The following is a 144,179-nucleotide window of genomic DNA, read 5'->3' on the forward strand; positions in this document are numbered from 1 at the left end:
ATGCATTAAGGCATCTCCAAGTCAAGGCTTATTTTTTTCCTATTGCCAACACTCTTCAAGTCTCAACCTATTCTGATTCGGATTGGGCTAGTTGTCCTCTCACTCGCCGCTCCACCACTAGTTTTTTCATTCAACTGGGCACTAGTCCAATTTCCCGACGCACTAAGAAACAAACTACAGTGTCTCGCTCCTCTGCCGAAGTTGAGTACCAGACGTTTGCTTCTACTACTTATGAACTTACATGGCTCAAAACTCTTTTAAATGATATTGGTGTATCGCATTTCCATCCTATGCTCTTATATTGTGACAACTAAACGACTCTTCACATTGCCTAAAATCCCGTTTTCCACGAATGTACAAAACATATAGAAATCGATTGTCACATTATTCATGAAAAGTTACGGGTTGGCCTCTTCTTCACTAAGCATATTCCTACCCACAGTTAGCTTGCTGATATCTTCACCAAAGTTTTGGATCGTGAACATTTCCAAAACTTATCACACAAATTGGGCATTACGGATCTCCATGCTCCAACTTAAGGGGGAGTATTAAAGAAATATCTACACTTTCCATTTTCCAATTATTGTGTAATTATTATAGAGTAGATATTTAGGATTAATTTGGGATCTTGTTTCCTTGACTCATGTATATATATACACCCATGTAATGCTAAATAATAAAATAGAAAAAAATGTCTTTCTCCAAATTTTAACAACTTCTTTATAAACTATTACATTATTTATACAATTTTCATTATCGACTCTCATTATATGTTATCCTATTCATAGAAATGTGTGTTTTGTATACCAAACATAGCCTTAAGAATAAAACTTAAAGCCCCTAATATGAATGTTTTAAATTCTAATTTCTAAGCTTATGTTTGATTCACAATACAGCAGTACCAAAAATAAAATTAAATAGAAGGAGAAAATGAATATAAAATTTCATGATAAAATTTAAATCGTTACTCCTTAGTCATTTTATGTTATGAGTTAACTTTGTTTAAACTATCAAACGCTTTTATTATAATCATTATATTAATAAAAATAGATATTTTTTGAATCACATGTAACCAAATTATTAAAAATATTGACCACTAATTAATATTAATTTTCTTTGCCTACTTTATTAACTTAAATAAGGAGAAATTATACAAAGAACATTTCCCTCCATGTGTCAATATGTCTATTTCTTAAATTATAAACTTATTAAAAATAAGACCCTTTCTAATATTAATGAATGTAGAATTAATTTGTCACATTTTAAAACAAACACGTGAAAGGAAATGTTCCTTATATAATTTCGCGATAGTTTAAGTAGAAAGATTAAATACCCATGAGGCATGACTTTCAATTGGGGCCCATCCCAGTAAACTAACTGTTAAAGCAATTTTTTGTTGGGCTTTGGAGTTCAGTTTTCTGGCTCAATGTTAGAGCAATGGCGGTCCAATGGGCCGGGCCAGCCAGTAGGCCCACCCATTGTGTAAGTTAAACCACATGGGAAAGCTCTGCAGAGCATTGCAGAATACAAACCCCTACGAGCCCATTGTGCTTGTTCAACATCTATTAAATTTCCTAATTCTCTAGCCAAACTAGCACAATAGTTGGGGAGGTAACATTTTTGTTTGATCTAAATAATTTTTGAATTGAGTATATTTTTAAATCGACTCATTAATAGAGGAGTCGGTAATATATTAGAATTGTTGTTAATTGGTCTTAATTTTCTTAAAATTCATCTGACTCGACTTGATTCGATTAGTGAAAATTTAAGAATTTTTTTTCTCAATTTTATCTCTTAAGAAAAATAAAAATGACAAAAAATATCCATGTGATTAAAAGCAAAATAATAAATTTTATTTTTATCAAACAATAAAACATTTTTTTATAATTACTAATTAAACATATGACAAGAAAATATTATTTATATTGAATTAAAATTTTAATTTGTGTAATTTCTATTAAATTTTACTAAATAGTTATGTTTTGGATAATTGAAAAGGTTAAAATTGAAAGACAACGGTATTAAGATAATAAATTTAGTAATGAATTTAATTTAAATTTAAAACTCATTCACAAAATCATATTTAAATTATATGTTAAATTCTCAACTATATGCCCATTGATATCAAGAGCAATTAGGATTTCTGCACTCGAATTTTCTACCTTTCCAATTTGGACTTTTCTAAGAACATCCTATTGATTGAAGTTTGTAATTTGTTAGGGATCCCAAATTCGGATCTTAGGAGAGATGAGAAAGGGTTTAGAATGAAAGATAGACTCTCTTTTTACATAAGGAGACCATATGGCTTATAGGCAGTGACATACTATAATATTCTTATTACCTTTGCTTATTTAGTTTGAGGATTTTTCCTATCACTAACCCTAATATATTTAGAAAAACTTCCTAATTTTAAGTCCATATTATTTATACTAGTCATGGGCATGCACTATGTGCGCGCTCTATGGCTCTCCATTTTAAAACTTTAAAAAATTATAAAGAAAATAACAAATAATTAAATAGTATAAGGTCATTTTGGATAGTTGTACATAGTTATAGGGCTATATTTTGGGATAATTATAAGTAATTATAGGGATAAATTTGATATAATTATAAGAATATTTTGGGATAGTTGTGGGTAGTTAAATGAGTAATTTGAATAATCATTGATTGTTATAGGGATAAATTTGACATTTTAAAAAGAAAACATCAAAGAAATTATCTCCTTTATAGTATTACAAAAATTGGATAATTTTCAATTAAAAAATATCTCTAAATTGAATGTTTTCTAAAATCAATTTTAAAGAATGTTCTAAATTAAAAAACAAATTCAAAACCCTTTATGGACCTTTAGGTTCTAAGAAATTAAGCTTCCTCACAAGATAATATTTGACCAGCTTGCATTTAAAGATAATGAATGATAATGGGTTTATGGAAATTTAGTGTAAAAATGGTGAGTTTTTGCGATTATATACTTGTCCCTTCAAAGGTGTAGTACAATTATGTTGTTTAGTGAGGACAAGATGTACAAAATCTAAGAGAGAATAGACTTGTAGGAAAGTACAAATCGTAGGAGGGAAGTTGTCCTTGCCCATATTCTTTGATCATAAGTTTCCACGACCTCTTACTCATCAATTCAACCAATCACAAGTTCCTTCTTATATTTCCAATAAATGCTCAAAGATTACACAAATAAATCCTCTTGTCTAACACGCTCTATAATTCAACTTGACACCATTTGTGCTCAAGGTACTCTAATAGCTGAACAAATCAAGATTAAGTTTTTGAATGATTCTTGCAAGGCCAATCAAATTTACATTATTTTGACATTTTTTACATTATGTTAGTAAATTCAATTTACATTTTTTACATTATATATTTTATAAATTATTATTTATATTTATTATTCCTATACTTACTATTTTTTTAATAAAATTGAATTTAATCAACTTGAGTTCAAGCTTAAATTTCCAAGTCAAGTTCAATTTTCCAACTATATAAACTCAACTTGAGTTGAAAACACCTACTCTATTCTTCAGAATAAAATGTGCACACAAAAAAAAAAAATTGAACTAAAATATTGACTAATCAAATCTTTAGTTGATAGAATTAGGTTGATGAATTAAAAATTAATAATCAGAATTTATACTATCAAGTGCAACTTTAAATATTTAGTCATCTTTTAATATATATATTATTAGACTAGTTAGATTGCTTATACATTAACATTATGATCGTCAAGTTAGTCACCTTAACTCTCACGTGTTGCTCGAGCACATGACTTAATTCTCTTCCATAAAGACAGGTCATGTTAATCATCTTCATTAAACATAGGACTTTCATACAAAGTATTGTGCATGATTTGGAATAAACACAATCAATAATTCTTTTTTCCCATCACAACATAAATTTTCTTAAGCGATTAAGCCCTTAATAATGGGAGAGCGTGAGATGAGATGATTGACCTCTTACCCGTTAAATGTCGTCCAAGAGAGTCCCACTACGTGCCCCATCTCTCTCCACTACGTCCACCACCACACCTGGAGTCACAGAGATAGATAGATAACCACCACTGAACACACACAGAGACTGAGAGGGGCGTGCGATGGAGACGGAGAAGCAGACACGGGGCGGCGCCGGAGGAGATGGAGAGGTGGTGGTGGTGAATCCCAAGCCGAGTAAAGGAGTGGCCTCCAAAGTGGTGGACTTGCTGGAGAAGCTTGCGGTGAAGCTCATGTTCGATTCCTCCGATTCTCCACAGCACTACTTGTCTGGAAATTTCGCTCCTGTTCCCGACGAGACCCCTCCCTGCAAGAACCTCCTCGTCCAAGGCTATCTCCCTGTGAGTCCCCTCTGCTTCGCTTCACTGATAAGTGATCACTCTCCGTTTGGTTGGTTGCCCAGAAAGTTTAGGACCATATAAGCGGCGAAGAAAATTTAAGGCCTTTTGTTTTGTTTGTTTTTATATTCCATTTTCTCTCGAATTGAGAACGAAAGACCGTTGAAGTGTCTTTCTGATTTTCTCTACTTTGTTCGACTGATGACTCGCTGTGTGGTTGGTTGCCGAGAAACTTTAGAAGGAGAAAAGGGGTGGAGGAAAATTAAAAGTTTTGCACTGAATAGCCAGTGAAGAATGGTGTTGTTAGGCATTTGATTTGGGAATTCGCTTGTCAGTTGTCTTTATTTTGCTTGATTGATAACTCCCTGAGTTGGTTGGATGCTGAGAAAAGTCTAGGAGGAGAGAAAGGGGCTAAGAAAATTAAAAGCTTTTTGTTTTCTTGGATTAGGTATGAATAAACCGGTAAAATATGCTTTTGTTGGGCACTTGGTTTGATAAATGACCTATAATTTATGCCTGGAAATAGAATGTAGTTCCCATGTGAATTTAGAAATCAATTACTAAAAAATAAATAGATGAGCATATCTTGGGGGTGTGATAGATTCTCAGGAATCCCAAAATTGCTTTAGGATTTTTGGATGAATCAAAAGCTGGCACTAAGGGTTTCTAACTTATATTTTTGAATGTGAGCATCAAGGGTTCTGAACTTATGTTGCCGAAATCCCTCACTTTGGTTACCAACCTATTGATCAAGGCAATTTAGTCACTATTTTATATAGTTGATCGGTTGAAGTAAACTTTGGTCTCATATATGTACTGACCAAATTTTGACACCTCAGCTAAGGGGTAACACGTGCACAATATACTCTGGTTTTTCAGCTAAATTTGGGTTTAATTGACCCATTCAAAGATGATGGCAACTATGACTCAATTAAAGGGTTAGTAATTCAATTGATGTCTAGGTTACATAACTTTAACACTTAAGAAGTGCAATTTTTAGGGGGTTTTCGCAATGAGGAAGTTGTCTTCCTCTGATTTTATCTGTAAAAGGCTGAAAATATGTTTCCAGACTGTTACTGAAGGAGTAACTCTTTAAGAATTTTTCTCTTGGATAGAAGCCAAGTTATACTGTTTTAGCAGGCGGTTTGTGTTTTGACTATCTGAGGGACTGCATCTGTGAAAGGTTGCCTGAAGTGGATCCCTAGGGCCCAAATTAGGATGAGACTACAAATGATCATGTTGTCTTAGTAGGTCTTGAAGATGAGAAGATGAATGAAATATTCAATTGTTAAAGTTAAGTTCAAAATTTTTTGAAAATTTCCCTCAAATTTGGATGGGGCAATTAAACCTCAGAGAAGTTTCCGTTTTTTCCCCCTAGATATTCAATGAAAAGTGAAAAGAAGGGTTTAGGGTTTTTGTCCTAGAGAGTAGCCTTACTTAGTTGATATATGCATATAGATGTATTCTTACCTGCTTAGAAATCTGATATCAGCACATTGGACCTTTAAAGAAAACACATCTGTAAGTTCATAACCCATTGTCTTTAGAAGGAAGCAGCTGAATTGTTTTATTTCCTGCAGTAATAGCTGGCTTTTTTTTTTTTTTTTGGTTGTCTGGAAATTCAAGTGACATGAAATTGGGAAATTTTGCTATGCAGGAGTGCTTGAATGGTGAGTTTGTGAGGGTTGGTCCTAATCCGAAATTTTCCCCAGTGGCTGGATATCACTGGTACATTTTTTTGCTCATGTAGAGTATTTCAAAAAAAAAACCTGCGATTTTTCTATGTGGATAACAATCTAATTGATATGATCATTACTCTTTACACTTTGTGTAAATAAGTATGCAGCTTAGTTCTTACCTTCTTTGTTATTCTCTTTGCAGGTTTGATGGAGATGGGTGCGTTTTTTCTTTCCTTGTTCTCAACTGAAATTGCAACATTAAGCTTGGTTGAAGTTTTGCTGACCGATGATAACTAAATAATTCCAATATCACTATTGTTCCCATTTTATATATTGCTTTAGTGTCTTCGCATGGTGCATCTCTTTATTGTAGTATGATGATTAGTGAACATTTCCAACTCAAAAGGTCAAGCCTTGCTGATAAAAGTTACAGCGTGACTGTCAAGCGGATTGAGTGGTAAACGCTCCAATAAAACAGCTGCAATAGCAACAAAACATAAATCCTGCTATGTGGGGTCAACTATATTATTCTTCTGCTGCTGCCAGATCTAGTTTAACATCCTCTGAGAATTGGAGGGCTGTTATTTTTTTTGGAGCCAACCCCTCCATCTCTACACTTAATCTTTTATAATCATACTTTATTTCATCTATATTCTAGCACTAATTGATTGCATGTTTTTATTATTTTACATTTGGGTCATAACCAAGAATGCAAATGCTGCACATGATGATAGCTGTGACCTGTGTAGCATTGACCTATGGTAAAATACTATGGTAGCAGTGACCTACAGTAGATAGCAATGACCTGTGGTAGTTGTGGCTTATCAAGTAGATAATAGCAGTGATCTTTGGTAAAGTACTAAAATGTAGATAGCAATGACCTAAGGTAGCAGTGGCTTATCAAGATAATAGCAGTGATCTTTGGTAACGCACTAAATGTAAATCTGGATGTTTGGTCTCTTTTGATGCCGGTTGAGTCCTTGTGTGGGATTGATATGCATGGGTGAGCACCAACTCAACCCAGTCTTGGGCCCATCCATGTATACAAGCCACTCCTCCTCTACTCACTTTTCTAATGCAAGACAACTCACAACTCACAAGTGAATATTTTGAACAATTTTCCCCTTCACTTGTGAGTCTCTAGCACTACCCCTTAAGGGGAAATTTTTTCGCATTTGAGAGCAAGCCCAATTCTATCATGTAGTTGCTTAAGTGGGCTTTACCTCTACACCTTACATGTCTTGGATTATGTTCCACACTTCCACGTGCCTTCAATCAGTCCTACCTTCCACATATTGATCCCTCTTGGGTCCATCTGCCTGACTTAGATAATCCTTATTGGCTTCAATGATACATTTGGTCCTGTAATTGTTAAGCTGTTAGCACATTAGAAACATTATCGTGACTTACCCAAAGGTATGAATACTACTTGTTGACTCTAGGAAGTCCTCACTGGTTAAGCCATTAGGTCTAGGGCCCATATATGTTTATAAGACACTCTTCCTTCACTTCTTTTTTTTTGGATGTGAGACAACTTGAAGTGGATATTTCGCATTTCCAACAATACCCCCCTCGCATGTAAGTTTCTAACACTCCTTTTAAGAGGAAAGCATCTTCTTTTTAGGAACAAGCCCAATTCTCTAAAAATTGCTCAAGTTGGCCTTACTTTTGCACTTATGTGCATCACTTTGCATTCGATGTGCCTTCAAATTCATCTTTCCTCCCATGGTCAAGCACCTAATCTGACTATTAACAGGTCGAAAGAAGTAGCTCTTATCATCGCTCACTTATGGTTATGAACCATTGATTCTAATGCCACTTGATAGCACTGAAGGAGTCCTCGTGAGCATGTTTGATGTACATGGGCAAGCACCATCTTGATTCAAAAACTTAGTCATTAATTCCTAGGCCTATCCATGTATATAAGCCAATCCTTCTCTCACTTTTTTGATGTGGGATAAAAAGTGAATATTTTCAACAATGTCCTTTTCACTTGTGACTTAATCATTGAGTCTTGGGCCATCCATGTATATAAGCCAATCCTTCTCTCACTTTTTGATGTGGGATAACACGTGAATATTTTCAACAATCTCCCTTTCACTTGTGATTCTTTGGATCTCTCCTCTGAGTAGAAACATCTTGCCTTGGGGAGCATGCCCAATTCTTAAATAATTGCCCAGTTGGGTCTTATTCTCGCATCTTATGTGCCTTGGATTATGTTCCTCATGTCTTTGAATCAATCCCACCTCTCACATCTTTACTCTTTTCGTATTCATTTGCCTAGCTCATATGATCTTTTATGGGCATTGGTCACACACTTGGTCCTCCAACTCTTTGCATGTTGGGAGAATTAGCTCTTTGGTCTCTTGCAAAGAATTACGAGCCTTCGACTCTGATACCACTTGTTGATATCGAGGGAGTCCTCATTTGGGTCTCATATACATGAATGAACATTGACTTAATCTAAAAGTTTAAGTCATTTGGTCTTGGGCCCACCCATGTATATAAGCCACTCCTCCCCTCACTTTTCTAATGTGGACAACCCATGAGTAAATATTTTCAACAATATCAAATATCTTCTCGTCCTAAAGCATTTATGAGATATCATATATGTTTTTACATGTTTTTAGGGGTGGTGTAGCTATATATGATATCAGTGGTAAAAGCTTATGGAGGCACCTAAAGTCTGAGCATGTTTCATATTTATCTCTAAGATTACTCTCATATAGTCATGTCTAATTAAAGCTACTTAAATTTATACTTAAAAACTAATTATGGCTTTATATAATGTCCATGTCATGACTTCAATGCTGAAACATTTAATGAGTCTATGTTGAATCTCTATGCAAAGTCACTCATCAGGAGTTTGTACATTCTTTTCATAGATTTTCTTGTGTTCATAGAGGAATTGCCAAGTAATTTTCGACATTAAATTTTGGATGGTGGTAAGCACACTTGATTGTGGAGGTATTTCCTGAAAATATTTTCTATAATGCAGGTAAAGGGATATAGATATAGATACTTACCTTAGCAAAGACAGATTTATGCCATTAAAGACAGATTTATGTCATTAAGCATTGTGTTAGGGTCCTAGAGACTTGCGATCTTGATACATGGTTTTGGTATATGTTTTTGACTTGAAGGGCAGGTTGTTTAACCTAGATGCGAGTCATGCGACTATGCGGTTATCGCAGGGATGTTTCCAATATGTGACTGTGACGTTGTGGTTGGTTTGGATAGTGTTGATGGTGGTGTTGTTGAATCTAAGATGTATGACCATCATGGTCTTAAATTTCCATGAAATTGTTGAAATTTCTGTCGAAAGTTCCAGTTTTTGCCACCCTCAAAATCGAAATGGCAGTCGATTTCCGTCTTACAAGATTTCCATCAAAATATCAACGAATCTTCTGAAATTTATTGAAATCTCAAATTTTTGAGAAAGTTGTTGAAAGTTTTACTATAGAATGAAAAAACCTCAGAATTCAAATGAGAGATTTAGGAGTAAGTGAAATTTCTCTCTTAATTTATTTTATTTATTTTTATCAAAACAAAAGATTATTACAAGTGCTTTCTAAATGAGATCATGCGGTAATCTTAGCCCAGAAGTTTGGATGTACGCCCTTCTTGGTTGTCGACTATATAGTTGGGTGATGTCATCCAAGACACTGGTTGTGGTGTGGGAATGAAAGTTACCTTCAGTGCTCTGCTGGTATGTGAGTTATTTCTCTTTCCATTTGAGTCCGGGTTCCTCAATGACAACCTTAGTTGGTTTAAGGGCTATCAAGCCGTGAGACTTGACCACTGGGTTAGACACTTAGATTGTCTCCTTGGATAAGGATGAGTACAACTAGGCTGGACTTGGTGTAGTCTTGCTGCTGCACAGGCGTGAGTCCTTGACACTTTGGTAGGGTCTTGGCAAGGGTGTTTTTTGTTAACTGAGATCTCCATGTCTGTGACACATTGCATAGCTCTAGTGTCAGTCTATTGAAATATACCAACAAAAAAATGGGCTTTTTTACTATAAGTTTCTAGTTTGTGTTTGGAGAAAGAACATTAGGAAGAAATATATTTGAGCTATCAGATCTTAGCAAACAAGGGGAAATTATGTCAGCTTTTTATGATAGAAAAGGAAAATTCTGATTGTTTTGTTGGTCTATACATCTAGAGTTGTGGACTTTGTCTTTGTAATGGAAAATATACCTACCAATTTGTTGGTACAAATCTCCTTGCACCATTCCTGCTTTGCATGATGGGTTCTTACATTATGAATAATTGAATCTTTTACTTATAGCGATTATGTTATCAACAATCTAAACTCTGGAGAGGAGTTTGTGTTGGGGTAGGTGAGTTGTGGTCACTGGGGATGGACATGTTGAATCAAGAGTTATTGTTTGACCTACATATCTTTTTGCTCTTTTATGTTGAATATTAATGTTCGAGTATCCAGTATGTTTTTTTTTGGCCTTCCTAATTTATTTTTTGTATAAAAGTGCTGCTATCCACTATTATCTTCCTTAGGCAGTGATGGTTTTCCTGATTTTCTTAATTCTGCAGCATGGTTCATGGTTTGCGCATCAAAGATGGAAAAGCAACATATGTCTCACGATATGTACGGACATCACGTCTTAAACAGGAAGAGTTTTTTGGAGGATCTAAATTTATGAAGGTATAGTGAGCTTTTTTCTTTTCAAATTTGACACTTCTCTTCATTTTCTTATTATGTCATTTGGATTCTGATTTTAATTTATCACCATTAGTAGTAAGTCATACATTGTGTCTAAAATTTATTTGAACTGTGCTGCTGCTTGAAATTATCTGTTACAAAATTTCCTGAATCTTAGTTTCCTTTTGTTGCATTCAGGAGATTTGCTGCCTATTCTAAACTATATTCACATGAATTGGTTAAATTAGTGACCTTCATGCAAATAACAAAAACAACAACAAACCAACCAATCCCAATGGGTGGGTTGGCTACATGGATCTTCTTCTGCCATTCTGCCGTTCTAGGGCAGTGTCCTTTACCATCTCACTCCAAGTTATTTTAGGTGTACCCCTATCTCTCTTACTGCCACAGTGCCAACAACGTTAACTAGCTGGCCGACATCCCAAGTTCCTAAAACATCTTAACCACCTTTCCCTTATCTTATCTTCTGCAGGTGCTATGCCCAACTTATCACCAATGTGCTCATTCCTTAATTTATATTTTAGAATTATACCACTCATCCACCTTAGTATTCTCATTTCGGCAACTTCTACTTTTGAATATGTTCTTTATTTGCTCAACATTCTTAACCATATAGCATAGCTGGCCTTATTGCCATTGTACAGAACTTTCCTTTTAATTTTAAGCGTACTCTACGATCACTCAACATGCCCAAAGCATCTCTCCATTTTACCTTACTTGTTTTAGCCGCTTGTATTACATCTTCTTCAATTTCTTCTTCAGCTTGCATAATTTCTAAGATAGTGAAATCTACTAGTGCTTTTAGTTTCTTGCATTAAGTTTAATATTCTCTCCAAAATTCCACCTAAAATAACTAAAACTACATCTTATATATTCTATTTTATTTCTACTTATCTTAAAACCTTTAGATTCTAATGCTTCTCTCCATATTTCTAACTTAGACTCTACTTCACCTCTAGTCATTCAAAAGATATCATCGCCAACCAACATATTTAAGACTCATTTTGGGTATTCTTGTTAAGTTCATCCATTAATAATGGAACAAGAATAAGGACTAGGGATGTATTCAAGTCAAGTTGAGTCGAAACAATGTTTACTCACTTAGTCCTTATTAAAAGCAGACAGTTCATGTACACCCATTGTGATTCAGAATTCCCTTCTATGTATAGTCCTAACACTAGTCATCACCCTATCGTGTATATCCTTAATTACATCTCCAGTTGTAGTCCCAAGTGCATTTGAATTTGCAAAGTTATGATGAGATCAGTTTTGGTTTTCTTATGGTGCATAACCAAGTCTTATGTCCCACTAGATGTAGTTGGCTACATGAATATTTTTTTGCTAATTTATATGATATTGGGCAGTTTCCTCAGACAATTTGAGAGATGTTAAATCCTAAATATCTCATTCCAAGTTATTTTAGATCTGTCCCTATCCCATCTACAGCCACTCCCTTCTACTGCCCCTAACAGTAACTAGCTCCCTCCTCTTCATTGGTGCACTTTTTGGCATACGTTGCAGGTGCTCAAACCATACCAGCCCCTCCTTTATCTTATCATCCAATGTTTTAAAAGGCTCAATTGAGGCTCGCCTCCAGGCAAGGCATGCCTAAAACACCTTAAGGCTCAATCTAAAATACTAAATTCTAAAAAGGCTAATGCATTACACGTTGAAGCTTACACATTTGTACAAAAGCACGCCTTTTGCGCTTTTTCAGTTGATGCTTATGCATTTTGGGTGTATGATTCTCAAGTTAGAATTGGCCATTCACCATCATAAATTTTGGTGCACAGATTACGCTCATTATATAATCACTAGGTAATCATTTTCTAGACCAATCCTATATGCAATAGTACTGATATGACATTACAACATGTTCACCCATTCTAATACCTATAGCGCTGGGAATCTGGGATTGAGATTTTATTTTTTGCCAACTAATTTAGGTGGGTATAGGTATTTATTTTATTTCAAAGTGTTTCTATTATGGTCAAATGGTTGATGCATGCAATTATCTGATTATGAATTAAACGTGGCTTTCACCAACTAACTAAAAGTTGGGTAAGAAGCATGTAGATACTGTGAGACCCATAACGAAGTTTTTACCTCCATATATGAATGTTATGTGCTAAAGGTAAGGCAATTAAACTTAAATGAGTTAGAGACATGCCTAAATTTCCTTTATGGCAAAAAATTTGAAGAGAAGAAAACACTAAAAAATTTTGTAATTACAGTTCAATAAATGGCACTGACGTTTAGATTCAGCATTTCATTGAGCACATGGTGTTTTTACTCGTGCAAGCTAGATGCCTGATCTGTGTACTTACCAATACAAGGCTTAATAAGCCCCTGTACTCTCTTTTCATTGCATAATCAAATTTGTCAAAGTTTCCAAATCTTAACTTTTTCCTCTTTTCTTATTTTTTTATAAAATTATAATACTGCCATTTTATTCCATTAAGAAAAAATAAAAAATTATTTCTTGTTCATTCATTTTGTTGTAAATATAATGTCAGATTATTTACATGTTAAAATAAAAATAAATAAAGAGAAAAGAACCTAGTAATTTTTTTACATTGTCGAGCATTATCTCCACAAATCCCAACGAACTCTTTCTAATGAAAATTTTTACAATTTCCACACTCTACAAGTGAAGTAGTCTTACATACTTCAATTGGACAACTTCATAAATTTTAATTGCTTCTTAAATAATTCAAGCACTTGAATAAGTAAATAAATGGTCAAACAGAATAACTTTGTGCTAATTAAAATTGATATTAGTCATTTTGATTAATTTATTCCAACCATTTAATTTTGATTGGAATAAAAAATGAGTTAATAAATAATATCTTAGTTTTGGGACAGTTCAACTTTTGAAATGAAAAGGAAGTGCATGAATATTGCTCATTGTTGGGCATTTTTAGATGTAACTTTAGATATAATTTGGTCCATGTAGGGGAAAATTTTCAAATGAAGAAGACCTTAACATTTTGAAAGAAGACTCCCAAGTATCTATTCGGATTGAATAAAATATCCCCAAAATAAAAACAAAAGAATATATATATTGCACATCTAATTGCTGAAAGTTTCATCATCTAAAAGTTTTTAAATTGACATGGTTCAAGCATTAGCCTTGCGATTCATCTTTTTGAATTGTCAAATTGAGGATCCAACTAGACATTGATCTCATGGTTTGTTTTCTAAAATTTCATACATATGGCTAAGGTGTGTGTTCTTATTATTTAGTGTGTGGCAATTAAGTTTAAATGAATAGAGGTGCACCTTTCCTTGATGGCAAGAAGTCTAAAGAGAGCAAGATATTGACGTGGTCCATCTAAGTGAAATAAAGGACCCTCCTATTCTTGATCCCACTACGGTCATAACTGGTCGCCCAACAACTTATTATGTGTAAGAGTTTGGTATCTTGGTGTTCATTGTTGTGGGTGGACTTCTTGCTTTTTTTCTTTTTTTACCGAGCCTCCTTTGGTCTTTGGGCCAAGATATTCCTCAATTTGGGGGTCACTGAGGTTAGGGGTGGTAAAACGGGTTGAAACCTGATGGGTGACTTGTGACCCGCCGGTTTAAACTGGGTTTGGGTTTAATACCAGCTGACATCCTGGACCCGATGTGTTTATTAAACGTGTTAGGTGGGATCGGGTCGGGTCACCTGTCGGGTGACTTGTTTATCTTACTGTATATATAAAATAATTAAATAAAACCTAAATCTACCCTAACCCACTCTTAGCCCCTTTGTGCCTAAGGCCTTAGGACCCTCACGCACGACAAGGCTGCAATTGGCCCTCCCCCTCCCCCAGCTACGGTGCTACCTAGACGGCACTCGGCTCAGCAGGACAGAAGCCTCACGACCGTCACCCCCTCCGGCCCTCCCCTTAATACGGTGCTACCCTACCCAGACGGTAGTCCTTCGCGAAATGACACAGCATCAGTCAGAGCCTTGACATCGCCGATCTTGTTGAAGACGAGGAGTAGAAAATCCGGTAGTTGATTGAAATGCTCAGTGGCGCTGTGAGCTGTCGGAGGCTCGGGCCAGATCTTGGATGTGAGATCTGGGCATAGTCTTGTAGAGAAGACATTGGATGGGGGAGATAGGAGAGGGAGAGAGAGGAGGATTTGGGGGAATCAGGAGGATTGGGACATGGAAGGGGAGAGGGGAAGTGGGCTAGGGCTAGATCTCAAGAAAGACAAGGCCTCATGGCTTGCTACTAGAGAGAGAGAGAGAGAGGCTGCCAAGCTGGGGATATCTTCAATTTTTATTTTAAAATTTTTGAAATAAATAAATAATATTTTTAAACGGGTGGGGGTTTACCTATTAGTCACTCGTTACTAAGTGGGTCAACCTGAACTCGAACCCGTTTAACCCCGACCCATTTATGACCTGCCCAAACTCGACATGTTAACCCATCTTGCCACCCCTACTGAAGTGCCCTCCACCTCCTCCCCCCCCCCCCCCCCCCCCCCCAACAACGCTTTTTCTCCAATTACACAGTTTGTGACGATCACTTGCAATCAAGAGGAAAAGGAGAGCTTAGGAGTCCCTTAGTCGCCTCTATAGGTTTCTCTGACACTAAGTCAATATCATGATAGTGTGTAGGTAATGTAATTATAATTTAAAATATCGAATTGCCCCTGAGTACCTTCCAGAGCCCCCTTTTATGGACAAAATTTCCTTTAGTATTCAATTTCGGGTATCTTTAAGTTGTAAGAATTTTTATGGTCTTAAAAAGGCTGTCCCTTTATTTTCCCTCCATTACTTAGGAGTTACACCCTCTTTACACCCCCTCCTTAACTAAGCTTTTAAGTTACACTTTTACGTTGAACTAACCTTTCATCTCCCTTGGCTAAGCTATTTACATAGGTGCTATCTTTTCCATATATTAATTTCTTAACCATTAGGTTTAGTCTTATCTCCAATATTCTTCTTACCAAGACTGAAGTACTTTATATTCTGTCTAATTTTTTCTTGTCTTAAGACCTTTAGATTCTAAAGATTCTCTCCATATTTCTAACTTAGATTCTACTCCACCCCTAGTTTCATCAATCAAAGACCATATCATGGGCAAACAACATATGCCATGGAGCCTTGTCTTGTATACTTCTACTAGGTTCATCCATCATCAATGTAAAAAGATAAGGTGTCAAAGCAAACCCTTGACTTGTACCTGTTGTGACCCCCAGTTTCATCAATCAAAGACCATATCATGTGCAAACAACATATGCCATGGAGCCTTATCTTGTATACTTCTTCTAGGTTCATCCATCATCAATGTAAAAAGATAAGGTGTCAAAGCAAACCCTTGACGTATACCTATTGTGAGTGGAAATTCCCTACATTCTCCATCTGTAGCCCTATCATTAGTCATTAGTCTATTGAACATATCTTATCATACATATCCTTAATGACATCGGTATACCTACTGCATGCTCCCTTTTGTTTAGAGACCCATTATGGAACATCCTAGGTACCATATCATAGACTTTCTCTAAGTCAATAAAAATCATGTGCAAGTCTCTTATCTTCTCCCTAAAATTTTCTATTAATCTTTTTAATAGATGTATGACTTTTGTAGTTTATCGCCCAAACATAAAACCATACTAATTTTCTGAAACCCTTGTTTCTAACTTAGTCTTTGCTCAATTATCCTTTTCCAAAGTTTAATTCTTTGGCTCATAAACGACAATTATTACAATTTTGAATGTCTCCTTTATTTTTGTGAAGTTCTTGTCCTCATTCATTTGGCATTTTCTTAGTTCTTATAATTGTGTAAAATATGTTGTGTCACTAGTTTATAATTTGGACTTTGGAGATTGTTAATGAACTTAATTAATGTCAAAGTCTGCTTTGTCATTTGTTTTACAAAAACAATTGGTTGAAGGTAGATCACCATGTGGAATTGCATTTTTGACATCTAGTTGGTGCAAAGTTCTATTGAAACTGATAACAAGTGACACAAATAATCTTATGGAAGCAATCGTCGCCACAGGAAAAATATGCCATGGTAATCAAGAAATTCAAGACCATACACTTCAAGTAGCGAGCTCCTCTCTTGTCTCTCACTTCCAAGTTCCCTGCAAATGGAATCTTTTCTTCGGTTTTTTCCCTATTTTTTTTTTTTTGGTTTAGGACATGTTAGATTTAGGCTGCAAGGGGGAGATCTCTTCCAAAATGTGTTCAAGCTGAGTTTTGAGAAAGTAAATGCTTGAAGATTTGTTCATGTGTTGGGGAAAGTTATAGGTAGGGAGAGATGAATCGGGATATATCTTTTGATGCAAGGTCACTGCGTGTGTCTTCCTTGGCATTGGGCAGGTGGCAGGGTTTTTGCCTAGCACATGAAAGCCAGGAATAATAATCGGGTTAGTTTTTTAGCTCTTGGATTCAGTTTAAACGGGTGCTGCCCTTTCTAACATGTGTTGCAGGGTTTTCGCCTAGCGTGCGAAAGCCAGGAAAAATAATCGGGTTAGTTTTTTAGCTCTTGGATTTAGTTTAAACGGGTGCTGTCCTTTCTATGTAACATATGCCATAAGAAGAAATCAATGGTGATTTTTTGCCGATGCATTGGCGAAGCTTCTGTTTGAGTCATCAGCTGTAGTTGATGAACAAGATGAATCAAGTGAAAAAATGGAAGGATATGGTGGCTGGACTGAGGAAGTTTGCTGTGAGAATGGATCTTGGCCTTGTGTTTTCTGTAGTGAAGGAGCTGCTCAAATGGCATTCCCAGTTTATAGGGGTGTGGTGGCAGCGGCACAAGGATAGCTAGGGTTTCAGGCTTTGATGGACACAAAGGAGGAATAGAATATTGTGTGCTTGGGATTGGGCACAATTGGTCAGCAATGCATCAGGCATGAGGGTGGTTTTGGACTTGGGTCTGTCTTAATCGCAATTAAGAATGACCCAAGCAGATTTACTGGGTTTGAAAACAGCTTCTTTGAATGTGGAGGCAAGGTTTTGTGCATGCTGTCCTCCCCAAACCCCAGCTTCATGTGGCAGTCTCATGAGCTAGGTATTCTTTTTTTCCCTCCTCCTTTAAGTAGGAAAATGAAAGTGTAAACAAGAAGTGGCAGAATCAGTCATTCAATTGGTCACTAGTTTTCTTGTTCTTGTTTATTATGATTGTAAAACTACAAACAATGCCAAGATATAAAACTCACTTTGCAAAGGCTTAACCCGGAGGTCTCATAATTTTTTCTCACATACTTTACAGATTGGAGACTTGAAGGGGCTGTTTGGCTTACTCATGGTTCAAATGCAAATGCTAAGAGAAAAGCTGGGCGTATTGGACACTTCCTATGGAACTGGAACTGGTAGGCTTGTCAATTATTTTATTTCTTCCCAAATGCCAGAATATCTTGTGGGATTATGCACCTCTGGTGAGAATTTATTCCTCAGAATTATAGCATGCGAGCTATTGTGGTTTTAAAACTGTTATTACTTTTATTCCATAATTTCCATGTATTTTCCTGTTTTAGCTTGTCTGCCAGGTACCAGAAGTTCTAATGATTTGTCAACATTCAGGGAATACGGCTCTTATTTATCATCATGGGAAACTTTTGGCTCTTTCAGAAGCCGATAAACCTTGTAAGTCAGCTTCTCTATTTGTTTTCACTTCTGAAATTAAAAATAAAAATAAAAAAAGGAAAAATTGTTACAAAAAGAAAAATTATAGGTCTTCCAGGTATTGAATCTCAGTCAGTTCCTAACAGGGTTGCTGAGATTTTCATATGCCCTTTAGTTTTGAGTGTTTTCTTCACCGTTCTCTAGGTTGAGCCACACTGAGCAGAAAATTCCTGGCTATTGATGGTCCTGCACTAAATCAATGATAAAAAAGTGGCATTATGCTTTCCTCACACGTTACAAGAATGTTTCCCAATTTGAATGTAGCATCCATTGCATGTACAGATGCTCTTAAAGTTTTGGAAGACGGAGATCTTCAAACACTTGGTATGCTGGATTATGACAAGAGATTGGCGCATTCCTTCACTGCTCATCCAAAGGTTGATCCAGTCACTGGTAAAGCCCCTATCCTCTAAAAAGAAATATAGTCAATCTATACTGATGAATCTTGATTCAAAAATGTATATTGTAGGTAATTCCTTTTGTTAATGGAACCATGCAGGTGAGATGTTTACCTTTGGCTACTCTCATAAACCACCGTATATCACCTACAGAGTTATTTCTAAGGATGGTTTGATGCATGACCCGGTGCCAATAACAATATCAGACCCTATTATGATGCATGACTTTGCCATTACTGCGAATTATGCCATTTTTATGGATCTTCCTCTATACTTTAGACCAAAGGTATGGGAATTTTTTTTTTTGTATATTTTATTCTTATTGCGTACAGAACAGCCATCATAAAATAAACTAGTTATGTGGTTGTCCACCTGAATAATGATGAGTGTAACCTCCTGTCCCAAACAAACTCTGTGAAAGAGAGCATCCTCCTAGATCTTTATAAGGTGTTTGATTCATGGCATCGTTGTAGATTTCCTAGAATCCTTTTTTATTCCCAAGTATACCCCATGTTTGGTTCACATCTTAGCATTGGGAATCCCATTTCCAATGCTTTTCACACACTGGCATCCCATCCTTATTTAAGTAGGTAGGTAATCTTGATTCTTGATGTGGGAGAATCACCTATAAAGCATGATGTTACAATGGAACTCACTCCTATTTCAATAACCTCAATATTCCATTGCATAATTACAAAGAATAATAACAGTACATGCTCTACCCTCTCACTGCATGTCTTCTCCCTTTTCCTTTTCTTCCTGTCCTCCTTCAGAAACCATTTGTCATCTCCGTCCATTTTCCAGTAAGAACTCCATTCCAAAAAATACACTGTGAGTTCCCTTCCTTTATTAATCAACCCCACCCGCCCCCCCCCCCCCCCCCAACCCCCCCAAAAAAACCCTCTTTTTTGGATATTTAGCAGTGAAAAACTTCTTGTGATTTTTGTTTTTGCTCTTTGCTCGCTTCCACGGAATCCGCCCCTCCCCCCCCCCCCCCCCCCCCCCCCCCCCAACACATAACAAATATTTCATCAAGAAATTTAAGAGATTGGGGCTGATTTGGATGAGCTGGGTCTATTAGGTCCTTCTGATTGTATTTTGTGGATTTTTTGCTCTATTTTTCTTTAGAACCTCTATATTCATATTTTGAGTAGCTTAATTTCATCAATTTGGAAATTGTTATTATTCTTAATTCTGCATTTCTTACAATCCAAAATAGTTCAGTTCAGCTTTCATAAAACTGCGCAAGTCTTTTAGCTTGAAATTATTGAAGACTTGTGATTTTCATTTTCAATTTTCACTTAGTTTATTTCTTTTTCTCATTATTTTCCAGTTGTTCTTTATGAAACAACATTTATTACATAACTACGAAAGACATTGAGGATGATGTATCTCATGGAATAGGTGATGATTGTATATATATCTTTGTGTATGTGTGTGTGTGCGTGTGTGCACATGTATCATACTAAGGATCTATTAGAGATTCATGTGTGCAAATACTTTGTTAACTATGTGGAATCTTTAGTTCAATTTGGTTCAATTATGGTGTTTAAGGCTTATTAGTGGTTTTGATGGTTATGATATGTATACTCCATTTTGATTCTTAAATGTGATGGTATACTATTGATTGTGATCTAGTGTTGGATCTTTGCTTAGTAAATGTCTCTATTTTTTATTGTGTTATTTGTAAGCAATAATGAATTATTTTGTGATGTTCCAGATTTTTTTGTGCATATGTGACATCAGAAAACTTTATTTTATCATTATTACCAGGGAAAAAAAATCAAACATGGGAAACCCATGTTCTCGAGATTCAAAAATTTAACAATAATCTATTTTTTTTCCTAAACCAAATAAAGGGTCCTATATCCTTCGGAATCCCATATACTAGGCATCAAGATGTCGGAATGTGTATAAAGTTCCTTGAACAAAAAGCCACATTATAGTGCCTATGTCCCTACATATTTTCCCATCTATTTCTTTTCTACAGCTTAATTTGTTTCTATAGGAGTTGTCTTTCAAATTTTCGGGGCTATCCATGTTCTTTGCTTTGATTGTTGATGATTTGAGTAACATGAGACTATCTAAATCATTGTCTAATAAAGGTTATCTTCCCCTTAATTTTTGTATTCCTGTTATTGTGGACGTAGCCATCTTCTTCATTGAAAACCCATCCGAAGTAGCAATAGTTGTTGAGGCTTGATACACATTGTTGGCCAACTATCCTAGTAGTCTAAGCCTTTAGGTCAGATGGTAACACAACATAGTATTTGAGCTGTGATTGCGAGGTGTTCTTGACTTCTACTCCTATTGCATATTTTCCATCAATTTAATATGAGTCGTACAATGAAATTATGGGAAAGGGTAATTAAACATAGAATAAGACTAGAAATGAGGATTTGAAGAAATCAATTTGGTTTTATGCGAGGGAGATCAACCACAGAAGCTATTTATCTTTTAATAAGTTTAATGGAAAAGTTTAGGGAAAAGAAGAAGGACTTGCATATGGTTTTTATTAATCTAGAGAAGCATATGATAGTGTATGTAGGGAAGTTCTTTGGTGGATCTTAGAAAGAAGAGGGTATGCAGTAGATATACTGAGGTCCTTAAGTATGTATGATAGAGTAGTGACTAGTATTAGGACTCTAGGAGGGGAATCTAGAGATTTTCCAATCACAATAGGTGTACATCAACTCATCAAGGTTCTACTTTGAGTCCTTATCTTTTACTTTAGTGATTGATTAACTTACTAGGAATATCCAAAATGAGATCTCTTGGTGTATGTTGTTTGCAGATGATATCATGTTGATTGATGATAGTAGGAGCGGAGTGAAATCTAAGCTAGAACATTGGAGAGCCATATTAGAGTTTAAAGGGTTTAGGATAATTAGGAATGAGATAGAATATATGAAATGTAATTTCAGTAATGTAAGGAGTAGCAATTGAGAGAGGATTAAACTTGATAATCAAGAGATTAATGGTACTAAAAGATTTAGATATCTTGGATCAATTATGCAAGCAGAAGGGGAAATTAAAGAAGATGGTGTACATAGAATTAAAACAGATTGGGTAAAATGGAGGAGTGCGTCAGGTGTGTAGTGTGATCGTAGAATGACCTTAAAATTAAAAAGAAAATTTTATAAGATGGTTATAAGGCTGGCTATGCTTTATGGTTTAGAATGTTGAGCAACTAAGAAACATGTACAAGGAGTAAAAGTTGTTGAAATGCAAATGTTAAGTTGGATGAGTGGTATAACATTAAAAGATAAAGTAAAAAACAAGCATATACGCAATAATTTAGGCATAACACTGATTGAATACAAGATAAAGGGGGGGGGGGGGGGCGGCTTAAATGGTTTGGGGATTTAAAATGCAAGCCTAATAGAGCACTTGTCAGGAAGAGTGAGTTAGTTATTGTTTCTAGCATGAGAAGGGGTAGGAGGAGGCCTAAAATAACTTGAATGAGGTAGTGAGGAAGGATTTAATAGCCCTTTATCTAATAGAGGAAAATGTTCTTGATTGGGTGAATTGGCGGAAAAGGATTCATGTAGCCGACCCCACCTAGTGAGACTTAAGGCTTGTCATTGTTATTGATCTTACTCCCTACGATGTTGGTTATTCCTTGTTTGTTTACCTCTCTATATGCAATTGGGCTGAATGTAAAGGGAAGTGTTAAAGCTTAATACACATTGTTGGCTCATTACCTAAAAGCTTAAGCTTTTAAGGGTATGTTTGTTTTGCAAAATGCAATCCAGTAGGAAAGGAATGGAATGAAATTTTAAATGGAGAAAATGATGAGGTCAAGTGCTAAATTTGATTCCATTCCTCTCTATTCCATTCCATTCTTACATACCAAACGTGCAGTAAGTCGAGTGGTGACTTAACAATTGTATTACGATCTCATTAAATCTATATTGTTCTATATCTATAAATTAGAAAAATGATGTGCCCAGTCGGGTTGGCTCAAGTGGTAAGGGCGATATGTGACTTTGGTGACCCTAAGGTCACAAGTTCGATTCCCCTTTGAAAGTTTATCCCGGTGAATTACCAGGGATGCGTCAATGGGCGCATGGAGTCCCCGGGTTATAAAAAGAAAAAAGAAAAATGATGTAATATCTAAATGTATAATATAAATGATATAACCACATATAGAGGAATTCTTTTATGTACCAAGTACACACAAACTATAATAAAATTTCTAAACTAAAGAAGGAATTTATGGGCCTCCATCAGGATTCATGGTTTTGGATCCAAAATAAACTTTATGAGCATCTTTTTATTAATTTTGCTTTTAGACTAACCAAATTTAAAATAAATTTTTTTGTTGAAATCCAATTAATTCTTCGATTGTGAATGTATGAAGATATACAAGTCCCAAATTTTAAAATTCAATTTTGTTACATTGAAAGCTTAACTTGACATCTAAGTTTATACTATATAATGTGTAAGATAACTTCTACCCACCCCTCTTCCTTTTATTTTTGGTTTGGAGAAGCATCTGAAGCGTAAGTAAGCTTTCAAGAACTTTTTTGTGAGAATAGAAAGGAAAAAAAAAAGATAAGCATTGAATAATATGCTTAGGTAAATTTGGAAAGTCTTATTTTGTAAAGTAAATGATGTAATAATAGCATTCTAGTTGATATGAAACATGGAGCCATCATGCATTGGTTCTTTATTTGAAGAATAAGCATAAAATTAATTAAATCTTATCAAGCTTTAATCATTCCTGAGCTTGCAACTTTTCAGGAAATGGTGAAAGACAAAAAGCTAATATTCACATTTGATTCAACAAAAAAGGCTTGCTTTGGTGTACTTCCTCGGTATGCAAAGGATGAGCTTCAAATCAGATGGTTCGAGCTTCCAAATTGCTTCATATTCCATAATGGTGTGGCCGCTTTTCTTCCCTTTTCTATTTAAATGTTGAAAACAACACCTTTTATTTCTAAATCTAGCTTATTAAGGTCAAGATTTAGTACCTGTAGAGTAGCCACTTTTCTTCCCTTTTTTTATTTCAATGCTGAAAACAACGCCTTCTAATTCTAAATCTAGCTTATTAATGTCGAGAGTTAGTACCTGTAGAGTGGTCATAAATTTGTGCATTTTCAAGTTGAGGGAGTAAAGATGGGACCCGATGTTATGCGTTTAGCCATCTAGGTGTGAATATTTGGGATTAGGTGGTATACCTGAGAGTTTTAGAACCAAGTTCTCTCTCAGTTACCTGAATTATCTGTTAGTGGTTTGCATTAAAGTATTACATATATGCCAGGGAAATAGAAGAATAGAAGTCTGGAAAGATTAGACGAAGAAAATTTATTATCACAAAGGGGATGTAGTCTCAGATTTTTAAGTCACTTCATTAAATCTGATTTTACATGACATAGAACTCATGGAACTTTTAGTGGGTTGAGAAAGTAAAGGAAGATGAATTTCATTTGGAATTGAATGATATAAAGATGATTTTGCCTGCAACGGACAGTTTAGTATCAGCTCAACTTGTCCAAGTGGTGGTCTGGCTGTGTGATGCAGCTAACTAGATGACTTAAACTCTTAAAAACTCATAGTTATATTTGCTGTTTGGTGGTAATTGTCTACCAAGGTTCACTTGGTGACAACATGGATGCATCGACAAACCAAAATTAGTAATATATATATGTATTTTATTAGGATACATGAACTGGTTGAAAGCAACTATAGTAAGTTTCTTGTTCTTCGGAGAAGTATATATTCAGGGAGTTTTGATTACACTGGAAGTTCTGATTGGATATATAATATGTTCCACTTGTTAGAAACAACTTTAGAAAATTTTATGTTCTTTGGATTGTATGGTTGTAGGTGTAGCTGCATTTTCTGAGTTGTACAAAGCTCAAATTGAAACAACCCTTCAATGATCAGGATAAGAAATGCAAAAGCGAAATCATACCATTAAGTTCAGATTCCTCCAATTTTGGGAAACTAATTTCCATTTTATGTCTGCAATTATAAATAATAACCTTAAAATATATTATGCCTTACAGATCACACATTTATCAATTAAAATTAATTACTAACTTTTTTTTGGGTCAATTGGAAGCCTACACTAGGCATCTAGGCCTGGACTACACAATGAAAGGTAGCCTATCTCCCATTCCATACGCCTTCCCAACCCTCCCAGGATTCAAACTTGAGGTCTCTGGAAGTCCCAAGCTTTAACGCTGTGATGTCTCCTAGGAACAATTAATTACTAACTGATTCTATACCATTTGGGTTGAATTAGAGTTTGGCTGGTCAGGGAGGAAACCTGACTGTTCCATTGATCTCTAGTTCCCCACTGGAATTGATGTATTCCTGGTGGCTTGGCAGTGTATTTTGTGAAATGTAGTACATTGAATGGTTCCTTGCATTCTGTGTATAAGTTCAAAAAATATCCTGTCCTATTCCACTCCTTTTGAGTTTATGAGGAACTGATAAAAGCTCTTTGATGGGTTTGATATGCACACATGCATTATGTATTTAATGTCAATAAATTAGAATATGTTAGTGGGCTTTTCTGAATCCCAGACTTTAAAATCTTAAATTTGTATTAAAAATATATGATATATCTTTGATGTTCCTTGTAACTCATAGTCATATTGCATCTATTGTCTGATGTTGTGCTTATAGAATACTAATTGGAGACCGATACACTGAACATAAAATAAAGAGTGAATAATGCAAAAGTATATTAATTTGTAAAATGGTGTAAACTGTACAACAGCTAAGTCAATAAGTTAATTTCTGTGCGAGTGAAAAAAGAAAACATAAAATGCTTGTGCAAATATAAAACACAACCACATAAACCTATGCTAACTACGGTTTTAGATTTTCTTAGCATTTAGTATTTTTTTAGAGTTCATATATATATTTCTATTTTGATATTAGTATCCAAATTGTATAAAGTGTAATATTTTCAGTGTATATCAACTCAAAATTTTCCATGCTTATAACAATTCAAAAACTGATACAGCAAAGTAGCAGACATTCTCTTGAGGATGTAACTAACTAGTAACTATGGTCTTTCTCTTTTCAATTTTTTTTTCTCAAATAGTCTCATAATTTTTTATCTCGACATTTTTTGTGATTGTGAAACTCACCCGATAATATGTTTTTTTAATAAAATCCAAAGGGCATATTCCGAAGTCAAGCCTAAATTAGGTGTTTTATGAACATTAAGATTTAAATAGCCAGGGGAAAATCCAAAAATTAAATCAATTACTTTCCTTGATTAAGCTAAATGCACAAATTCCATCAACATTTTTTTTAGAAAGAATGAAGCACCGTATATTAAACCCAAAGCACCATATATTAAACCCAAAGGAGAAATAGACAACCAAGCCTTACATTAAACAATGCTGGGAAAAAAAATAAAAATAAAAAACATAATATTGAATAACAAAACTTTTTAATTGTTATAACTAGCAGTTTCAAGCAAGATCTTGCTTCCAGGTCTGGTAAATAGAAGCTGCTTAATTTAGTTTACAAATCTCCTCATAATGAGAATAAGAAATGTTTTTACCTCCCTATTTGGGTTTGTAAAAAAATTTAAAATTTTTGAAAGAAAAAATGAAAAACTATAAAAAATATAATAGTAATAATAATAATAATAACAATGATAATAAAATGAATATTTGATAGAATAATAATATAAATATTTGATAATAATATGATAACAATGAATCCATTTTCCGTGCTTATGACTTCCCTTTTAAAGTGCAAGGTGAACACATCTTTGTCAATTGTCTCTATATATTATTCATTTTGAAGAAACAAAATCATTGCATGCACACGTGTTTTTCATGTGAAGAAAACTCAGTCAGTCGAGTCTTAAGAGGAAGGTTGAAGAATATAACAACGTCTGAATTCATATGTAAAACTAAAAGGTCCCTTGTCTTTCTTATCTTCTTTATTAGCGATATACTTTGTAGAAATCCGAAAATCTTGGAGTGATTTAGGGGATATTTATGTAGAGAATTGTCTATTATTTAGAGAGATTATTTTAGGAGATTGTTTCCATATTTAGTATATCCAATTGTGTTATTAAGTATCATGTATTGGCTTGTACAAATTATTAAATTTCAAGAAATATAGTATACCTATTCTGATTTCATGGTGTTAGAGCTAGGGTTTCTATAATCCTAGTTAACGATGGCAGAAGGAGCCGTCAACAGTAGAGGGTTGAGCACCTCTGAAGCTCTCGACGGTGAGACTGAAGCCACCTCCACCTTGAGTTCGAATGGGCTAAACGGCTCGTCCTTCCCACTCTCGGTGGAGAGAATGAACAAAAAGAATTTCCATGAATGGGCTCAGTCAATCAAACTCGTGATTGACGGCAAAGGAAAGTTAGGCAACCTTACCGGCGAGAGGAAGAAGCCCGCCTCAACCAATGTTGTAGCTCTACAGAAGTTGAAGTCCAAGAATTCCATGGTGACTGCGTTGTTGGTGAACTCCATGAAACTTTCAATTGGCAAGACCTATCTGTCCCTATCAACGGTGAAGGATGTTTGGGATGCTATCCGAAAGACATACTCAGATGTTGAAAGCTGCTCCCAAATCTTTGAGATCAAAACTCGGCTATGGTAGATGCAACAAGGAGAAAGAGACGTCACCGACTGCTATATGGAGATGACAAATCTCTGGCAAGAACTCGACCTAAGCATTGAGGAAGAATGGGAATGCCCTGGAGATAGTACCTGATACAAGAAAAGACTCGAGAATGAACAAGTCTTCGAATTTTTGGCCGGACTCAACCGAGACTTGGATGAGGTGCGAGGGAGGATTCTCGGCCGACATCCTCTACCTTCGACTCGAGAAGTCTTCTTGGAGATGAGGCAAGAGGAGAACCGTCGCAAGGTGATGTTGAAGGAGCCGATCAGAAACAATGGGCCCGAGATGTTTGCCCTCTTTTCAAGAACTTGTGCTGGGACAAGCCCAAAAACGCAGAAAGGAAGACCTTGGTGTGAGCACTGCTGCAAGTTGGGCCACTCAAAAGATAATTGTTAGGAAATACATGGGAAGCCCGCAGATTGGAAGCCGAGACAGAATAAAAAAAATAACAATTCCACTTCAAGTGGCGCATTCAATCCAGAACAGTTGGGGCAACTCTATAAAATGTTCTCTACCATTCAAGCATCGGGTCAGTCTTCCACAAGTATTCCTTCTGGTTCTTTAGCCCACCAAGGTAATTTTTTGATAGCCTTAAATACTATCTCTTATTAAAAATCACCATGGATAATTGATTATGGTGCCTCTGATCATATGACTTAATCATATCATTTGTTCTCTCATCTTGTTCACCTTGTGCTGGAAATTTGATAGTTAAAATTGCAAATGGATCACTCTCATCTGTTGCAAGCAAAGGGAGTATTCGAATATCTGACTCTATCACTCTAGAATCTGCCCTACACGTCCCTAGGCTGTCTTGCAACTTGTTATCCATTAGCCAGTTGACAAAAGATTCCAATTACTCTGCTAAATTCGTTTCCTCGCACTGTGTTTTTTAGGACCTATCATCAGGGAAGACGATTGGCAGTGCTAAGGAGTTTGAGGGACTTTACTACTTTGAGGAGACGAATATGAGTAAACAATGTCAAACTGCTATTTGTAATTATGCATCTGTTTCTAAGGATAGTGAAATTTTGTTATGGCATTATAGGATGGGTCATCCAAATTTTCAATACTTAAGATGTTTATTTCTTTCCATTTGTTCAAATAAGACATCTTCTGATTTTCAGTGTGAGATTTGCGAACTTGCAAAACACCAACGTAATTCCTTTTCAAAATCCACATACATACCATCTAGACCTTTTACTATGATTCACAGTGATTTATGGGGGCCCTCACGCTTCCTTAATCGCACTCATACGAAATGGTTTGTTACTTTTATTGATGATCACACTCGTATTTGTTGGGTTTACCTTTTGAAAGATAAAACTAATGTCCGTTCCATTTTTATCAATTTTCACTCCATAATTCTAACACAATTCCAAACTCACAATCAAATCTTGCGGACTAATAATGGTACAAAAGGGAAATTATCTTGAAGAAAATGGAATCATCCATCAAAGTTCCTGTGTGGATACCCCTCAACAAAATGGGGTTGCCAAACACAAGAAAAGGCATATTCTTGAAGTAGCTCAGGCATTGGTGTTCACTACAAATATGAAAAAATATTTTTGGGGCGATGCCATTTTAACAGTTACATATTTCATTAATAGAATGTCTAGTCGGGTTCTTTCTTTTGCCACTCTTCTCCAAAAATTCCAAGAATGTTTTCTCACCTCTCAGCTCAACTCCAATCTCTCCCTCAAAATTTTTGGGTGTACTGCATTTGTACATGTTCATGCTCACAATAGGGATAAATTGGAACCTCATGCCATTAAGTGCATTTTTATTGGTTACTCTCCTACTCAGAAAGGCTATAAATGTTATGATCCTGTCACAAAAAAATTGTTTGTTAGTCTTGATGTCACGGTCTTTGAAACCACTCCTTTCTTCCAAAAGCCCTCTCTTCAAGGAGAGATTTGGAGTGAAGATCGGTTCTTTGATTTCTCTATTGATGAATCTGTGCCATATACTGAGTCTTTCAACACCACTACACCATTCCCTAATATGTCATGTACCAAAGACCACTTACACTCGGGGGGAGATGCAAAAAAACAAAATAACAAGGAAATACTTGTTTACTCCAGGAAGCCAAAAACAAAGAACAGGGAGAATCTCATACCTGAGGCACCAAGAGAGTTGGAACCGGTGATAGCTCCGAGCAACCATGAGTCCACGCCCAATGCTAATCAGATAATAAATCCAAATGGCCATGAACTTCCTTCTGATAAGTCTGCTCTTGATGACATCAATTTACCCATTTCTCTCAGAAAACAAACTAGGTCATGTACTCTCTATCCCTGGTCAAAATAAATGTCTTATAAAACTCTGTCTATAGGGTGTCGTGCTTTTACCTCTAACCTTGACAGGATAAAAATTCCAAAGAATATCTTGGAAGCCTTGGAGATTCCTGAATGGAGGGAAGTCGTCATGGAGGAAATGCGGGCCCTGGAAAAGAATGAAACTTGAGATGTTATGAATTTACTGAGAGGGAAGAAACCAATTGGCTGCAAATGGGTTTTCACGGTGAAATATAGAGCTGATGGGACAGATGAACGGTATAAAGCTTGTCTTGTTGCAAAAGGGTTTACACAGACCTATGGCATTGACTACACAGAGACATTTGCACCGGTGGCAAAATTGAATACAGTTTGGGTTCTCCTGTCCTTGGCAGCCAACTTGGATTGACCACTTCAACAACTTGACATTAAGAATGCATTTCTAAATAGCGAGTTAGAGGAAGAAGTTTGCATGATGATACTACTAGGTTTCAATAAGAAAGGTGAAGAAAACAAAGTATGTAAACTCAAGAAATTCCTGTATGGACTCCAGCAATCTCTTAGAGCATGGTTCAACAAATTTGCGAAGGTGATAAAGAACCAAGGATATCGACAAAGACAATCAGACCACACTATGTTTTTCCAACAGTCTGAAAGTAGGAAGAAAACAATTCTAATATTGTATGTTGATGATATAATCCTAACTGGAGATGATATAGTGGAGATGGAAAGATTAAGGAAAGTCCTAGCTGCTGAGTTTGAAGTTAAATATCTAAGACAAATGCAGTACTTCTTGGGAATGGGAGTTGCTAGATCAAATAGGGTATCAATGTCTCTCAGCAAAAGTATATCCTTGATCCCTTAACCGAAATTGGCATGCTTGGATGCAAACCTAGTGAAACCCCCATTGAAGTAGTAAAGAGAGTTGAAGACTGCGGAATATCGATTGAAAAGGAGAGGTATCAGAGATTGGTTGGTAAACTAATCTGTCTATCACATACCAGACCCGACATCGCATTTGCAGTAAGTGCGGTAGGCCAACACATGCATTCACCAAAGAAAACTCACCTAGAGGCCGTGTACAAGATTTTTTCAGGTATCTCAAGGGTTCACTGGGCAAAGGACTCTTCTTCAAGAAGTGTGAAAGCAAGGAAGTAGAAGTTTTCACAGATGCTGATTGGGCAGGATCAGCAAAAGATATTACATCTACGACCGGGTATTGCACCTTTGTATGGGGAAATTTGGTGACTTGGAGGAGTAAAAAACAGAATGTAGTGGCTCGAAGTAGTGCTGAAGCTGAGTTCAAGGCAATTGCACAAGGGATATGTGAAGGGTTGTGATTACGGAAACTTTTGGAAGAACTACAGATTACAGTGAAGTTTCCTATCAAACTCTACTGTGATAACAAAGTAGCCATCAGTATCTCTCTTAATCCAGTTCAACATGACAAGACTAAGCATGTAGAAGTGGACTAACACTTTGTCAAGGAACAAACAACGGACATTTTTACCAAAGGGTTAGCCCGACAGAGTTTTGATGATTTCATTTGCAAGTTGGATGTGATCAATATCTATGATCCAACTTGAGGGGGAATGTAGAAATCCCAAGTATCTTGGAGTGATTTAGGGGATATTTATGTAGAAAATTGTCTGTTATTTAGAGAGATTATTTTAGGAGATTGTTTCCATATTTAGCATACCCAATTGTATTTCATGTATTGGCTTGTACAAATTATTAAATTTCAAGAAATACAGTATACATATTCTGATTTCATATATACTTAAAGGAGAACTCTACTCATCAAAGAAAATTATCATCAGAATTTTTTACAGGTGATTTGTTGAAATTGAGTGAAGGTGAAAAAGTTAACACATCCTAAGATACCATATAACTTGTGAAAAGTTCTTGTGACGGTTTTCAAGTAATAAATAGTAAAACTTATATTTAAAGGCGAGGCAGAAGGAAGGTGGGGTGAAGAATATGTGCAAAGAAAAAATTGTTTAATGGATTTGTGTAAGAAAGAAAGAGGGGTTTAACTAAAATTAATGAAAATTAGTAGTTGAGGAGGTGAGGAGAGTGAATGAGACATTGGAGAAGAAAATTATTTGTGATGATAATGGAAAGAAGAAATATTTAGGAAAGGGGAAAAGATAAAGATTTTTATTTATTTCTCAATAAAACTAACATTATTAGATAATGTACAAAATTGCCCTTGTAAAATCTTCCCTTAATATTGACACCTGAAACACGAACACAAGTTGTTTCAATCCACTAATCTGTCATATTTAGTGTTTAGATTTTCCTATTGTATCATTTATAGATACCATTCATAGGCTTCCATAGCTTTTTATTGCTTGAAGTTGGTCTCATTGTACATCTTGATTCTTGGCCTTTTTTGCGGCTTCCTTTCACTAGCCAATGCTTGGGAGGAAGAGGATGAAGTTGTTTTGATCACTTGCCGCCTTGAGAATCCCAATTTGGACTTGGTCAGTGGGACTGTGAAAGAAAAGCTTGAAAATTTCAAAAATGAACTGTAAGACAACTTTGAACATTTTGTAAATAAGTGCCTACTCTAGACTGATAAGACATTCATGATTGTAGTTATTCTTTTCAGGTATGAGATGAGATTCAACCTAAAAACTGGCTTAGCTGCACAAAGAAAACTTTCAGCCCCTGCTGTAGACTTTCCGAGGGTAAATGAGAGCTATACCGGCAGGTACGTGCCTGCCTTTTTCTTAATTATTTGAAATTTCAATTTGTATCGTCTTGAGAGAGTTTAAATTGGCAAAAGCCACAGATATATAGTACCCAGATGCAAACATATATATATATAATTTTATTTTTTCAAGGTCATTAAATCATTTTGCAGCCAATTCTCTTATACGTTTCAAAACCCTACTTGCTTCTATTCTCATGGGAATTCAGGAAACAACAATATGTATATGGAACCATACTGGACAGCATTGCAAAAGTCACGGGAATTATAAAATTTGATTTGCATGGTGAACCAGTGACTAGAAAAACAAAGCTTGAAGTTGGAGGAAATGTTCAAGGCATCTTTGACCTGGGAGCAAGTAAATTTGGTTCAGAGGCTATATTTGTTCCTTGCGAGCCTGGCATAACCTCTGAAGAAGATGATGGCTACTTAATATTTTTTGTACATGATGAGAACACCGGGTATCTATCTTCACTTTTCACATTATCATTGAGAATATAATGTCCCTTTAATCATTTTTTATAGACATGAAAATCATTTGTTTTAATGCATGTGGTTAGAATTGAACTGACGCATTCCATCTACATTTTCCAAAGCACATGTATTCCCCCTCTGGTAAAAATAAAAAATAAAAAATGAAAAGAAAGAAGAGAGAGAGAGAGAGAGAGAGAGAGAGAGACATGCATATCACATTTTTGCAATGCCTCTAAATACCCTAAATATTGAAAGGAGAAGTCAACTGCCTTGTTTTGGCTAGGAGAATTTCTTCCTCCTTGTACATTCCTTTTTCTCTTAACAGTTTTTTCCCTCTATAAAATTATTAACACCAGAACCATCCAAAGTCCAACCCATGATATTCCCACTACAGAAATAATGAAGGGAATCCAACAACATAAGAAATGAAGGTCCACCGCTTTAACAATTCTTTTTTTTTTTCTATATAAGATTATTAACACCAGAAGTGTCCAGAGTCCAAACCTGGATATCCCCATTGCAGAAAAGAAGAAGCTCCGTCGCTTCCTATCATTAAGGTTACGTTTAGTTTGTGGGATGTCTATTCCTTGGAATAGAATAGTTTAAACGTGGATTTGATGACTTACAAAAGAAAATGTTTTGTTCATCATAGAGCAAGTGGCAATGCAAAATGTTTTTATGGATCTATAGCATGGAATAGACAAAAAATGCCTATTCTTAAATTTCACTATGAGGATGTCTATTTTTATCGTATTCCATATTGGACAGAATACTAAACATTTGCATGAATGAGTTTATTCTAAATTGTTACATCCCTATACATTTTGTTTATTACATTTCTATCTTATTCTATTCTACTCCTAGTGATAGACATACCATAAACCAAATGTAATCTAAGATCTCTACAAAATGAAAATCCCAAGAAACATGGTCATAATTAAGTGACGAAAAAAGTGAAGGAAATTCAAGTGAAAAAATTTGCTCTCCCAGCCTCCCAAAAACTAACCTGATAACCATCTCTCACTTCAAATTTTTTACAAGGACGGAAAAGGGGAAATACTTGCCAAAATGATATTCTATGGACCTTCTTGAGTCACTTGCAGGTTGAATTTTCTCTTGATTGCTTTCTGCTAAAGAGGATTAATTTCCAAAGTGAAACACCATAACCATTTACCCACAAGGGCTATGTTCTTAGACACTAATAAGTTGCCAAGATCCACACCCTCCTCACTCTTAAGACCCTACCAGTGACAACCTCCCAACCACAAGATGATCTCTTTTCTCCCCCACTCATGACAAAAAAAATCTCTCATAATCCTCTCAAATCTATCGGCAATCCAAATGTCGGCAGGGCTAATCCCACACATCGGCACGTGAGTGAATTTCTGGTCACCTTATTCTTTTTTTTTCTTTTTTTCCTCTGACATGCTCTAATTCCTTCTCTAGACTATATTATCAAGCTGTTAGGTCAGTTTTTTGCTAAAAAATATCTATTTTTTCCAACTATGCACTCGCGGAATTCCATTAATGTTTGTTCAAGGCTTGTGAAGGCTTCTTTGTGATTTTTTTGGAGTCGTGGCAGCATTCATATGTTCATTTGTGAGGATGTGGCAGTGCTATATCCGTCAGTGAGTTGTCCACCTCATCCGTGGCAGTGCGGCACCCAAGGAATGGTTGTTTGATGCTTCGTGAAGCTGTTTATTAAGTTAATGAGTTTATTGAGTCTGAAACAGTTGGAATTGCTGTGTTTTTTGATTCACTATTCTAATTCCTTCCATATACCAAAATATCAAGCTGTTAGGCATGTGTTTTCGCTCCATGATCCAATCTTTGTTGTGATAATGCACTGATGGTAATTTGTTAGTTGTTGTTTGGTGTTAGTATGGTCATTGGTGACCTTCTTGGAGCAGTGGCAGTTCATAAGCCTCTTTTTTTTCTTTTGGTGTGTGAGGCTGTGGCAGTATTGCTTTCTTGGGGCTGCATCTTGAGGTTCTTGGTGATTTGTTCATGGTAGTTTTGGTGTTTCACCTCTCCAATTGTTCCAGTACTGAGTGTTGCTTTCTTGGGGCTGCGTGTGAGTTTCTTGATGCAATGGCAGCGATGTACTGATTTATCTGTGGCTTGTTAATGGTGGGTCACCTTGTCTTCCAACTGTTCCAGCAATTAATGTTATGATCATTGGTCTGAGTTTGTGAATGTTGGGATGGCATTTGCAAAGCCCAAAAGTATGATTCCTTCGTTAGTCACTTGTTTGAGTGAATCGCATACTGTGACTATATATAATAGGAGGAATATTCCAGGTTTCTATAGTATCAATTGTCTTAACAAGCATCTTAACACATTGTTTCTTTTGCCCAAAAAGGTAATCCTACAGTCTGTATGTCATCTAGTACCATTCCTACTAGTCCTTGGATTATTGATTCTGCTGCCACTTATCATATAATAGGTGCAAGTGTGCAACCAACTTCTTTTCTGATCGCCAATATCCTTAAAATCTACCTTAAGTTACTCTTGTTGATGGGTCCACTATTGCTGCTAAGGGGATAGGAACAGTAAATCCTCCTCCTTCAATCTCTCCTACTTCTTCTTTATTCATTCCTAAATCTCCTTTCAATCTTATGTCAGTCAATAAGCTTACAAAGTCACTAAGTTGTTCTATCACATTCCCTCCCGATTCTGTGGTTATTTAGGATCCGAAGACGGGAAAGACAATTGGCACAGGACATGAGGCTCGTGGACTTTACTACTTTGAGTCTTCTTCATCCAATGCTTGCACAATCGCAGCTACACTACTTCAAATCCATTGTTGTCTTGGTTGTAAGTTCTTGGACAAGTTAAAACAGCTTGTTCATACATTGAGTTCTGTGTCTAATCTTGAGCGTGAGTCCTGTCAATTGGGCAAGCATCATCGTCTTCCCTTAGCTCCCCAGGTCAACAAACGGGTGGTTAGTCCTTTCATGCTTGTCCATTATGATATTTGGGGTCCTAGTCATGTGACATCAATGTTGGGGTTTTGGTACTTTGTTACATTTATTGATGACTACTCTAGGATGACTTGGTTCTATTTAATGAAAGATCGTTCTGAGTTGTTTGATATCTTTTGTGCTTTCTATTCCCAAATGAAGGCTCAATTTGACATGTCAGTTAGGATACTTCGTAGTGATAAATGTTAAACAGTACTTCAATACCCAATTTAGTGCTTATATGACTAACTATGGTATAATCCATCAGTCCTCTTGTGCCCACACTCCACAACAAAATGGAGTTGTAAAGCGGAAAAATAGACATATTCTTGAAGTCACTTGTACCCTATTGTATCAAATGAATGTCCCCAAAGTCTTTTGGAGGGATGCTATGCTCACAGCTTGCTCCCTCATCAATAAAATGCCATCCTTTGTCCTTGGTGATAAAATTCCATATTCAGTTATCTTTCCTAAGGCTCCGTTGTTCTCCCTTCCTCATATATTTGGTTGGGTGTCCTTTGTGCATCAGTTTTCTCCAAGAATGGATAATTTGGATCCTCGTTCTATCAAATGTATTTTTTTTTTGGCTATTCCTATACTCAAAAGGGATATCGATGTTATAGTCCTAGTTTACATCAATTCTTTGTCTTTGCTGATGTCACTTTTTTTGACTCTACACCATACTACTCTGATTCCTTGCATTCTGTTGACCTTGATGAGTCCCTTCCTCTGCCTTACCTTCTAGATCCAAACCTAGCATCTACGCCCAATCCTCCTACATCTTCATCTAGTTTGAGTCCTCGTCACTTGAATCAAATCAATTTGCATGTATACACACGGTGACTCAAGGAGAAGTGCCTTCTCTAGCTTCTATTATCGTGCCTCTAGTTCTCTCATCGGATGACCTTATTTCTCGTGATGTTGATCCTCCAATAGCTGTTTGAAAAGGTAAACGCACTTGTACCCAACATTCGATCTCTAATTTTGTTTGTTATGATTTCTTGTCGCCCTTTTATTACTGTTTTGGTAGTACTTTGTCTTCTATTGCTCTTCCAAGATCAATTTCTGAAGCCCTATCCCATTCTGGGTGGAGGACAACAATGGTTGAAAAGATGAGTGCACTACATGATAATGATACTTGGGATTTGGTATGTCTTCCTCCTGATAAGTCTATGGTTGGTTGTCGCTGGGTGTACAATGTAGAAGTCAATCCTAATGGTTCTTTGGCTCTTTTGAAGGCTTGTCTTGTTGCTAAGGGGTATACTCAGGTGTATGGTTTGGATTATTTAGACACATTCTTCCTGGTTGCTAAACTTGCCTCCGTATATTTGTTTGTTTCTTTAGTCACCACTTGTCTTTGGCCTCTACATTAGTTAGATGTGAAGAATGCTTTCCTACTTGGTAATCTTCATGAGGAGGTATATATGGAGAAACCCCTTGGGTTTGTTGCTCAGGGGGAGTCAGGCTTAGCATGTTGGCTCAAGAAGTCATTGTATAGATTAAAAAAATCTCCAAGAGCATGGATGTGGATGACATTGTGATCACTGGTGATGATGATCATGGCATCCAAGACCTAAAGCTTTTTCTATAGAGTAAGTTTCAGACCAAAGACTTGGGACCATTGATGTACTTCTTAGGTCTAGAAGTAACAAGATCTTGTATGAGAACTGTCTTTTCAAAAAGGAAGTATGTTCTTGATCTTTTAGATGAGACGGGGCTGTTGGGATCTAAATCTGTTGATACATCCATGGATCTCAATAGTAAGTTAATGCCAGATAAGGGTGATTTGTTGCCTAACCCAAGTCGGTACCAGAGGTTTATTGGAAAGTTGAATTATCTCACAGTCATTCGACTAGATATATCCTTTGCAACAAGTGTTGTGAGTCAATTTATCAATTCCCCAAGAACAAGTCTTTGGGATGCAATGATTCGCATTTTGAGATATCTCAAAGGTGCACCTGGGAGAGGTCTCTTATATCAAGATCGTGCTCACACTCATATTCAAGGATATATAGATGCAGATTGGGCTAGATCACCATCCGATCGAAGATCCACAACCAGGCATTGTATCTTTGTCGGTGGTAATTTGGTGACTTGGAAAAGTAAGAAACAAACTGTGGTTACTAGGCTAGTTGAGTTAGAGTATAGGGCTATGATGCACACTATATGTGAACTTGTTTGGCCAGAGAACATGTTGAAAGAACTAGGTTTTCCACATTCTCAGCCTATGTAGTTAATGTGTGATATTTGAGTTGCTATTCATATTTGCCTCCAACCCTATCTTCCATGAGCGGACAAAGCACATTGAAGTTGATTGCCACTTTATTTGAGAGAAACTTGTACTGAAGCTCATTACGACCACGCATGTGAAGTCTGAGTTTCAGCGTGCTGATTTGTCACTAAAGCCTTGGAAGATGCTCATGTGAAATTCATTTGTAACAGGCTAGGAGCATATGATATATATGCTCCAACTTGAGGGGGAGTGTGAATGGTTATTTAGTCTTTTAGCATTATTATTATGTGTCAAAAGTTTTGTTAGTAATAAGTGAGTTAGTAAGGGTAATATGGTCATTCATATTGTACTTACATATATTATAAATAGAGGGAGAGACCTATCATTGAGTTTAGGTCTCCCATTTTACCCAATTACTCAACAAAGACATTCAGAAACCTTAGCAACCACAGGATCCAGAAGCTTGCCAAGTGAGTATTACCACCTAAAGAAACTGCCAAATAAGTCAAAGTCACTCTTAACACCCCACAACGCACAAGCCTAGAAAAACTAGAAGTCATCTCTAGACTCAAATTAAGAGCCCCTAAAGCACATTTACCCAAATTAAATCTAAGCCCAACGAAAAATCTGCATAGTAAGAAACAAATGGAGGCCCTATCATCAGAAAAAAAATAATATAATATGTGATAATGTAAAGTGCGATATGACTGCAGACCCATCGCTATGGCCTGTACATATCCTCTATCAATTGTCCTCCTAACCATCCTATTTAAAACAACTGCAGTCAAAACAAAAAGAAACGGATAAAGGATTCCCTGCAACAATCCGAAATCAAGTCTTGAATTCTCCATTAATAATCACCCAAAAAGTAGTAGAAAGTCAACTGTAATCCACTTTCTGCATCTCACACAAAAACCCTCCCTAACTAAAACTCTAAGAAGCTCTGACTCACCCTATAATAAGCCTTCTCAATATCCAATTTTAACAATAATCCTCTCCTATTTATCTGCTTTACTTCTCCAACAATATCATTATCCACAAGAACATCTAAATTCTAACTACTTCCAACAGAAGCAGATTGGGAACGAGAAAGTGTGCGCCACACGGCATCTTTAAGCCTATGAGGGAGGACTTCTGTTAGTCATATACACACTCGTAACCAAACTTTCCGAAAATCATTAACCATGGTTTGATTGTTTTCAGGGACTAAATCACAGAATTCCTGAAGAACTTTGAATCAGTTACTTAACTTGGCTTTAGAGATTGTGTTCCAGAAGGACCTCGGTTCAGGTCTTGTTATTAATATTTTTGCCCTGTTATGCATGCGATAGTGCACTCTTTTGTTTGTGTCTGCGCACCTGTTCAAGTTCATCTGTTTGCCTCTTCATGTGTGAGATGGGATCGCACATGAAGGGGAGTGTTGAATACTTGACATAACATTGTTAGCCCATTGCCTAATAGTCTAAGCTCTAGGTGAAGTAAGCAATTCTTTGATTAGATGTGCTTTTGTAAATAAACATATCTGGCTTCATAACCAACCAATACTTACCTGTGAGGCTGTGACCAACCTCCCCTAGTTGATAGATGATCCCCCATGTAGTAGTGTTATTGTAAAATTAGCTTCATTTAAATTTGTGTTTCTGACTAGAGAATGAATTTTTATAATGAATCTTTAACATGGATCTATAATGTCAACCATATGGAGTACAATGCAATAGAGTTCTAAGCCAATTTTCCTTCTTAACAAATGCTCTGTGCTTGGCCCAGAGTGTATAACTTCTATGAGCCAATTTTTTTTTTTCCTAGACCCACAAAGGGCAACTTATATAGAAGAATGCTATTTCTTGTATAGATATTTTTATTTTGTGTATAGAGCTGAGGAGACTGATGTTTTGTGACTAAAATTTAGATTTTAGACTTTTAACACCTTGTTGAAGTGAACACAGCATAATCTTATTGTTGATTTTTTATGCAGAAAATCGTATGTGAATGTAATTGATGCAAAAACAATGTCAGCGGATCCTATTGCAATTGTTGAACTGCCTCATAGAGTGCCATATGGATTCCATGCCTTCTTTGTAACAGAGGTTAGTATAAATTAATTTTGGATCCAGATGCTTTCTTTAGTAACAACCCCTCCCAAGGAAAAAAAAACAAAAACAAAAACAAAACAAAAATGAAAGCAAACAATAAAAGGAGGGGGGGCACATTGCATGCCCCTGTCCCCTCTGCCCTATCTTTTAAGATGTGTATCAAGAGGGGGGCTGTCTTGCCTGCCTGTCATTTTCTTTTTCTTTTTTTATCTTTTAAGATTTGTATTGATGAATTTAGAGCTGGTATAAATTTTGAGGTAGGTACATGGTCATATGCTTTAATTTCACAGGTTTTGAATGATCTTGGACTAAGTACATTGAACATTACTATAGTAAAACTAGGAACAGAAATAAAAGAACTGTGACAATTCATGACAGACCAGTAGATATGTGTCCAGTCTTCGTCTTTGTATGTACATCCATGGGAAAGGGGATAAGAGGAATGGCAGAAATGAAACATACGGATGAAGTGGAAAAGTGCATATAGATTGTTGTGTGATGTTAAATACCAATTATAATGTAGAGGAAAATTTTATAGAACAGATCTAAGGCCAATCATTTTTGATTGTTTGGCATCTAAGCAGTGAAGAAACTGCACCTGTAGTTGTAAAACTAACAAACTTGAATGAGGACGTGAAGATGTATGACTAGTAAGATAAGATTAATAAAAATTATAAGAAAGAAAATAGGAGAGAGAATAAGAAATGTGTGCATTGTTGAAAGCAATGTAGTACATCTCGAGGACAAGAAGAGACATGTAAAATGTTCATAATGTATAACGAACAACCAGTAAAACACATTCTGATTCTGGTTTGAATAATGAATATGTTGCAAGGGTAAGAGGATGGTAGGACTGAAAGGGTTCAAATTAGCAGAAGAAACATGACATCCTATGGTTAGAATACATGGATGTTGGTAGAAATAAATGCATTAGTAGAAAATTTGTGCAATGATCTAAGTGGTTGAGATTATAATACTAATAGAGTCAGTAGAATTTTTGTAAAAAATTTTGCACAAACTATGCAAAACTATAAAAAGTAATGGAAGTAGTGGTAGACCATTAACTCAAGATCTCAGGAAGGTCAGATAATATTTCTGATGGGAAATTCTATGTATCATGGAAATCAGCATATCTGTTTTCCCCTATTCCTTTACCCCCCCTGATTGTTTACTTTTACAAAAGAGATGGATATTAACTGCCACGGTATTGATGATGCGAATGGCCAACCCTGTGATGTAGCAGTTCTTGGATAAAATTTTCAACTTCAAAAGCGACTTATGATCTGGATCCAATATGGGCAGAATATAAGTTGAAATTATCTTGGCCATTAGAATATTCTGGAAGCAATTCAAAAAATTGATTCTCTTTCTTGTTTTATGATTTATGGTAGCCAATTTTGGTTATCTTGCAATGAAGAAAAATATGAAGGGAAAATAGGAGCTTGATTATGAAGATACTTGTAGGCCTGGGGATGTTCAACCAGACTTGCTGCCATTGCATGCATCTTTTTGGCATTACTTATAGTGAAATCTTGTAAAAGTACATTTGAACATGGCATTGATCTTTATATCATTGTTGTAAAGGTTTTTCGTTCTTTATTTTTTACTTTTTTGGTTCTAATCAAACCTTAAATTCCATCAGTGAGAAAACTTGACTTTTAATTTTTATTAGTTTGATTGATTCTTATAGTCTTCGTGGAAAGTAATACATATTTACTTTCTAGATCATTTTGAACAAATTGTTCAGGACTGTTGAGAGTATAAATACACTAGCACTAATTGCTTGATTGTTTTTAGAGCTTCCTACAGCACTATGCTTCATAGTTTAATCTTGGTTTAATTGCTTTCTGCTAGTATTTTCACTTTGAAAGCTGCCACCTTGGAAGCTGATTTTCCCTGTGACTATTAATGAATTTTTTTTCCCCTCTGCTGCTCATAATATTTTAACAGGAACAGCTTCAAGAACAAGCAAAATTCTGAACTGCCCCAAGTGTTATATTTGCACGCATGATAAAATTCTTTTCAGAGGACCTGTGGGCGTATGCAGGTCTATGTAAAATAAAGAACCATCTCCATATCTTCCTGCCTGGTAATGTTTCTGTTTATACGTATATGTATACCAGCTAAGGGTGTGAACTTTAGTCGAACATGAGAATTGTATTTTGAGAATAGCTTTCCTTAAAAATAACTTGAACCATTCTGTATTTTATAGTACATCCCAATTGCAGAGTACTTAAGGTGGACATGCAAACTGAAGCTGCATGCCTAAGTGTTTGCTTAGCTCGTGACACTAGGCGTGATCCTTGGGACACCCCAGTAGATAACTTTTTACATTTCAACAGGATAATATAATTCATGCACTTCAATTCATAAGTGTGTTTTGTTGGCATTGCCCGAGACCTCTTTGTTAATGAGGAATGGATGTATCATTAGTGCTGGTAACACATTTAAAAGGATACACTTTCACTAAACATTTATCAAAACCATTGATGCAATCTAGATTTGGAGTAACAGTAATGACGACAGCCATGATGAAGATAGTTACTTCACTAGCCATTTATGAGAAAAACCTACGCCTTCTACTCCATGGCCACCAGCTCCTACACCTTGACCACGGTCGCCCTCATCGAGGTAGTTACTTCATTAGCCATTGACGAGAAAAGCCAACACCTTCTACTCCATGGTCACCAGCTCCTACACCTGCCAACACCTTCCTCCTCCTGAGCCTGACCACGATCACCCACATCGACAATGATGCTGAAGGTAGTTACTTCCCATTGACGAGAAAAGCCAACACCTATTCCATGGCCACCAATTCCAACACCTGCCTCCTACAATCACCCACACCATTTGATTAATAGCGCCACTAACCAAATGGGGATAATAGATGGTCCTCCAGCATAAGCTCAGGTGGTAAGGAGGTTCATTAGATGGTTTTGGACAAAGGTGAAGTTTGGGGTTCAAATAGTGCACATCCACGATTTACCTCTTACGTGTAGTTTGAGGGCACAACTGGCATAGGTGTGGAATTAGTTTGGCGTGTAAGTTTAGGAAATCCGGTGTATCCAAAAAAAGTTGGGGACAATAGATACTGAAATACAACTAAAATACAATATTCCCTCTAAAGGAAAAGTATTTCAATAATTTGATAGGCAAACCATGTAGCAAGGTCCAGATAGAATGGCCACTTGGAAGGATATGGTTTAGTTGAGCATCATGAGAAAATATGTGAAAAAAAAAAATTTTAAAAAATTACTTTTCCAGTGCCTTTTTTCTTTATATCAAATAAACAAATATTACTAAAAAGAGCAAAAGAGACTAACATGAGTCTATCAAAAAGATAATGACCTTTTGTATTTCAAAATTTTTAGGACCCTTAAGATTTGCCAAAAAATAATAACACAAATTTTCCCTTATATTTAGCAAGAAGACAAGTCCTTCGAAATAAGATTTTTATTTTTTTTTAATAAATCTTAAAGAATGTTAATGAAAATTTTGAAATCTATCCCTATCTAATTACCAAAGCTCAATGAAGGTTTATGTTTTCTCCTATTAAGAATTTAAGAATGAAATTTTATTCAAATTCACATTTCCTCATATTACACACACACAATGCTTAAGTCCCACTTAGTGAAGTTGACTATATAAATTTTTTGCCAATTCATATATATAATTAGGAAAAAAAATAATTCTATATATATATATATATATATATATATATTCTTAAAGAATTTCTTATGTTTCAAATGAGATGTAATCTTCTTGCAGTGTATAAAAGGAATTTTATTCATCAAGTGATAAATAGATAAAAATTGAGAAACTTTATTATCTTGTAGAAGGAATGGAAAAAGAGAGGATACATCTTATGGTTTGTCTATGCTACAAAATCTTAGCTGAATTGTTTAGTGACCAAATTGGAAACCATTTCAACTATAAAAGAAACATAAAATGTAAAAGAATATATTTTCTATTTGTAGCTCAATAAATTAAATGGCATCTTATATAAATTTTAAGTGTGATGATACTATTCGAACAAAGAACAGAAAGGGAGACAATAGATAACCAAATTATGGAATTAAATTAAACTAAAAGAGAAAACCAGACATCTAATCTCTATTAAAAAGATGTCATTTCATCATTTTGTCACAAAAAATTTCTCGGTTACACCTCAATATTAAAATGACAAAGGGTACACGGGGGAAGCTTAATAAGGCCTTGGAATAAGAACAAATGTATACAAAAGTTCATAGCCAATGCATCAATAAGAGCAGATGTATTAAAACCAGAACATCTACTTTTTGCAAGCAAACAGCATTAACTGAACAGTAGCAAAGTTACCAGCAAAAGGTATATGCTCAAACAGTCAAGCTCCTTGATTTCCAAATGTGGTAGGTCGAGGCAACTCAAGCCAACTTACAGACTACAGCAGCCGAATTGAGCCCAGAACACAAATCTGACTAATTCTTCATTCCTGCAGTATCTCCCGCAGTTGATCTCCTTTGCAGCATTGGAACCAATGAAAGACTGTCCACCAATGTGACGCTTGAACCAAACCGGAGAATACCAACTGATATCTAAATTTCTCTCTTATTTAGTCCCAAGCAGTGTGAATCCAAAAGCACATCAATGCCGTGTTTGGGAGCATGGGTTTCGGACCTTAGACTTGGATTTGAAAGAATTTGGATAAATTTCAATACAATTTTGTATTCTATCTTATTCAAATCTAATAAAAATCCAAATCCAAGCTGTCTCCAAACATGGGTAAGAGCCTTTGAAATCCAGGGAGCTTTATTCTCCACAAAAGCATCAGGGCAAAAGTCCACGTCAGCCCTAATTGCAGCAATTATTGGATATATCCTTCTCAGCAAGACCAAGAATTATCAACTAGCAAGACCAAACTCAAAAGGGGGATGAGAACAGAATGCTCAATTAATAGACTATCAGGAAGTCAATTATCATAAGAGAAAAAGTGTTACCATTATCAGTAAGGATCCTGAAGCAAAGATGAGCTGTGATTCTTGCTTTCAAGATTCTTTTCCAAGTCCATGACAAAAAGGGACTTCTTGAGGGAAATTAATAATTATGATTAAAAAGTAAAAATTTCAGTACTTAGTACCAATGTCAAGAATTACTGCTAAAAAAATCAGAAATTGTTTTTGTGAAAAGAGCTATTGAATTTCTCCAAACGTGAGTCCCCAAATGATCTTTTAATTAAAACAAGTTTATTTTAGTGTCTTCTTTTTAAAATCATGTTTAGGAAAAGAAAAAAAAAAATGTATTGCTCATTTGCTCCTCAAGTAACTTAAAGCAAGCATATGAGAAAACCAATTCACAATCAACATCAGCAAACATGGACTTGACATTATTAGGAGCAAACAAACCAACATTTCTTAAAGGTGCTAGTATAGAGTCTATAGACAGCACTCACAGGTGTGAAACAGGAGCAAGTTACTAAGAGAGTTGATAAATGCAATAGTAGCAGATGCCTACAGCAAGAAGCATATTTGAGTGGACATGCAGGGCTCAATTGTTTTCCTCTCCACATACACCTTTTGCTCTTAAAAAACACCCTCTTACGCAACTTGCCAGAATTTAGCCAATGTTCTCTGTTTTCAGGGAGCTCTAGTTCAGGAGCAGTAGCATTGGCAATATTAGTTATGCAACAGAGAATTACCATGTCAAGTCCTGTGAAGCGAAGTCTTAAGAGAATATGAAACTAGAGCAAGGCATTCAATACTCTATCCCTCAGCTGCTTTCTTTCTCAGTTCCATTAATCTCAGATGCAATATTTTATCCAAGAGAAGCCACCTTGGCATCTCTTCAAAATTCTCTTCATTGCCCTTTGCTCCTTGAATGCATCTGCAGCCAAGGGGAAAAGAAATTCCAATAGAAAATAGCATCCACACCCACTGCACCTTCCAGTGCTACTCTAATAATTCTGTGCCCCCGCAATATCTTAAACAACAAACTTGTGATTTGTCCACATTCCGTTGCCATTAGAACAACTTCTTTCACTCCTTAATTCTAGAGAATGACTTAGATGAAGTTCCCTACGTTCAATTCATCCATCCAATTCCATAGAAATAACACACCATGTAAATTGAAAAGATTGGACATACATGAATGCAAGTTACTCCACCCAAGTCATTTCCTTGATTCTACATCCTCTCTTACCAGCTTATTCACCTATAGGCTCTCTCTTCAGCCATCTGAAGTCTACCTTCAAGCCAAGGCACCTCATCCACTACTGATATATATCACAAATATGACATACTCAACTCATGAACTTCTAGATCTAGAATAAGAAAAAGACTTGTCAATGTATAACCTCACAACAGAATGTTACATAAATATTAACAATCAATAGCTGTCCTAGATAATATATATTTAAATATAATATTAACACATTGATTAATTAGTTTCTCTGCCATTCGTGTCAATGTATCCATGCCATATCATACCCATGAATTGTGTCTGTGCTCATCATATAATACATCCAAATTTAAGTGGAGAGGTATTGGATTTGGTTTTGTATTGGTTTCAAATGAGATGTATATAAAATTGTATTGAAATTTGTCCAAATCCACCAATCCAAAATTCATGCTCCCATACGCAGCATTTGGGAATACGCAAAAGATTTGGCAATTTATAAATTCATAAGGTTTTAAAAAATAGAAAGTAAAAATAACAGAGAAGCTAAAATATCAACCACAAGTTATCCTGAGCTAAAGAGCTAAAAGAAAATTCGTGTAACATCAGGAATAGCAAATACCCTCAGAATGCCTAGTCTCAACCTGGCATGAAACGTTGGTTCCTCAACCTCCGCAGCGATCTTGCAAAAGGGAGCACCGACTTTTCAAAAGTTCCATGCATGTATTCAGATTACTAAATTTTTCATCACTGGGATATCAAAATTGGGAAAGTGAAAAATGCAATTAGCATCAACATTGAGTTTTAAGTAATATAATCAAACTATGTGAGAAACAGTTCTCGGCAAAAAGCCCAAAACAACTTAAGTCTGTTGTAAACTTGTAATGTAAACCTAATAATTCACAAGAAGAAGCAAGTTGCGCCCTAAAGTCCATCCTTAGCAGATTTAACCTCTCTATATATATATATATATTCCACTGAGAAGCATAATGCCCACTTGCCTGAAACTTATGATATAAAGCAAATTGATTCAAGTTGAAAACTTTAAACCTAGGGTCAAAACGAGCATGGGTAATTTCAAAATAATGTGGGAAAAGGCAAATATGTTCCAGAATTAAATAAGTGATGCTGAAAACAATACATTCTAGCGAAACACAACGAAAGTTCAAAACTGAACCAAAAATCTGCTGCAAAACATAAACAAAAGCAAGAGTTTTGGAAAGATCGAAGTTAATAAACGTGTCCAATAGTCACCGTACATGCAGCTGGATCTAATTGCACAAATGGCGGAAAGAGACCAGAATCTGCTGAACTGAACTTGAACGGCTTGCGAGGGAGGCCAGAGCTAGGGTTTAGTGTAAGATTTGGAGGAGTCAAATAGTCTTCTTTTATAAAAAAAAAAAAAAAAAAAAAAAAATTCTAGTTTCGTAACTGTGGCCCATTATAAATAGTCTTAGGTTTAGCAAAAAATGAGGTTTTTAAAATTACATACAACCTTTTGGAAATTTGACCCCAAAAAAAAATATGTTCTATAAATTTTTTAAGGTTTAACCTTTATGGATGGATTTTAAGAGAGATTTATTGTATTTTTTAAATCAAAATTTTATATCTTCCGTCAAATCTTTAAAAAAAATTAATATCTTTTCTCCTATACGTTATTATATTCATTATATAATTATAAATTAAAAAAAAATTTAACAACTAGTGAAAATTTGTTCCAATATACCATTTTTTAAATGAAACCATGACCGAAAATAAAATAAATGTCGAGCTAGTTAACTGTAGAGAACACAAAAAGATGTGCCCAAGGCCAATAGAAAAAGAATGTAATTATGAAAGGAGGCAACTTGAAAGAGACTGGGAAAAAGAAGAGGAGTCTTTTGCTTAGGCAATTAAAGATTTTTCAAGAAAAAAAACAGTTGAGAAATAATGTAAGAAGCTTCAAAAGCTTCCATTTTCATATAGACAAAAAACCTGAGCCAACTGAAATCCTTTAAACACTTTCTTACCCAATTCGGATGAAGATTTTATTAGCTATGCAAGTCCAACACCATACATGAGCTCTAATTTAAAAAAAAAAAAAAAAAACTTCAAATATAAGAATGCTTAATAATTTTGAGGAGTTTCTGTTGGCAGTAGTTTAAGAATAAAGTAAGAAAGAAAAAGGGAAAGAAGGTTAATAGTGTAATTAAAATGAAAAAACCTAAAGAGGGCACATTTCTGCTTTTCTGTTTATGGCAGCTAACCTCGCCTCCCTTCTATCATGTTCCTCTCCTCTTTTCTGCCATGTTACAACATTAATGCATGACCTGAGTAATTGTTTGAGGGAATTCAAAGAATGTATACAAGGCAGTAAAGTAACTATTTTTTTTTTAAGGCATGAAATTTTTTTTTCAACTTCATAAAAGAACAATTATGTGCGCGCGCGTGTGTGTTTACTCATCTTCTAAATTGACTTTTCGTACCATGAATTAATATTTATACGTTGTTTTCCTTACTACCATATCGTGTATTTAGGTATATATATGTTTATGTATGTATTGTTAGCAATATTGTGTTCGAAAAAGAAGAAGCTCCACCTCCACCGTCTACTATTTCTTTTGGACATTTCACCAAACATCTTCTCAGCAACACAATGAAAATTATGCTTGAAGCCCATCTTTCGTGGGGATGGGTCTAAATTGTGGGGAAGCAGTTCAGAAGCAGCTTTTACTTGAAACAATGAAAATCTTCTCTGCGACACGCAATGAAAATATGCCAGAAACCTTTCTTCTTTTGTCGGCATACCAGTTTCTATGTGAGTGGCATTTCCATGTACTGAAGGACCAGATGAGTTGGGTCAATGAACTGTAAAAATAATGTCACATCAGCTGCCTAGAGCAGCCAATAAAAATAACTGTGATGTTTAGGCGGTGCAAGTAGCATTTCCATCGTCTTAATTTTGAACCTCAAGGTTTCGTAAATGTTTAACCACCTTGCACCAGGGGATCTTTTTTAAAAGTGCTATTTTAAGAAATATTTTCAATTTAATGTGATCATTAGCTTTCAGTATTGCTTAAAACAATAATATGAACAAGTACAGTAAAAAAAATCATCTACAATTGTTTTGATAATAAGGAAAAATAAGATTGAAAATCATTCCATTCACATCATCATTCTCCCACCTTAAAAAATCTTCCAGCCCATCATAATTTCCTCCCAAACCCCAAACTAACTACTACTACAAAAACACAAACCAAGAAAATCATCGAGGACACACAAATCACATGCACCACATAACCCACTTGGACTCGCACAATCAAAGGTCTGTCATCATATGGGAACCAAAAATGTGTGCACCACAGAAGAAGTGTGCTTTAGCACTAACGTGGCATTCTGCAATGGTGAGTAGTTAATCCCACATCAAGGAATTCCATCGCAAGAAGAAGCAATCTCAAACAAAACCTGAATGTAGTTCCACATAATTTCATGCCTAAAAATTGGGGATTCAAAAGACCCTTAAAGATTATAAAAATCAGCCAGCAGCAATCTTGAAACCAAACCAAATCATAAGCAAAGGAAGGTTTTTGAGACATGAACTTAAGCATTTGATTCTAATTGTGTATGTTCCCCTATTTCACAAGCTATTTTCCTACTTGGTGGGTTTGATACTTTATACAGAAGGCATAAAAGGTAGAGAATGGTATTATATCTTCCTCTCTCAGTTCACCCAATACCTACTGGTAACTTGAGCCAAGAATGACTTGCCCGAGGCACACCACAAAAAGAGGAAGAGCATTCCAGTTGAGGTTGAATGGGCCAAACCTACAGGCACACCTGCAAGTGACTAATCTTGGGTCAGATGTGAAGTTCCAATATGTAAGCTATCATAAAACCAACAAGACGACATAGCAGAAGGCAGTACCAAACTGAAGGGGGCACGCAAAATTTTCATTTAATGGGGAGGGCTGAATGTGACGCCCCGTTTATCCAGGATTCCTCCCCTCTCCCAACCATAGCAGCCCCCTGCATTTTCACTTTCACTCGAGGGTGAATGGTTTGTTGATAAAAGATTGTAGCCATTCCCGTTGCTAATAGGGAAACTTTCTTTAGGCATGCCATGAATCATAGGTCCTTTCTCTTCTTGGCCATCAGCAGAGGAATTGAAATTTCCTGCACACCCAGGCCACAAGTGCTCAGAGCCTAATGAGCTGCCAGATTGTGATGAAAGGATTGCAGTAGAACCTGGTTCCTTTTCTGCCGCAGGATCTGTAACGTTACCATTGAGCTTCTTGGTGTTGAGGAAACGGCCTCCACAACCCCTTGCCCTTCTCATAGCATGTCGATGACGAGATTCATGTAGATACGGCTGTAGAAAAAGGCTTAAGAGTTTACTACAGAAACATAAAAGAATTAGAATGTGGGGTACAGAATTACAAAAATCCTGCCAGGAAACAAAAATCTTGAAACTAGGAAAGAGATTAATACATAGGGATCAATGCCCATGAGGAATTCCACAATAATCAGTGGCCCATCCACCAGATGCAGATGCATGACTAATATGAATGTTCGAATAAATATATGCAGTTTTCCGTTTTACATGTGCAACAAAAGAGAAAATATTTTACAAAATCCACATATGCTGATCATGGCACAGCACATTCATTTTACAATTTATTTCATGTACACTTTTAAAAAACTAAGAACTTTAAAGAAACTTTCCAGGGCTAATTTGAGTAAACAAATGGGCAGGGAAACACCGACTTTTTGGCCTTCCACCTGTTCTGTGCTAAAGCGAGAATTTTTTAATAGGGCCTAAAAAATAAGAGAACAAAGGAGAAAGGATACATGTAAATAAAGCAAAGAGGAAATATCCTAATAAAAATCTGCAAAAGAGGGCACATAAACAAGCAATAAAGAAAAAGCCACAAAACTTAAAGACGCAAACCCCCATACCTAAAATTCTTTCATACGTTACATAGGATTATTCATAGTTGAGCCAAAAGATACTGGAGTTGGCAATAGAGGCTAACCAACTTCAAATGGATCACCATAAAAGCCATAAAAAGATGAAGAATCAAGTATAAAGGAGGAATACAATGAGTAACTTCAGACAAGGAGGTGATGGGGATTAAAAATCACCTAATGATAATGGTAAATGACTTAAGTTTCTAACATTAAATTTATAAAGAATATTTACATTAAATGATTTACATTGGCTCATGGAGAATTAAATATATGTGGTAAATAATGGATATTGGCACATGGAGATTCTAAAAGATGTGGTAAAAATCCTTACATACCTTACAAATGGACATGCAGACAATGTGATTCAAACCAGTAAGAATATTTTGTTTAACATCTTTTGAAGCCAAGCACATCACCTTATTCACAATAAGGAAATATAATTTATTAAAAAAAAAAGGAAAAAACCACAAGATATAATTCTACCTTTCTAGTTTTTATCATTTTCTTTTCCAATTCAGCCTTAGCACGTGACTGTCTTCTCCTAAGAATTCCATGGTACTGCTTTGCATTTACATAAACAGGCTCCTCTTCCATTTCAAGGCGCAAAGGCATTCTAGGCTGATGCATCCCAAAAAAATGAGGAAACATCTGGCATCACATAAAAAATTGCAAATCTTACATGTCTAAAAACATACAGTTACAATGTTCCTAACATAAACACAAATAGCTTCAAGCATAGAGTAGGAGGAACAACCCAATAGAAATAAATTTCAACATAATACTCTCGTATCTTCCAGAATAAAATACTTATCAATACCTCAAGGATGTGAGAGTGTGCAATGAGCACACATGTTGTGAAACAGACCAGCAAGCCACATCTCAATAATAGGTTATTATGAACATTTCTATATGACCACTAGAATGGAACAATGATTAGCTCTATTTTTATTTTAAAATACTAAACAGTTACATTCAACCAGGATTTTTTTTTTCATTTCTATAGTCATACTAAGAAAATCTGATCAACCAAACTAGGTCACCAATATGCTTCTAAATATTAACACGAATACCACCAAATCTTGAATGGTTCCGTTTCTTTAGAAAACTGAAAAATGAAAACTGTTCTCCACAATTAGAAAGACCTGTTTTCGGAATAGCTATATTTACAACTTCCAATAGATTTATTGAATTCCAAGATTTCTATTAAGATATTTATCACAATATCAGCCTCTTGTTTCACTTTCATTTACATATTTATCAGAATATCTCTCCATCCTTCCTGAATCTAACACTCTGTCAGAACATGTGAACATAACATGAGATGATTCAAACCCCCTATCTTTAATAGTAGTTAAAAATGTATTTATCCTTGCAAGCTTATGCACATCACCCTAAGGTATTAGACACATTATTAGGCAACTTAAATTTTGCTTCTAATCTGATAAAAACCTAGATATCTTTATCCTTGAAGTTGCTACATATTACTTGTTCTTTTGTGCGAGTCTGGGAGAGGGGGGGAGTTACAAGAGAGCGGGAATATCTGCTTAAAAAAGGAAAGTTAAAATAAATTAATGAAGCAAAGAAATCAAATTTCTCTGGAAATCAATTGAAGGCACTCCTCTAAAAGCTCCAGAAACTGAATGCCAAAAAAAAAGCGAGTAAACATTCTACTCCAAAGAATATATACTGGTAATCAATTGAAGGCACTCCTCTAAAAGCTCCAGAAACTGAATACCAAAAAATGCGAGGAAACATTCTACTCCAAAGAATATATGGAGAGAATAACTGATTTTTAAAAATCTTGATATTATGTTTTGATCAGATACACTAAACCGCCAAAAAAAAAAGAGTGAAGAACAAAACAATGGCAAAGAAACTAACTTCTGTTCCTTACCTCCTCAAAATCCCCAGCCAGCCTGAAGGAAACCTTATCAAATAATGTTTTCATTCATATGTATAGGCCACTGTTTGCAACAAGCCATTCTTGTCTAATTACTTTTTGAATCTACCAATTCCACATCTAAATTCCTTTCAAGAAAGAGTTCATTTTATTCACCACGAATACTGTTTTAATATAAATGATTATTCCATTCCACATTTAGTTCTTTGACTAAAATTCTAATAAAATATAAATTCCATTTCCTCCCTCATTTATATCTTCAATGCCTAGTTCCCCAACTCTCTCTCTCTCTCTCTCTACACACACATCGCTTGAATCTATGTGAGATCATCGAACTTATAAATAAAAATCCCAAAACCACTAAACTTCAGTTTTGTGCACTAAGGCCATCAACTACAATTTTTTTTCCAGAATCCCTCTTTCTGTCCAATTTAAATGACCCTATGTCATATGTGCTTAGGTGGAAGTCGTTTTTTGCTTGCATGGCAGTCTAGGTCTCATCCAGCAAAAACGTATTCAAGTTAAATTATACTTGAATATATTTTTTATATGTATTATATTAACTATTTATTTATTTCTAATAAGATGAAAAAAAAATCTAAATCTAATCTGTTCCGGAGCGTGCCGCGGTCACCACAGTCACACTGCTGCTGAAGCCGCTGTTGCCATCCCTATCCAGCCACCATGGCCTCTGTGCCCAACGCCACATTCATCTCTGCCAAATCCTCTTCATCACCTCACCACCAACACCTCCTTCAGTGTTGCTCCGTTGTGCACCCACATTCCAAAACTCCCTTCGAACCAGCCTTTCCTCATCAATGAGTTCTGCAACCCCAGGGAATACCAGGAACTCAACATATATATATATATATATATATATATATATATATATATATATGAATCCTTTCCCAAATCTCTGTCACTTTTTCAATCGGAGAAGAAACCCAGAAAAAAGTAAATAATATATAAATAAAAAGGAGTTATGGGTGCCACCTGTGAGGTTCTGCAGCGGCAGTTGCTGGAGGTGGTGGAGCAACTCCATTTCTGCCCATGGATGACAGCCACACGGACCGCAAGTTCATCAAGCTGTTGCTCAGGATCTCTGCTTGCAATGTTAGCTTATTGTGATTTGTGAAGTGCTAGTTTTGGATCTTGAGAGTAGGGGTTTAATTTTTTGAGTTAGTTTCTGTGACAGAATTTTTCAGTGACGGCAGTGGAGAGCAGGACAAAGGCTCTGCAGTTTCTGGCGTTGGATGAGGAGAGCAGCTCTGTTGGGTTTGATGTAAAAACATGTTTGATCTCTAATGCACTTTCCTTCTATTTGGTTGCCAAGAAAATGGGGGAAAATATATATAATTTCCAGAAAAATTGTAAAATTGTTCAATTCTGTCTTTATATATTTATTTACTTAATTTTCGACTGCAAAACTTTGAAATCCCGAATGGGGATGAAGATGCTCCCGAGATGGGGGAGAAAGAGGAAGAGAAAGGTGAGAGATAAAATTATTATTATTATTATTATTATTATTATTATAAATAAATATATATTTTAAAAGAAAAAAAATTATATCTATTAACCTGGGTGTGACAGACCTTCCACGTAAGCAATTTTAACAAGGGTCCATCAATTCTAGACGGAAAGAGTGATTTTGCTAAAATGTATACATATATATATATATATATATATATATATAGTTGGGTGAGCTTTCAGCTTAGCACACAAAAATAAAGTTTAATTGTATCAAGATTTTTAGTTAAAAGTTCAGTAGTCATAGGTGCATTTTACCCACTCAGCCAAGGTGCAAGTTTCCACTTCTTCAATGCTCTCTATCTACCTCCTAGTAAGTTAAAAAAATCGTAACAGCTTATGGCTAATCATCACTAAATTTATAAGCTATGTATTTAATACCATGTGCTCCATTGTCCAAACTCAGAAACTCTTTGAAGTTCTCCCTTAAATTTCTCATTATCTTTCCCTACATAACCATGAAAATTTCCCCATATAAAAGCACCATTACTGTAGTATCCAGTTAGTTAACTTGGCCATGTCTTGCCAAAGCTACAGTTTAATTTAGTCATCTAATAGTCCAACTCGGGGTGTTTGTACTCCAATGCTCTTCTGCTAACAGAATTCTATTAAAAATATCAAGGGCAAAAAACACTGACCTCGCCTAAGAATTGGCAAAAAGACAAAGACCATCCCTGAGATTTCAAAAATTGCAAGAACCTCCCCTAAGTTTCAATAAGTTCAGGGATCTCCCATAAAGTATGTCAAAAAAACACAAACCTCCCCTTGTATTTTGCGAAAAGGCAAGTCTTTTGAGGGTAGGCTTGTGTTTTTTTGGCAAATCTCATAGTAGGTCTGTGACATTTTTTGAACCTTAGGGGTGGTCAATGGGATTTTTGAAACCTTAGAGGAGGTCCATATCTTTTTACCAAACCTTAGGAGAGGTCCGTGCCTTTTGCCCAAATATCAAATCCCATGTGTACCTTTTGCTTTTCCAAAAATAAAAGCAAGCTTTATTAAGAGAGAAAGTAAAAATAAAAAATAAGGACAAGACATCTTCATGGAATTAAAAAAAAAAGGAAGAAAATAGAATCCTGTACATATTTAACAGAAAAAAAAAAAAAAAGGAACTATATTAACAATGAACCAAATAGTACAATGGGCGCAAAACAAGATCTCCTCACAAGAACAAAATGAAAAACAACCAGAAAAATTACATAAGCACTGCCTTCCAATCCTTTGCAAGATAAGCAGCGATAAACCCCAAGAATTGACCCAAAGAGAGGCCAAAACAACTGCTCTATCCCACAACAAAACCTGGGAGATTATGCAATCATCGAAGGTTCTCACATCCCTTTCAATCCATAAGGTTCACAAATTAGAAAACTCTGCACTACATCACAGCCATGGTTTTTAATAAAGGCCACGATCGTTACGTAACGGCGTTACGTAACGATTTTTTGGGCTACCAATACCGTTACACACCGTGAAATCGCTGAGAAGAGAAATCACAGCCGTAGCACCCGTTACGGACCGCGCCCTTTACGTTACCACTACAGGACTGTTACACTAAAAAAATTATTTTATTTTTTACTTTTTCTTCTTACTTTCCTTTCTTTCATAATCATTCTCAATATACCATGTGGCAAGAGGGGGAAAAGATTATAATGAGGATGACAATGATACAAAATTTACTATTTCTTTAAATATTCACAACAGATGCATTAATTAACAATTTGAAAATACTAGTTAGGAAAATATTTTATTTTGATAATATCAGTAATGTGATATTTATGTTCTATATTTTTCAACTTCAACCATATTTCTTTTCTAGCTATTTTATATTTGTATTTGTATGTCTTATGTGTCTAATAGCTTAATGGAGTGTATAATGTATTTTGTTCTATTAATTAATTTGGCACACATAAGAATTTTTCACAGATAAGAACAATGAGAAGTATAAATACACACACACACACACACACATAATTTTTCTATCAAAGGCGGCTTAAAACAAATGTAAACTTGTTGCCCTTACCAAATAACTTAGTTACTCGAACTAAAGGATCCAAAATACACTAAAACTCTTTCTAAGAAGGGTTAAAAGCTTAAAACATGCAAGTACGCTAATATACACAAGGTTGTGTGTGCTTCAAAAAAATTCACTGCCGTTACACCCGCTTCCCGTTACGTTATGCTACCCGCAACCGCGATTTAAAACCATGATCACAGCACTTCTCCCCTCCTACTCTATCAAAAACCCCAATATCTAATGAGCAAAAAGTCACCTACAACCAAAGGTGGCAACCAAACTTCACCAAAACAAAAAAAGAGGGCACGCCTAGATGGGTAGCAACCCTGTACATACTTATCTTTTTCCATAAAAAAAATTATTAAAACAAACATTTACAACTAACCTTTAGATATTTTATCTGAAATTTTCCTCACAACATCCACTCATGCTACACACACACACACACTAAGTTAAAACTTCCTAACTTCAAGATTTCTCTCAAAAAAACTAGTACTCCAAACATGTGGTAACCCGGAAAATAATAATAATAATAATAACAATACTAATGATAATTAATTAAAATAATAATTATTATTATTAAGTAAGTAATATAATATAATATAATGATATATTAATATAATACAATTTAATATAATGATATAATATTATAATCTTATAATATGTATATATACATATATATATATATATATATATATAAATATCTTGGAGGAGGCTTCTTGAACAAGCAAGAAGCTCTCTTCCCCCCCTAAAACTGTCTCTCTCTCTCTCTCCCTCACTCTCCCTCTCTCTCTCTCCTCTCAACTTGCCGGCGTCTCTCTCCTCGGCAAGGTTTAAGGAAACTAGGGTTTCGTCTTCCGAACACTGCAAGCACAGTTTCAGGAACGTGGTAGGCATATCTTCGGGAATAGGTAAGGGAATTAGATTATGTCAATTTATTTTGAAATTGAACCGACTAAACTTGAGTATGTGGATATAGGAATATTATATCATATTTTTTTAATAAATCAAGCGTATGAAATTGATGATTTTTGTTTATTGTACACGTATTCAGAGAAGATTAAAGTGAGTAGGGTGATCATCTCATTTTTCCTGTAAAATATATATTTTGAGTTAAATTAAAACTGTAAAGGTGATCATGCCCTTATTTTCAGCAAAATATACCGAGTATATTATGATGTACTTTCTCCAATCAATTTATTAGATTATAATTTAACACTCAAATAGTGTGGCATGAGAATGATTTATTTTTATTGCATGATTAAACCTTTTGGAATTTTTATAGTACTATACGGCAAAAGTTGTGGTATTATACTGATTTCTTGACTAGTTGGGAATAATGCAGATATTGGAAATTTGACGGTTTAATACCTATTCTGTGAATGGTTGGAAAATTGTGGAAAGACTATTGCAAATTATGCGTTGAAAAAATGAGATCATTTTACTGTTTTATTATGTAAATTACAATATATGGTTTAAGAACCCTAATGGACCGGATGTGGTAAATGCTCGGAACCGTAGCTACAAAGTAATATCGGTGCAGTCACACCGTTGTGGAAGTGTTGGCGGTAGATAGTAGGTTTGGCCTGAGTAAAGTTGTACCTTCCTGTTTCCAAACCAGGATGTGATAGGCAAACTAATCTTACAGACATGGTACTTTGACTTAGTTTTGATCGATCAGCCAAGCTAGGTCCAGTCTTCAGACCACACAACCTGGTCATAGGGATTAAAAATGACAAGCATAGGTCAAAAGGGGAATTCTTCTATACATATTTGTGGATTTATGTAAACGAGGCCATCTATTGAGCATAAATTATGTTTTAAAAGGAAAATATGTATTTTCAATTATATAGGTGTGGGTACAGTTTACAAATGTCATTTCATTTAAAATTAAATTAATGGATGTATGTTGCTTACACTAAAACTCATTTTTGCCACATACTGATAATAATCTATTCCTTCTTACTGAGAGATGTCTCGCCCCAATAACCATTTCATATTTATAACATACAAGGAATCAAGCTTAGCGAGCTTCGAGGCAGGATTTAGATAATATAGTTTAGAGTAAGTGTTTGCGTGACACTGAATTAAATATGCTTTTGTATTCCTTGTGATGTAATATTGTTACTTGGAGATATTTATGTAATTATGGTAGTCCAGTACTCTGTTATGGGATTTGAGGTTCAATTATTTCCGCTGCTTGCGTGGATTTGATTGATGGAAAGTCACACCCTAGACCCCACTGGGATCCGGGTCGTCACAGATGTAGTATCAGAGACAGTATATTTTTTTCCTGGGTCATTATAGGTGGTATCAAAGCAAATTTTTGGGTCGTTACAATTGTGGTATCAGAGCCTAGGTTGATAGGTTTTGTAGATTTTAACAGATAATTTTACCAAAGTATAGGTATGAGTTAGGATGAGGGTAGGACAGGTAGATGAGGATATTGGTAGGTTATTATTGGATACGTTGTAATTCATGTGTTGTGATTAAAGGCTTGGTTCTTGAAATGACTAAACTTATACAAAGAGAGGGATTTAGTGAAGCATTCTAGGGGCAAACCGTCGACGGTTTTCTGTGGCATTCACAAACCGTCGACGGTTTCCTTAAAAACATGCTCTCGGTATCTCCAACCGTCCATGGTTTTAGGAATCTCAGGAAAACCGTCGACGGTTTTATTTCTGAGCAATGAGATTGAATTTAAAATTTGAACTTGAACGTTAAATTCATTGATTTGTGGGGGGGAAGTCCCCGTAGGAAAGCCTATGTATTCTTGTATGAGGGTATTGTGTGCCTTATAAATTCCTAGTGAAATGGTTGTGCCAATCATGTTACGACATAGGGATTATAAATTAATTTATGTCTTATTTTCAGGATGGACCCTAGAGATAACAACGTGAATACTGGAGAAAGTAACAATATGGGGGCTTCCAACGAGGACAGCATTGATTCTAGTTCAGTGCTATGTGGTTTAGCCCAACAGATCATGATAGAGATTATGCGGAACTTTAGGGGACAAAACTGCCCACCCACTGACCAGGGTTGCACTATTGAACAATTCACCAGCATAAACCCCCCAACTTTTGTGGGAGGAGCTGATCCAATTGTTGCGGAGAATTGAGTCCAGGTGACAGAGGAGTTACTGGCAGTCCTTCGCTACACAAATGAACAGAAGGTCCTTTATGCCACTTTTAAAATGACTGAAGAGGCCAAGCGTTGGTGGATCTATGTGAAGCTACTCGAAAAACAGAGGCCAAGACCCGCAACTCTGACTTGGAACCGTTTCAAGGAGATCTTCTTTGATCGATACTTTCCTGCTTCCACCAGAGATGTCAAGGCAGAGGAGTTTACAAACTTAACCCAGGGGAACTTGACCGTTCATCAGTATGCGCCCAAATTTGTTGAGTTGTCCCGATTCGCCCTGTATATGGTTCAAATAAATCAAAGAAGGCACGGAGATTTGAAAAAGGCCTAAGTCTGAGGATCCATGAGCAGGTGGTGGCATTTCAAGTTCAGAACTTCTCGGAGTTGGTGGATAAAACGCCGGTATTGGAGACAAGTCTACAGAGAAGTGCGGGGATACTGAATCAGAGGAAGAGGCCCATGCTTCCTAATTTTCACGCGCGTACAAGTCAGGGTCCATGGAAGAGAAATAGTAACAATGTGAGCCAGAGACAGGAAATGGGGAATTGAGTCTATCAGGGTAATCCATCACGCCTCCTTGTCCTAAATGTAATATGAGGCATTGGGGGGAATGTCGGGTTGGAGTGGTTACCTGTTATCGGTGTGATAGACCCAGCCACATTGCACGAGACTTTCGTGGGCCATTGAATAATGCACCCACTCCTAATCAAAATCGAGGAAACAATCAGGAACGCCGAGGCAACTATCAGAGGAACACCGCCTAGGCACGTGCTTATTCTCTTACTCCGGGAGATGCAGAAAATGCTGGTGACGTGGTGACAGGTAATATCTTTATAGTTTCAAAGAAAGCTGTTATATTATTTGATTCTGGAGCAACGCATTCAATCATATCTCTAGAGTATATTAAAATGTGTGTGGTGGGAACTCAGCTATTAGATGCTAACTTATCTGTGGTCACACCGATGGGAACCGTAGTGGTATGTAGAAAAGTACTTAAAGACTATCCAATTGATATTCAGGGAATAATGCTACCTGCTAATTTAGTAGTGTTTGACAAGCATGGATTTGATGTAATTCTGGGGATGGACTGGCTAGCCTCCAATTATGCTAGTATAGACTGTTATAAGAAAGAGGTAATGTTCAGACCTCCTAAGGAGTAGGAGTACAAATTTGTTGGGTCGTGCGTGAACTCCTCACCACAAATACTATTAGCTATTTAGGCAAAAAGGCTACTCTTGGATGGATATCAGGGGTACCTAGCATGTGTGAAGGAAGCACCAAAGAAAGAACTAAAGTTTGAGGATATCCCAGGAGTGAGGAAATTCTTGGGAGTATTTCGGAAGGACTTACCTAGGTTGCCTCCTGATCGCGAAGTTGAGTTCACTATTGACCTACTTCTAGGAAAGGCACCAATCTCTAAGGCTCCATACAGAATGGCTCCGGTAGAATTGAAGGAATTGAAGGAGGAGTTACAGGAATTGTTGGACAAATGATTCATCAGACCTAGCGTGTTACCATTGAGAGCACAGTTTTATTTATTAAAAAGAAAGACGGATCGATAAGGATGTGTATCAATTACCAGGAAATAAATAAGGTGACAACTAAGAACAAGTATTCACTACCCCGTATAGATGATTTGTTTGACCAATTCCAAGAAACACAAGTCTTCTCTAAGATTGATCTCTCATCAGGGTGTCATCAGGTGAAAGTCAAGTCAAAGGATGTTCCAAAGACTGCATTCCGAACCAAATATAGTCACTATGAATTCTTAGTTATGCCATTCGGACTAACTAATGCTTCTGCTACATTTATGGACCTTATGAACAGGGTCTTTCATTAATATTTCATGAATATTTGGATCAATTTATGGTGGTATTTATTGATGATATTTTGATTTATTCGAAAAGTCCCGAGGAGCATGAGAACCATTTAAGGTTGGTACTCTAGGTGCTAAGAGAAAAGAAGATTTATGCCAAATTCAAGAAATGTGAGTTCTAACTAGAAAAAGTTGCATTCCTAGGACATGTGATATATAGGGTTGGTATTTTGGTGGACCCAAGAAAAATAGAGGCAGTAGTGGATTTGGCAAGACCGAAGAATGTTCATTAGGTCAAGAGTTTCTTAGGTTTGGCAGGGCATTATCACCGATTCGTGGAAAGGTTTTCTAAATAATCACGTCCTCTGACAAGGTTGACAAGAAAGAATGTGAAGTATGAGTGGACAGATGAATGCGAGCAAAGCTTCCAAGAATTGAAACGACGACTCGTCACTACGCCGGTATTGACAATAACTTCAGGAAAGGGTGGTTTTGTGATTTACAGTGATGCGTCTCAGAAAGGGCTTAGGTGAGTATTAATGCAACAAGAAAAGGTCATTGCATATGTTTCTCGACAACTCAAGGAGTACAAGAAGAATTATCCTACACACGATTTGGAATTGGCGACAGTGGTATTTGCATTGAAAATGTGAAGACACTACCTGCATGGTGAAAGGTGCGAGATTTTTACAGACCATAAAAGTCTTAAGTACTTCTTCATGCAAAAAGAACTGAATATAAGACAGAGGAGATGGCTAGAACTGATAAAAGACTATAATTGTACCATCAATTACCACCCAGGGAAAGCCGATGTGGTAGCTGATGCGTTAAGTTCAAAGTCAGTGAATGCATCAGTCTTAGCAGTGGTAACTCAACATCAAATCAGGATGGATCTGGAAATATTAGGTGTGGAAATAGTGGAGAGAAATCGTCAGGCTTTAATTGCTAATCTAGTAATCCAACCGACCTGGCTGGAGAAGATTAAGACCACACGGGTGAAAGATACAGTGTTGGTGAAGATTAGGGGTAAAGTGCAGAGTGGACTGAGGGCGGACTTTAACATCTCAGATGATGGGGTTTTGAGGTTTCAAACCAGATTATGTGTACCCAATGATACAGAGATTAAAAGAACAATTCTGGAAAAGGCTCATCGCTCTCTTTATACAGTGCATCCAGGAAGCACCACGATGTATCGGGATTTGAGAGAATCTTTCTGGTGGAACAATATGAAGAGAGAAATTGTCCGATTTGTGGAGCAATGTCTTACATGTCAGCACGTGAAGGCTGAACATCAAAGACTAGCAGGACCATTGCAACCACTCCACATTCCTGAGTGGAAGTGGGAGCACATTTCCATGAATTTTCTAACAAAGTTACCACTAGCACTTCATGGGCAAAACGTCATTTGGGTAATTGTTGATCGTTTAACAAAAATTGTCCATTTTGTTCCAATCAAAGTTAACTACTCCATGCATAGACTAGCAAAGTTGTATGTTCAAGAGATCAATCCTCTGAGTGAAATGCGGCAAAAGGAAGGAAAATCCATGGACTGACCCCATTGTCTCCACCCCGTAGGAACTGCAAGATCACCCCAAGGACGCCTTCGACATCCAGGGGTCACGGACCGACCATAGATAGATTGTACGGCGTACCAGTGTCCATCATATCAAATCAGGACCCACGGTTCACCTCCCAATTCTGGAAAAGTTTGCAGCTCTGCCTTAAGATCTCAACTTACCTTTAGCACAACATTTCAGACCCAGACTGATGGACAATCAGAGAGGACAATTCAAATATTGGAGGATATGTACAGGCATGTGTGCTGGATTTCAAATGAAGTTAGATTCAGTATTTGCCATTGGTTGAGTTCACCACCGTACGAAACGTTATATTGTCGGAGGTGCCGATCTCCATTGTATTGGGATGAGGTTGGTGAACAACAAATTTTGGGGTCAGAGATTATACAATAGACTTCTGACAAAATCAAACTTATCTATGATAGAAATAAAACAGTTCAGAGTCGACAAAAGAGTTATGCTGATACCCTCCGACGAGAGCTAGAATTTGATGTAGGGGATAAGATATTTCTGAGGATTACTCCAATGAAGGGAGTTATGAGGTCTAGAGAGAAGGGTAAGCTAAGCCCTAGGTATATTGGGTCATTTGAGATACTAAAGAGGATTAGTCCAATTGCTTACAGAATAGCTTTACCCCCAACATTAACTAGGATTCATAACGTATTTCACGTGTCCATGTTGAAAAAGTACGTTCCAGATCCTTCGCATGTGATAAGCTATGAGTCGTTGGAAGTCAGAGACACTTTATCATATGATGAAGTTCCAGTTCAGATTCTAAACTGGAAGGATCAAGAGTTACGTACCAAAAAGATTTCGTTAATAAAAGTACTCTGACGTAATCATGCAATTAAGGAAACCTCATGGGAATTAGAAGAAGAAATACGTTAGAGGTACCCACATTTATTCAACGAGGTCCAAAGCTAGGCAGGAAACTGTAACTGTTTAGGTAGTTACTTGGTTATTTTGAATATAGACTTGTTTAGTGTAGGTCGTTTAGTTAGGTTTGTTTAGTTTTAATCTATCTGTTTCTAATTTTAGGTTATGAGTGGTTTTTGGGAGAGTTTTTAATTGGCTACTTGTAATCTCCCAAAGGCCTTATATTCCTCCGCCATAGGTGGAGGTTATTAATAAATTTGGGACGGGACCGCTATGTATATGGCTGCCGGCTCTTTCTAGGTTCGGGTAATCATTTCAACAAATTCAAGAGGTTGTGATAAGTGTTGGTTAGCCAATTTAGAGGACGAAATTTTTATAAGGAGGGGAGGATGTAGTAACCTGGAAAAAAATAATAATAATAAATAATACTAATGATAATTAATTAACATAATAATAATTATTAAGTAATATAATACAATATAATGATATATTAATATAATACAATTTAATATAATGATATAATATTATAATCTTATAATATGTATATATATATATATATAAATATCTTGGAGGAGGCTTCTTGAACAAGAAAGAAGCTCTCCCCTCCCCCTAAAACCGTTTTTCTCTCTCTCCTCTCAACTTGCCGGCTTCTCTCTCCTCTGCAAGGTTTAAGGAAACTAGGGTTTCGTCTTCTGAACGCTGCAGGCATAGTTTCAGGAACATGATAGGCATATCTTCGGGAATAAGTAATGGAATTAGATTATGTCAGTTTATTTTGAAATTGAATCGATTAAACTTGAGTATGTGGATACAGGAATATTATATCAGATTTTCTGAATAAATCAAGCGTATGAAATTGAAGATTTTGGTTTATTATAAACGTGTTTGGGGAAGAATAAAGTGAGTAGGGTGATCAACTCCTTTTTCCTGTAAAATATATATTTTGAGTTAAATTAAAATTGTAGAGGTGATCATACCCTTATTTTCAGCAAAATATACCGAGTATATTATGATGTACTTTCTCCTACATTATGATGTACTTTCTCCGGTCAATTTATTAGATTATGATTTAACACTCAAATAGTGTGGCATGAGAATGATTTATTTTTATTGCATGATTAAACCTGTTGGAATTTTTATGGTGTTATACAGTGTAAGTTGTGGTATTATACTAATTTCTTGAATTATTGGGAATAATGCGGATATTGTGACTTTGACGGTTTAATACCGATCCCGTGGATGGTTGGAAAATTGTGGAAAGACTATTGCGAATTATGTATTGAGAAAATGAGATCATTTTACTGTTTTATTATGTAAATTGCAATATATGGTTTAAGAACCCTGATGGACCGGATGTGGTGAATGTTCGGTACCATAACTACATAGGAATATCAGTGCAGCCACACTATTGTGGAAGTGTTGACGGTGGATAGTTGGTTTGGACTGAGTAGGGTTGTACGCTCCTATTTCCAAACCAAGATGTGGTAGGCAAACTGATCTTATAGACGTGGTACTTTGACTTAGTTTTAGTCAATCAGCCAACTAGGTCTAGTCTTCGGACCGCACAACCCGGTCATGGGGGTTAAACATGACATGCATAGGCCAAAAGGGGAGTTCTTCTATACATATTTGTGGATTTATGTAAATGGGGCCATCTATTGAACCGAAATTATGTTTTAAAAGGAAAATATGAATTTTCAATTATATAGGTGTGGGTACAGTTTACAAATGACATTTCATTTAAAGTTAAATTAATGGATGTATGTTGCTTACACTAAAACTCATTTCTGTCACACACTGATAATAATCTATTCATTCTTACTGAAAGGTGTCTCACCCCAATAACCATTTCATATTTCAGGACATACAGGGAATCAAGCTTAGCGGGCTTCGGGGCGGGGTTTAGATAATATAATTTAGAGTAAGTGTTTGCGTGACACTAGATTAAATATGCTTTTGTATTCCTTGTGATGTAATATTGTTACTTGGAGATACTTATGTAATTATGGTAGTTTAGTACTCTGGTATGGGATTTGGGGTTTAAATTATTTTCGCTGCTTGCATGGATTTGATTGATAGAAAGTCGCACCCTGGACCCCACTAGGATCCGAGTCGTCACAGATGTGGTATCAGAGACAGTATTTTTTTTTTCGGGTCGTTACAAAACACTTGGGGGTCGTTTGGTTCACGGCATCAAAACATTCCCATGGAATGACATTCCCGCGAATCTCATTCTTGGGAATGAGATGCCTATCTCATGAAAATATTTTCATTTGGTTTGCATTGTAAGATTCCCAAAAATGTAAACAAGATTCCCACATCAATGTTTGGCTCAACATGAAAATCTTGTTAGGTATTTAAAGAAGATCACCATTATACACTTGACATGTGTGTAATAAATATATGAGGAACAATTGCATTTTTCAACACAAAAACCTACTAATAATGTGTACCTAATTAAATCTATATCCTAAAATATCAACAACTATAAATTCAAAATATTTAATACTTAATAATTGATGAACCGAAATAATTGAGGGCAATATAGTATCTAAATATCAAGTATTATATTAATATTTTCAAATAATAATATTTATTTTATTTAATAAATTGCAAAATTTAAGTTAAAATATTAATTAACATAAAATATTAACACTTTTAAAAGGCATTTTACATATTGTCTAATTAAAATTTCCTTATTAATATTTGTAATTAACATTTTTGATACTTCTAATTAAATTTTTTACTAAAGTTTATGTTAATTAATATTTTTAATTTCCATTTGAGTATTCCCTAATTAAATTTTTAATTATTCCTATCTAATAGTTAATTAAATTTTAATTATAACTTTACAATTAATTATCTTTAATTAACAATTTATATATTTTTCTAATTAAAATAATTAATAGTTATGCTAATTTAGAATTTTTACTTTTACTTTATTAGTATTTTATTATTTTAAATCAAATAATAGTGTATAATACAATTATATTATATTATAGGAGCAGTATTATCCAAAATCCAAAATAATGAGGGCTATTTGGTCCAAAGAGTAGAATTTCCATGAGAATAGGATTTTCATGAATCTTACCAATGGGAGGGAGTGGGAATAGAATGCCCAAGTTTCATGGGAATCCTTACATTCTCAGGAATGTGAACATGTCCGCCACATCAAATTCCCATGCTCAAACAAAAGGGGGAATGAGATGCTATCGGCATCACATTTCCAGGAATGATGAAACATGCCGTGAAACAAACGCCCCCTCAACTTCTAGACAACATACAGCATGGGAAAATACCAAGTACACATCCCAAGTTGCTAAGAATAATCTCTAGAGACTGAAACAAGCCTCTTGACAGGCACACACCACAACTTAAAAACTTTTCTATACTTCTCGCCACATTTTGGTACCAATGCAGTATATTTCTTTCACAAAAATGGTCTAGCTAACTCAAGCTCATTTCTCCTAGCAACCAGGGTCCACTGGGAGCATCACCTATAGAAACACCCCCAACATGAGTTCAGGATTCATGCTCAAGAAGCACAACTTTAGTTTTCTCTCGGTCATGAAAAAAACTGTTGTATCCAACCCCTATTGGGGGTAAGGTTAATGTGGGGCATGATCCTATAACTATCTATGTGTTGTAACAGAATATCAAAGAAAATACAAGGCACGAAATGATTTTTAGATTGCAGATGTTTTACTACTCAAGTAAACTACTATATTCATAGTCACAGCAGGAAAATAAATAAATAAATAAGTTTGCATACCATACCTGTGGTCCATAAGGTGTCATGATCCCCCCATAATGCGAATTCGGGTATGGACATGATGTCAACACCTACAACAACTAATCACACTTCAAATCCCAGCAACAAATCCAGATAAGAACAACCACAAGGCATCCAGTCTAATAAAATTAAGGCTCTAATTTTGTTATTAAATGAAATCTATTTACTACTACTGTTTGCAATAATCTGTGTGTGTGTTAAAGAGAGGAAGAAAGAGGACAACTCTTACAATTGAGTGACCAACAAGTTCCATTTGTGGATTCCGTTCAAGTGGTTCACCCAGAGTTTTTGAAGTTGAGGATGTAACATGCTCGACATGTTGCTGTGCCTGCCCATTATTTTGATCCATTCCTGTAAGGAAGATTTTCATTGGTATCATTATCATTTTTTTTAGGATGATAAAAATTCAAAACCACATTTGCTTCAATGGATTAAAGCAGATATACCACCAAGAACATGAGAATGAAGGTACTGCAAACCACAAAGGAGGCTAAGACTAAATCAAACCAAAGAAAAAAGTAAGATGGTACTTAATCATCAATAGAACAAACACATCATCATGCGTATCAAGTTTCATTGCATTGAAACAAAGTTATTTGATCTCATACTGCTTAACATTCAACCAAGAATTTAAGTATAGTAAAAATCCTTCAAAAAAGGCATTTAATCCTGCGATTCCAAAAGTTGGCTTAAACCTGAAATGAATCATGGTCTTGAACAAAGGCAAGATGTTGTAACAAGAGCCCACTATAGAACACATAAACTAGCTCCGCATGCCTATTGGAACTAATAAATGTTTGGCAACCAACCATAGCCCTCACACATTATTCCAGAACACGAAAGTAAATTGTTCTAGGAAACAGCACCCAACTACCACCATAAAATGGCACTCAAGTCAGCATTTCCTGAAAGAAGGTTAACCAGGCCTCCCAGTTCATTCCCATAATCCTATGTAATCAGTAATGCTCGGGTTAAATACGGTCAACTGGGGAAAAGCTAAATTGTTTACCAGGGGTACTTAAACCCTATCTCATACTAACCAAAAAGTAACACCAAGCCTTTTGCTCACTTGACACAATAGCTTGATGTTGGTCCATGCCCGCATGGAAGTGATTAGAGAAGTCCAAAAACTAAAAAGAAGATAATAAAAGCCCCAAACAGCCGTGTCCTTAAGCAACAAGAAATGCTATTGTGGGTATAACTGTCCTTTTTACAATAAGTGTACAGAAAGTCAACAAAAAGAGCATTAATAACAATGAGCTGATTCAAGTGTCAGGCAAGTACAGTATAAATTGGCTATTAGGGCACCTGGGCTACTAGATTTTCACTAAGCACACCTCCCTCGTATTTTCCTCCAAGCATGCAATTAACAAAAGATATTGACACCTGGCCAATAGCCAAGCAACTGTCTCAATGCAAGTAAAAAAATGTGCCTCGCACTAGCATTGTTCATAATACAAAAAGCCCCATTCTCATTGTGTCACCAAAACTAGTTATGCATGAAAGAATGATGCCCTTTATCACAAGGTAATCAATTTAGTGTCCACACTCAAGACTCCCATTCTCTCCTTGATATATGGCACACTGAAGGCTCTAGTAACAAAATGAGAAAAATTCACGAAGGAAATGTGGCTGACATGGAGTAAGAAACACTTAATAACTTATGAAATTTCAAATGTATGATCATAGAAAAAGTGGAAGGCACTCTAGAACCCATGTCCATAACCATAAAAAGTTGAAATTAGAAACTGTTAAACTGAGTTAAACAAAACAATAAAGTTGAAATAATCTAACTAAACAGCCAAAGGTGGACCTTGCTATTTCATTTTGGTAACAATGAAAAGCTCCATAACATTTAATCCTCAACAGTGCCAATTAACTAGCATAGCCAGTTCAAACCAATGGACAAGCATGTCTGAGGATGAGTAAGAGAAATATACTTCAACTAAAAACAAGCATCATTTCTAATCATAACAATCTCTCCTTTTCCTTTTACTACCAAACTACATTAAATCTACCAACACATTTTATGAATCATGTACAAAGTAGAACTAAAATTTTAAAATTTTAATAAAAATACAGAAAGATCATATAATCTACCATGCAAACAGCTAGGATATAAACAATATTGAAGTACCAGATTCCTGTGCTACATTGACCATTCTTTCTTTAATAACAGTAGCTCCATCATCTGATCTGCCATTCAGCTGTAGTGGAATAGATCCTGTTGTGACAGAACCATTCGAGAGCTCTACTGAGGATGCTTTTGAGGTGCCATCAACCAAGACATTTGGGGAGATCGCATTATTGCCAATACCACACCACCAAGGTTGCAAGTAGATTGTCGATGGCAAAATACTCTGTGAATCTGTTTCCAGGCACTGATCAACATTTTTGGGTTTTGCCAGCATTATTCTCTACTTTATCCAGGAATAATGTCAGTGTCCAAATCCTTCATTGAACTATACCCCCCAAAAAAATGCAAGTTAGTATTTGTTTATTTATTTCCAACGAAGGTATCAGGCACTGGTGGGAAACACTTGGTCAAAATGGTATAGAAACAAACACACTTGATAGAGCAATATACAGAAACCTCATACATAAATGAACACTTTAGAACATAAAGCATACAACATTTGCAACACCAAAAGAAATAAAGAACACAATCTAAAATCCTTTACCAAATAATCTTTTTAAACAAAAATGCAGCCTAAATCTGTTTATTTGAGTTTGGAGTTTGGACCTTGCATTTGAATTTGGACATTTATAATTATATTGACTTTTGTCCAAATCTGCAAAAATCCAGGTCTGAGGTCTGAAATTCATACCCCAAAAGACAGCATAAAGCTTTCTCAACCTAGTAAAAAAGTTCCATTTTGTCTAAATTAACAAAGAGGGAGGGAGGGGTCAACAAAAGTCCAAGTAATTTCAACCAGCATCAGCATAACAAAAATAAGATCGATTCTTTGTAAATTATGAAGGGGAAGCCAGAAAAGAGGCTTGAAACAGCCAGAACATACCATTTTCTAGTTGAAGTCGGACAATATTATTTATAAATATAAATTAAGTAATAAAAGAAATCTCATACATTAAGTCTACAAAATGGGAGTAAGAAAGCCGCAGTATTTGACTCCAGAATGCTATTCGCATAAAAATAAATACAGGCACTAAAATCCAAATTCAAACAGATTAAATATTGATCGTGAATATATCAGAATTCAAATTCATGATAATAATGAAAAACCCAAAACCTTTCTCCACCAGTTTTCGGACCAAACAAACCCAGCAGCTGAAACATTATCCATCACCTAGGCGTCAACATAACCCTCAAAAATCACAACTTCTTCACTCACTCAAACTCCTCAAACTGATCAATTCCACATTCCGAAAATCAAACCCCAAAGAAATCACTCCCATAAAATGTACAAATAGTTAGAAGAACCTTTGAAGCCCCCAAGATTCAAGGAGAAAACGATAATCTCTCATTCCAAAATCACACTCAATTTCAACGCACGAAGGCCAAAAACTCAACCAAGCACAAAACTTTTCCAAAAAAATCAGAATCAAGAGAGGAAAAAAATAAAATAAAAAAAATTGAGAAGAGAGACCCACTCGCGGTGTTTGGCGCAGAGCGCGGAGCCCTAGAAGCCGGAAGACCAACGAATCGGAACAGCCGTCGAAGGAAAATTCGCCGGCGGCAGAGAAAGTGGAGGGCCACGCAAAAAGAGAGAAGACGGCGGTCGTACGAATAGGGGGCAGGAAAAATGACTTATTTATTTATGAATTTATTTATTTGTCGCTATTTATGTCTGTGTTTAAGGAATGAAAATTAAATATACGTCTGTAGTCCTTATTGGACGGATTTGCCCTTGGAGACCCAACATAATGACAGAAACATCCCACATTGTTCCCTTTCCTCCAGACAATTACTCATAAAGATTTTGATTTTGGACTTTTGTTATGGTTGGTGTTTACAGAAAGAAGTTTCATTAAAAAGTTTTAAGTTCCAGAGCAAAAAGAAGGATATTATGTAAATTTATAAAAGGAAACTTTCATATCAAAACTTTCTTTAGAATATTTGAATTGAGTCTTGTCAATTCAATAAAATACTCGAATTCAAATCGAAAATTTAAGCTCAAAACTTGACTCAAATTTTATTAATTTTATAATTATTAAATTCAAAATTGACTTAACTTACAAGTTTATAAAACTCAAACTCAACTCAATTAAGTTCAATTTAATAATAAATTAATATTAAATGCATATAAAAATATATATAAAGTATATATATAATACTAAATATATTTATACAATATATATTATATGACGTATATAATATAAAAATAATAAAATTCAAAAATTCAATTAGGCTCAAAACTTGACTCAAGTACTATTACTAAACTTGAGTTTGGTTCATTAATATACTCGAATAGCTTGAAATCGAGTACAATCGAATCGAGTCGTAGCAAGTCAAGCGTGACTCATTTACATCTCTAATAATGAATATTAAAGTTTAATTTCATTCAAAAATTTTAAAATGAAAATTTAATTCAAATCCGATCAATCTTTAAATTGTTGAACTTGAATTTAACTCGTATGTAAATTCTTAACATTCAAGATCGACACAAAAATTATAAAATAATATGCATGTATGAAATTTATAATTTCTAATATTAAGTATATTATAACACAATTTATTATCAAACTAAACCTCGCATTCATTTATAAAATTTTGATTTTAAAAAATTTTCAAAGAGATAATAACATATGTTTATTTAATATTATTATGTATGTATGAGACATTGATGACTTTTTAAATTTTTAAATAATAAAAATTATTCAATTTTAGAAAACAAATTTTATGCTATATATTTTTCCTAGAAACAAATTCCAATGACTAATTTTATAAATTGTGGTGATTTTTGTTTGTTCGGAGTTTTTTGGACATTCAACTAATCCATTAAGATAATGAAACTGTTCCTCTATCCTTCTCCACTTAAGCACTGGAATTTTATTTCAAATACAAAGTCAAAGCAGTGAGGACCCGAATCCTACAATTTGATCAGAAGAATCTTAGGTTTTTAACCTAACACGATGCATACAGCATGATGGTCATTATGCAATCTCCTCTTCTTTATTAAATTCCAATGGCAGCATTGTCTCCTTTTACAAGTAGCTTTTTGGGAATGCTTCAACAATAATCTTATGGAGCACATTATGAAACCTTGGTTCCCAAGTTGCCATCAATATTGAACATCACAAATAGGTTACTTGTGGGTAAAATGGTAATAAAATTTTACTTAAAAATGATTACTACGTCATCTCATGCCTTCTTTTTAAATGTTAGAACATTGTAACGTGTTGAGATAGATTATCTCTTCAAACTTTATTTTATATTTTATTTAAATTTGTATATATTTAAATTTTTAAAGTATTTTCTAAATATCTAATAAAAAAAAAGATCTTCTGTTGGGTATCATTTGGCTTCTCATAGGATCGATAAAAATAATATTATACGCTCCTTGCCCATCTCTTAATTTTTATACTATAATTATAAAATAAAAATTTAAGATTCCTACTTTTAAGAATGTAATGTTTATTTTATTATAATGCTTTTATTAATTCGCACATTGCGTTATTTTTTGGTTTCAAAATAAATAAAAATACTATATAAACATATTAAATTTGGAGAATTTTAAGGAATTTCAGTACTTGAGGTTGTAGTAGGGGTTTTTGAGATTTCGAGGTCCTAGGTTTATGTATTGTTGACATGAACATGAAGGCCTTTAACAATTTCTTTGAGGAAAAAAAATTTGCCACCCATTTGTGGGCTGCATCATTTGCTACCTAATTAACCTTGTTAGGTGTAATTCGTTTACCTCCTAAGCCAAACAATGTCCAATCCAGAGTTAGGTAGGGGCAATTTCGGCATGCGGCAAGACTCCCTTAATTACGGGTTTATTAAGATGGAGATTGGTTGAGGTTAACCATGGTTAAGCAACTTGGACACGTGTCTTCTTTCTCGCACGACGTGGCAATATAATAATGAGTTACGTGGGTCCATCCTAACCACTTGCTACGTACTCACGCTGACAGCTCACCACCAATGGCGTTGGCTCGATGAACGGCAAAATGACGGCGTTCTGCAGAAGGGAGCAGCCAAAAAGGCATATGCTTTGGAGTGCGGTGGTATTTGTGCCAGGCTTGCTGTGGAATTTGTGCCACGTGGAGCATGGCACAAACCCAAGTGTTTTTTTTTTTTTTTGTATTTTTATGACGACCCGAATGTAACCATATAAAATACTTGGAATAAAAAAACAATAAAAATTAAAAACTAGGTAAATAAACACATTGCCATAATTTCTTTTATTGTGAAAAAATAAAAAAATAAAAAAAAGAAAAGAACAAACAACCAAATAATTTTTTTTTTTAAATTAAAAGATACTCATATCAACCAATAAATTTGTACTTACTAATAAGAACACCAAATACACTTGCATTATATTTGAAGAGACTTAAATTTGAATTTGTATTAAATTTATATATAATGTAAAATTATATTAAATTTTGTTTAAATTAAAACTAGGTAAATAAACACATTGCCATAATTTCTTTTATTGTGAAAAAATAAAAAAAGAAGAAAAGAACAAACAACCAAATAATTTTTTTTTTTAAATTAAAAGATACTCATATCAACCAATAAATTTGTACTTACTAATAAGAACACCAAATACACTTGCATTATATTTGAAGAGACTTAAATTTGAATTTATATTAAATTTATATATAATGTAAAATTATATTAAAATTTGTTTAAATTCACCCAAATTTAAATCCAAAACAGGAAATTCATCTTTCGAAACGCAACAAAGGTTATGTTTAGAGAGACGTTGATTTTGGAATTGTATTGAATTTAAATAAAATATAATTTAAAATTATATTAAAATTTACCTAAATCCACTCAAATTCAAATTTAATGTTCAAAATTCATACTCCCAAACACAAGATTACCCTATAGTTGAGGTTTAGATTTACGTTGGATTATAGTAAGATGTAATATAAAAGTGTATTAAAATTTATCAAAATCCACTCAAATCCAATCTAACGTTTGAAAAAATCCATGTTCACAAGCACCGCCAATATTATGCTAGCCAGAGCATGGATTGCTGACCTTGAATTTGAATTTGAATTTAGATGAATATAGATAAATTTCAATTCAATTTTATATTACATCTTATTCAAATTTAATATAACTCCAAATCCAAGATTATCCAATTTAATTTACAATTTACATATTGAATTACATATTAAAAACCAATTCACAAAAGCCACACCACTTAACCTAAATTGTCATTGTGTTTTAAATTAACCCAAAGAGGGAAAAAAATTCAAAACTCTATATGTAGAGAGACCTTAAATTTAAATTTCTATTAAATTTGGATAAAATGTAACATAAAATTAAATTAAATTCATCCAAAATCATCCTAATTCAAATATAAGATCCAAAAATCTATGCAGAAATTAATATTTGTGCTCCCAGATTACAAAAGCTGAAAAACATCCTAAATGTTCCAAGTATGATTTCTACCCAATGGTGGAAACAATAGATTTCTGGATCCCCTCACTCCATTCTCATTACGAGTTCCAAATGAGACCTAAATGACAAGAAGAGCCAATTGGATGGACATGGCAGCACAAGCATACTACACCAGGCAATAGCTTACAGTACACCTAGACTAATAATAAGTTCCAAGGAAAACACTTGGCAGTAGACTTTGCTGCATGAGTAAAGGATTTTTCTCATGCTAATCAAATTAATATGGAGTAATGATCCTTCTTACTTCACTAATACCTCTTACACCAAACAACTACCAGTGACCAAACATGTCTGTAACTTCGGTGACAACAAATTCTAAGTCACGCTCACTCCTGGAATTCCAGTTTAAGAAGAGCTTTCAATCAAGACAACATTGCCACCAAATCTCCACCAAACAAATATACAATCTACCCCATTTGAAAATTGTAAAGCTTGAGAAAACGAAAAGTGATTTTTTCCTTATATGGTCATTAAAAATTTATATATATATATATATATATATATATATATATATATATATATAGAAGATCAATGAACAATTTTTATTTAACATGTCATTGACCTTTGATTTTTCAAAGTCTTTTTTTTTTTTTTATCATATTTCAACAAATTTTCAATCTTAATATTATAAATGGTAGAGTGAGAAACATGCCGACTTTCTTTTCCTTTCCATTTCTCACACATTATCCTTGTTCCAAACAGAGCCTTAAGAGGCAAGAACAAGTTAAAATAACGAAGTTTTCAATAATTAACATCTATTTACTTGTACAATCTTTCTACTTGATTCTGCAGGAACATGCGGACAAGCTGCATGAATAAACATTTAAGTTTTCAGCTAGGTCCAGCCCCATTTTGCAGGGTACCTACCTTTGCACTGTCATTGAACTAAAGAAACATTCCCTCAAGAAACTCGTCAAAGTTTTCTTCATCTTCAGTTTTAGCACCGCTGCTAGAAGTTGAAGCCTTTCTGCCTGCTATGAATGAACAAGAAGATTTATGTTACCACCATTTGTTTCTAGGGTGACAAGAAACACCACAGAAGGTAAATTTTAAAGAGACGAGCAATTATTCTTTTCCCGCACCGCTAGACTGAATAAATGCATTTATTTTTGTGATTGGATTACAAATCACTGGGAAGACTATATACCTAGCAATCACTTAGCCCTGATTTACCATAGCCATTTAGGGTCTTTTGAACTGGCCACGAGTATTCTAATTTTACAAATTAAACTTTTTTCTTTTTAAAATGTGTTTTTAAAGATGAAGAGCTGCTCCAGTAACATACAAGGAGCAGAGAAATTACAAATCTAATCAAAAAGAAAATCCAGAAGGAAATTTTAAGCATCAATACATCAATTTTGGCAAGGAAATTTGCTTACAAATTAGTGAACCTTAAAAAGTCCAACAGGAACAATAAAGCAAAGATGAGGATGAACCAAAATATTCTCGAACAAGTGAGAATATCTCCATGGCCGCCCAGACAGAATCCCTAGCCCGATTAACAGTCATGTGACTAACAAGATCATCTAACATGTACTCTTTAGAAGCATGAATTGAAAAACAGTTGTATTTCCAGCCTCATTAGTATTTCCTAGATCAGCCAACCTTACAGACCATAATCTCTACAGACCTCACCAATGCCAAACTGCAAAAGAAGAGACAGCTTCATCCTGTAAGTGTAGCAAGAGAAGCAATACTGTATAATGCAGAGTACGTTTTTTTAGACCAGCAGCCAGACCATAAAAGTCCTAAGCTGGTATGCCATTTCCCTTATCAAAATCCACATTTTCTACACATTTCCTCTACTCCCAAAGGGGATAATGTTCTTGATGCCATGATGGGCTCTCATGTTGTAGCACCAAACCATCTCCAACTACTTTTCATCTTGCATATGTTAATACTACCCTTTACTCTTGAAGGAGCCAGAATTTCCTTCTTAAGTCGCTGTTTGGAACTTTAGCAACACTAGTCATGCTACTGTTCATTTCACTGTTAGGACGGGCACTATTCACTTAAAACTAAAGTAACCTACCAAAAAAAAGATAATTGATTAATTTGGTTCAGTTAATTGGTTAATTCAATTAGATTTGATAGATATTTTTAAGATTTTTAATTTTTGGGTATTGGTTCAGTAAACACAAAGTTTTAACTGGTTATCCAAACTAACCAAAATATTTATATTTATATGCAGATTCCTTGTGAATTTATTCAAATTCTTTATCATAAGTGTCGATTGCCCTAACAATAATAACAAAACAACAAACAAGAATGATGCCGAAAGGGAACTAACCTTTCCTCTTCTGTTTACTCCTCTCATCATCTGCATCATCGTCGCTATTTGGCCTTTCCCTGATAGTAAACCATGAATAGTTCAATATAGCAAAAGGCCCCAGCACGAATCCTTTCATTAGTGGTAAATAGACTACTAACTTATTATTAAATACTAAGTTCTAAAATATAATAAAAACAGGCAATGCAAGTAAACACAACTATGCTATCGCTTTGGCTTAACACAAGCAATCAACACCCATGTGCTTAATCATATAGGCAGCAACAAATAGTCTTATTGGTTAAGCATGCACTCAATGGGGTGTGGTAGAGCTAACAAAAGGAACAAGCAAATGGATGTCAAAGCTTGCACATTGTAAGTAGGGCTATCAAAGAAAATTGATATGTCAGGCATATGAAAGGAAATCGACATTTCAAACCTTGCACATTGGTGAGTAGGAGTAGCTAAAAAAAACAGATGTCGAGTGTAACAAATGAAGTAGACACGTCAAAAAACATGCATCCAATTGTAAGGCATAGGCTTGCCACACACATGCCAACACAATGCAGAAAGATTGCCTTGACTGGGATAAAAAAGCGCAAAGCTTGCATGTGAATGGGATTTGCAACATACAAGGAAGCATGTGGTGTTCATAGGGGAGGGGAATCATATCAGCAGCACCATCAAGATAAGGACATGACAAGAACTCGATAGTGGCACAAGGGACAGAGTTCACACACACACACACACACACACACATATATACATATCTGGAGTCAAATCATCACCTCTTTCTTCTCAACTCTTCTTTTTCCTTTTTATCTAATTGCTCCCTCTCATTCTGCTTTTTATAAAGAAGCTTTCCTGCACACCTAGTTAAAAAGATCAACAAAAAGAAATATGCTGTCAGAAACCTGAACATAACAGAAGCATGAGTCAGAAAGTATGAAATGAAGAGCAAGAAAAAGCACATTATTTGATAGAGGAAAAGGTATCTTTAACAAATCCAAAATATGTAAAAGGAATAACTCAACAGAAAAAAGCAAGCCTTAAGCGCCACTACGTGGGAAAACACAAGGATCATGACTCCGCACATCAGACTTCAGGATGATGAACTCAGATTCCATAAATTATACTAGAGATGAGGCCTTGGTTACTAGACAAATATTCACCAAGCAAAATTATTAGTAGTTCTGCTGAAGAAAAATTTTGAACACACAACCAGAACATACACAAATCAAAATAAAAAAGTCACAAGCAGCATATTGCACATGCACAAGAATGAAATTAAATCACAATGAATTCCCATGGAAGAGGGATTTGGGGCTCTCGAATTCCATACCATCCTTTTGGACATGCACAGAAGTGCTTGACAAAATTCTCAACAATTGATCACAAGTTGAATGGGGGAATTATAAATTGGAAACTGGCACCAAATGTGCAAAAGAAATAAGAAGTTAGACAATCATTTGTGACTTTGCCTAGCAGGTTTGTAGTGCTCCATTCTGCTAAGTTTGGAATTATTGATGTTGCCCAGAACTGTTTCTTGACACACTGAAGGTTTAGCAAGGGATAAAGCAAATAAATCAGTCACTTTAAAGAGTTGTTCTTCTTCGCAGAATCTGGAGCATGATGAAATAAAGGAACGAGTGTGGTTGTCGAAGGGAAATGTGGCCTTTCATTCAGGATATCACCTCCCCGAACAGCTCACTGGCAAGTGCAGTTTTCTCCTGTCATAGAGCAGTGAACAACGGGGCATCAGATTGCTGCTTAGGCAGGCCAAGTAGATTTGTCTGTTTCATACGTTCTTCATCTTTGCCCCTTTCCCTGGTGTTGCATAGGTTAGTTGTTTCCTCCTCCTCCCTCTCCCCCCCACCCCAAAAAAATAAAAAAACAACAAAAAAGGAAGAAAAAAAATAAGGAACAAGAGAGCCTTGAAGATTTAGGGAAAAACAAAAAACCAAAAAAAAGGAAGCAAAAAATAAGGAACAAGAGGGCCTTGAAGATTTAGAGCTTCCCCATTATAAGCTCAATATCATTTTTGATCATGTATTGGAGTACCCTTAATTTGGAACATCCAACTACGTTTGTTGGGATTTTTTTTGCTCAGGATTAAGCTTGATAAATGAGGCTGTGTATTTGGTTGTTAGGCCCCATATTCTTTGAATAAATTACACAAGTTCTTGAAGTTTCATTGACTAGAACATTTCTTCTTGTACACTAAAATGCGTACTTGGGCTTTGCTCACATTGGCTTTGTCAAATAAATAATTTACTGATAAAACAAGGCTGAGATGTGCACCCATGTTGGCCAAGGGTATAACCTTGGGCAGTTTTGTCTTATATCCACTTGGATTATCAAAGAATGTTTATCCTTTTTATATTTGTCTCAAGTAGGTATAGTGTCAATTCCCTTGGCTCCAGCTTGTGGGTGTACGGTGACAGGTGTGCTAACACAAGGATAGTGCCACGGGGAATGGGGATGGGGGTTAAGTGAGTTCAACACAATAGACATTAAAAGAAAAAATAGAACTAAAACAGTTCAAATGCAAAGATCAATCAATCAGTTTATCAATTAAAGGCACTGTAAAAATGAACAATGATAATGGACTTTCATGTCTGTCCTAATCGTTTGAAAGGTACACTGGTATATCTAGAGCAATAGCTGAAAGGAGAATGGCTGACAATCTCCAAGAGTAATATGAGAGAGAGAGAGAGAGAGAGAGAGAGAGAGAGAGAGAGCATGTAATTAAGCTCAAAATAAGCTTGGTGTCACAGATGTGGAGTTCACAGTGGCCAAACAGTAATCACCCTTACCAAAATCCTCCTTAAAGTCAAGGAGTCACGCCCATGTGGCAGCAAGACTACACCAAGTCCAGCCTAGCCGAACTCATCCAAGGGAACACTCAAGTCTAACCTCGTGGTCAAGTATCACGGCACAACTGCACTTGAACCCACTAAGGTCATCACTAAGAAACCTGGACTCGAACAGTAAGGGAAATAACTCACCTTCCACCAGTAATAAGGGTAACTCTCATCCCCTCAGTACAACCAAGGTCTTAGATGATACCGCCTAACCATACAACCAACAGATACAAAGGACATAAACCCAAACATCTGACCAAAGAGACCTGCACAATCCCATTCCCAAATGGATCATCCATGGAGCTCCCAATCCCACACTGAAGCCCAAGACACACCTTGAGGATATCAAGAGCCCACCCCTAAGCACTCCACAAGGTTCCTCACTTAGTTCCCCCATTGGGGTATCAGGGGAGGTAGTATGCACTCCTTGTGTTCCACCAAGTGTTATTCTCCAAAGTATTCTCAATCACATACAAGTAACCACCAGGGATTTAATGATCATACATCTTAGATTCGACAACATCACAATAAAACGATTCAAACCTATCCAGCCCAACCACAACATCACCAAAACATACCAAAACCATCCCTGTGACCACAACCCAATCACATCCAGGTTAACCGACCATACCTCCAAGTCAATAATCATACACCAAAACTATGTGCTAGGGTCACAGAACTCCAAGACCCTAACACTTGGCGCTAACTATGTACAACATCTTTTAGAATTGACTGCTATCTGGTAATACGCGAATGTGTGATGGCATCAAATGTGTGGTTTTCTCATATTCTTCCAGCCAGGGAAATGCAATTGCATGCTTTCCATGAAAGAGGCACAGCAAAGCAATCGCAAGTACAGCCATTGAGCTAATACACAAGTCCAATGTTGCTCGTACTCTGTTACAGCCTTACAGGTGTCAGGTGCGAGTGTCTTGCCTACATGCAGAATTTGCTTATGTATTGTAGATTTCACATTGTTTTGAAGTGATTGGCAGGGTTACCAACATCACATGCCCAAGCTCAACCAAGTTCTAGAAATGGATACCCAGATAGAAGTGTGTGGACATTGGACCAAGTGTCAGAGCTTAACCTTAACAGCACATAACAGAGTCAGGTGAGGCTCATAATTTTTTTGAGAATATTGTAGAGTTGGAATAACATGCTGATATGCTGTTAGGAGAATAGCTCCAACAGAATTTAAACAATACAAAGGAAACAATCAAGAAAGCAAATATAGGGCCTATCACAGATGCCACCAACTCACCTCTCACAAGTTACCAACTTCACTAGGGCCTGCTTACTTTCTCCTGCTTCAAAATAAGAAAAGTTCACCTGCAATTAAGGTAAGAAGAAACATAGAGGCTGCAGATGAGGAAGATTATTAATGAACCAGTATTTTTATACACTTAAAAAAGAAAGTATTTGCGCCCCGCGGCGGGGGGGGGGGGGACCCCAATGAAATTTTTGGGAAGAGAGAACACTAGCAGGATTGTTCTGCTCAAAAGGATCATTACTTCCTTTTCTAACCAGACACCAAACAATCCCAAGGTCGGAGCTTTTCCCTAGTTATTTGCTTAAAGGAGAGTGAAAGCTTATGATGTGATTCAGAAAGGGGAACCACACATGCTGCTCTTACCAAAACTTGGCATCCTGGGCAAAAAGCAACTACATAGATCATCTAGATCATCTTTTTCTTCATAGCTTAGCCATATCTGGTTCAGACAGAGGTAAGTTGGTCAACCCTGTTACAAGTTTTTTTCTAGTGTAAGAGCTCTCCTCTTTTTAGATTTCAGAGAGACTAAGGTGAAGAATCCATACGCTACTCCTGCAATCAGTTAAATTCAGACATTTTGAATATATTTTTGGAATTTGATGTCCATTTCGAAGAAGACTTGCATCAACACATAATATTGGATTGCTATTCTGTAACTGAATCCTTTTCTAGACCCATTTTCACTCTCTTTTATCTGTTAGAACCTTCAAATTTGGGGGAAGTGAGACTTGATTCCAATGGTCAATTCTTAAATAATTACGACACCTCATAGGATTATCCAATGCTAACTATTATCAATTTCTTCTTCTTTTTTCCTTAGCTTATGACAACACATAAGAAAAGAGGGTGTGTGTGTGTGTGTGAGAGAGAGAGAGAGAGAGAGAGAGGTTGGGAACTTTATTTTGCTCTCAATAAGTGCTAAAGCAAAATTTCTTAGTTTATCCACTCATACTAAAGTAAAAAAAATTTAATTAAGCATACAAACCATGTTTGCTGCTCTAAAAAACACAGCTAATTTTTACAGAGATGTTCTAGATTAATTCTCCTTGTTCGATAAGCCATCTAATTATTCCAAAAGCTAAAAGGGAAGCTATTTGTGCAAAAAAATTTAGAGCTTATGATTCGCTGAGGGGCTATCAATCCCTTTTCTTGCCTTCTATTCTTCGTACTGAATGCATAACAATTACACACCATTGAGGGTCCCTCAACATTCTATTTACTTGTTTTTCATTATCATGTCCTACCGCATATCCCTTTTCTTGATATATCCTCGGTACTTGTCACGAGCCAAGCTTGTTTCGGGCATTATGCTTGCCTGTTACCACTTGTCTTATGTGCATGGGATGGCTAAACATCATGTAATTAGTAGTACAGGTTTTACTCTTTAAGAAAATGCTATCGTGTAAAATGGTAATATGACTCCTTCGTTGGTTTGATGTTTCCTAGTGTCAGAGCTAGAATAGTGTTGAAAGCCTCTTTAGGGGAGGGTGATTTTTCATCAGTCATTGTAAAACCCACAAGCATTTGCAAACTTATTAGCCTACTTGCCTCTCTCACTAAACACACATTGTCTACAAGGGTGTTAATAATGAATTGCGTTGGTTGCATGACTCCCATTTTCTTTCGTGAATGTCCACAGTTTCTGCTTATTCAAATTTTATGGTTGTGAATTTGGTTATGTGGTGTAATCGCAGTATACTTTTGGCTGACTAGTGTTGCATGACCTTTTACAAGGTGTGAAGTGTTCAACCTATGACAGTATTGAATGCATACATCATGTTCGTTTATTTATCTTTTAAACATTCTCTTATAGGATCTCTCTTCAAAAAACGTGAGGAATAGAAGAATTCTTGCATACTGTAGAGTGATAAATGGCTCAGTATCCTCGATCTCAAGTTTTCCTTCAACTTCTGGAAAAACAGTAGAATTATACTCACACAGAACACTAACAATGCTACATGAATTATTAATTTTTATCATGAGCAATTTTGACAAATCATATGGATTCCATAGGGATAAAATGTAATAAACTACCAAAATCATTTGTTTTACCAAACGTATACAGGTAAAAAAAAAAAAGCACTAGATGATATTTAAAAAAACGTGCCTCATAGCTTGCTAGCCCTTCTTTTTCATCACAATGCTTGTTACCGCATACGAACTGCCCTGACAAGCAAGAATGCCAAGTCAATTCCCCAATGCCATTACCCACTGAGGGCTTTCTTCAAGGAAAAATGGAAAGAAACAAACATATTTACAAAAATGCAAGCCCCTATCAGGAAACTGCAGAACTGAAACTTCTTAATTTGTCCGCTCTCTCACTTTGTATCTTTTCTCTTTTCTTTGGGTCAACCACTTGAGGGAGGGGGGAATAGGACCCAGAGACAGTGACTTGGGAATCTCCAAAGACAAAAACTGGTAAATTACTCTGATACTTAAAATTTTAGAGGTTTCAACAACATTTTTTCCCTTAAAAAGGACATCTTGGGCACATCAATTTTTCTTAATTTTATTCCATGAGCACATTCCTATGCATGTGCGGAAAAGGCAAAATCAGAAGATTAGATGATTTGAGTTTGTCCAAATTTACTTGGATATGCTGTAGAAAATTAAATTTTGTTTTTTTTTTTTTTTTTTTTCCCCAGGCGGGGTGGGGGAGAAGGGGACCATAAAAGCTAGAAATTCGAAGAGTAAACAAATATTTAAACTTTTGTTGTAAACATTTCAGAAGGATTGAATATTACTTTACCAAATATTAATGATGCAATATTTCAATTCCAATGAACTATATATTCAATATGTAATACCATCAGGCAAAAAACAGGATCCTATTTTTTTATGAAATCTACCTCAAGTATACACATCCCAAAAAACACATCAGTCAAAGGATTTCTAACCACAAATCTTTTCCAATCAGTTCCCCATATTTCATCATATATCCCATCCACTAATCCAATCAATAACAGGCTTTCTTTTTAATTAAGAAAAAAAACTCAAATCTACAAAAAGAAAGAAATCAAATTCACTCGACCATTCAACTAAGAATAAACAGCGAAGCATCAAATAAAAAATATTATTAGAATATATATTGCTAGCAAGGGTAATGAAGTTACCTTTCCCAGATATGACTTCCTTTTCAGTCCTCCATCTTAGGCCAATCTATGAGGAAGAAAATTGAAATTCAGAATAAATTCTCTGCAATGCGACATTTTAAGCTATAAAAAAATTCTTTGGAAACATATGCTAACTTATCACAGATAAAGAATTAAACACACAGGGAGTCTAGCTTGCTACACAAATTGAAATGTCTGAATGTGAGCCAGGTCTATTGTGTGTTGAAAGGAAATTAAAAACTACGTTGTTCTCTAAGGAGATCCAAGCATTTCAATTTATGACCTGCACAGTGGTTACTTGACTGATTTTGGTGAGCTCTTACAAGCTATACTGCCAATGAACAAATGTGAAAACCAAAGTTTGTAAGAATCCAGATATCATATGAAACAAATGGGAACATCCAAGCAATAAGCAGCACAGATGTGAGCTCTCCTAAGAAGTTGTAGCCCATAAGATCCTTTAAGAAAAAGTTACAGGCGATCTAGGTACAACCACAAAATTGGGTTTAGAAAAACAAGTTATGCATTAGAGGAATGAATGAATAAGAATCTGTAAACCGGTAGCAAAGCCTTGTGACTAACAAATACAAGGTTCCTATTTGTTACCTACACTCTACACTTCAGAATCTTGACCAGAGGATTAAACAATTAAGTACCCCCACAAAATATGCTACCAAGGTTAAATCATTAGATTTCTAACATTTTATCAGACAGCAAGATTATGAAATCATTTGTTGTAAGCTAAACATACCTTCCCGGTCTTGTACTGTGACATGTCAGCTATGCAGTATCTTCAAAAAGTTTAAGGCATTGAACAATGAACAACAAACCACTAATCTATTCTACTTTAAAGGTTGGTAGAAGTAAAACTATCAAGACTTGAATGCCAGCAATATATAGATATATATGACATTCTAAGTGCTTAAAACGTAATGTATAATAAAATAAACTGCCAATCCTCTAAAATAACAGGACCTAAATGATGTAACACATGATAGAAGTACAAAAGGAGGTCAAAACTGTAATAACCCCAAAAAGGGATATAGAAGATTAGTGGAATGATTCCCAATAAAAAAATTAATTAATTAATTAATCAGATTTTAAAAAGAAAAAAGAAAAAAAATAATTAAATTTATTTTTATTTTTATTAATAAAATATATTATTATTAATATTAATTAAATATATTATTATTATTATTATTCTTCTTCTTTTCTTTTCTTTTCTTTTCTTTTCTTTTGCTTGCATGCAGGCACTTTCTCACTCCTCTCATTCTCTCTCCCTCTCTCTTCGGTTTCATGACGGATTTTCGCCCGATCGAAAATCGGAAGATACCGCTGGACTTCATTCTCCGCTACCGTCATTTCTACCAGAACATATTGGTGATAGGAGCAGCGTAGGCGTATCTCCTGGGGTAAGTCAATTTTCCCTTTTTCTTTAATTTCTTGCAAAAAATAAGCTCAATAGACGAACGGACACCACCACGAGAATCTAGGGATGATTCTCTACAAGTCTATCGGGACGAAATTCTCATGGGGTCGTCGTGGGCAAAACCCCAAATTTGGGATATGGAAGTTATTAAGGAGCTTATTTTTAATTAATTAGGATTAATTTAAAAATACTAAAATATTGAGCATCTGGAATTGAAGTAAGATTTCTAAAATTTAGGGCTCAGGTGAGTGTCGCGGGTGTAATTTTGGGACCCGCAGGCAAAATTCAAAAAATTAAGTGGGGCTGTTAAATATTAGTTTAAATATTAATTTGAGGTATATGGAGCCTAGGGAAGGTTAGAAGGGTATTATTTTGGAGAAATAGATTAATTAATCTAGGAAAAATGCAAACTACAGGAGTTAAATTTCAGGCACCAAGGGCGTAGGATCTAAGTGTTAACGAGACTCTCAGTAAGCCAAATAAGGAGAATAAATTATAACAGTGTTTTTAAAATTACTATTTGAATTAATACGTGAAAATGAGCATATGATATTTTGTCTGAAAATTATTATGATATAAATATCAGATGAATTGTGTGGCATTTGAGTAATTTTAAATTGTATTATTTTGGAATGTGAAATTAATATTTTATGAATAATATATGAAAACTGTGTGGCATACGAGGTATGTTAAAAAATGTGAAATATAATGATGTGTATTTTCTAAGAAAATAGTGAATGAGAATGATTGATGTGATATTTATACGTGAGTAGAAAGTATTTGCATGAAAAATGAGTTTGTACAAATTAATGATATAAGTATTTTGAGAAATGTGGAAATACGTGAAATATGATATATGTTATTATGAGATAATGAAAGTGCACAGAAAATTATGAGAATATTTATAATGAACTGAATTGAGATATACTGAAATATAATTGATAATATACCAATACTGCACAATAATTGCGGGTGGGTGGTATTTATTTCCTACTGATGCCGTTGGAGAGGAATGCTTAGTATGAAAATTGTATTGTGAAATTCCTACTGATGCAGTTGAGGAGGTATGATCAGTATGAAAATTGTGTGTGAAGTTCCTACTGATGCCGTTGAGGAGGTATGCTCAATATGAAGACTATGTGTGTATGTGAAGTCCCTACTAATGCCGTTGGGGAGGTATGCTCAGTATGGAGACTGTATGAGTGTGTGTGAAGTCCCTACTGATGCCGTTAGGGAAGTATGCTCAGTATGGAGACTATGTGTGTATGTGAAGTCCCTACTGATGCCGTTGGGGAGGTATACTCAGTATGGAGACTGTGTGTATGTATGTGTGAAGTTCCTACTGATGCCGTTGGAGAGGTATGCTCAGTATGGAAACTGTGTGTGTGGGTGAGATTCCTACTAATGTCGTTGGAGAGGTATGCTCAGTATAGAAATCATGAATATGTTGAAAATGGGAATTATTTGATCTAATGTATTATGTAAAGTACATAAATGTGAGTTTATGTATATATAGAAATGTAATGAGTTAAAATGGGAAATGATTATGAGAAATGAAAGAGTGTGTGTTTTATAAAATAAATAATTGAAGCGAAGTGAAACTCTCCGCTTGAGGGCTTACTGAGTAAGGTGAATGCCCTGATAGGTATCAAATGTAGTCATTCCTGGCTACATAACGTGTTAGGGTAGAGGGAAGCTACCTGTATGGACAAGTAACCTTCCCTATTCTCAGGAATTTCGCGGTAAATATGTGTTGGAAATTATTGAATTTAAAAAATGGTTTTAAAGCTTATAAAAGTTTGTGTTGTATATCTATATGATTATAAGAATGTGTATATCAATGTATTTTCTCAGACGAAACGATAATTTGAAAAGTAAAGTGTATTATAACTAAACTCATATGGCCATACACTGTAAATAATTTATTCTGTCTTACAGAGATGTGTCTCACCCAAATTATCTAAATTTTTCAGGAAGCGAGAATAGATCAGGTGATAGAGCTTCATGATCATAGAGAGCTAGGACCCTGACACACAGGGTGAGTTTTTGGATTAGGGGGTGTGTAATTTCCTCTAGAGTTGAGTAGTTTTAGGATTTGTGATAATGATGTATATGCGTGTATGTGGATACTCTGGATATTGTATTCTGAATGATATAAATAACCTGTCTTCCGCTGTTAGGTTGTAATAATGAAATAAATGACTTTTTACCCGGTACCCAATGCGGGTCGGGTCGTACGAATATTAGTAGGGTGGTTGACGCGGCCAATTTGTGGATATTATTGATGATGTGTAAATTATTTACTTATTATTGTTTATGAAAAAAAAATTGTACGAAAATCGGGGTGTCACAAAAACTGTATCCATTTATCAAACAGAGGAGCAACAAATCATCCAACCTTACATCTCAACAAGCAAAAATCTAATTCCAAGGAAATGTTTTAATGAACAAGCATCCTTTAAAATAAGTTGTGCAGATTTAAAAAATTGATCTAAATGGGATCTCATTGGTGTTCCATCAGAATAACCTGGAGATATCTTGACATGGGGTAGCAAGTTCATGAAGACATAACCAAACAGTATTCAGTGGTCAGTCAAACTAAGGCGGGGCAAGCACAATGATTAAGCAGAGGAAATAGGATACGGTTTTACTACATGTTTGGTATGTAGGAATGGAATGGAATCCCGCGGGGGGGGGGGGGGGCGAGATAGAATCAAATTTATCACTTGACTTTATCATACTCTCCATTCAAATTTTTATTCCATTCCTTTCATATCCCATTCCATTCCGCAAACCAAACGTGACTCAATGTTTCCATTAGATTTCATAAGCATGCCAAATTGCGCACTAATATCTTAATTAAACTTATATTTTATTTCAATCATGCCACATTGCTTAGAATACATTAAAAGTTACCCCTGCAAAAGCATGCGCTGTGGTGTTTGATTTGTATTTCAATTTGCCCCCTCCCTAGTTTTTAAAGTGTTCATAAACCACCTTGAAATTTGGACTAAAAGTAAAACGGTAAATATTTCCATAAAAAATAAGAAAAGCACAAGAACAATGCAAGCCACACATGTTTAACTAGAACGTAAGAAACAATTGAAAGCACTCCATGTGGCCCAAACTTGGCCACAGATAAGGGAAGACAAGAAGAAGTTCTCTCCTGCCATATGGTCCACTAACAAAAAATATTACCCCTTTGTTCAAGAAAGGGAGCAACAAAGAAGAGAATAAAATGACATTTTTATGAAGCATCTATTCACAAAGTCACCCACAGCACGAATAGCGACTTCCTAAAGAATGTCAAATTATTTTGCCCTTTGTATCCGCTTTTCTTGAATAAGGGTTGTTACTTCTTGCTAGGAGACGATATGACCAGATGGATACCACTTCCTGCACTTCTCACTCACCCTGCTTTAGCCCATGTAGCTTACTTGTATAAGATTCGGCTCTATAGAGTGACTTTTTCTATTTTATTTTATTTTTTCTATTTTAGCTAAACACATGCTTCTCAATATACAATTACACATTGGATGGAAACTTTGGCAGTTCCATTCTAGTCTAAAGTTCAAGGAGGTTCAGTGACACACTTTAAAAGTTAGGGACACAAATCGAAATGCCCCAGCTCATATATCATAACCTCTCAATAGAAATTATTCAAAATGACAACAAACATATAGGGAAATAAACCATGCATGTGCATATGCTCACAGTCAGCACCCTACATAAATTAAATATAATATCAGTGATGTAAATAATGCACACCCCTTTCAATAATTATGTCTTTAAGGATCCATAACTGAAAATGCATCATCAATACTAAATCATGATCAGAAAAGCAAGTTATGAACCCAATGGTGCAAAATACATAAATAAATAAGCAATCTGAGATAACATCTGTTTGAGAAGGATACTCTTTAAAAAGCTTATCATAGTAACGCTTCACCAGCCGTTGTTCCCAAGTTGGATTTATATCATCTTCTTCAGAACGTATAAACCTATATAAATTAACCCTAGAAATTAGTTGCAAACAACTCAAAAAATACATTTTATTAGAGAATATTCACTCTCGGAGAATGAAATGTTTTATCACTCTTTGAGAATAAAAATGTTATGGCTTTGATCAATAAATTTTAAGGGTACGAGAAAATCAAAGGCCAGGGGCCAAATTGCAACCAGCTGAGAAGCAAGACATGCCTTAGCACTATCAGTATACCAACGCAAAACTGATCATAAAAGAACAGGAGTGTATGCAAACCAGTGCACCCAACCCCCCCCCCCCCCCTCCCCCAAAAAAGCAAGCAAGGGGAACTGTTGGCTTGCTAAATGAAGAAATACAGAGAGAAGAAAATGTTTGGGATTTGAGAAGACCCTAGGGTTTTATCATGGAGAAATTGGGGAAATTTATAGAAGGAAAAATAGTAAGAGAAAATAACGTGTGTTCACTTTGAGGGATCTGCCTCCGAATTAGCTAAAGGCTATGAATTATGTTATTACTTCATTGCTTGAATGCAAAAACCCCAAAGGAGTTACACATATATATAGGGAAGAGGAACTTACTCCTATTAGGAACGTAAAATATCCCCACGAATCCTCATTGAATTGGGAATCCTAACAAATATTGTTCGGGAATCATATTAATTAGAAATCCCAATTGATTTGGAAATCCTAACAAACATTAAATAATCCTAAAAACATTAAATAGAATCACAATTGATTTGGGAATCATAACACATTAATTATAAATCCCAATTGATTTGGGAATCCTAACATTCCTGCCTCCTTCAAATCAGCCTTGTCCTCAAGGCTAAGCAGCAATAAACTCCGAGAATCTCTCCACTTTGTAGCTGAATGCACTATGGCTAGCATCTCTTTGTCAGTCATGCCGATGCGAGATGGAGGAAAAACCTTACTTGTAACAGCAATGGGGCACGTTCTTGCATTAAAACGGCAACAATGCCAACTCCTGATGCATCAGACTCAATGATAACACCTTGTTGAAATCTGGTAAGGCAAGAACTAGTGTGGTGGACATTGCGTGCTTAAGCTTGACAAAGGCTTGTTCAGCTTCCTTGCTCCATTTGAATGCATCTTTTTTCAGTAAAGCAGTCATTCGAGCATTAATCATTCCATAATCCTTGACAAACATGCAGTAGTAACCAGTCAACTCAAAAAATCCTCACAGCATTTTTATTGTTTGTGGAATAGGCCAGTTTGTCGTATTTTAGAAGGGTCAACTAAAACACCTTCTTGGGAAACAATATACCCAAGGTATTCCACATGCAGTCGAGCAAAACTACATTTATATTTCTTGAAAAACAAATGATGCTCACGAAGAGTGGTGAGTACAGTTCCCAAATGACCTAAATGATTTGGCAATAGAGGAATACAGTGATCATGTGTTTGCTGAGGTGGCAATCCCTATGGCTCCGTAATTGGGTCAAAAAATTCTGAAATAAGAGAGTCTAGCCCTTCATCCTACCCAGATTGATGTTGTAACTCCTCTAATGCTCGAAGTTGTACCAGCAACCATGTCGCTTTTTTTAAGGAGCTTCTCCATACGATGGCTTGAAACTTTAGTAATATCACCACAACATTTGCCTTTAAGAGTCACTCTCTGGCCATTCACGGCGAATTTCATAACCAGTTTAAAGAAATTCCAAGCTACACCATCTGAAGTCCTTAACCATTCAATACCCAAAACCACTTCATGGTCTTCTAGTGGCAGCAAAAAGAAATCAACATACAACTCATGATTCTGCATAATAAGTTTAACCTTTGGAGTTCGAACATTTGCTCTGACTATCAAGGTCCATCCATCTACAACCTTCACATCAAATTTTTCACATTGCTCCACTGGATAGGCTAGTTGTTTAGCAATTTTAGTGTCCATGAAATTATTAGTACTACCCGTATCAATTAAGATAGTAATAGGTTGGCATTTTAGGAAGCCATTAATTTTCATAATTTGAGGATTAGCATAAATAGCTAAAGCATGAACTGAAGCATTATCATCAGATTCCACACCTTGTTGATCTGAATAAGGGGGGTCATCCTCAACCTCTTCTGGCTCCTCCACTGGTTCAATCATCAAGAATCATCTTTTTTTGCGACGGTGCCCTCTATGCCACTTTTCATCACAATGCTAACACAAACCTTTTATCAATCGCTTTTTAAGTTCCTCATGAGTCAATCGTTCAAAAGGAGGATTGTGACAAGCACGTGGTGTGATAGTACTGTTAACATTCTGCTTGCTAATGGTCTTGCTGCAGTGATGACGTTCTTCTCCCAAACTCTCTTCTTCTAACTGTGCAAAGGAAATGGCAATGATCATAGTCTATGGCCGACACACCTTGACCTCACGTTGAATGTCAACTAGAAGACCTTCAATAGTACCCACAAGCATGATTATCAAAATCCTAATCTGGATTGTGCAATTCTACGACCCTACAATCCATACTAGCCTAATCGATCCAGATCTTAAGTAGAATCTTAATAAAGTGAGATCCCAATAGGATTTTATCTAGAACCTTAGGATCTTAGGATCTCAATCCTACTTGTGATCCTACCGATCCTACTTTTGCAATGGAATATGAATTTTTCCTATTTAGGATTTAAACGAAAAAGGCCCGATGTATATTTTTATTGGCCCAAACACTTTACTTTTGCAATAGACAGAAAATTTGGTCTAGTTGGCTAAATGCATCAAATTAGGGCAACATAATGAGCATGTTTAAGGATTTGTTCAATCCAAGTCAAGAGAGCAACTAAACATCTCTTGAAAACTCTCTTCCTTCAAAATTGAAAGCTCACTAGGAGCTTAGAGTTCTTGATAGACAGATCCTAGTTTGTCTATCAGTAGGATTGGACTATTACTTCTTCCAATAATAGTAGAGGTCAACTGAGAGCTCTGAGATCAGCAGAAAGCTTCAACAAAGGGAGTTGCACCGTCAAGCTAAGAGCTTAAAGTTGCAGGCCTATAGCAGTTAATGTGTTATCTTTATAGTTCCTTCTACTTTATTCCTCCTCTTTTCTTTTTCCTCTTATTATTGACAAGCTAGAGACCTATCTTTTCTTTCCCAACGCAAAGTGCATATAGCTTTCTTTTTCCTCTTCTTTTCTTTGCAACTAACAAAAAGGTTCTTCCTCTTCCTTCTTTTTTTCCTTCTTCTCTTTATTCTTTTTTCCTTTATTTTTAATTATAATTATTAAATAAATAAGCTAGCAACAGGCTGCCCTTTGCAGAGCACTTTGCAGTTAGCCTATTTATATATATATTTTTTTAAGGTTCAAAATTGTTAAGGAAAAACCAGCTAGGTCCTAGCTGGCAAGCTCGTTAAACTTACTACCACGTTTTTAGGATTATTTCATTGAGAGTTGTCATAAATTGCCAAATATATAAATTTTTAATTTATTTTACATTGTAAGTAGAATCTTACGATCCATGATCCGATCCTACAATCCAATCCTGCGGACCCTCCCAACGATCGTATGTAAGATCCCGATTCTAACAACCTAGCCCATGATTTGGTTTCGATTCCAATCTATAGTCTTGTTTGATAGCTCTCAAATCGTATCTAATACTCCAAGAAAATGCTAGTTTGGCATGTTTTAGCAAGCTCTCTATCGGTATTCTCATATCTAGTGGGCCCAAATCGGACAAGTAATCCAAAATCAAATTCTACCTATGAAAGCATTCCATAACGAGCTTCAAACCAGTCATACCATTGAACAGCATCGCCATCCAGACTAATAGAAGCAATCCCAACTTTAGATATTCCTAGAGTGCGGTGAAAGTGAAAATATTTTTCAGCCCTAGAAACCCAGTCGCTAGGGATCATTGCTATCCCACCAAGAAAATTTCACCTTCATACAAAAAGGGCCATGATCATGCTCTCCTTGGTAACCACCTTTATGCATGTACGGCTGCTCCCTACAATTAGCTAATGTAGAGACATCATCTTCTCTCTCTATATGGGAAGATGTAATGAGCAATTTAGAGAGTGATACTTGGATCTCTTCAAACTGAGAACTTCAACAGATTTCTCATTTTAGCCTTTAGCCTAGCTTCCATCTAGGAATCTACTGAATTTTCTTAGGCCATTGAGTATGAGTGGAGATCAAGAATTCCAAGATTTTCTTTTGTCAGTGAGTTAACAGCGTCCACAAGAACGTTGGCTCTAATACCAAATGACAAGACCCTATAGTTTTATCGTGGATAAATTAGGAAAATTTAAAGAAGGGAAAATAGTAAGAGAAAATAGGATTTGATCGCTTTGAGGGGATCTACCTCCAAATTAGCCAAAGGCTATGAACTATGTTATTACTCCATTGCTTGGATGCAAAAACCCCCTAGGGGTTACACATACATATAGGGTAGAGAAACTTACTCCTATTAGGAATGTAAAATATCACCTTGAATCCTAATTGATTTAGGAATTCTAACAAACAAAAAATAATCCTAACATTAACAAGAATCCCAATTGATTTGGGAATTCTAACAAACATTAAATAATCCTAAGATTAAATAGAATCCCAATTGATTTGGGAATCATAACACATAAATTAGAAATCCCAATTGATTTGGGAATCCTAACAAGATTCTCAAAAGTCCAAAAATGAACATTCTCATAAATGTGAATGACCCTAATTAAATGTGTGTAGCATGTTTACATGCCTATCCACATTAATCCATCATCTTGATTGGTTAAAAGCCTGCTACTTTACACTCATGCGCTAAAATCAATTGACAGTTTGACAGTAATCATTTTCTTTGGTAAACTCAATTAGAAGATAAATTTGTAATTCAAATGGTAAAGAAAATGCAATGTGAAATTTCAAGGATGTCCTAACAAATTCAAAGTAACATCTAGGTAGAGAAATTGTAAATTAACTACCCATATAATTAACATCCAAACTGCACAGACACGCACACCATAATAACCATTAGTCACCCAGCAGCCCCATGATTACGATACATGTCAATGAAATTCCTAAACTAAAAAGAAAAAAAAAACAGATGAAGGAGAAACGCATAGTCAGAAGTATCTACAAATCAGTTCACAACTTAAGTCTTGATATTGTGCTCATTAATTGGTATTCATTACATTTACACATGACAAAACCACCTCAAGAAAAATTTCCAAGTTATCTTGAATGTTTTGTGAATGCATTCATGTCTAATCATTCTTCTTTCGCTAACCATCCAATTCAACGCCCTCAATTAGTCAATTCTTCATTTCAGCTACTATTATTTTGGTATATTGTTTCTTCTACCAATCTATATTATAAAGCATGACTGGCCTAATGTTATCCTATCAATTTCCCCCTAATTTGAGAACCATGCATTGATAATTAAGCACTTGTTTCACTCATTGCTCAATTAATCCTAGTGAGCAATGTCTTCTCCATTCTCCTGCTCAGTCACGATGGCACCAAGCCAATAAAAAAGGGTTGACCCATCCAAGATAACAAATAAAAATCTGCATCAATCAGCCAGATCAGCTAAAATCCTAAAATAGCCAAAGAAATTTGGATGCAGAGATATTCTCATTATTCTAGTTTATAATGCATTGCCTCTACATGAGCTGCTGTCTAGATATGGCTAAATAACTGAGAAAAGAAAAATCAATGAGTCAGCTCAAAATTACTCCCCTTACTTATAATAATGCAGTACTTTCGCTAAATACCTTTTAAAGAATATCCTGACCTATGCCTGAATATAAAATACCCACACCAAAAGCAAAATAGGAAAGGAGTCTAGTTTACAATATCCTGCCTCTACACAAGTCGCTGCCTGGATGTGATATCATAACAGTGAAAAGAAAAATCAATGAGTCAGCTCTATAAAATTACCCCCATTACTTATAATAGTGCAGTATCTTCCCTAAATACAAAGATTAAAGAATATCCTGACCTACACCTCAAAATAAAATACCCACACCAACAGCAAAGTGGGAGAGGAGTCTAGTTTACAATATGTTGCCTCTGCACAAGTTGCTGCCTCGATGTGATATCATAACAGAGAAAAGAAAATCCACGAGACAGCTCCACAAAATAACTCCTTAATACAAAAATTAAAGAAAGTTGCAACTTCACCTCAAAACTAAAATGCCACAATTTCTTTTTCCCCCAAGGTATTAAGTACAAGTAAAGAGTATAGAAACACCAATACAAGACAAACATGACACATAATGAAACTAACAAATTAATACTGGAGATGAGCAACAACTGATGTAATTAGACAGGAAAAATTACCAAGAGCATACCGGTATCCCTCTCTAAGAGTGTCTTGATCAGTTTTGACAGGCAGCTTTTTGTGTGTAGAACTTTCTTTTCCATAAAAGGTAACTGTTAAAAATAAAACCAAAAAATAGTAAGCATTTCTTTAATTGCTATTGGGGAAAAAGTAGTAAATTTGAAATATTCTTTTATAAATGTGGAATTTCAATAACTCACGAGTCTAAAGCTGTGTACGGATTCTTAGAAACTAGATGCCATTGATTTAAGACTCTGATTGGACCGGACTGGCAACCAGTTTGGACTGGTCTGATCAAATACCCTTCAAACTGGATTTCTGATGTAGGACAAGATGCGGCTAATTGGATGGATCATTTGACCCAATTAGGAGGCCTATGTCAAAGAAAAGGGTGAACAGTTTATTGGGTCCGAAACCCAAATGTGCTTAGTTATTTAGTTGTTTAAGTATGCGTGTGTAGTTTGCTTGTATTAGGATTATATATGTTGGGCACTGGTTTGTAGTAATTGCGTATTCTAGGGATATGCTTGCAATGTAATGTAGTTTTAGGCGTACATGTGCAATTTCATGTGTTTAGAGCCTTTCCTATAAATAGTGTGTGAAAGTCATGATGTAAGCAGTTGCTAATGAATTTGAATTGAAGTTGAATGTGAGTTTTCCCCCTGGTAGCTCCTCCCTTCCCCTTCCTTCTTCTCTTCTAATTTCTCCATGGCTGCAGAACCTTGATGCTGCCCCTGCATCACTTGGTATCGGAGCCCAACCACGATCTCCATTCTTCCATTTCAATCCACCCATTCTCCCTCGCTCTTCTCCTCATCTCTTCCTCTTCTTCCTTCTCTTCTTCTTCTTTCTTCTCCGTGTCTGACCTCCTGTTCTGTCTATAATTCCCTGCTGCCCAGCGGCAGTCTGCCCCTCTTCTTCTTGTCTGTTTCTCCTCTCCTTCTCTTCTTCTCTTAATTCTCTCAGCCCTCTGATTTCTAAATTCTGTTGCTGTCTCCTCTACTTGCAGCAGTCTACAACAACAAAACCAAGCCTTAAGTCTCACTAAGTGGGGTCGGCTATATGAATCCTTTTTCGCCAATTTATGCGATCATGGACCATTTCTTTTGACAAACTCAGAATTATTAAATCCTTAATCACTATCTCATTCCAAGTTATTTTAGGTATACCCCTACCCTTTCTACTGCCCCCCACAGTAACTCACTCTTCCTCACCGGCGCACTACATGGCCTACCTTGCAAGTGTCCAAACCATCTGAGTCATCCCCCTCTTATCTTATCTTTTATAGGAATTACACCTAACTTACCGCGAATATGTTCATTCCTTAATTTATCTTTCAGTGTTATAACACTCATCCATCAAAGCATTCTCATCTCGGCAACTTTTACTCCATAGATATTATATTTCTTCCATCTTCATCTTCTTTTCTTCCTCTTCATCTTCCAATCTCTTCTTCTCAGTTACTCTCCCGTCTCATGATTTCCTGTCTGAAATTTCAGTTTAAAAAAAGAACCAAAAGCAGTTCTGCAGTTTCAGAACTTTTCAGAAAATTCCAGCCATGTCCCCATTTCTTCAAACACCACTTTCCCGCCACCATCCTGCAACACCAACCATACCACCAAAAACAGAAACCCCTGAAACCTGTCCCCTCAAAATTTCGTCACCAACCAACCAGCTGAGAAGCCCCACATGCCAACTGAACTTCTCCAGCCGCCACCCCCTTCAAAATTCACCATTTCTGGAGTTTTTCTTGACACGCCACCACCACCATTCGATTGGCCACCCTTCGATCTACCAATCATTAGAAAATCATTGCCGGAAAATTGCCACCAGCGACTCACATACCCCACGTGCCAGCGACTGCAAGTGGAATTCTGCCAGACTTCCCTCCTGCTGCCAGAATCATGAGAAATCAGTTCCAGCCACAAGAACTTAGTGTTTTCTCAGGATATTTTGATTTGCAGCATGATATCTTGGTTCCTAATTTGAAATTGTGTAAGCAAGAGTGATAATTTGGCACGAAACCCTAGAAATTGTCGCTGCCAGCATCAAAATTCAGGTTTTATAGCTGCCATTCGTGAGTTTTTCTAGTGAATTTGTTTCATTTTTGCATGATACTCAAGATTCAAGGTGACTTAAAGATTGTTCTTAAACAATTGAAAGTGAAGTTCGTGATTTGTTTCATATAAGTGCATCATGGTGACCGATGTTGAATTTTCTGCAAAGGTGGAGTTGTTATCCGGTAGGGTACAAAATATGGAAAATGCTTTGGAGACTATTACTGCTGCTTTGAATAGGCTAACAATCGAAGTTGCAGCCTTAGGTAAAAGGCCCATGGAATTTCCTACCAAACAAGATGGTGGAATAGCTGCTGTCCCTCATGCTTTTACGTTGTGTGAAGGCCGAAATAATCATTTGAATAAGGGTTGAACTAGAAGTCTCAGATTTTAATGGTGATGGTTCTCCTAATGAATTTGATGATTGGGTGTATTCTTTGGAGTACTATTTCCGATGGCATGACATGAATGAGGCTAGAAAGTTGTACTTTGCTGAATCAAAATTGAAGGGAACTGCTCGAATTTGGTGGATTAAACAAAGGGCAATCTTTAGAAGAAGGAGATTTGGTGAGATTACAAGGTGGTATAGAGATGAAGCGAGCCATGCATCAGCAGTGTGTTCATCTCCAGCTCTTTGATTTGAAGCAATAAGAAAAGACAATGATGGAGTAAACTAGTAGATTCTATCATTTGGCTACTCGTGCAGATATAGAATGGAAAGAGGACGTAATGATAGCTTTGTACACAAACGGTTGAAGCTAGCTATTGCCTCCAAACTTGCTGCATGTCATCTCATCACAATTGGGGATGCAGCACAGATTGCCACTCAGATTGAGGAGGACATGCAACACAATCCTCCTTGAGCTACATCAGCCCTTCGGTTTGAGATGAGTACTAGTGGAGTGGTATGAGAAAAAACAGTTGTGCAATTGGGTAAAGTGCCTCTAGGAAGACTCCTGAGCATTCTGGAACAACTTCTAAAAGCCAACCATCACTCAAATGCTTTAAATGTCAAGGTTTTGGACATCGGGCTGCACAATGCCCTAACCAATTCATGGCTGTTGCAGAAAAGGAGGACGACGACGATGATGATGATGATGATGATGATACTCAAGTAGTTGAACCTGAAACAGAAATTCCAAGTGACTTAGATGGTGATGGCAATTTGAGAACGTGTTTAGTGCTTCAACATATGCTCTCTTCCCACAAGGTTAAACCGTTAAAGAGACAGGATTGGGGGTGGACCAACATCATTCAAACTCTTAAGTGATATGCCAAAAACAATTGATTATTGATCCTGATAGTTGCACAAATGTAGTTTCAGAAAAAACTATAAAGAAGTTGAATTTGAAAGTTGAGCCTCATCCTGAACCATGCAAAATTGCTTAGGTGAATAATACCAACTTTAAGGTCTATGATTGCTGCTTACCTTCAAGATTGGTTCCATCATGGAAACAGTGCAAAGTGATATCCTTCCTCTCAAAATTTGTCACATTCTTTTGGGCTGACCAAGATTATTTGATAGGAAGGTGAAGCACGATGGATATGAGAATTCTTCTCTCTCTCCATTGACAAAAAGAAGTATAAGTTGATGCCATCATGAATTCTTCCACTCACCATGTTGAAGCATACTGTTGGTTCCTTTCTTATGAAACGTGATGACTTTATTCATGGAGATGGACTCCTTGGTACTTTCCCCAACTCTACGGAGTCATGTTCTTTCCAGAAGGAGGGAATTGATGTTGGACTAGAAGCAGCTATTTAGATGATCATTTTGACCCAATTAGGGGGCCTATGTCAAATAATAGGGTGAATGGTTTATTGGGTCCAAAACCCAAATGTGCTTAGTGATTTAGTTGTTTAAGTATGTGTGTGTAGTTTGCTTGTATTAGGATTATATATGTTGAGAGCTTGTTTGTAGTAACTGTGTATTCTAGGGATATGTTTGTAATGTAATGTAGTTTTGGGTCATATCTTTAGAGGCTTTCTTATAAATAGCATGTGAAAGCCATGATGTAGGCAGTTGTTGATGAATTTGAATCGAAGTTGAACGTGAGTTTTCCCCCTGGTATCTCCTCACTTACCCTTCCTTCTTCTCTTCTAATTTCTCCATGGTGGCAAAACCTTGATGCTGCCCCTGCATCAATTTGCCATGAACCGAAAGTGACCTAGCTGACCAAGTCAGAACCGGCTTAAACTGGACTGAACAGGGATCAGCAGCTGGTCAACCCAGTCCCTTACAACTTATTACTTAGTTACCATTAAAAAAAATTAAGGGCCAGAGTGCAGCACAGTGACCACACTACCAAAAAAGTCACTCCCAAAGGGCAGCCCGATGCACAAAACTCCTGCATATGCGGGATTCGAAGAAGAGGTGGACCACAATGGGTCTATAGTACGCAGCCTTAACCTTACATTTTTGCAAAATGTTGTTTCCACTCCTCGAACCCGTGACCTCCAGGTCGCATAGCAACAACCTTACCATTGCGCCTATCCTAAGCTCCCCTTCACAAAAGTCACTCCCACTACAGCAAATTTGTTGTTGTGTGGTCATACAAAAACTATAAAATAAATAAAACACAAACCAAATGAAATATAAACTCTAAATTAAATTATAACATCTTAATTTAAATTTAAAAAAAAAATCACACCAAATATATTTCAATATTTTCCTAAATTCTAATAATAATAGGTGGTATAACATTGAAAAATAAATTAAGGAATGAACATATTCGTGGTAAGTTAGGTGTAGCTCCTATAGAAGATAAGATAAGGGAGGGACGACTCAGATGGTATGGACACTTGCAACGTAGGCCTTATAGTGCACCTGTGAGGAAGAATGACTTAGTTACTGTGGGGGGCAATATAAGGGGTAGGGGTTAAAATAACTTGGGAGGAGATAGTGAGTAAGGATTTAATATCCTTGAATTTATCAAAAGAAATGGTCCATGATCGCATAAATTAGTGGAAAATGATTCATATAACCGACCCCACTTAGTGGGATTAAGGCTTGGTTTCGTTTTGTTTGGTTGTTGCTAATAATAATAAGTTTAACAATATTTTTCCCTAAAATACAAAGTTTATCTTTCTAACTCACCAAATTAAATTATATTATTTTATTTAAAATAATTCACACCAAATATATTTTAATATTTTTTTTACTTCTAATAATATTAAGTTTAACACTTCTCTTTAAAATACAATTTTTAACTAGAATGTATCAGTAATTGTTTATTTTAATAATCTAATAAAATGATATGACCACTGTCTCTATATTATCTCATATTGGTACATAATTAAGTTATTATTTTACATATATATATATATATTTACATGCTAACAGTTGGACACTGGTCCAGGTTTCAAAACCTTGCTAAAAACACCGTCCCTAAAGAAACATAAAGATTGATGATTGGCACATTAATGAATATTGGGTTATAAAAAATGGTCTACAAAAAAACAATGCAGGGGGCTCCATACTGGGAAAAAAGATTTATCTCCAACAAAACATTATAATTCTTGCGAGGTAAGTCTACAACAAGCTCAAAGTCATTATGCTTTGGAAGTTTAAAGAAGAAAAGAAAAAAAAAAAAATTGGATACAAAAGAAGAGGTTCCATTAAAAAGAAGGTAGAATGTACAAAAGGGAGAATAAAAACCATCCTATGAAGAAAAGGTAACAACAAAAAAAAATAGATATAATAAAAAAATAATAATGCCTGCCGATCCCACTGTAGATACCAAAAAAACAGACACAAAAAGAAAAACCGCAAAAGACCAAAGCAAGACCATAAAATGGATCTTATCCCAAAGCAAAGAACACAAAGAAACTGCACATCCCACCCAAATCCAAGCCATCTCTACCTACCAAGTCCTGTAAAGGGAATAGGCAAAAAATCCTCCACCAACTCTGGACAAACCTAGTTCTCTCCAAACAAACCAAACAAAGGCATCCCTAGGCCACAAGGCTCCCCACCTTGTAAGGGTAGGGGCAGGTTGTCATAGTGTACGGAGCCTGACGTCTACTTTTATGTAGGGAGGCTGTTTCCTTGGACTCAAAATCGTGACTAACAGATCACAAGGGAGCAATCTGACCAAACTAACCAAACAACTTATTCCAAACCTTCCAAGTGAAAGAACGATGGTTTGCGTCTGTGTGTGTGTGTGTGTTGGGAGGCCCAAGGGGGGGGGGGGTTAGCTGTCAAAACATAAAGCCAGAGATAAAACCTTCAAATGCCTCCTACTTTTCAGCACATTTTTGGTGTTAATTAAGAACAATCAACGAAAGAAAATCTATAATCTTAAGGGGATTTTGACCTTCCAATTCTACAACAAAGTGGAATGGACATGTTAGCTCTAATCATATATATATATATATATACACACACATATGTCTAAACAATGTTTAAAATGCTCTACCATCATGCCTTCTAAAACACTTTGAGGCTCAATCTAAAATACCAAATCCCAAAAAGGTAAACATTACACATTGAGGCTTATGTATTTGTACAAAAAAGCAGGCCTTTTGTGCTTTTTCTGTTGAAGCTTACACAATTTGGGTGTGTGATTCTTAAGTTAGATTTCACTAGAAAATTTTAACTGCATATTTATATAAAAGGAATGCCGTAATATGAGTTGATTTTGGAAACTCTTGAACCTCAATCTTTCCAAAATAATTGAGAGTTGTATCTTTAGACCTTTAAAATAATTTAAACTTTCAACTTTGTAATGTTATAACTATCTTTTGCCATAATATAAGTGATGAATTAAAGTTAGCAATTTTGAATGGCCAACAAGCAGTTTACATTTTTTATTTTTATTTTTTTTACATTTTGTCCTAATTTTTTCTTCTTTTTTAATATATATGTAGTCTATTTACATATTTTTATCTAAAATTACAATTCTCAAATAAGCTTACGCCTCAGCACCTTAAGGTTTACACCTTGCATCTTAAAGGTTAAAAGGCCTTGCCTTATGCCTTCACAATTTAAAACATTGTATTTAAAAGAATAAACCCCCAAGGAATCTAAAACCCATGACCAAATCTTCCCTCCTATTGGAAGGATGGCAGCCCTCCAACTACCAAAAAAAAAGGAGCTCCTCTACCTCCCTATCATTAAGAGACCTAAAAAAATGGAAATCCCAAAAGGTTCTATAAACATTGGAACCACAAAGGAAGATATGACATCATTATGCACGGAGGAAAGACACGGAGACGAGGAAAAGAGATAAAAAATGAATTATCTATTGAGTAAAGTAAATGGATGAGATGTTGTCAAGTAAAGAGATACAATGATCTATTGAACATGTATTATTAATATGGATATGTGCACACACATCTGTGTGAACATGCTTACGTGTATGGCAGTTTAGATAATTTAGGGAAAGAATTGCATATTATACAATTAATAAAATTATCAATTAGATGCAAAACTCAATAGTAATGAGAATTAAATGTACTTTGGAATTATCAAAAATTCAATAAAAAAAACTTTAAAATATGAATAACTACTTTTCTTTACTTATTTACCATTTAATTTGAATGATTAAATGTTACTAATTTAATATTATCGAATATTTTATCATTAAATTTTAAATTTTTCATAAAATTTTATAAAACACATAGAAAATTATATTTATTACTGAATTCATATTAAATGAAGAAAATATATTATAAATTAATCTTGAAACATTTAGAGACTAATTACTAACCACCACATGTTTTTTACTTCGAAAAAAATATCCCAAAAATATATTGACATTGTAATGAAATATTTTGATAATGTATAATTAAACTCATCTTATTTACTATGCTTAAATTCATCTAAATTAACTTCGTTTTGCTTGAGAAAAGAAATTAATAATTTTACGTTTCTTTTTAGAATGAAAATTATTATTAAAAGAATAATAAGAACTAACCATTTATTTCCACATAAATTTTATTTGAGAAACAATCAAAATTATGTAAATTTTGAGAAATATTGCAAAATATTATTGAAAAATATTAAATTTTAAAAATTAAAATTAAGTAAAATTTGAACTACGAGCAAAAAAGAAAATTGATCTTATTTGGAGAGAGAGAGAGAGAGAGAGAGAGTTTAGATTAAACTTTAAACATGTTTTAAAAAAATAAAAATTCTATAATTTTAGGTTAAACCTAGTGTTGGCCCATAAACATCCAAATTGACAATCACATCAAGAAGGGATATAAGCATTGTGCGGATGATTGTAGCCCCCTGCCTTCTTTAGTGAAGGAGAATGTTCATCATCCATATGCTTTAGGACATGAGGACACAACAAATAAAGAGCTCACTATTTGCATGCTTCCTATTGTCCAATTCTCAATTTAGAAGCAAGAAGCCAAGAACCTTTCAGGCCTCTTCCAAAGGTAATATTCTCTTGGGCACAACAATGGCGGTTGTCCTAGAGTCTATTTTTTTTTTAAAAGCTTGCCACTTGAGCCGCTCAATCCCCAAATCCCATAAACCCTAGTCTCCTATACTCCTATGTGGAGCAGGGATGTGAGGACCAATGAGCTCCAAGGCTGCATCATGTATATCTGAAATAACAAACTATTTTACTAGAGCATACATGAAACATGCACTTAAATATTATTTCTTATTCATATAATATATTATACCATGGACGAACTGCAATTTTATTGCTATAAGATTAAACAAAACATTTAGTTCTATCAAAAGTAAGATTGCAAATGGAAAGAATATCAAGCCTCACTTGGACTACTGTTATAAAGTGAAGTGTGCTAATCATGTGTATGCATTTGGCTGCCAGGCTGGTCCATCAGCATGGTGACGGCTTTAATTAAAGATAATGTCCTCATTCACTATTTAAAAGGCAATTTGCATTTCATTGTACAGCCATATACTTGCCATTTTGGGTATACTAGAACCAATTCACAATAATAGGAATGGATCCGATGTATGGGACTTGCATACTGCGAATCACTCACGGCAGATCTCACCACTAAAAGAGGATTACCATTCCTGAAAATCCAAATCAATAAGAGAGTGTGGCAGTTCCAATCCAGGTGGGAAGAATGGGTATATATACCTCAAAATGGAAATATTGCCCAGCAAAAACAAATTCTCTATGTCCTAGTGATTCATATTCCCACTCCTACTAAAATGATTCAAAGATCCAAACATGCTAAAGTGGCATTTGGTTTTGCAGGATCAAATTCCTACATCCCATTCTCATGTTTTTTTTGGAGCAAATAAGAGAAACGATGATGATAATGGCACATTTTCCGAGAATCTTATAACATAAACCAAACAAAAATGTTCCTCCTGAGAAAAAAAAACACTCCTGCGGATATCTTGCATCCCACAAACTAATCAACGCCTAAAAGGAGTCCGATCACACAAATTCTCATTAGGATGGGAACGACTACTGTGATTCCCAATCCCTACGCATTCCCTTTCCCAAATGCAAAGGAAGCCTTAGTTCAGAGATTGGAATTTTCAGCAGTTCACGCAGAAAATAAACCAATAAATTAATCCAACCACGTGGAGCACATCAAACATTTGTCGCTCAATAAGATCAAATTCGTCAGAAACCTCTGTCGACTACAAAATGGAAAAATCAATTGAATGGATTCATACATACAAAAAAAAAAAAAGGTTCTATCAAACCTGCATAAAGCAAAAAGAAAAAAAATGACAGGAATTCATTAAAAATACATGATCTCACCGTAATCTTTCAAGAACTTCTTGTGCCGATCGTATGCATTAAGGCCTCGGATGTGAGCTTGATACTGCCTGCAAACACCAAAATGATGAGCTCCATTGAAAAACACGCGCGCAGAGAGAGAGAGAGAGATAGAGTACTGTTTTCTCTCTTCCTTGTCGAATATGGCTGATTTCATTGATCCAAGCGATGCCATTTCTTCATCAGTTCTTCAAACAAACCCTAATTGTTGTTCTTTCAATTTTCGCCTCTTCCGTGTAGGGCTTTGACGTGGATGATAATACAGAACCGCAGGGACGATGCCCTTTCAGATGAGCACTATTGACATATGCAATTATAAAAAATACCCTTTTCAGGAAAATACTTATTTTAAATAATAATAAAAAGCTGTGTTTTTTCATCGCATGATTCCTTCTTATTTAAAAAAAATACAAATATTTTAGGTTTGAAATATATATATATATATATATATATATATTTTTATAGATATATTTAAAAAATTACATAAATCTTTTGAGATTTTAAAAAGTATATAACATTTAATTTTTTGAGACATTTAAATCCTTAAAAATATTATCTTTATGTTCCCCCTTTAATTTGTTTTTCTTTATTTTGTAGCACTTTGGTCCAATGAAATTTTTTTCATGGAATGTTAGTATCATTTATGTTTCAAAGTTGCATTTTGAGATTATAATTTTCGAACTTTAAAATTGAATTTAGGTAAATTTATATAAACTTTAACATAATTTTATATTACAACTTATCTAAATTCACACAAACATATGTCAAAAGTTTCACCCAAACATAAGATAATAAAAAATTCGGGCAGCCGGAGCATTTGAAAAAAATATATATTTGTGCTACTTATTATTTAAATTAAGTATTTTTATAAATAAATAAATAAATAAAATACAAGTGATATTTAGTAATCATTTGGGAGTACTTAAAAAATAAATGCTTCTTATAACTTAAAAAGTGTTTTTCCAATATCCTTTTTTTAAAAATTATTTAAGTAAATTTTGTGAAACAATCTCACATAACTTTTTTGTCACCAATAAGTGATATTGTTCATAGATAGGGTCAATTTTGTAAATATTGAAAAATTTTATAATTACTTTATATTTTCAAAAAATACAATAGAAGATAATCAGGTACTATTTTATAACCTATTAATTATTAATGCAATATAATTATATTTTTGAATGAATAAAAAGAACCATTGTAACACCTCAACCTAGGTCTGCCAAGGAGCACTACGTCTCTCTTCCTCCACTTAGACCAAACAACAGGGGGTAGGACTTATCGATCTAATGACTAACCCCACAAACCAACACGTGTTCTTTTCAGTGTGTTTTGTTTTCACTCACACATTTCTTGATAAAACTTCCCAAAAGATCACCCATTTCAAGATTACTCAAAGTCAATTACGCTTAACCGTAGAATTCCTATGGAAAGACTCCTGAAAAAAAATGTGCACCTTGTCGATACGAGTAGTAACATCAAATCCTTTTTAAGCATATTTTCCACGAGGCATTACATTATTCCCCACTTACAGAACGCAACGTCCTTATTACGAGCCCATATTTCCAAACTCAAGTGATGTGAATTTCAACACTCTTCTGAATGGGTATTGGCTTTGATACCATTTTGTAACACTCCAACTTGGGTATGTCAGGGAGCACTGCATCTCTCCTCCTCCACCTGGACCAGACAACAAGAGGGAGGAGAGACGCAGTGCTCCCTTACAAACCCAGGTTGGGGCATTACAAAATGGTATCAGAGTCATACCCGGTCAGAAGTGTGATGAGATTCGCATCGCCTGAATTTGGAAATATAGGTTTGCAAATAGAACGTTGCATTCTGTAAGTGGGGGAGAATGTGATCCCCTGTGGAATAAAGGTTTAAAAAATATTTAATATTACTACCCATATCAATAAGGTGTACCTTTCTTTTCGGAAGCCTTCCCATAAGAACTTTACAATTAAGCGTGCTTGGCTTGAAATAATCTTGGGATTGGTGACCTTCCGGAAAGTTTTTTTAGGAAGTGTGTAAGTGAGGACAAAACACACTAAAAATGACACGTGTTGGTCTGTGAGGTCAGTCATTAGTCCGATAAGGCCCGCCCCCTATTGTCTGGTCTAGGTGGAAGAGGAGAGACACAGTGCTTCCTAACAGACCTAGGTTGGAACGTTACAAAATGGTATTAAAGTCATTATGTAGTGACCCGAAGAATAATAGCATTTTAAATAATAAGAGGGAGAGAAAATAGAAACAGAAACAGAAGGAGGCCGTAGATTTCGTCAACGAACGCTTTGCGTTCGTCAAAGACATTACATTTTGGAGAATAAAATAATTTAATTTAATTTTAAGGAAAATTGTCAGGCTTCGTCGATAAACACGGGGTTTCATCGATGAAGGTCTTCAAAATTTCGTCGACGAACACAGAGCTTTGTCGATGAGAGAATACCGAGAGGGGTTCCGACTACTCTAAATTTCGTCGACGAATACAGGGCTTCGTCGACGAATTTTGTGAAAGACTTGTCGACGAAGTGATGTGTCTCGTCAACGATTATGGCAGTATAAAAGACGGGAAACTGGGATAATTCTCATTCTCTCGCCGCTCTCTCTCTCTCCTCTCTCTCTCTCCTACGACTCTCTCTCCCTTCTCTCTACATTTTCGGCCCCACCAATCGTCGAATCGACGATCCGAAACTATCACGACGCTCCTGGCAGAGTTTTCTACACATCTACCGGAGCGGATCGTTGGGAAATCGGAGTTGGAAATTATCCCAAATTCAGGGTAAGGCCTTTTAGCCTCTTTTTGGCCTCATGACAATTATAGGAAATGATGTAGGTAGGAAAATACTGATGTTTAGTTCTGGCATATGTTAGTTTAAGGGTGTTTTGTAGAAGGCCCTACAAGTGTTTGACTTGTATTCCTTAAAGGCTTTTCAAAGTTAAGGTAAGGGAAATATGCTATGTTAGGAAAATTCTAAAAATTATACAGTTTATTTATTTACAAAAATTATGTATTTTAGTATGGTATGGTTTGTGATTATGTATATGGTACGGGGATATGTTTTACGAATTTAGTTTCCCGATTTCATGATTTTCAGTATTATGGTTATACGAACTTCAGTATCATGCTTTTATGGATTTCAGTACCATGATTTTATGATATTTCAGCACCATGATTTTATGAATCTCAGTACCATGATTATACGAATTCCAGTATTACGAATATGCAGTTCCATGTTATGATTATTCAGATTTCAGTACGTTATTGTAGTGACCCGAAGAATAATAACGTTTGTAATAATAAAAGGGAGAGAAATAGAACCAGAACCAGAAGGAGGCCGTAGACTTCGTAGACGAACGCTCTGCATTCGTCGACGACATTGCATTTTGGAAATAATATTAAATAATCAAAAATTCTAGAAGTTGCCAAACTTCGTCGACGAAACCCTGTGTTCGTCGACGAGAAAATACTGAGAAATAGTTTGGGCTGCTCTGAATTTCATCGATGAACACAGGGCCTCATCGACGAATTTTGTGAAGGGCTCGTTGATGAAGTGACGTGGCTCGTCGACGAGTTTGACAGTATAAAAAGGCAGGAAACCGGGATAATTCTCATTCTCTCGCCGCTCTCTCTCTCTCTTCTCTTACTCTTATGACTCTCTCTCCCTTCTCTCTACATTTTCGGCCCCACCAGTCGCCGGATCGATGATCCGAAGCTACTACGACGCTCCTGGGGGAGTTCTCTACGCATCTACCGGAGCGGATCGTCGAGAAATTAGAGTTGGAAATCATCCCAAATTTAGGATAAGGCCTTTTAGTCTCCTTTTGGCCTTGTGGTAGTTATGGGAAATGTTATAGACAGAAAAATACTGATGTTTAGTTCTGGAAAATATTGATTTCAGGGTGTTTTGTAGAAGGCCCTACGAGTATCAAACTAAAGTACAGTAGGGGCTTTTCAGAGATAAGGTAAGGGAAATATACTATGCTAGGAAAGTTCTGAATATTATGCAGTTTATTTATTTACAAAAATTATGTACTTTAGTATGGAGTGACTTATGATTATGTATATGGTACGGGGATATGTTTATGAATTTAGTTTCATGATTTTACGAATTTCAGTATTATGATTATACGCATTTCAGTACCATGATTATACGAATTCCAATACCATGATTTTACGATATTTCAGTACCATGATCTTATGAATTTCAGTACCATGATAACACAAATTCCAGTATTACGAATATGCAGTTACATGTTATGATTATTTAGATTTCAGTACGTTATACAGTATCATGGTTATTTCAGTACTTTAGAATCATGGTAAATCAGTTAGACATATATATAGAAATATATTATACGATATCAGACCCTGTTGGACTTGCAGCTACAGAGCACGGTACCGTTGCTATAGATACTATGTTACTTTATGAGTGCAACCACCTATTTAGATATACGTGGTACGGTCGACCACCTAGGCGTTAGGTTCCCCATCCAGATATGGGTTGAGGTGGGCAGGTCGACGAACGGAGTTCAGTGATTTATTCCTGGTTGGCCAGCTAGGGTAAATCCAGCCTACGGGCCGCACAATTTCATCATGAGGGGCATGTCATGACACAGATAGCCACAGGGAACAGTTTTAGTTATTATTACTTACGTATTGATTTACAGAAACAAGGATCCTATTATATACACTAGAAGTATTTTGAATTATAACCATAATATTGATATGTTAAGCAATAGGGAAAAATGGGTGGTGTGCTTCATTATCTGTACTGTACTTAGTTATTCATGTTTATATGAAACAAATTTCATGATATATATATAGTAGCTCATTTGCCACACACTAGTAATAGCATATCTTCTCTTACTGAGTGTTGGCTCATCCTAGTGTTGAAATATTTTTCAGGTGATCCGGATAGGCGAGCAGATTAGGCTAGCAAATAGAGGGCATTTGTAGTGCACCATCAGAGAGTGAGTATTATTTTTGGGAATGATTTTATGTAGCCCTAACTAGTTGAGGGCATTTTTGGGGATACAGTTATGTTGTATATATTGCAAAACATTTCAGAACTCTGGTATTGAATGTAATGGTTTAGGCTATGTTTATATGATTCTGCTTCTCGCTGCTTAGGTTAACACGATGGTATCAGAATATGTTAATTGCTATTATGGGAAAAAAAAATCATGTTAATTAAGCAGGTCGTTACAGTTATGCAGCATCATGGTTATTTCAGTACTTCAGAATCATGGTAAATCAGTTAGTTATGTATAGAAATATATTATATGATATCAGACCCTGTTGGACTTGCAGCTACAAAGCACGGTACCGTTGCTACAGATACTATGTTACTTTATGAGTGCAACCACCTATTCAGATATACGTAGTACGGTCGACCACCTAGGCCCTAGAAGAGGTTAGGCTCCCCATCCAGATATGGGTTGAGGAGGGCTAGTCGACTGACGGAGTTCAGTGATTTATTCCTGGTTGGCCAGCCAGGGTAAATCCAGTCTACGGGCCGCACAACCCCGTCATGAGGGGTATGTCATGACACAGATAGCCACAGGGAACAGTTTCAGTTATTATTACTTACGTATTGATTTACAGTACGGGGATCCTACTTATACACATTAGAAGTATTTTGAATTATAACCATAATACTGATATGTTAAGCAATAGAGAAAAAGGGGTGGTGTACTTTATTACTTGTATTGTACTTTTGTACTTAGTTATCTATGTTTATATGAAACAGATTTCATAATATATATATATATATAGTAGCTCATTTGCCACACACTGGTAATAGCATATTTCTTTTTATTGAGCGTTGACTCATCTCAGTGTTGATATATTTTTCAGGTGATCCAGGTAGGTGAGCAGACTCGGCTTGCAAATAGAAGGGCATCAGTAGTGCCTTGTTAGAGAGTGAGTATCATTTTTAGGAGCATTTTTGTATTACCCTAACTAGTTGAGGGTATTTTGGGAAATTCAGATAAATGTGTATATGGGGAAAACTTGTAGTACTCTGATATTATATGGTACTGTATATAATGGTTTATGGTTGTGTTCGTATGATTTCTACTTCCTGCTGCTTAAGTTAATACTATGGTATCAGAGTATGTTATTTGCTATTTGCCAAAAAAAAAAAAATTAGTTAATTAAGCAGGTTGTTACACATTACCCAGCCGGAAGTGTGATGAGATTCACATCGCCTGAGTTTTGAAATGTGGATTTGCAACGAGAACGTTACGTTATGTAAGTGGGGGAAAATGTGATATCTCGTGGAAAAAATACTTTAAAAAAAAAATTGTTGTTACTACCCATATCAACAAGGTGTACATTTCTTTTCGGGAGTCTTCCCATAAGAACTTCACAGTTAAGCGTGTTTTGCTTAAAATAATATTGGGATGAGTGACATTCCGAAAAGTTTTCTTAGGAAGTATATGAGTGATAATAAAACACACTGAAAAAGATACGTGTTGGTCTGCAGGGTCAATCATAGTCCGATAAGGCTCGCCCCATGTTGTCTAGTCCAGGTGGAGGAGGAGAAATGCAGTGCTCCCTGACAGACCCAGATTAGGGCGTTACAATCATTTATAAATTTAAATTAACATTAAATAAACTTAAATTTAATTTATTATTAGTACTATTTTTAACACAAATTAATGTGATAAACATATGTTATAAATACGCATTAGTAACAAAATTATTGTTAATTAATCAATAATATTATATTATTTTAGTTAGTATAAAATGCTTAAATTTTAATTATAAAGTTAATATAATTATCATTTAAAATTCTAATTATAAAAAATTAATATGCTTATCCAAAATAAATTTTAAAATAACTATATATATATATTGTTTTACCATGTATTATGACATAAATCAATTATGGATTAAACAATTATTTTTTATTAATTTAAATTAATATTGAATAAATTAAAATCTTTGAATTTAATTAGAAATATATTTTTTTATCATAATTTAATATGATAGTAATATGTTTTAAATATACATCAATAACATGATTATAAAAATAATAATTTTACATTACTTTTAATAGAAAATATTTATATTTTATTTATAAACAATTAAAATAATTATCAATGAATTTTTTAATTAAAATTATTAATATTTGTAATTTAAAATATGTTTACAAATAATCATATAGTATTATATAATAAAAGTAAGTATTCAAATATCACTTATTTAAAACAAAACCAAGCACCAATTATAATTTTTAACAATTTTCCAGTTTAACACTTATTATTAACATTTATTAAATTCAATATTTTCTTTTTGTAAAATACTTTGGCATAAATGGTTCCAAATGATCCCTAAATTAATGAGTTGGGTTTAAAATTAATCTGATAATAAATAAGTCATTATACCCTAAAAGTGAACTCGATTTAACTAGATGGATCACGAGTCACTTGCTTGACATTGACTCGCTTTGTTACCCTCAAAGTGGTGTCATAGTGACATAGTGACTCAATTGCAATTTTCACCAAAATAAAAATAAAACTTTTATAATTTTAAAAAACTTCATCCTCCCTCTACTTTTCTTTCGATGTTAATATTCGCAATTACTGCAACTACCTCTTCGGTCACCCCTAACCTCCTCCTCGTCAAACTGTGCACAACCTTCTCCTCTTCTTCTCTTTTTTCCTTCACTTGGCTCTCCCTCCAATGCGTTAATTAAAAATGTCAATTAACACATAATTACTTAAAATGTTTATTTTAAAAACATTAATTAGGGAATATAAATTTTTTATTTATTTTGTATGATATTGCTACTGGCATAATTCAATAATTATATGATATTTTGTCATATGTTATAATATATTAACTATGCGTTGAAAATGATAATACTATTTTTAAGCATGACACTTTAAATTCAAACAACACTTAGTAATAAAAGCCAATAAATGACACTTATTTCGTCATCACTTATAATTAATACTATGTTTAAAATATAATGAAACATTAATTTTAACTTTTACAACACTCTTCAAATTTGCACCTATCAAATTAAACACCTTTTTAGAAGATTTTTTTTCTTAACAAAAATACAAAATTAGTTCCAAATAATCCTTTTATTGTGCGTAGGGGTAGATAAGGAATTCATGCTCACAAATACCAATATATACATATATAGATTGGTAAATGTCATAAAAATTTAATAATAAAATAAGTCGTTCCAATGAATATATATATTAAGCTATAGTGTCCTTGTAAAAAAAAAAAAATTAATTCCTTATTATTACACACCCATAGTATTCGTAACAATTCATATGCACTTTTATTCGAAGTGCTATTTAGTATGATTTTTATCTTTTAATTTAGACTTTGCTTATTATAGTGAAAAGTATATTATGATAACATGTTTATTAATATTGTTGGGTTTGCTATTTTTGTTATTGATACAATAAAAATTGGAAAAAAGATATATTATATTTTTTTAGTTGTTGTGGCAACTTGTTACTCAAATATTTTGATATTCATTATTGAATTATGTTAATTAATTCACTCTTTATGTACAAAATAAAAAATGATTCAAATTATTCCTGAAATACAAAAAACAGTTGCCACAAAAATTATTCAAGATAATGAGGGAAACGTTAAAATCAACTTTCAACCTTTACTCACAAGAACTCAGAGTCTAGGACAAACTTCTAGACAACCAATTGATTTAGGAAGAAAAAGTATTTCAAGCCTCTACACTTATGTTGAACCAAATCAAATGAACCTTAAACTTAAAGGAGTTGACTTTGGTCCAGAAATACCTCAAGGCTATTATCAGGAAATCCCTGAGTCAAATTCCCCAACAGAATCACAAATTTTAACAGAAGAACAAAGAGAAAATCTTTACGAAGAAAGGAAAAATGTTATGGTTATTAATAAAGAATTTAAGCCAAATATGGAAAAAATCGAGAAAGATTATTATCATGAACTAAATGCAAAAAATAGAAAATTATTTCTCAAAAAATATAACCGAACAGAAAGAGAGAAAATTAGAAAAGAATGGTTAAAAAGAATGAATCAGATAAAAGAAGATATCCCTTTCTTCAAATTTGTTAAAGATAGGCAAACAATAAATGTTATTCAAAATCCTATTAAAAACTGGAAAACCACCGACAATTACTTTGTCAAAGCTGTACATCCTCCAGAAAACTCAATAAAATTTAATTATAAAGGAAAAGAAATTTTAGCCTCACCTTATAGAGAATCCAAAAATAAAGGAGAAATTGATCAATTAATTAGTCAAAACAATTATACAAATCAAATGTTAAGATCAATACCTTCTCAATCAACAAGAATTGAAGAACAGTTAGAAAACCTTACTGAAATAAAAACTTGCAGTACTTATGAAAAAGGTGAATCAAGTAGATCAAAAGAAAAGATTGAAGAACCAATTGAATTCAATACAATTGATCATAATCTTAAGAACTTCAACTTTGACAAACAAAATGAATTACTTATCAAAAGAATTGACGAACTAGTTAGCCAAACCTCAAACCTAAAAATCAATATAATAACCAAAGAAGAAGCCATAAATGCTTTAGAGTCAAACTTTACGGAAGAAACTTTTGACATAAATAAAATCAAAGACTGGAGAAGTCAAAGTCAAAGAACTTATTATAAAAAGCCTACTCCACCAAGTCTTTTATCAGAAGAATCTAATGATTTGCTTCGACAAAGAAACTTTCAAGGAAATGAAATTCATGAATGGAGAATTGATGGTCTTACAGAACATCAACTTCATTTCTTTTTACATCAAATGGCTATGGCAGCAACTGCCTACAAACTACATTCACATAAGGCCACTGAGGAACAAATAGTTTCTCTTCTTACTCATGATTTTACTGGAACTCTTAAAGAATGGTGGGATCATTATCTCACTTCTTTTGAAAAAAGACAAATTTACAAATCAAAAAAGGTTAAGGAAGAAAATGGAGTTGCTACACAAGAAAGTGATGCTGTTGCAGCACTTATTTGGTCAATCTTTAGACAATTCATAGGTGAACAAAGTAGTCAACATGAGAAGAATAGTGTTATTCTTCTTAACCTTACTTGTCCAAAATTATCATACTTTCAATGGTATAAGGATACATTTATTGCCAAAGTTATGGGAAGACCAGATGGAAGATCTGGCTTTTGGAAAGAAAAATTTATTAGCGGATTAGCAAAACTTTTTGCTCAAAGAGTTAGAGATCGTGTTAAAGAAACATTATGAACAAATTATGAATCAATTACTTATGGTCAAATCGTTTGTACTATTAATCATGAAGGTCTTAAGCTATGCAATGAACTTAAGATGCAATCTCAGATGAAGTCTGAATTTAAAAGAAATAAAGGTAAACTTGGAGACTTTTGTGCTCAGTATGGGTATGAGAAAATTCAAGCACCTTCAAGAAAACACTTAAAAAAGAATTATAAAAAACATAAACCATCCAAAAAATATTATAAAAATTACGACAAAAAGTATTATAAAAAGAAAAAGAAAAGGACCGAAGAAACTTCAAGGTCTCAAAAGAAAGATAAACCTCAAAAATTTAACAATCAAAAAACATGTTTCAAATGTGGTAAAAAGGGACATTATGCAAGAGACTGTAGAGTTAAGCAATAAATAAAAGAACTTAACATAGGAAAGAAATTAAAAAGGTAAATGTTAAATTTAATTATCAATAGCGATTCAGAAGAATCAGAAACCTCTTATTCCAGTTCGTCTGAAAAGGAATTTATTAATGAAATTATTTCAAGTTCTGAATCTCTTAACATTTATTCAGAAGAATCTTGTCAAGAAGACTTAGGATTTTGTTCTTGCAACAAATGCTCAAAATCTATTAATGTTATTTCAAAAACAAACGAAATTATTCTAAAAATGATCGAACATATTCAAGAACCAAAAATAAAAAATAAGTACTTACAAAAATTAAAGAAAAATTTAGAAAAGGATAAACTTCCCAAAATTAATGAGGGATATAATCTCGAGGAGATAATTAACAAATTTAAAACTAAAGAATTACCAAAAGAAAATTTAACCATACAAGACTTACAAAGAGAAGTTAATCAAACTAAAGAAGAAATAAAAAAGTTAAAAGAACAAGATGAAGAATTTAAGCAAGGAATGCTTCTTTTAAACTCAAAAGTTGAAAAAATTAATAATAAAGGAAAAGAGAAAATCATCTCAGACGATGATGATGATTTTGAGATTAATCAAGGATTTCTCAATTATTTATCAAAAGTCAATATTCATAAATGGTATTCTGATGTTAAAATCGTTATTAACAAAGACTTTATTATTAAAGGATGTGCCTTACTTGATACAGGAGCAGATCTAAACTGTATTCAAGAAGGACTTGTTCTTATTTGTTATTATGAAAAAACAAAAGTTCAATTGTTTAGTGCAACAAACTCTATGCTCAAAATATAATACAAAATTTCTAATGCTCATATCTGTAAAGATAACATTTGTCTCAAAACTACTTTTGTACTTGTCAAAAATATGCAACAAGAAATTATTCTTGGAACACCTTTCTTTACGATGATATATCCTTTTACAGTAAATGAAAAAAGAATCTTTACGGCTATTTGTAATCAAGAAATTACGTTTGAATTTATTGATAAAATGCATGAGAAAGAAATCAATACACTTAAAGACTTAGGAACAAGTAAAATAAATCTTATTCAAAATAAACAGAAACATATTAAGTCACTATCAAGAGAAATTTATCATAAAAAAATTGAAGAACAAATTCAAACTCCAGAGATTAAAAGACAAATTAATCAATTTCAAGAAAAACTTGAAAAAGATGTTTGCTCAGAATTACCAAATGCCATTTGGGGTAGGAAAAATCATTCTATTAAATTACCTTATACAAAAGAATTTAGTGATGAAAAAATACCTACAAAAGCTAGACCAATCCAAATGAATAAAGAATTACTCAAATACTGCAAAAAAGAAATACAAGAATTACTTAACAAAAAACTTATTAGAAAAAGTAAATCCCCTTGGAGTTGTGCAGCCTTCTATGTTCAGAATCAAGCTGAAATAGAAAAAGGTGCTTAAAGACTTGTTATTAATTATAAACCCTTAAACAAAGCATTACAATGGATTAGATATCCAATGCCTAATAAAAGAGACTTACTCAACAGACTCAATACAGCATCAATATATTCAAAATTTGACATGAAGTCAGGATTTTGGCAAATACAAATTGCTGAAAAAGATAAATACAAAACAGCATTTACAGTACCATTCGGACACTACGAATGGAATGTAATGCCTTTTGGACTCAAAAATGCTCCTTCAGAATTCCAAAACATTATGAATGAGATTTTTAACAATTACACAAATTTTACTATTGTATACATCGACGATGTCCTTGTATACTCTGAATCAATTAGTCAACATTTTAAGCATCTTAACATATTTTATAACATAATTAAGAAAAATGGTTTAGTTGTTTCCAAACCAAAGATTAAGTTATTTCAAACCAATATTAGATTTCTTGGACATCAAATTTATCAAAATAAAATCACTCAAATACAAAAATCCTTAGAATTCGCTGAAAAATTCCCAAATGAAATTATCAATAAAAATCAACTACAGAGATTTTTAGGTTGCATTAATTATGTTTCAGACTTTATCCCAAATCTTAGAATTTTAATCAAACCATTATTTAAGAGACTTAAGAAAAATCCTCCAAAGTGGGATGAAGAATGTACTAAAATCATTATTAAAGTCAAAACTCTTGTTAAAACTTTACCATGTCTTAGTCTTCCTGACCCAGAAGCCTTTATGATTGTTGAAACGGATGCCTCTAATGAAGGATTTGGAGGTATACTTAAACAAAGAATTGATTCAAAAGAAACCCTAGTTAGATTTCACTCAGGAGCATGGTCAGGGCCTCAAATCAATTACTCCACCATCAAAAAGGAAATGCTTTCAATCGTTTTATGCATTCAAAAGTTTCAAGACTATTTAATTAACAAAGAGTTTTTACTCCGAATTGATTGTGCTAGTACAAAAAATATTATTGAAAAGGACGTCAAAAATCTTGTTTCAAAACAAATTTTTGCAAGATGGCAAACAATTCTTTCAGTTTTTGACTTCAAAAGAAGTGAGATAATGATCCTACCATTCTTTAAGAGTTCCAGTAAAACCATGAGTAAGAAGAGAAACTATTTGTTCCTCAGTGGCCTTATGTGAATGTAGTTTGTAGGCAGTTGCTGTCATAGCCATTTGATGTAAAAAGGAATGAAGTTGATGTTCTGTAAGACCATCAATTCTCTATTCATGAATTTCATTTCCTTGGAAGTTTCTTTGTGGAAGCAAATCATTAGATTATTCTGATAAAAGACTTGGTGGAGTAGGCTTTTCATAATAAGTTCTTTGACTTTGACTTCTCCAGTCTTTGATGCGTATGCTAAGGTGGGTGACTGGTTTAACATTAAAAGATAAAATAAGAAATGAATATATACGCAAAAAATTAGGCATAACACCAGTTGAAAACAAGATAAAGGAGGACCAACTTAGATGGTTTGGACATTCAAAACACAGGCCTAATAGACTACTTGTGTGAAATAATGAATTATTTATAATTTTTGACATACAAAGGGATAGAGGTAAACTTAAAATTACTTGAAATGATGTAATGAGAATAATTTAATAGAGGAAAATGTTTTGGATTAAGTGAATTGACTAATAAGAATTCATGCAGTGGATCGTATTTAGTGAGACTTAAGACTTGTTATTATTATTGTTTTAATTATAAAGATAATATATACTATACATAAATTATATAATATAATAATAAAATAATAAAAACTTAATGAGTAAATAATAATATTAATCTCAAATTTGATTCACTAAACTATGCAAACTCAAAGGCAAATAGAACTAAATTTATTCGAATTACAATAGAGTTACACCCCTATCCATACCAAATTAGTAAAGTAAAATTACCACTTGCCATTTGGCAGGTAATTCCAGCGACGGCCGGATTATGCAGACAACTTTGACCAACCCACAGGCTGTCATTTTTACCCATTTAAAATTTAAAATTTAAAATTTAAAAATTACTGTTACAGTTACAGCGTCAGCAGTAATTAGCTTACATATATCCACGGTAAAAAGGGCAGAAAAGGGAAGTGCAGATTGTTCTCTCTCTCTCTCTCAGAGTGAGCGTCGGTGGAGTGAGTTCGTGCCTGATAGCTCACAGCTGCGGAGTCGCTTTCGTCCCTTTCAAGCCAATTTTTCTATTCGCTGTGTACAGCTATCCATATAGCGGGCAGGGAGAGACACAGAGAGAAAGCCACTGAGAAGATCAGATCACAGTCGACGCTCTCTCTCCTAAGCTATAAATTTCTCTCTCTCTCTCTCTCTCTCTCTCTCTCTCTCTCTTATTTGGAAAGTATTTGCGTGAAATCTGGGAGATATTTTGTCCGTTCATTCTCGATTTCCGGCGGTTTCGATTAAGCTCTTTCGGGAATTCTGGAGATCGATCGCGTTGTCCGACGTCAAAGATCGGATTTTTTTTTTGCTTTTGGTTTGAGGTACTCGTCGCTTTTCATTTTCGCTGAATTTTGTTGGAGTCCGAGCAAGTCTATTATTTCATATTCGTCTCTGTTTGGCTGCTGGGAAAGTGTGGGAAACGAAAGACGAAGTGAAGTGCCAATTTTTTTTTATTTTAAAGTCTTCGAGACGATGACAGAGAGTCAGTTTCACCGAGCTTAGTCGTTCGATTTTAGGTTCAAGCGATCAAAGTTTCCTGCATTTTCCCTGCGATCAAACAGTCCTTTAAGCGCTTAGACTGTGGAGAATACTTGTTGAAAGAGACGGTCTGAATCCATCCTCTCTCTCTCTCTCTCTCTCTCCGCAGGTTTTCACGCGCAGATCCACCCTGTCGATTGAGTATTTTGAAGGGAAGACACTTCTTCTTAAGTCAAAAGACCGTGAAAGGCAGATTCTGAAGTTTTCACTGTTGGAGCATGCTGATAAGGCTTAGATCTGGGTAACACTGAAGCATCAGTTTGATCCGTGGTTCACATCTGAGCGAAGAGAAGTGTGTGCCAATGGATTCAGAAGGAGAAAATGGGGTAAGAGAAAATAAAATCTTGAATCTTTGATTTGCTGGGGTGAAGGCATTCGTTTTCTTAGAATCAACGATGACTCAAATATTTAATCTTTCTTCTAACAAAAAAGAGCGTCCGATTCATTCGACTGTTGAAATTTGACTGATATCTTCTATAACAATTCTTTGTTATTTTTTAGGGTGTTTTTAGTGTGCTTGGAATTATTGAGCTACTGGACGTGAATCGTTACTTAAAACTTTTCCCCGTTATGCCTTAAGCTATTGAAATTTAACATGCTTTGGAATTATGGAGCTACTGGATGATAACAATTAGTTACATTTTCTTCTTTCCCTGAAATGCATAGTTCAATTCTTAAATATTATGAACTCTGAAACTTTGTTAATCAGGCAAAATCCTTGAAGAACCTTGGTGGTCAGGTCTGCCAGATCTGTGGTGATAATGTTGGGAAGGCTGTTGATGGTGAGCCGTTTGTTGCCTGCGATGTCTGTGCATTTCCTGTGTGCAGGCCATGCTATGAGTATGAGCGAAAAGATGGGAATCAATCTTGCCCTCAGTGCAAGACCAGATACAAGAGGCACAAAGGTTTGTTATATATGTAAACTTTGTTCCTGCACCTGCTCACTTAAATGTCATTGGTAAATTTAACATTTTGACAAAGAAACATGGCATTTTTTCGTAGTATGTTTAGAAGCTGATTCTGTTGTATACTTGTATGTCATTCACTAGTTTAATAGTTTGTGACTTGTCAGAGAAGATAACAAGTAGTGCATGCACATATTACATACATGGAGTTGTTTTTTAATTTTGCTCCCACAGTTGCACAGCACACACTGTTTTACTATTGTAAATCATTCCTTTTATTTTTTATTTTTTGGATTTTAAATGCTATCCAGTATTTAGATTCAGCAGAGGTCTAAATTGCAACTCTTATTTCGAGCATGACTAGAACCTGTACGCCCCTTTCACTTCATTATTGTATTTTGGAAGCCAAAATCCCCTCCAAAATAAATATTTTAATTAGTTTGATTGTTCTAAAGGGAGTTTAGACCTACAACTTGTTGTAGAGTAGGAGGTATTTGATGGCATTATCTCTGGATGTGTCTATCTTATGTTTTCATAGCTCCAGAATTTGTTTGGAAATGGAATGTGCATACTTTTATTGGGAAGAAGGTCACAGTTCTTTTACAGGGTTTGGGAGGGTGGGGTCATGGAGATGGTTTGATTTTGTGGAATGGTAAGCTTTTGCAGTTTCTTTTACGACGAAAGCCTTGGGTTCTTTGTATTGGGAAGAGATTCATTATTTGGTGTAGCTTTGGTGTTTTGTAGCTCGATGTTTTAAAAGGGCGTCTTTTTTGGATTTAGGGATATTGGTAGGCAGCATAATTTTGATTGTACTTTTTTCTTTTTTGTTCTCATTTTCTCATAGGAGGATGTCTTATCTCCTTGTTGTACATTCTTTCTTTATTTTTCATTAAAAAAATAATGTCCAGTATTATAGCCATGTTTTGGTTATATTGCTGGTATACAATCTTCTTTTACGCAAGTTTTCTTTGTCATGCTGACCATTGAGTTAGTGCTGGCAATGTCTAACATTTCATATCTGAATTTGTCAGTGCACACATAAAATTGTGTTTTTGGTGGATTACAGGAAGTCCAGCTATTCTTGGTGATAGAGAAGAGGATGGTGATGCTGATGATGGTGCTAGCGATTTAAATTACTCTTCAGAAGCTCAAAACCAGAAGCAGAAGATTGAAGAGCGAATGTTGAGCTGGCATATGACATATGGACGAGGGGAGGATTTAGGTGCTCCAAACTATGATAAAGAGGTTTCTCACAACCACATCCCGCTGCTCACCAGTGGACAAGAGGTAGGCCAACACACTTCTAACATGCTGCTCTCCACTTCAGTAAGATATCGTGTTTCTTTAATCTTTTGCTTGTTGCTTTGCCTTTAGGTCTCGGGAGAGTTGTCTGCAGCATCACCTGAGCGTCTCTCTATGGCATCTCCTGGAGTCGGCGGCGGAGGAAAGCGTGTACATCCACTTCCATATGCAGCAGATGTTAATCAATCACGTATTCCCCTTCTCCCCTCTTCTCCCTTTTATAGTTCGTGCCCTTGCGTTTTGCTTTTTGATATTGATGAGAATTTCCTGCTGATTTGTATTTTGCACAGCTAATATTAGGGTTGTGGATCCTGCGAGGGAGTTCAGTTCTCCAGGGCTGGGGAATGTGGCTTGGAAGGAGAGAGTTGATGGTTGGAAGATGAAGCAGGAGAAGAATGTGGTTCCATTAAGCACTCATGCTGCATCTGAAGGCAGGGGAGGTGGAGATATTGATGCTAGCACCGATATTCTTGTGGATGACTCTTTGCTGTGGGTTCCAACTTGATTTCATGCCATTATCTTTTAGCTGTTCTTGAGCATGTGTTTATTTATTTATTTTTCTGTTGAACAATTGAAAATTCATAGAAATCCTAGTTAAGTTCTCTGCTGAAGGATCACTATTTAATGCTCATTTCCCTTTGGCAATGCAGAAATGATGAAGCTCGCCAGCCTCTCTCTAGGAAGGTTTCTGTTCCATCTTCTAGGATAAACCCTTACAGGATGGTCATTGTTCTGCGGCTTGTTATTCTTTGCATTTTCCTACACTACCGAATAACAAATCCTGTTACCAATGCTTATCCTTTGTGGTTGATATCTGTGATTTGTGAGATTTGGTTTGCCATATCTTGGATTCTGGATCAGTTCCCTAAATGGCTCCCAGTAAACCGTGAAACATATCTGGACAGGCTTTCTCTGAGGTAATGCAATTTGAAATTTTTTTCCCATTCTGGTATTTCTTGGTGATAGAATGATTATGGTTTCAGTATACATTTTTCTAAGCAGTTACTGAATTTTAAATTTTACTTATTTATGGAAGTTGGATTTATAAGTTTATATTGCTGACAGGTATGATCGGGAAGGAGAGCCTTCGCAGTTAGCAGCTGTTGACATTTTTGTCAGTACTGTTGACCCGCTAAAGGAGCCTCCACTTGTAACAGCAAATACTGTGTTATCCATCCTTGCAGTTGACTACCCAGTTGACAAGGTCTCTTGCTATGTATCTGACGATGGATCTGCCATGTTGACATTTGAGGCTGTGTCAGAAACATCAGAATTTGCAAGAAAGTGGGTTCCCTTCTGCAAGAAGTATAGCATTGAGCCGCGTGCTCCTGAGTGGTACTTCGCCCAGAAGATTGACTACTTGAAGGATAAAGTTCATCCATCATTTGTCAAAGATCGTCGAGCTATGAAGGTATTGGGTTTCACATGCCAGTGTAATTTTGTTTCTCTTTTCTTTAGGTGGAATTTTAAAAATTTTAATACCCTAATTGGTGTTCCAGAGAGAATACGAGGAATTTAAAATTCGTGTCAATGGGCTTGTTGCAAAGGCACAGAAAGTTCCTGAGGAAGGATGGATCATGCAAGATGGTACACCATGGCCTGGTAATAACACCAGAGATCACCCAGGAATGATCCAGGTAACTCCATTTTTGTAGTGGTATATGTGATTGTTTTTTATATTTTTATATTTGTGTTTATAAATGTAAGTATGTGTCTATGTGTGATATTTTTCACATATAATGCAATGCTGTTTTATTTATTTATTTATTTTTAAGTAGCTCAATTTCACTGCACAATGGCATGTGATAAGACTCTTTAGAACAATGTCATTATTTCCTTTCTTTGGTTTTTTTTTTGGCATGTGACTGTCATAAGTGTTTGTGCTGTGATCAATTTTGATCTGTGGACCTTCAGTAATTTGGATACCGCAAGATGGACATTACATTAATATGGTTTCTTTCATTGTTGACAGGTTTTCCTTGGTCAGAGTGGTGGTCTTGACACTGAGGGAAATGAGCTACCTCGGTTGGTCTATGTTTCTCGTGAAAAGCGTCCAGGTTTCCAACATCACAAAAAAGCTGGAGCTATGAATGCACTTGTGAGTATTTAAGATTCATAAATTGCAGCTTCTTCAGCTCTACTCAAGGATTCTTTGGCATCTTATTCTTAATGGTCAATGTTACACTTCCAGGTTCGAGTATCTGCAGTCCTTACTAATGGGCCTTTCTTGTTGAATCTTGATTGTGATCACTACATAAACAACAGCAAAGCATTAAGGGAGGCCATGTGTTTTTTGATGGATCCAAACTTGGGGAAATCAGTTTGTTATGTTCAGTTTCCACAGAGATTTGATGGAATTGATAGAAATGATCGATATGCCAACCGTAACACTGTTTTCTTTGACGTAAGTTTTTTCTTTATTTTGCTATGACCTATACTTTTCTATATTATTATCATAAATTCTTTTAACTCTGTCTGCATAAATGCTAATCTTGATCATTAATGATTTATGAATTTATAAAACTAGTTGTCATTTTTTACTTGCTCTTTTTATTTTTTCGTTGACATTTTGACCTTGTTAATTTCAGATAAATTTGAGAGGTTTGGATGGCATTCAAGGCCCAGTTTATGTGGGTACTGGTTGTGTCTTCAATAGAACAGCTTTGTATGGTTACGAACCCCCTCTCAAACCTAAGCATAGAAAACCTGGATTGTTGTCTTCATGCTGTGGCGGGTCACGGAAAAAGAATTCAAAATCAAGTAAAGGCTCAGACAAGAAAAAATCTGGCAAGCATGTTGATCCCACTGTGCCAATTTTCAGCTTAGAGGATATAGAAGAGGGGGTTGAAGGTATAGTTGTTGGTTATCTGTCATATTTTCTTGCTAAGTTGAATATTTCTATGACTTTATTTGTTATTTTCATGTTAAAAAGAGGCAATTATTGTGATTATCTTTGGAATTAGAGAGCTTAGTTGAGTGCGGCATGGTGTGGTTTACCTAATCAAGTGAAAGTTTGACTCACATGCTAGTTGAATTTTACGTCATTATGTTTCCTAGAATTTTGACTATTGCATTTTGATATGCACCATGGTTGTGCGCAGTTCCTTCATGGGTAGCAAATATTTATCGGTGTTAATTATGGACAATATGGGTCTTTTAATAAATAAAATTGTAGTTTTGCTGTAATGGCGAGTGTGAATTTGGTAACTAACTTTACTCTTGTAATGTTGAGTAACTGAGGGAAATTTTCCCTGGGTTGGAATTGTTTTTACAATAAAAAATGACGAGTTTCTTTATATTAATTCTAAATCAGGTGCTGGATTTGATGATGAGAAGTCTCTGCTTATGTCACAAATGAGCCTGGAAAAAAGATTTGGTCAATCTTCTGTTTTTGTTGCTTCTACCCTCATGGAGAATGGTGGTGTTCCTCAGTCTGCAACACCAGAGACTCTCCTCAAAGAGGCTATTCATGTTATCAGCTGTGGATATGAGGACAAAACGGATTGGGGTAGTGAGGTATGCTGGCATTGTTTTAATTCTTTATTGTTTGAAAGATAAGACTTCACTATTGTTCCTCTGCTTTTTTTTCTGCGATAACTTTTTGTTTTTGTTGAACCTTATTGTCTTATCTCGCCATTTCTATGTTTTTTATTTGTTCCTGCAATAACATTTGCCATTCTCTACAGATTGGATGGATTTATGGTTCTGTTACAGAAGATATTCTTACAGGATTCAAGATGCATGCCCGTGGTTGGCGATCAATTTACTGCATACCCCACCGCCCAGCTTTTAAAGGGTCTGCTCCAATTAATCTTTCAGATCGTCTAAACCAAGTGCTTCGGTGGGCTCTGGGTTCTGTTGAAATTCTTCTCAGTCGGCACTGTCCTATTTGGTATGGTTATGGTGGAAGGCTTAAATGGCTGGAGAGGTTTGCATATGTAAATACCACCATTTACCCAATCACCGCGCTTCCTCTTCTCTTTTATTGCACGCTGCCAGCAATTTGTCTGCTCACCGATAAGTTCATTATTCCACAGGTTTGTACATCACAAACTGCAGTTGCTATGTAACATGTTTTGCACCTTTAGTTTAACCACGCACACGATAATAATTTACCTGGCTCATTCTTATTGCAGATTAGTAACATTGCCAGTATCTGGTTTATATCCCTCTTTCTTTCCATCTTTGCAACTGGCATACTAGAGATGAGGTGGAGCGGTGTTGGAATCGATGAATGGTGGAGAAATGAGCAGTTTTGGGTTATTGGAGGCGTATCAGCCCATCTTTTCGCTGTTGTCCAAGGTCTGCTCAAAGTACTTGCTGGAATTGACACCAACTTCACTGTCACCTCGAAGGCATCTGACGAGGATGGGGATTTTGCGGAACTCTACATGTTCAAATGGACAACCCTACTCATCCCACCTACAACTCTGCTCATAGTAAATTTGGTGGGTGTTGTTGCAGGGGTATCTCATGCCATTAACAGTGGTTACCAGTCCTGGGGGCCGCTCTTTGGTAAGTTATTCTTTGCCTTTTGGGTGATTGTTCATCTCTATCCCTTCCTGAAGGGGTTGATGGGGCGCCAGAACCGAACGCCCACCATTGTTGTCGTTTGGTCTGTCCTCCTTGCTTCCATCTTCTCGTTATTATGGGTTCGGGTTGATCCCTTCACTACAACGGTTACCGGACCAGATGTCCAGGTGTGTGGAATTAATTGCTAGATCAGGGAAGACCAATACAAAAGCAAAATGCAAGTTCAATATGATTATTCTTTACTGCTTGGTGTTCAACCTCAAATTTTATCCAGCTGATATATGGCCCGGGGGATGGGAGCTGGCATAGTTGTCCGGTGTTTGTTGTATCTATTCAGGCATAAACTTGTTTTGGTGAAGATTACATTATGTGCAGGTGATACAAAATCAATTCATTTTGTTCAGTGTTTTGTTACATTAATGTTATATTTGAACATGCTCAAGCTTTTGTTTTTAGCCCCTTGTGCTCTTCCAAAAAAGTTAAAGGCGAATGTCGCCCAGTAATGTAACATTCTCATTTGAAAATAGTAGAAACTTTTCTTGCGGGAGTCGTGTGAGATGTGAGATTTTCCATTATCTAGGAAGTTGGTTTGAATGTGTTTCTTTGTGAGATTTGGCTCTCTTGTGGTTCAATTTGAGGTCTTTATATGATAGTGACTTACAAGCAAAACCGAAATTCCATCCCCCTCCACCCCCCCTGTTTTTTATTGATTTGAAAATGGATTAGATATTAAAATAGATGGTGAATATTAAACATTTCTAATTCTACTAATTTTATGCTCATTGTCACTTGACCTTGTAAGTACTTGTGTGGCTTCTGTTTGAGGAAATTTTATCTTCATGGTGGAAAAAAGTTAACAAAGAGAAATATAACTGCAATCAAATTTGATAAAAAGTATAGTGTCATTCTCACAGTTCTCTCTAAATCACTTATTTAGATTTCATAAAATGAATGATACAATGAAAGGAAAAATATAACTGCAACAACAAAAACTAAGTCTTAAGTTTTACTACTAATACTTTTTGTTCATATATCAATGTAGTATCCTAGTGGAATCCACGTATATGCTTTTTGTATGTATAGTTTAAGATAAATATAGTTTTTATAATTAACTTCAAATATTTGTACATTCATATTTATGAATTAAATCATGATAATATATATTTAATTTATAATTATAGAAAATATTATTCACGTAAGGTCACATGTAATGCACGTGATATATTCATTAGTGACTTGATCTGTGTTTCGATCTCGTCATCTTTCTCGTATTCGTAATGGTTGCTGTAGAGATCTAGAAAATGATATTAATAAAATAATTATGGAAAGAGTAATTTGGTTTGGTAAAGACTAAATCGTTGACGATTTTGTGGGAGCTTAGAAAACTATTGACGGTTTTGAGTTATTGCGACCAAGTAAAAAGCAAAACAATTAATAACGGTTTGGTTAAAGACCAAACCTTCGATGGTTTCATAGACCCCCAAGAAAATCGTCGACGGTTTTGCTATGAGACAGAACACTATATATAGGCTGCAAGTCATTTTTTTAAGGAAATTTTGAAACTCTCTCTAGCCTACGAAGACCCTCTCTCTCTTTCTCTCTCTCTCTCTCTCTCTCTCCTCATTTTCTCACTCCAAAAACCCCAAATTGACGATCAGACTTCGTATTCAAGGCCTAGTGGCAATCCTCGTCAATTTAATTAGGGCAGATATGAGTTTTGAGAATCTCAGACACCACTCCAAAATTAGGGTAAGAAAATTGTTTTTAAGGTAAATTTGTTATCTGATTTGTGTGGACTCGAGAATGTCAGGATGTTAGGCATTTTAGGGTTGAACTGATAAAGTTAGGATTTTTGGAATACAAGGTTTCATGCGACCATCGCAGGCGCTGATTTGGGATCCCTGCGAACGTTCTCTTAAGATATTAGGTAAGAGGAATAAATTATATCAGGACTTTTGGGAAATTTAATTGATTAAATCAAAATATAATATGAAAATATTATATGTGGTTTTTCTCACTTATCAGGTAGATATGAAATAATAGTTTTGGAACTATCCAATGTGTTATTGGATAATAATATTGTTAAATATCACGGAAAATTTGTGTGGCATGAGAAAGGATTTTGTTTACTGAAAAATAAATCTGTGAATTATATTATATGATGTAATGTGATTTTTGTTGAGATATAAAAGGTTATGTTGATATGGGATGTGAATAGATATGTTTTACATGGATATGATGATATGAGTTATATACAGACATGTTTTTATTAGATATGATATGATGATTTGTGAAATACACCGACGCGATAGTTTTATACTTACAAATATGATGAACAACCATGAGTTACGGACGAGATATGATACATACACATGGATACTCATGAGCTGGAGCGTGTTTATGAGAAATGAGCCATGAGTTACAGACGAGATGTGATACATACACATGAATACTCATGAGCTTGAGCATATTTATGAGAAGTGAGAATTTTTGAAAATAAACTTATATGAATAATGAGTGATGGAAATGAGAACCCGATTGGTTAATGATATGAGAGCACGGTACCGTTGCTAGTGATTGAGTTAGTGCAACTACACAACTCGAGGAGCGTGTTGGCAATGGAAGTCGATTGGACCTTCAGAGAGATGTTGACTGCCCCTGGGTCCGGACGAGGCTGCGGTGGGCCAATCGTCCTATAGACGAGATATTTTGACTTAGCTTGGTAGGCCAACCAGGGTTAAGTCCAGCCTTTGGGTTGCACAATCCGGTCACGTGGGGTTATTACATGACGATTATATGAATGAGTTTCCTCATTACAGACGCGATATACTCATGTGATTAAGTTTTGACAGATATGTTATTTTATACACAGAGATATTTATTGAGCATGATTATCTTTTCGAGAAAAGTATATGGTTACATATATATATATATATATATATATATGTTTGTGGATATGAGTACAAATTTTTACGATACTTCTGTTAAATTAATATTTATAAACATGATATGATATACTGAAACTCATCGCCACACACTAATAATAATTTATTTTTTGCTTATTGAGAGGACCGGCTTATCTCCAAATCAACTTAACCCTCAAGTTTTAATTCTGAGTTCCAGTTTCTCTGCTAAAAAACATCACTGTCAATGGATTTTTGATCGACCGAATATTTGCTGAGAAATTAAGGAGAGAGAGTGAAGTGAACAAAGGAGTGAGAAAGAGAAAGTGGACGCAGGCTGGGGCTCTTTGTTGTCTTCGCAGGAAAGAAGAAGTCTTCCTGAAGCTTGTTCAAGCTTAGGAAACATCAATTATGATATACTTATATGTATATATATATATTCCTCATATATGTATTTAAGCATGTATATATGTATATATATATATACACACACACACACACACATACATAATCCTCAAATTTTTTAATTTAATTAATTTTTTAATAATTAATTAATTATTAATAATAATTTTTTTAAATTAATTTTTTTTGGTCGTTACACAGTATGTATATTTTTGGGAAACAGTAGTACTATGGCATTGTACGTAAAGTTTAATTGTGTTATATTTTCCGCTATATAGATAAAACATGAATATGGACAGATGTATCCTCGTTATCCCACTTTGGGTCCAGGTTGACTTGGTTGACTTTATTATTATTATGGTATCAGAGATATTTGATTGTATATATATAAAACTAGGGTGTCACAGTTGAAGGTTATCCGAGAAGGAGAGCGGGTGTTGAGGATTTGCCTCTCTCGCATAGGAAGAGTAGAAGGTGAACTTGCTCCTCTTGCCAATTCTCCAGTTGCTTTCAATAAACATTGAAATAGACTATATCCATTGCACATTTGTAGCTAAAATGACTCCACACATCAAACGCGTTACCTATGATAAAATATTAAGTACGTCGAATGCATACATAAGGATCCATATAATTTCAGCACGTGTTAGTATTTTAATTAAATTAGATAATCATACATGCATGCACACATAATTAATCAAAAAATAGACCAAACGCTATGTCACGCCCCGAACCCGGAAATGGGACTCGGGGATGAATTGGAGTAACGTAACCTGTCTCTATATCAATTTAAACATACATGATACAATACAAATAAGAGGGTCCGACCTCGTGGGGTACACGGTTGCCCTATATACATACTTATACCAATCCATACTCATCAGATACGCAGCGAAATACGGTCTTTTATATATAACAAAATCATACCAGAGTCTATATAAACTATGACATACATTCCTATAATTACAACACGTACCCCAGGTGTCTACAAACTATCCTGACAACCTGGATACCAAAACTCGTACCTAAAAGGTACTAGCAGTAACTACGACACCCCTTGCTTCCGGACGCTAGGATGCTACTTACCGCTACCTGAAGGACCTGAAAAACATTGTACGTACATTCGGGGTGAGACCACACCTCTTAGTAAGGTAGAAAACAGTTTATATCAGTGTGTGACATACCAGTGCTATTTTACATACCTCATAACACTACAAAATACGATACAGTTTGAAACAATTCGAACAGTTTCATACATATACATATAGTTCCATACAGTTCCAGTATTTTCACAAAAAAAATTCCAGTACATACGATACCCAAAACATACATACATACATACATACATACGGTCAGTGTCGTCACACTAGTACGCAACTACACAAGGTCACCTTGTTTCACAGTGATTACATTGCCACATACGCAACTATGCTACGACTATCAAGGCCCAATAGTGATTACATTGCTCCATACGCAACTACAATGTGACAACTCAGGCCCAATAGTGATTACATTGCTACATACGCAACTACACAAGGTCACCTAGTCTCACAGCGATTACATTACTACACACGCAACTACGAAGCGATGACTCAGGCCCATAGTGATTACATTGCTACATACGCAACTACACAAGGTCACCTAGTTTCACAACGATTACATTGCCACATGCACAACTACGCTGCGACGACCTAGGCACACAGTGATTACATTGCTACATACGGTGTAGAACACACCCTTCGGTGACCAGCCAAAACATACTGGTGATATTTCACACCCCGGATATAGAGTCGGCCACTCTCGCCCATGGTAGTTAACCGATACATGGCTGTTTTACAAATCCCCGGAATCATTTTGGAACTCGTGTTCCTATACATTTCAGCGTACGGTAATAAATCGTCACATAGCTGTTTTACAAATATCTGGAACAAATACATACAACCATACATACCACACTTATTTGGTTTACGGCAAATCATATCGTTTACAAATTCAAGTATACAATTTATGCAAATATGGATTATGGTCACCTCAATGATACAGTTTCAACGTAACAAACAGTTTTCCAATCAAAGTAGAGATGATAACCGAAATCTCCAATTTTTCTGAAAACTGTAAGCCAAAATCTTGCATTTTTACCTGATAGATTTCCCCAAATAAGTAGTCAAAACATACATACGATCGTAGCCTACAAGCTTACCGATCCCAATTTCAAAAATGAACTGATATAAACAGAATCCCCTTACCTTAACCCGAATTCCAACTACGAACTCTACGGTCCTCAAAACTACAAACTGAGACTCCAAAACCTACAAATCACAGTACAGTACATGCTTACAATCCGTACTACTACACATATACCGAATCAGAAATGAAAATCGAGCCTTACCTCGATTTTAGCCTGAAACCCGAAATCCTCCGAAACGAAATTTCGATCCACTAGAAATATAGAGAATCCTTCACTGATCCTTGTAGTAACCTTGGATTTACAAACCGGGCAACGATCGACAAACAAAACTAGAGAGAGAGTGTGTAAGGAGAGTTCTAGAGAGAGAGAGAGAGCATTTGGGGAAACTTAGCTCTAAAGCAATCAAAATATCCCTTTTTATAGACCTTTGACCTGAGGGATTTCGTCGACGAGGTCTTCAGAAATTTCATCGTTGAGACAGCGATTTCGTCGACGAATCCTGATATTTCCAACTTTCCAGACCTCTCAGCTTTTTCTCGTCGACGAACCTCTGAATTTCGTCGATGAGAAGTCTTTTACCTTCGTCGACGAATTATGGCTTCGTCGACGAAGTCTGTAGAATTCCATTTTTACCCCTCTTTTACATAATAAACCCACGTCTCACGGTTCGGGTTCTTACAACCTCCCCTCCTTACAAAAATTTCGTCTTCGAAATTTGCCATCTCTCATTCACATACTCATACATAACATCACACATACGTACCACTATAGAGCGAAACTGGCGGCCATTACAGCATAGCCCCATCACAATCCATACATACATACTCTGAGGTGAAATGGTGGCCATTTATACGCAGCCCCGTTACGATACATACATACACTCCTTCACTTATGGCAGAGGAATACCGTGGTTACATACATACACAGTCTCGGGAGCCTACGATACCACAGGACCCTCCCAGAGACTAACCACTAAATACTAATATGATAACAGAGGTTTACATACATACATACTCATACCGCCCTGCTATCCAAGTACTACTCAGAACAACTGCGGATACTTCTAGTGTATTTCAATTTTCAGTTCCCAAGAAGCTTCCTCAACCTTGTGGTTTTACCATAATACCTTCACCAATGGTATTTCTTTGGTATGAAGCTTCTGAACTTTACGGTCCAGAACCTGAACAGGTATCTCCTCATACGCTAAAGTATCCCTGACTTCCAACTCATCATAACTGATAACATGAGATGGATCCAATACGTACCTTCTCAGCATGGATACGTGAAACACATCGTGGACCCTCGAGAGTGCTGGGGGTAGTGCAACTTTGTAGGCTAACGGACCCACTCGCTCAATGACCTCGAATGGTCCAATATACCTCGGGCTCAACTTACCATTCCTTCCGAATCTTATCACTCCCTTCATCGGAGCGATTCTAAGGAATACTTTACCCACTACCTCGAGCTCCAACTCACGGCGGCGAACATCCGCGTTACTCTTCTGCAGATTCTGAGCTGATCTAATCCTCTCCCGGATCAAACCTACCTTCTCAGACGCCTGCTGCACGAGTTCAGGTCCTAAGACCTGACGTTCATCGACTTCATCCCAATACAAAGGAGATTGACACCTCCGACCATACAAAGCCTCGAACGGTGCCATTCCTATACTGGCCTAGAAGCTATTATTATAGGCAAACTCCACTAGTGGTAGAAACTGAATCCAACTACCACCGAAGTCCAACACACAAGCCCGTAACATATCTTCCAAGATCTGTATTGTCCTCTCTGACTGTCCATCAGTCTAGGGATGGAACGCTGTACTGAATGTAAGCTTCATCCCTAATGCTTCCTGCAAGCTCTTCCAAAATCGAGAAGTAAACCTTGGATCCCGATCTGAAACAATGGACATTGGTACCTCATGCATTCTCACAATCTCATGCACGTACATATCAGCTAGCCTACTCAAAGGGTAGCTAACCTTCGTCCCGACAAAGTGAGCAGATTTTGTCAACCTGTCCACAATTACCCAAATAGCATTCTGCCCATGAAGCGCTGGCGGTAATCCGGAAACAAAGTCCATGGAAATATGTTCCTATTTCCATACTGGAATAGGCAAAGATTGCAACGGCCCTACTGGTTTCTGATGTTCAGCTTTCACCTGCTGACACGTTAGACACTGTTCCACAAACCAAGCAATATCCCTCTTCATACCACTCCACCAGAAGGACTCGCGCAAATCCTGATACATCTTCGTACTACCCGGATGTACGGTATATAGAGAACGATGCGTTTCCCCCAGAATCGTCCTTCTGATCTCATCATCATTTGGAACACACAGTTTGGTCCCAAACCTCAACACACCTCTGTCAGAGATGTTAAAATCTGCAGCTAAACACTGCTGCACTTTCTTTACAATCTCAGCTAATTCCGCATCACTAGCCTGCACGACTTTAATACGCTTAAACATGGTCGGTTGGACCACCAAGCTAGCAATGAAAGCTTGATGATCACTAGACACCAATTCTACGTCAAGGCTTTCCAGATCTCGCCTAACATGATGCTGAGCTACAACTGCAGTTACTCCTGCATATTCTGACTTCCGACTCAACGCATCCATTACCACATTAGCCTTCCCCGGGTGATCACTGATCGTGCAATCGTAGTCCTTAATCAACTCCCGCAACCGCCTTTGCCTCATATTCAGCTTATTTTGCGTAAAAAAGTACCTGAGGCTCTTGTGGTCTGTGAAAATCTCACACTGAACACCATATAGGTAGTGTCGCCAGATCTTAAGGGCATAAACAACATCAGCCAATTCTAAATCATGCATAGGATAATTCATCTCATACTCTTTAAGTTGTCGCGAAACATAAGCTACCACTTTACCCTATTGCATAAGCACACACCCCAAACCCTTTAGGGACACATCGCTATAAATCACAAAATCGCCATCCCCCGAAGGAATGGTCAATACTAGAGCAGTAACCAGTCGGTGCTTCAACTCGAGAAAACATTGCTCGCAATCACTAGTACAGTTAAACTCCACTCCTTTCTTAGTCAACCGTGTCAGAGGTCTAGACAATTTAGAGAATCCCTCCACGAAGCAACGATAGTAACCCGCCAGTCTTAGAAAACTCCGAACCTCCTGCACATTCTTCGATCTAGCCCAGTCGACTACAGTTTCGATCTTGCTAGGATCAACCGAGATACTGCCCTCAGACACCACATGGCCTAAGAACGTGACCTGATTCAACCAGAACTCACACTTCTTCAGCTTAGCATACAATATCTTCTCCCGCAGAATCTGTAATACTAACCCCAAATGTTCCACATGCTCTTTCATACTCCTCGAGTATACCAGAATGTCATCAATGAATACCACTACAAATTGATTTAGATACTCATGGAAAACCCTGTTTATCAGATCCATGAATACTATCGGAGCATTTGTCAACCCAAAAGGCATGACCAAAAACTCATAGTGACCGTATCTGGTTCGGAAAGTGGTCTTTGCTACATCCTCAGATCTAACCCTCACCTGATGATACCCCAACTGTAGGTCGATCTTCGAAAAGACCTGAGTTCCCTGCAGCTGGTAAAAAAGATCATCTATATGAGGCAAAGGGTAACGGTTCTTCACCGTCACTTTGTTGATCTCACGATAGTCGATGCACATATGCATCGATCCATCCTTCTTCTTCACAAATAATACTGGAGCTCCCCAAGGTGAAACACTCGGTCGAATAAAACCCTGGTCCAGTTGTGACGCCCCGATTTTCATACAAATTTTTTTCAATAATAAATAATCACGTCATAAATCCATTAATCGGCTATGTCAACAATCCTACTATCATTCATACGACCCGATCCGCATTGGGTACCGGGTAAAAAGTATTTTATTAAACAACCTAACAGCGGAAGACAGTATATACACATCAATTAGAATACAATACCCAGAGTATCAACATACATAAATACACAATACTATCTCATACCCAAAAATAATACAACCCTAGGGAACCACACCTCCCTAGTCAAAACTCACCCTGTATCTCAAGGTCTCAACTCTCTATGATCACGGAGCTCTACTACCTGGCCTATCTCTGTCCTCTGAAAAATTTAGATAATTTGGGTGAGACACATCTCAGTAAGAAGGAATAGATTATTTACAGTGTGTGGCCAAATGAGTACAATTATAATATACTTTACTTTTCAAATCACCATTTCATGTGAGAAAATACACTGATATACACATTCTCATAATCATATAAATATACAACACAAGCTTTTATAAGCTTTAAAATCATTTATCAAATTCAATGATTTCCAACACATATTTACCTACGAAGTTCCTGAGAATAGGGAAGATTACCCGCCCATATAGATAGCTTCCTTTTGCCCTAACACGTTATGCAGCCGGGTATGGCCACATCTGATACCTATCAGGGCACTCACCTTACTCAGTAAGCCCTCAGGCGGAGAGTTTCACTTCGCCTTAATTATTTACATTATTAACTCACATTGTTCCATTTCTCAATTTTATCATTCTTTATTTCTCAATTTCCATTCTTTCTTTCATTTCTCATTTTAACCAATTTTATCATTCTTTCACTTTTCATTTCCACTTTACTTTTCGGCTCATGAGTATCCTCGGTATCAAATACCAACATCGCGTCTGTAACTCATGGCCATCCTGAGGATCTTTCTATACAAGCCTTGCTTCCCCCCATGGTCAAGGTTGTGCGGCCCGAAGGCTGGATCTAACCGCGGTTGGCCGACCCGGTTAGATCAAATATCATATCACATATCGCGTTTGTAGTACGACTGGTCGGCCTAATACCCTGATCCGGACTCAGGGGGCCCAACAACCCTACACAATGGCACAGTCGACTGTCACGCCACACGTTCCAAGAGTCCGTGTGGTTGCACTAACACCACTCGCAACGGTACCGTACTCAATATCATAACCATCCAACAGGGTTTACCATCACATACCCGCAATCATTATGCAGTATTGACATTTCATCAATTATATTCCAGTATATCACAATTCAGTTCAATATAAATATTCTCATCATTTTCTGTGCGCATTTCATCATCTCGTAATATCATATATCATATTTCACGTAATTTTCCAATATCTGTAATTCATAAAATCTCATTTTTCAGGCAAAACATTTCCACTCACATATAAATACTATATTTCATTATTTCTCACTAATCACATCAATAATTCTCATTTGACATGCACATAATTTCTACTCACAAATAAATACCACATTATTATATTTTACACTCCAAAATATCACCATTTACAATTACTCAAATGCCACACAATTTATTTGATATTTATATCATAATAATTTTCAGACAAAATATCATATGCTCATTTTCACATATTCATTCAAATAATAATTCTAAAAATACTGCTATAATTTATTCCCTTTACCTGACTTACTGAGAGTCTCGCTAGAATCCCAAATTCTATGCCCTTGGCGCCCGAAATTCAACTCCTACAATTTACATTTTCTCCAAATTAATTAATTAATCTATTTTTTCAAAATAATACCCATGTAACTTCCTTAGGCTCCATATAACTCAAATTAATATTTAAACTATTATTTAACATCCCCACTTAATTTTCTAAATTTTGCTTGCGGGTCCCAAAATTACACCCGCGGTGCTCATCCGAGCCCTAAATTCTAGAAATCCTACTTTAGCCCCAGATGCTCATTATTTTAGAATTTCTAAATTAATGCTAATTAATTAAAAATAAGCCCCTTAATAACCCCCACATCCCAAGTTTGGGGTTTTGGCCTGACACCCCCACAAAAATTCTGTTCCACTAGACTTGTAGAGAATCATCCCTAAATTCTCATGGTGGTGTTCGTTTGTCAATTGGTCTTATATTTTTCAAGAAATTAAAGAAAAAGGAGAAAATGACTTACCCTATGGAATACACCTACGCCACTCCTACCACCGATCCGCTCTGATAGAAATGACGGCAGCGGCGAATGGAGTCCAGTGGTATTTTCAAATTTTCGATCGGGTAAAAATCCGTCATGAAATTGAGGAGAGAGGGAGAGAGAACGTGAGGAGAGAGAGAGAGAGAGAGTCCTGCATTGCAGGAAAAGAAGAAAAGAAAAGAAAAAGTAAAGAAGAAGAAGAAATCAAATTGAAATCTCCTGAAGCTTCAGGAGGATAAATATAATAATAATAATAATAATAATAATATTTAATTAATAATAATATATTTTATTAATAAAAATAAAAAAAATTTTAATTAATTTTTTTCCTTTTTCTTTTAAATTCGATTAATTAATTAGTTAATTATTATTTAATTTTTTTTTTTTTTGGAATCATTCCACTAATCTTCTATAACCCTTTTTAGGGTTATTACACCAGTAGTTCCTGCAACTGCTCCTTCAACTCTCGAAGTTCCGCTGGAGCAATCTGGTACGTAGCTTTAGAGATCGTTGTCTTGCCAGGCAGCAACTCTATCGCAAACTCCACCTCACGATTTGGGAGGTTGTCGACCTTATTGGTCACGCCCGGTTTTGATTATGACAAATACTCATTGTATCTAATGAGTAGTTGAGTTTTTGTGCAGGAATCAAGAATGATAAGATCAAGATGTGCACAAAGTAAGAAAGGCTTGAAGACAATTTCATAAACTCTTAATTATAATATTTTCCAGTGAAATTGTCTGTAATAGTAATTAGGGTTTTTCGGTTTGTAATAAGCTCACACACATCACATGAATGATTTACTTTGTAAGCTCAAACCGAACCATAGAAAGACCTAAGGTGTTCGGTCGACCGACACCGGACTTTTTCGGTGTCTTCAAAATTGGACCCCAAGTGACCTTAGGACACTCACCTTTGCACTTGTATGTAATAGGCACTTGAATAAGGTTTTTATGTTGCAAGAAGGGATCGAAATGCACACTTGGTGCACCTTCGGTCGACCGGCCAACTCAGTTCAAATTGGCCCGGTCGACCGAAATCGGTCCGGGTCAACTATTTGACCCGGTTCCGGTCGACCGACCCCTTATAGGTCATTTGACCTCGGTCGACCGAACACCCTGAGAGTCAACATTTTGACCTCCCGGTCGACCGACCAAAATTGTATTCCAACGACTTGGTCGACTGAAGGGTCTTGGGAAAATTCCCAACAACCCGGTCGACCGAGCCGAGCAGTTCAAAAAGGCCTCGGTCGACCGAACCGCGGTTTTTTTGAAAATCGCCCTTTTCCGGTCGACCGACCACTCAGTTCAAAATGCTCCCGGTCGACCGAGCTACTTGAGTCTTGGTCGACCGAACCACTTTTGGTCGACCAGACCTCTCGGGTTGTTCCCATTTTTACCGTGGTTAATATTTTTCTAAACAGGGTTAAAATGCATTAAACTCCATTAAACTTTTCTAATAATACCCTATAGGTCCCCAACGGTCATATTTTCTCCCTTGCCTATATGTCTTCATTTGCAAAGAGTAAGGGTGATTAGCCACTTTGATTAGGGAAAATTCTTTGAAAAACCAAAACCCTATAATACTCATTTTCAAGCCCTATTCACTCATGCTTACCTTCTTCGATCTCATAAACCCTCTGTAAGTCGATTGAGTGTGTTTATTTAGTAAGGTTTGCTCTCTCATTCATATTTGATTGTTGTATTATCTTTGGGAGCTAAACCTTGAGTATTCTTAGGGGACTTTATTAATAAGTCTATCCTAAGAAGACTTTGATAGATCTTCTAAGATTTGCACCTCCATTGCAACATCTTAAGAAGATTGTATTTGTATTTTGGTTGCAAAACACTTTCAAATATCTACTGTGTTATTAATCTTGAATATATTTGATGAGATATTTGCTAGTGTGATAAATCTTTGTTGCAATACTCGTTAACTCATATATCTCTTGTTGAATACAAAGATTGAATATCCTTTTGCAAACCAAACTTATACGTTGCTAGAGCTTCATATACATATGTGTATTGAGAAAACTTGTTGATTGAAATATATGAAGTCTGGATGATATCTTTATTTGAGCACTTAGATTGAATATCCTGTGATACAAAGATCATTTAGGTTTGCACTCTCACGCACTCATTACAACGATAGTAAATCTATTTGAGAGTTGACATCTTAGACCACACTGAGCTTACAAATTATTTCATATTGTGGAGTATATTATTGTGCGAATTTGGGTACATATCTGCTTTACTTGAAAGCACAATCACTGTACCATTTCATTGTAATACACTTTGGTTGTATTTCCAGGCACGGGCCTGAAGAGGGAGACTAGCCCTGGAATAGTCCCGGATTGGCTTAGACCCGGTTAGGAAAGTTAGGTGCGTCGTCCTGTTAAGGCGTGTAGGTTGAGGTCAGTCCCGCTAATTGACCTGGTTAAGGTTGAGGTCAGCCCTGTGTTAATTTGACCTGGTTGTAAACGGTGCCGCTCCACCCTTAAGTAAGCTATTAGTGGAATCCTCTAACTTGCGAGCTTGAGGCGGGGACGTAGGCACGGTTGGCCGAACCCCGATAACATATCGTGTGTTCATTTATATTTCCGCACTTTATATTTATCGCACATGTATGTTATGGGTGAATGATGCGTATGACTTAAATTTCACATTATACTTATCTACGCATTTGGAAATTGAATAGGCATACCCTAGGTTGTGTATAAACTGCTATTTATCCAGTTCAACCTAGGTGATAAATTTTAAAATTCCAATTCACCCCCCCTCTTGGGAATACACCAATTCTAACAGAGGTAAACTGGGTAAGTCATCTGGAAACACATCCGAAAACTCATTGACCATCCGAATATCCTCGAGTCTCAACTCATCTCGTGGCGGTTCCTTCACGCAAGCTAGGTACCTCTGACAACCATCCAAGAGTAACCTCCTTGCCTGTAATGCCGACAGAATCTGTGGTGTCGAACGCACACACGATCCCACGAACTCATACTCTTGCTTCCCAGGAGGTCTGAACACTACTACCTTCTTTTGACAATCAATCACCGCATAACAGGAAAACAACCAATCCATTCCCAGTATGACGTTGAAACCTGACATGTCGTAAACTACAAGATTTGCCGATAGCAGTCTCTCCTGAATCACAACTTGGTAGTTTTCTAACATCTTACTACAAATCATTACACTCCCAGTCGGTGTAATCACAGACAATATCTTATTCATCACACAGGTTTCCGCCTCACACAACTTTATAAAACTAGCAGATATGAACGAATGGGTTGCCCTCGAATCAAACAAAACAATAGGTCTATTCGAAAGCAATAACATGGTACCTGTCACCACGTTCCCAGCATGTTCCGCATCTGTTGGAGTAAGTGAATATACGCTCTCCAGAGCCGTGGTTGCCTGGTAATTCACCCGAGGCACCATATTACTCCCACAATTCTGACTCGGTGCAGGCATAATCCTCCTCTATTCCTGACAGCTCTTCGCCACGTGGCCTGACTTGCCACAGTTGTAGCAAACACCCTAGAATGGTTGACACTCGCCATCGTGCCATTTATGGCACTTGGCGCATGGTGCGGAGGATGGATCCCCCTGATAACTCGGCCGCTCGGTGTTCTGCTGATAATTAGAGCTGTAATTCTTCTTCTTCTTCTAATTACTCTGATGAGGACCACTTTAAGGACCAGAAGATACTGGCCTCTTCCCCTGAACTTGCACTATCTCATCTCCCTGAAGGTCAGTCTCGACTATGGTGGCTTTATCCACCAGGATAGAGAACTCAGGATCTGCAGCATCCCCACAAGACGGCGGATGTCTTTCCTCAGACCCCTCTTGAACCTCCAAGACTTCTTGTGTTCATTCGGAACTAAATATGATGCAAATCGAGATAACTCGATATATCTGGCAGCATACCTCTGCACCGTCAAAGTTCCCTGCGTCAAGCTCGAAAACTCATCGGCCTTCGCATCCCGAGTGGAGACCGAAAAGTATCTCTCAAAAAATACCTCCTTAAAGCGGCCCTACGTCACATCAGATGAACCAGCTCTCTGCCTCTCAAGCAGGCTCATTGCCGTCCACCATCGCCCTGCCTCCCCAGTCAACTGGAAGGTAGCGTACAAGGCCTTCTGCTTCTTAGTGCAGTGGAGGACTCCCAAAATCCTCTCGGTCTTCTCAATCCAGTCCTCTGCCACTATCGGATCAGGTCCTCCCGTAAATGTCGGAGGGTGCATGCGTGTGAACCTCTCGATGGTGGACCCCGCATCAGTAGGAGAGCTCTTGCGTCTTCTAACACTCCGCCCAATCTCTCGGATCACCTGTCTCGCCAAACCATAAGACACAGGAGGAGACTCATCACTTGTTGTCTCCTCGGAGTCACTCTCCAAGTTATTATCCTTGGGCTCCATTCTGAAAACAGAATCGAAATCAGTTAGAATTCCTATATCGTACACAGTTAACACAATCATAGACCTAATCATGTTAACTATTACTCTCACAGGTCTAAGCCTGCCCCACCACACCAACCCGAATCCATCAATGGTCTGCCCTACCTTTACTGGAATCGTCATTCCAGGAAAAACACAGAATACCGCCTACACATCCCGATCTAGTAACAGAACAGCCCTGGACCAACACTACCCATTTCCTACGTCCTATACTTTGGTATGTACACATCAATACTCCTAACCAAGTCTACAAGACCTAACAACCTGGTTAGCTCTGATACCAAGCTGTCACGCCCCGAACCCAGA

General features: G+C 35.8%; 4 protein-coding genes, 1 long non-coding RNA gene and 1 other non-coding gene across 22 annotated transcripts; 2 read left to right on the plus strand and 4 right to left on the minus strand.

The window, feature by feature from the left end:
• The first annotated feature begins 3,946 nt into the window (after positions 1-3,946).
• Positions 3,947-42,308, plus strand: LOC131165029 (carotenoid 9,10(9',10')-cleavage dioxygenase 1). The gene is made up of 14 exons (XM_058122646.1): positions 3,947-4,339; positions 5,994-6,064; positions 6,218-6,232; positions 10,570-10,681; positions 17,920-18,019; positions 18,231-18,293; positions 18,615-18,725; positions 18,832-19,016; positions 23,477-23,615; positions 32,041-32,158; positions 32,240-32,341; positions 32,551-32,802; positions 39,987-40,098; positions 42,055-42,308. Exons 1-14 carry the CDS (start codon positions 4,103-4,105, stop codon positions 42,082-42,084), a joined length of 1,647 nt encoding a protein of 548 aa, XP_057978629.1. The 5' UTR covers positions 3,947-4,102; the 3' UTR covers positions 42,085-42,308.
• Positions 42,309-44,196: 1,888 nt separating this feature from the next.
• On the minus strand, positions 44,197-47,613 carry LOC131165030 (uncharacterized). Its single transcript, XR_009139393.1, has 2 exons — positions 47,514-47,613; positions 44,197-47,004 (listed from the first exon to the last, which is right to left on the minus strand). It is a non-coding gene; the product is annotated as an uncharacterized LOC131165030 (long non-coding RNA).
• On the minus strand, positions 46,874-47,010 carry LOC131165167 (small nucleolar RNA snoR130). The gene has a single exon (XR_009139487.1). It is a non-coding gene; the product is annotated as a small nucleolar RNA snoR130 (small nucleolar RNA).
• Positions 47,614-49,817: 2,204 nt separating the features above from the next.
• On the minus strand, positions 49,818-71,646 carry LOC131165031 (nuclear transcription factor Y subunit A-1-like). 15 transcript variants are annotated; one of them, XM_058122654.1, is made up of 9 exons: positions 71,458-71,598; positions 69,983-70,307; positions 68,075-68,196; positions 67,830-67,895; positions 51,685-51,849; positions 51,537-51,617; positions 50,515-50,602; positions 50,159-50,406; positions 49,818-50,070 (listed from the first exon to the last, which is right to left on the minus strand). In XM_058122654.1, exons 2-8 carry the CDS (start codon positions 70,254-70,256, stop codon positions 50,189-50,191), a joined length of 1,014 nt encoding a protein of 337 aa, XP_057978637.1. In that variant the 5' UTR covers positions 70,257-70,307; positions 71,458-71,598; the 3' UTR covers positions 49,818-50,070; positions 50,159-50,188. The 15 variants fall into 15 exon arrangements, with proteins under 15 accessions (XP_057978637.1, XP_057978634.1, XP_057978633.1 ...); XM_058122651.1 differs by having other exon boundaries at positions 50,479-50,602; XM_058122650.1 differs by having other exon boundaries at positions 50,159-50,602; positions 51,685-51,819; positions 71,458-71,646.
• A 4,436-nt stretch (positions 71,647-76,082) lies between these two features.
• On the minus strand, positions 76,083-106,759 carry LOC131165034 (uncharacterized). Of its 3 annotated transcripts, none has more exons than XM_058122664.1 (11): positions 106,555-106,759; positions 106,418-106,485; positions 96,662-96,743; positions 90,308-90,391; positions 85,713-85,752; positions 84,962-85,007; positions 83,956-84,014; positions 81,840-81,907; positions 78,500-78,583; positions 77,733-77,791; positions 76,083-76,416 (listed from the first exon to the last, which is right to left on the minus strand). In XM_058122664.1, exons 1-11 carry the CDS (start codon positions 106,608-106,610, stop codon positions 76,328-76,330), a joined length of 735 nt encoding a protein of 244 aa, XP_057978647.1. In that variant the 5' UTR covers positions 106,611-106,759; the 3' UTR covers positions 76,083-76,327. The 3 variants fall into 3 exon arrangements, with proteins under 3 accessions (XP_057978647.1, XP_057978648.1, XP_057978649.1); XM_058122665.1 differs by having other exon boundaries at positions 76,083-76,413; positions 106,555-106,724; XM_058122666.1 differs by lacking the exon at positions 76,083-76,416 and adding an exon at positions 76,799-77,087 and having other exon boundaries at positions 106,555-106,724.
• A 13,829-nt stretch (positions 106,760-120,588) lies between these two features.
• Positions 120,589-128,502, plus strand: LOC131165033 (cellulose synthase A catalytic subunit 3 [UDP-forming]). Its single transcript, XM_058122663.1, has 15 exons — positions 120,589-120,998; positions 121,325-121,541; positions 121,925-122,120; positions 123,187-123,407; positions 123,495-123,612; positions 123,713-123,911; positions 124,073-124,339; positions 124,488-124,833; positions 124,922-125,059; positions 125,395-125,520; positions 125,614-125,826; positions 126,011-126,272; positions 126,736-126,938; positions 127,109-127,459; positions 127,559-128,502. Exons 2-15 carry the CDS (start codon positions 121,518-121,520, stop codon positions 128,141-128,143), a joined length of 3,249 nt encoding a protein of 1,082 aa, XP_057978646.1. The 5' UTR covers positions 120,589-120,998; positions 121,325-121,517; the 3' UTR covers positions 128,144-128,502.
• The last annotated feature ends 15,677 nt before the right edge of the window (positions 128,503-144,179 follow it).

This window comes from Malania oleifera, chromosome 9 (assembly GCF_029873635.1).
Source record: "Malania oleifera isolate guangnan ecotype guangnan chromosome 9, ASM2987363v1, whole genome shotgun sequence".
Lineage (NCBI taxonomy): Eukaryota > Viridiplantae > Streptophyta > Magnoliopsida > Santalales > Ximeniaceae > Malania > Malania oleifera.

Coding starts and splice junctions, on each gene's coding strand:
- LOC131165029 (XM_058122646.1), top strand. CDS start 4,103: ATGGAGACGGAGAAGCAGACACGGGGCGGCGCCGGAGGAGATGGAGAG. Junction 4,340..5,993: donor TCGTCCAAGGCTATCTCCCT/GTGAGTCCCCTC, acceptor TTTGCTATGCAG/GAGTGCTTGAATGGTGAGTT. Junction 32,159..32,239: donor GAAAATTTCAAAAATGAACT/GTAAGACAACTT, acceptor TATTCTTTTCAG/GTATGAGATGAGATTCAACC.
- LOC131165031 (XM_058122647.1), bottom strand. CDS start 70,256: ATGCTGGCAAAACCCAAAAATGTTGATCAGTGCCTGGAAACAGATTCA. Junction 67,896..68,074: donor AACTTGTTGGTCACTCAATT/GTAAGAGTTGTC, acceptor TAGTTGTTGTAG/GTGTTGACATCATGTCCATA. Junction 50,603..51,536: donor TCTGCATGTCCATTTGTAAG/GTATGTAAGGAT, acceptor CTTTTTCTACAG/CCGTATCTACATGAATCTCG.
- LOC131165034 (XM_058122664.1), bottom strand. CDS start 106,610: ATGGCATCGCTTGGATCAATGAAATCAGCCATATTCGACAAGGAAGAG. Junction 106,486..106,554: donor GACAAGGAAGAGAGAAAACA/GTACTCTATCTC, acceptor TGGTGTTTGCAG/GCAGTATCAAGCTCACATCC. Junction 84,015..84,961: donor GGAAGTCATATCTGGGAAAG/GTAACTTCATTA, acceptor CTTGCTTGTCAG/GGCAGTTCGTATGCGGTAAC.
- LOC131165033 (XM_058122663.1), top strand. CDS start 121,518: ATGGATTCAGAAGGAGAAAATGGG. Junction 124,340..124,487: donor CTGGACAGGCTTTCTCTGAG/GTAATGCAATTT, acceptor TATTGCTGACAG/GTATGATCGGGAAGGAGAGC. Junction 125,521..125,613: donor CTGGAGCTATGAATGCACTT/GTGAGTATTTAA, acceptor TTACACTTCCAG/GTTCGAGTATCTGCAGTCCT.